Source organism: Nothobranchius furzeri, chromosome 19, assembly GCF_043380555.1.
Source record: "Nothobranchius furzeri strain GRZ-AD chromosome 19, NfurGRZ-RIMD1, whole genome shotgun sequence".
Lineage (NCBI taxonomy): Eukaryota > Metazoa > Chordata > Actinopteri > Cyprinodontiformes > Nothobranchiidae > Nothobranchius > Nothobranchius furzeri.
In genome coordinates, this window is record NC_091759.1 from 20,903,072 (window position 1) to 21,043,158 (window position 140,087).

The 140,087-nt window shown below is 44.7% G+C and overlaps 9 protein-coding genes across 16 annotated transcripts in view; 6 read left to right on the forward strand and 3 right to left on the reverse strand.

Moving 5' to 3' along the window:
• Window positions 1-23,510: 23,510 nt before the first annotated feature.
• Window positions 23,511-33,376, forward strand: arpp21 (cAMP-regulated phosphoprotein, 21). 2 transcript variants are annotated; one of them, XM_015973891.3, is made up of 20 exons: window positions 23,511-23,688; window positions 28,051-28,204; window positions 28,302-28,455; window positions 28,557-28,595; window positions 28,694-28,759; window positions 28,845-28,962; window positions 29,144-29,282; window positions 29,348-29,485; window positions 29,563-29,662; window positions 29,746-29,838; window positions 29,917-29,954; window positions 30,042-30,098; window positions 30,303-30,493; window positions 30,865-30,975; window positions 31,047-31,141; window positions 31,211-31,276; window positions 31,346-31,486; window positions 31,556-31,658; window positions 32,736-32,842; window positions 32,916-33,376. In XM_015973891.3, exons 3-20 carry the CDS (start codon window positions 28,306-28,308, stop codon window positions 33,063-33,065), a joined length of 1,902 nt encoding a protein of 633 aa, XP_015829377.3. In that variant the 5' UTR covers window positions 23,511-23,688; window positions 28,051-28,204; window positions 28,302-28,305; the 3' UTR covers window positions 33,066-33,376. The 2 variants fall into 2 exon arrangements, with proteins under 2 accessions (XP_015829377.3, XP_015829376.3); XM_015973890.3 differs by having other exon boundaries at window positions 29,746-29,954.
• Window positions 33,377-35,339: 1,963 nt separating this feature from the next.
• zftraf1 (zinc finger TRAF-type containing 1) lies at window positions 35,340-38,682 on the reverse strand. The gene is made up of 6 exons (XM_015973892.3): window positions 38,175-38,682; window positions 37,424-37,518; window positions 37,035-37,178; window positions 36,631-36,842; window positions 36,365-36,543; window positions 35,340-35,749 (listed from the first exon to the last, which is right to left on the reverse strand). The coding sequence occupies exons 1-6, from the start codon at window positions 38,451-38,453 to the stop codon at window positions 35,537-35,539; spliced, it is 1,122 nt and encodes a 373-aa protein (XP_015829378.1). The 5' UTR covers window positions 38,454-38,682; the 3' UTR covers window positions 35,340-35,536.
• On the forward strand, window positions 38,052-64,808 carry fabp3 (fatty acid binding protein 3, muscle and heart). Of its 3 annotated transcripts, none has more exons than XM_070547543.1 (5): window positions 38,052-38,070; window positions 61,076-61,205; window positions 62,440-62,612; window positions 64,244-64,345; window positions 64,421-64,808. In XM_070547543.1, exons 2-5 carry the CDS (start codon window positions 61,133-61,135, stop codon window positions 64,472-64,474), a joined length of 402 nt encoding a protein of 133 aa, XP_070403644.1. In that variant the 5' UTR covers window positions 38,052-38,070; window positions 61,076-61,132; the 3' UTR covers window positions 64,475-64,808. The 3 variants fall into 3 exon arrangements, with proteins under 3 accessions (XP_070403644.1, XP_054601269.1, XP_015829374.1); XM_054745294.2 differs by lacking the exon at window positions 38,052-38,070 and adding an exon at window positions 46,231-46,330; XM_015973888.3 differs by lacking the exon at window positions 38,052-38,070 and adding an exon at window positions 48,553-48,571.
• Window positions 41,539-45,849, reverse strand: dclk3 (doublecortin-like kinase 3). The gene is made up of 9 exons (XM_070547272.1): window positions 45,783-45,849; window positions 45,294-45,364; window positions 45,170-45,211; window positions 44,645-44,950; window positions 44,381-44,512; window positions 42,632-43,741; window positions 42,431-42,563; window positions 42,179-42,346; window positions 41,539-42,107 (listed from the first exon to the last, which is right to left on the reverse strand). The coding sequence occupies exons 1-9, from the start codon at window positions 45,847-45,849 to the stop codon at window positions 41,668-41,670; spliced, it is 2,469 nt and encodes an 822-aa protein (XP_070403373.1). The 3' UTR covers window positions 41,539-41,667.
• A 3,643-nt stretch (window positions 64,809-68,451) lies between the features above and the next one.
• On the reverse strand, window positions 68,452-71,330 carry zcchc17 (zinc finger, CCHC domain containing 17). Of its 3 annotated transcripts, none has more exons than XM_015973885.3 (8): window positions 71,279-71,330; window positions 71,042-71,103; window positions 70,323-70,470; window positions 69,598-69,698; window positions 69,406-69,497; window positions 69,205-69,305; window positions 68,975-69,117; window positions 68,452-68,769 (listed from the first exon to the last, which is right to left on the reverse strand). In XM_015973885.3, the coding sequence occupies exons 3-8, from the start codon at window positions 70,459-70,461 to the stop codon at window positions 68,593-68,595; spliced, it is 753 nt and encodes a 250-aa protein (XP_015829371.3). In that variant the 5' UTR covers window positions 70,462-70,470; window positions 71,042-71,103; window positions 71,279-71,330; the 3' UTR covers window positions 68,452-68,592. The 3 variants fall into 3 exon arrangements, with proteins under 3 accessions (XP_015829371.3, XP_015829372.3, XP_070403642.1); XM_015973886.3 differs by having other exon boundaries at window positions 71,042-71,085; window positions 71,279-71,324; XM_070547541.1 differs by lacking the exon at window positions 71,279-71,330 and having other exon boundaries at window positions 71,042-71,275.
• A 66-nt stretch (window positions 71,331-71,396) lies between these two features.
• snrnp40 (small nuclear ribonucleoprotein 40 (U5)) lies at window positions 71,397-74,305 on the forward strand. The gene is made up of 10 exons (XM_015973884.3): window positions 71,397-71,640; window positions 72,265-72,394; window positions 72,468-72,561; window positions 72,654-72,819; window positions 72,931-73,053; window positions 73,374-73,494; window positions 73,568-73,650; window positions 73,796-73,857; window positions 73,952-74,055; window positions 74,130-74,305. Exons 1-10 carry the CDS (start codon window positions 71,530-71,532, stop codon window positions 74,177-74,179), a joined length of 1,044 nt encoding a protein of 347 aa, XP_015829370.1. The 5' UTR covers window positions 71,397-71,529; the 3' UTR covers window positions 74,180-74,305.
• Window positions 74,306-78,597: 4,292 nt separating this feature from the next.
• Window positions 78,598-84,136, forward strand: nkain1 (sodium/potassium transporting ATPase interacting 1). Its single transcript, XM_015973883.3, has 7 exons — window positions 78,598-78,882; window positions 79,573-79,710; window positions 79,792-79,872; window positions 81,679-81,876; window positions 81,964-82,024; window positions 83,439-83,520; window positions 83,882-84,136. Exons 1-7 carry the CDS (start codon window positions 78,829-78,831, stop codon window positions 83,889-83,891), a joined length of 624 nt encoding a protein of 207 aa, XP_015829369.3. The 5' UTR covers window positions 78,598-78,828; the 3' UTR covers window positions 83,892-84,136.
• Window positions 84,137-88,097: 3,961 nt separating this feature from the next.
• On the forward strand, window positions 88,098-123,084 carry pum1 (pumilio RNA-binding family member 1). 3 transcript variants are annotated; one of them, XM_054745295.2, is made up of 23 exons: window positions 88,098-88,215; window positions 106,024-106,196; window positions 108,802-108,924; window positions 109,047-109,115; window positions 112,632-112,734; window positions 113,652-113,845; window positions 113,920-114,092; window positions 114,164-114,428; window positions 114,505-114,598; window positions 114,676-114,774; window positions 114,853-114,995; window positions 115,068-115,206; window positions 115,303-115,437; window positions 115,550-115,849; window positions 115,930-116,172; window positions 117,572-117,842; window positions 118,558-118,687; window positions 118,767-118,901; window positions 119,221-119,358; window positions 119,764-119,889; window positions 120,063-120,184; window positions 120,843-121,035; window positions 122,937-123,084. In XM_054745295.2, exons 2-23 carry the CDS (start codon window positions 106,035-106,037, stop codon window positions 123,066-123,068), a joined length of 3,489 nt encoding a protein of 1,162 aa, XP_054601270.1. In that variant the 5' UTR covers window positions 88,098-88,215; window positions 106,024-106,034; the 3' UTR covers window positions 123,069-123,084. The 3 variants fall into 3 exon arrangements, with proteins under 3 accessions (XP_054601270.1, XP_070403645.1, XP_054601271.1); XM_070547544.1 differs by lacking the exon at window positions 88,098-88,215 and adding an exon at window positions 88,975-89,058; XM_054745296.2 differs by lacking the exon at window positions 88,098-88,215 and adding an exon at window positions 103,423-103,542.
• A 3,298-nt stretch (window positions 123,085-126,382) lies between these two features.
• Window positions 126,383-140,087, forward strand: part of sdc3 (syndecan 3) — a 53,412-nt gene continuing 39,707 nt past the window's right edge. Inside the window, exon 1 of the mRNA XM_015973881.3 lies at window positions 126,383-126,860. Coding sequence (XP_015829367.3) covers window positions 126,810-126,860 — 51 coding nt within the window. The 5' untranslated portion in view covers window positions 126,383-126,809. The remainder of the gene's footprint in view (window positions 126,861-140,087) is intronic.

Consider the following 140,087-nt stretch of genomic DNA (forward strand, 5'->3'; position numbering starts at 1 on the left):
TAAGGAACCATCAGAGAACCTGAATAGGGTTATATACTCGGGAAAGGCCTGGTAGACTCACAGCGCGGAAATTTTGGTTAACTCACCGGCTTTGTAAAAATCATTTCTTTGTCCGGTTATTAAATGCCACATTTTTCTTCACACAGCTGCTCTCTTGGTCCTCTCACTCGATTTAATTAAGTCGTACTTTGACAGTTAATAACTTATTGTTATTGGTGTGCTTGGCGATGATCAGCGACGTCAATCACTAGCCTGATCTGCCAGACTCCTCTGTTTGATTCTGCACAGAGAAAGGGTCTGGGAACTCTCCTATTCAAACAACCCCGCCCCAGAATTCTAACCGAGCCAATCAGCGCTGAGCAGCGTACGTCACACACAACACCAAGCCTGGCGACCATGGCGACTGAAGCGGAGTTCGCTGCGGCTCTTTCCTTCGTTGTAAATGACTTGAACATCTTTAAAACCACAAGTAGAAGCGCTAAAAGCCTTTCTTCTAAAAAATTAAAGATGTTTGCGTCGTTGCCAGACGCCTTTTTTTTATTACAACTAAAAAACGTCAGCATTACGCGGTACAGTCGCAATTTCAGTCTTTTTTTCTGATTGGCTACTTTTGAGCTGGCTAGTCCCGCCCCTCATGTGACTCTCTGCCTGTGAGTTACCAGACTCTTTCTCTGCAGAATTAAACAGGACGAGTGTGGCAGGCCAGGCTAATCAATCACTGCTGAAGCAGTCACAATATGCTGGCATCGGAGCAAAGTTCTGAAAAGGCCGATTTTGTGTAGATCCATCGCATCTCTGGTAAAAATTCCCTTCTCTTGTGGACACACGGCTATAAGAATCGATTTGGTGTGCCACCCCAAAAATTTGCTCTGGCCCCCTGGGGAAATGTTCTGGGGGCGCCACTGCACAGAGCTAGGTTGGTTTTTAAAAGTTTATTTTCTTTAATCAGTAAAATCTCAGGCTATCGTTTCTGAAATCGGATTAAAACAGAGTCTGAATCCTTTCCCACAACAATCTACGGTGATAGACAGAGTGTTCAACTTCTCTGCCTCTCCAAACTTTTTCAGTGCATGGCTGACATCTGATTCTAGATGTTTGTATTTTCCAAATATTGAAGATGCAAACTTTTTTTTGCATTTGAGGAAACTTCCCAACTTGCGTTCCGACGTGGTTTTGTGACTGACAGCGACTTCCAGCTCCTTCGTGAGCGTGTTCTATGTTTCAGCATCATCCGTTTGTCGGGTGAAGGGACTGAGGTGCACTGATGCTGCTGTGAGTAGATTGGACACCTTCCTCTGGCCTCTTGATGAACTCCACGAACAGAACATGAAGGGCACAAGCAGATGTTTGGTGGTGGGCTCCAGCCATGGACGTAATTTTGGGGGGGACAGGGGGGACATGCCCCCCCCCCCACACACACACACACTTTTTCCAAAGTCAAGTTTTGACCCCTGCACTTTTTACCATCCAAAAACAATATTACTTTATATTAAATTGACACTGGTTGAGCTCTAGGACCAAGCGGAGAACAACCGTTTGTGTTGAAGCCTGTTTCCCATTAAAGCATACTGTAAAGACACCCCCCACCCCCGTTTCCCCCTCATTTCTAAGGCGAAAATTACGTCCATGGCTCCAGCAGATACCTGAACACGAGTCGTGGTCCGGTTGGTGGTTCTGGCACCCAAACTTCAGCCCCCGGCTGCAGCCTTTGACTCTCTGTCCTCTTTCTGAGGAACTAGCGTAAAACTCCTTAGCCAGTCTCCTTGGATCACCTGCTAACCTCACTTCTCTAATGGGATTCCTAAATCATTCCCAGGTCATCTTGGAGATCTAATCCCCCCAGTTATTTGGTGGCAGGGGCAGCTCTAGAAAATTTTGGTAGGGGTGGCCAGATGGGGCCAAAGAAATTTTTGGGGTGGCTCACCAAATTGGTCCTTGTGGTAACGATGGTAGAATTTAGCCAGTGGTGATGTGCTGCATTGCACCTTTATTCATTTTTATTAAAATAACTAAGTATCCAAAACATTGAACTTGAATTTTACAAACACAAACATTTTTAAAAAATACATTTCAGTTATTTAAAATTTTACCCCAAATTTAATTAAAAAAATAACTTTGTTTAAGTTTACTCACCTGTTGCTGTGTTTAAATAAAAACCATGGAGATAAAAACTTTTTAAAATGGTGAGCAGCAGAAACATGTGCATTTTTTAAATTCCTATTATTTCTTTACTCAATAATTGTAATATTTTTATTTTTGTTTTACAATTATGTATTGAATAAACAAGATTCATATATGGTTTGACTGAACATTAATATGATTTGTTAACTCTGGCTTTTCCGGGGGGGGGGGGGCAGCAATTTTCTAGCCACCCCTTGGGGGCGCTCTTGTTTGGTGGACCTGGAGACCTCCTGCCCATAACCTCAGCTGGCTCCTTTTGAAGCGGAGGAGCAGCGGCTCTGCCGTGAGTTTCTCCTGGATGTCCGAGCTCCTCATCTGAGGGGTGGAAACGTAGACGGACGTCGCGTCACATCGCTGCAAAGGTCACGTTTTTGTGTAAAGTTTACCTGCATGTTGCATATTTTCACCCTGAAATAACCAGAAAACGTTTGACCGAGCGGTGAAGAACAGGGTTTAATCAGATGAAACAACAATGAGGCGTTTGCTGTGACATGCAGAACAATTCCATCTTTGAGGAGAATAATTAGACGATTTTTGAGGAAAAAAAGGCGGATTTCATTCCTGACTGATAAAAGTTTCCGGATGCTTTGTTACCTCGGCTCTCTGGTCCTGAGCATCTCTTCCCCTCCACCCTCTTAGATGCAGGATGCCTGAAATAGCTCTGATTGACAGGTATAGAAACACAGTTACTATAACAACTACCTCCTGGCTCTCATGAGCACCCCCCCCCCTCCCTCCCTCCCTCCAGCATCACCACCTCTTCTCTTTTCAATTTCTTTTTACCAGCTCTCCTTTCCTTTTTTTTTAACCCCTCCTCACCACGAGCGTGTGGGCGTTCGGGGAAGAGATTATGAAAAAGAAGCCGACTGCAATATTCCTTCTCATGGATGTTTGTGTGGAGAAGATGGAGCAGCCTGGCACCGGCGGTGGAGTCTAACCCGTGTGGGTGAGGGCATGAGGCGAGAGAGTGGGACGATGAAACACGCTTACACAACAGCAAATGAGCTTTTTATACTCTGCCTGTTTCCTTTTTTATTTTTATTTTTTGGTGGATGGGGGGGGGGGGGGGTGTCCACTTGTGTAATCGCGTCGGTCCAGCGGGCCGCGTTCCTGCACGCGTGGGTGTGTTCTGCATGCGTGCACACGTTTATGTCAGCGAGGCCGCCTGGTCTGATGAGTGGATTTCAGGCTCGATGGGAGCTGATGACACCAGAGAGCAGTGTGTGTGTGTGTGTGTGTGTGTGTGTGTGTGTGTGTGTGTGTGTGTGTGTGTGTGTGTGTGTGTGTGTGTGTGTGTGTGTGTGTGTGTGTGTGTGTGTGTGTGTGTGTGTTTGAGACAAACATCACTAGTACCACCTGTTCTAGTGGGTCAAAGTTCAAACACACACACATTTGCATATGCAGACAGCCAAGCAGAGGTCAAAGCAATCTCTCAATAATAACATTTATCTAACCTACTTACACTCAACTTATCTGAGGCACCTCGTTCCGTCCTGTCAGAGTTCTCATCTCCTCCTCCTCCTCCTCCTCCTCCTCCTGCTGCTGCTGCTCCTCCTCCTCCTGCTGCTGCTGCTCCTCTTCCTCCTCGTGTGTGTCCCCGGCTGTCCTTTCATCTCCCTGTCTCTGAGTCATCACACGGGGTGATAGGTCTGGGAGAAAACAAGCTGCCAGGTTTGGACATGCCATAACAATGCAGCACCTGTCAGTGTGTGTGTGTGTGTGTGTGTGCCTGTGTAAGTGCATGTGCATGCAGCTGTCTGGGAGCATCAGGAGAAAGAGAGAGAGATGGGAACATTTCTGGTGTTATTAAAAAAAACATCCTGCATCGCAGTCTGCCTGTGTGTGTGTGTGTGTGTGTGTGTGTTGTCACAGCAGCTTTCTCCTGAAGTTGCTCTGTCGCCTTATTGATTGGCCGTCCTGCTTTGTGGCAAGAAATGAGACAACCCTGTGGACACCTCCGCCACCTGACTCTCTCTTAATGATCTGAGCTCGGCTGCTCGGGTCTTGTGCTGCAGCGCCACTTGGTTTAGACCTGATCAATGGCACAAGCATCAGTGCCTTCAGGAGGCAGATGTGTGTGTGTGCGTGTGTGTGTGTGTCCACGCTTCAGTTCAAATAAGAGAACCTGTAGAGGTCTCTCTCTCTCTCTCTCTCTCTCTCTCTCTCTCTCTCTCTCTCTCCTCTCTCTCAAGATTTGTGCATCAGTTTGGACGTCCAGTAGCACCTGTTTGAACCCTGAGATGTAAACCTGTGCGGATATGGCAGAGCTTCAAGGTGCTCTGTTCATACATGCAGAGAGGGAGAGAGAGAGAGAGAGAGAGAGAGAGAGAGAGAGAGAGAGAGAGAGAGAGAGAGAGAGAGAGAGAGAGAGAGAGAGAGAGAGAGAGAGAGAGAGAGAGAGAGAGAGAGAGAGAGAGAGAGAGAGAGAGAGAGAGAGAGAGAGGGGGGGTGTAATTCAGAATTAATTAGGCTGTGACACACTGGGGAAGACACAGCCCATAATAAGACATTTAAAACAGGATGAGATCTGGTATCCAAGTGCAGGGTATCCATAGAGACCGTTGCTATGGCGGGGAGAAATCTCACCTCATTAGGAACAAATATAAATAGCCCTGCGACTCGGCTCCTGGTCCTGATGCCCACGGCTGAGCGAACAGACTCGGAGGTTTGACGGGTCAGCAGAGCAAGCGGGGAGAAGATGGAGAGATCAATAAAGGAGAGGATGCTAAACATGAAACAAACAACTCTGAAAGAGGGGGGGAGATGTTTCCACTCCTGAATGATGTGGGAAGAAAGTTTCTCAGTGAAACATGTTGATTTAAATCCGTGTTAGCACGTTTTGTACGTCACAAAGACAAAAAATAAGTGAGATCACAGAACAGATGCGCCAAATAGCACGAGGAGAGGGTGTGAATGTTTTCACACACACACACACACACACACACACACACACACACACACACACACACACACACACACACACACACACACACACACACACACACACACACACACACACACACGCACGCACGCATCTCCAGGAACTGTGTTTTTCCTCTCTTTCCCAGCAGCATTCACAATGAGCGAGGAGAGCGGGAGCTGTGGGAGGAATGATGGGAGAGGAGACAGCGTCCACAGGTCTGAGTCCCTCCAGGTGTGCTGCAGTGCAGCATCGACTCATCCTGGCGTCGCTGTCCAGAGGCTTTGCTTGGACCTCAACCATCCATCTCCTTTAAGCTTCAGCTCTTCCTGTGTGGAAGCATCATTAGATTAAGCGTGTTTCTGTGGTATTTAGTCATCAAGGCTCGGTGACACACACAGACAGCATCTTTTTTATTATTATTATTCCTGTAACTATTGCACAGGAACTACCTCGTCTCCCTTACTCTCATTCCAATCCTTTAAAGTGAAATTAAAAGTATTTGCTGCTGCATCAGGAGCCCCCGTGCAGAATTTCCAAGGAAGTGACGAGTCCATGAAAGCAGAGAGAGACCCTCTTCTGGAGGCAAACAGACCTTTAGGAAAAGCTCGCCGTGGCTCTTCCTGCTCTTCAAAGCTAAATGGTTTTCTCTGCCTTTGTTGTGAACCGTGTGTTTTCAGCGCAGGAACAAAGGTGTCTGCGACGGCGAGACGAGAAACGGCGACAGCTGATGAAGCCGGAGCAGAGTTCAGACGCGCACGTTTGTGTGGGCCGTCTAATTGAAGAGATTGTTTGATTCCTCTCCCTCTGCACTTCTCTCTGAAGACCTGTCAAACTCATAATCAGCAGGGGGAGAAAGGAGAAAAAAAACAGCATGCAAGGATGGAGCAGGAGGGAGGAATAGTGGAAAGGCTGCGATTAGGAGAGGGGATGGAGGTGGGGAGGGTTTACGCCCACCGCCTGAAGACTCGAGAAGACAGGCAGAGGAGGGGAGAAGGTGTGGAGGAAGCAGTGTGAGAGTGCCAGAGCTCATCAGCCTGTCAAACATCCGTTGTAGACCACAAACCCACACAGCCGTCACACTCGCAGGTGCACGTCTCTCAGCCTCACACACACACACACACACACACACACATTCTCTTACATGTGTGCAGGTAGGTAGCCACAGGGCTCCTCTTACTTGATTTCCCTGTAGGGAGAAGGTGATCCATGGTGACTCACCCTCATTGATCAGAAAGTAAAAGCGGTCCTCTCTCAGCCCTCCCAACTATTTCAGCACAACCTGAGCGCGAACTTTTCAGCCCAGCCCACGTTTAAACCCATACAATTCCATACATTCTGACTGCTGACGCACTGCATCTAATCTCATCATCCACATGCCCCCAAAGGGCTGTTGCAGCAGGTTTTATGGCGGCTTCTTTTATTTCACTTGTGCCTTCGATACAGTTTAGGACCAGCGGATGTGGCATGAAGGTCCCGCAGTCCTTCAGTTTCAGGTGGGACAGACAACACAGGCAACACGAAGGATTCATTAACAATTCCAGCTTCTTCAGACGCGTATCTGCACTGGGATCTGATGCTCAACATCAGCGACATCTGCCTGCATCCTACCAATGAGAACAGTGGAATCCGTGTTGCTAATGTGAACCCTGTTGTGATGCAGAATATGGTTCTCCGAGCAGGCTGCTCACTATTTTAGGAGGTAACCTTTTCGGAGGATGTTTTTCATGAACTTCAGATGAGTTTTCATTAAAAGAAATATATTAGTTTATGAGAATGGAAGCACGACTCCAGGTGAGAGTTGGTCGTTGTCAAAGAAAAACGTAGCTAACTGCTGAAATGTCTCCTCAGCCTTTATTAGTGTCTGCAGGAGCCGTTCACCACCAAATAAAACAAATGATCTGTGTTCACGATCTTAATAATTATAATAATAATGCAATGAACTTATATAGCGCTTTTCTAGACACCCAAAGACGCTTTCACACACTCTCACATTCACACACTGCTAGTGATGGTAAGCTACTTGTAGCCACAGCCGCTGTGCGGTCAAAATCATGATCATACAGCATATTTAGATTGAAATAAAAACTAAAATAAAAATATAAAAAAGAATGGAAAAAAATATGTAAAAATAAAGAAAATAAATAAGACACACGGGGTAGGTGGTAGATGAAACAGCTGGAACTAATTAAGGTCAGTGCGCGCGTCGCTCCACGTCTCAGAACGTCACCGCGCATTTCCTGCCTGAAATGTTTTATGTAGGACATGTCAGGAGGGAAAACTGTTTTGTGAAAGTTCCTAGAGGAAGCACCAACGTGGTGATCCTCCGGAGCGGTAAATGACACTCATCTAAAGACTGGAAAGGCAGCCGGTAAGACGCAGAGTTGTAACGCGTGTGTGCGTGCCGATCAGCTGATGTGTGATTGTTGAGCGCAGCTCGGAGCTGACGCTGTGGACACCGGTGCGCATCATAAATGTTTGTGTCGGGTGTTTAGAAATCAGTTTGATGTTTGATTGCTCATTATTTAATGTTGTTATGTAAGAGTGAAACAAATAACTGAAGTGATGAATTTAAGTGAGTTTGGGTCCGAATGAATTAATGATATATATATTTTTTCGTGCTAACATTTATAAATGAATATCACGTTGAAATCATCACACATTTTATGAATGGCAGTTTATAATGAAATGTTACACAATTTACACTGTTTCTTAGCACACACACTGTTTTTTGTTTAAGGTTTTTCACCTGCTCGTAGGCATTGCCTTGCTTCGTGCTTCGTCATCCCTTATTTCCATCTTGGATAATATGAAATGGAAGTGAAATAAAGGAAAATGAAAAGTGAAGCCATGAAGTCCTGAGTGGAATCCTGCGTATATTTCTCCAGTAGATGATCCCTGTTAAGTGGGGATTGTGTCACCTAACAGAGGAACTTAACAGCCGCCCTGGGGAGGTCTGACAGAGAATTAAACATACAGCAAATGGGCTGGAAGCAGACTGCAGTGCCAGGCAGGTCAGTCCCATTTTCACTAAGTCCAACAGGAACTGGACCCACACTCTGAAGTTGCAAGTGTGATATTATGGCCACAGGGGGCGATAGAAGAAGAAGAAAATATCATTTCTATGGCGCCTCTCAAGATAAAAATCACGAGGCGCTTCACAAAAACAAAAAATGGAAAAATATAAAAAAGCATTTAGAAAATGTTTAAAAATATATTTAAATGAGCAAAAAATAGACAATTGTGATTTAAAAAAATGTTAAGAAAGAGAGAGAGTGAACAGGAAAGAGGGAAATCAGTGGTGGAATAGGTGGGGAGAGCAGAATAAAGAGAGAGAGGTGAAGAAGGTCATACAAAAGCCAGCTTGAACAAGTGAGTCTTCAGCTGCTTTTTAAAGGAGACCATTGAGTCCACTGATCTCAGGCTCAGGGGGAGAGAGTTCCAGAGTCTGGGGGCCACAGCAGCAAATGATCTGTCACCTTTGGTCTTTAGCCTGGTGCTGCACAACCAGTAGGCTTTGATCACTGGACCTCAGGGACCTGCTGGGGGTGTAGGGACTAAGAAGATCACCAATGTAAGATGGTGCTTGTCCATGTAAGGCCCTATAGACCAGAACCAGGATCTTGAAATGAACCCTGAAGCTGATTGGCAGCCAGTGAAGCTGGAGGAGAAGCGGGGTGATGTGGGTGTGTTTGGAGGACTTGGTCAGAAGCCGAGCACAGGCGTTCTGAACCACCTGTAGACGGTTCAGGGAGGTTCTGCTCAGACACGTGAAAAGAGAGTTACAGTAGTCTAAGCGTGAGGAGATGAAGGTGTGGAGAACTGTCTCAAGTTCAGAGCGGGACAGAATGGGACTCAGCTTAGCAACGTTCCTGAGATGGAGGAAGGAAGAGCGAACAAGAGATAGGGGACCCTTTACCCTTTAAGGGTCATTTTAGCACATTCTGACTGAAGAAAATGGTCTAAAATATTAAAAAGTTGCATAGCATGCCTTTAAAACCTCCAAATAGAGCATCAGGATTAGTACCTTCATCAGAAACCTGCAACATCCAGTCCCATAATTGTCTACTGCCCCCTGGTGGAGGACCAGTTTTTGCACAAACTGGAGCAGAAAATACCTTCGACACCAAACTTAAGCCTTATGGAGGATAGTGTGAGAAGATGGTTTGTGTGTGTTTACAGACCTGGCCGTAGAGGACTTTAAAGACCAAGTTCACTGAGGAATTGCTTTAAAATTATAATCGGTCACTCTGCGTCATGAAATGTGAAAATAGTCTTCTACCCTTATTTCCTGCATTAGCAGCTAACAGAAAATAGGAGAAACGCTCGAATTAGAAATGCCAGACAGTTTCATGTCACCTTGAAAATGAACATTCGTGGATCCACCCATGTTGGCTCGCAACGGGGAAGGCTGTTGTTGGTTTAGCGTCCAGGAAACCGCAGAGAACGTCTGGACTAGAAAAGCTAACCATTAGCAATAGCAACTCCACCACACAGCAGAACTCTTCAAGGCTTGTGTTATTTGTGGAGATAAAACATCAACGTTCCAGAGCAAACAGAGTCAGTGGTAGAGTCAAGTTTCTGTTAGCCAATCAGAGGCGAGATGTTTGAAAATTAGGAAATAAGACTCCAAATGCTGCCGTCTGCCGCTCACCTCTCCCCAGGCTCAATTCTAGTTCCTGAAACAGGAGCGTCAGAGCTTTTCCCCTCACAGAAATCTACTCACAAGGCACTCGTTTGTTCTAGAGACCACAGCAGACATTTTGTAAAAAAAAAAAAAAGCAAGTGAGCTTGGTCTTTAAGCTTTCCAGGGAAAATCCTGCCGACAGTTTGAGGCTGGAGCCGTGTGCTGCCTGCATCCCACAGCTGCTGGTTTCTAGCTGACCAGCGTTGTGTCGAGGTTGGCAGCAAGCTAGCTGGCATGCTGTGGGATGCAGGGGTGGCTCTAGAATTACTTTAGAGGGGCAGACGGCTATTCTGTTAGAGAGGCACCTTTTTAGGAGACTTTGCCTTTGAGAATTTTTCGTTTTAGTGTGTAATAGCGACAATAAAATTTGGTTACAGTTGTTTTAGATACGAAAAAAATCTATTTGTTTCAGAATATAACTGTTCCATTTAACTATCAGTAGAAACATGAAAGTATTTATGTCAGCGTCGCATTTCTACTTCGTATTCCAGTACTTATTAATGCAAAAGGTCTGCCCTCAGCAGGGGGGGGGGGGCACAGGGGGGTCCAAACATGCTGCCAGGGCGGCACTGGCCCATCCTGGAACCCTGCTAGAACAGCCCCTGGAGGTGATTTCATTTGTCTAAAATTAACTCCTCTAATGGGTATAAATGTCAGTAAACTCACGAACAATACTTCAGCGTCTCCTTTTCCTTCATGCTCACGCGCAGTTTGATGCATTTGTTTTTCGATCTCTTTGTAGGATTTCCCTGCAGGTTTTTGCACACAAGGCCACAGGTTCAAACGAGCTAGTCAGCACACCTGCCCCGTGTTTGTTATCACTCTCCCTGCTTTTCAGTTACTTCTACTCGGATCCTCGCAATTGCTTTACTTCTTCCTGTGTGGTTTCAGCAGTTCCTCATTCTGGTTTGGTTCATTTCTGTCTCAGATGGTCCAACCTCGGATTCCACGGCTTCCCTCGGGTGTCGTCCTTCCGCCATCCTCCTAAAAAACACGAAGATAAAATATTTATCATCCTTAGCTTTTGGAAAGTTAGATCTTTTAGTTAATTTCACCTTAAAGCGGCAGTGTGTCGCTGGTTTAAAAACACATAACGGTCATAAATGTCGTTAAAGTGGAGCAAAAAGCAAGGTCCTTCAGTTGATTCCATCAATGTAGTTTTCTAGCGCCGTAGTTCCCAGATCTGCTCCGGGTCCTGCACCTGCTGATGACGTCATCACATCACGGCAATACCGCTCAGTCAAAATATATCGCATTTCTTTTTTCATTCTGTTCTTTCACCTACGTTTTGGTAAGAGTTCAGCAGTTTTGTCGTTAAATTTTTGTTTCTTACTACAGAAATGTTTTTGAACGTGGCTGCGTCGTAAAGTCGTACGTCCATCCAATCATCTAGTGTGATGTCATCAACAGGCGCAGGACCCCAAGCCGGCAAGAAGGAACAAACTGAATTGAACTGAACTGAATTAAAAACTAGACATTTTCTCTTTAACTCAAACATTGCAAGAGAATGTCAAGAAAAGCCGGATCAATGCAAGCCCCCACAATGCGGGACAGAAATTGAGTCCAATGCGGAAGGGAAATAAATTGCAGTTCCACCCTCATCCACTGGGGGCTGGTGTCAGAAGCGAGCAAATCCTCATTGACTCCCATGTTAAAAATACCAATTTCACAGCAGAGAAAAACATGTTTACAGCCTGGTACCAGAACATGTTTTTGGTTTAAATGATCTAGTTTACACTCATGACAACTCTGAGGGGGGTGAATTTTTTCTCACTCTTCTGTTTAAGTGTATTAAAAGTCTAAAATTCTGTAAATATATATATATATATATATATATATATATATATATATATTATATATATATGTATATATATGTATATATATATATGTGTGTGTGTTCTCCTCTCCCCGCAGCTTGGTGCATTTGTCTGATCACGGCGCTTGTCTGCTGTGCGGCTGCCGGCTTGTGGAGCTCTCGGAGACCTCTGTGTTCCACCAGGTTTTACCCAGCGGTCAGCTCGGCGTATCTCTGACTCAGAAGCTCTGGTGTTGTGCACAGTTAACTCCGGTTGTAGCTAGGTTGCTACCTCCGTTAGCTTAGCTCCCACCTCCGCGTTAGCTTTGGGTTAGCTTCAGGTTAGCTTGTGGCTAGTTCGACCGGGTGTCGTCAGTTGATCCCAGCCTTACAGCCCCACCCTCAGCTCCACCTCTCTTGCCTTTTGTGGAATTGTCTGGGCTTGACAGAACCTGCGACACGGTCAAAATGGCGGTGGTGGCCACCTCCTGTTTCCCCTCAAAAACGTGTTATTGGGTGTATGGAAACCCATTGTCCATATATGTATATGTCGATGGATCAATGTCTTTCTCTCTCCTAAAGATATCTCACTTGTTCGAGCTTTCATGTTCCTAAAAAAAGCTCAATTTCTGCAAACTCCCACGCAAACAACAAGTTTGGGTCACGCATACAAACTGGTGTAGAAATGTGGGATTTGAATCAAAACTGCATTTGACTAAGATCCTTCATCGGTATGCAGCACAATTTTAAAATATGGACCAAATTCTAACCTTTAAAGCAGAAGATTCACAAGAAAAGATCAGATTTGTTGTGGGATAAAGACTCCGCTGGCATTTTCCATCTTTGTTCACACGAGTGCAAAATAATAAAAATAGTGTAATTTGAGTTAAAGGCCGATCCAAGGCTCTGGAGCAGGTCTATTTATCTGTTCAGCTCTGAGTGTCTAGTCATCCAGTCACATGCTCCATCATGGTTTAAATATTCATAGTCCGCCCTCTGAATATTCATGAGGCCTACGTTAATATTTATGAAACTCACTTTTTGAGGTGTCACTTGATCTCTCGTATGCACGCGCACTCAGAGACGTCTACACACGCCGGAGATCAAAGCAGGACGGATTTACGGGAAGTGGTGTAAGGTGATCTGCAGCTGTGACGCTGTGGTAAACAAACGCAGGGACTTCCTGTTTGCTGTTCAGCAACCTCCATAAAAGTCTGCAAGGTGAGGTGAGAAGTTTGGGAAGTGACTTCATACGTTGACCAGGGTTAGGTTTGGGTCCAGGTTAAGGGTTTTAAACCTCCATGAAGCCTGCAGAGCTTCAAGAAGGTCAAGGAAAGTCACCCCAAACATGTTAATGGAGGACTGTTGTTTTCAAGCTGTGCTTGTTTCGTCCGTTTTCATTGATTTAACAATTCATGTGGTATGTGTTGATTAGAAAACCACCAAGGTCCTGCTATGCAGATTGTGTGACCTTTGAGCGGAGCCAAAGTAGATGTTTCCTGCTGTTTTCAGACTTCACGCCAAGTGAAGCTCAACATCCATCTCACAGCGAGCCCGGCAGAACTTTATCTAATAAATACAGCACAGGAAAAGAAATCGTTCTAAAACATTTTGATGAAAGGTTCCTTATTGAGATGTTTGTTGGAGTTTTTAAGGGATAAAAAATTGATGCGGCGATGGGTCTACAGGGGGAGGAGATGGGTTTGAATCCAGTTCCAGTACAGATATTTCTGTACCTTGATGAGGAGCGGGAACTGATATAACCATGTTATATGTACACACACACACACACACACACACACACACACACACACACACACACACTCACACACTCAGCTGTCCTCTCTCTGATGAGTGTTATCTAACAAATCACAGCAGCGATATTTATGTGCATGTGGAAGCGAGCGCCTCTGAGTCTCGGCAACGTGCGCACACACATACCAGCCGTGCTGCATGAACCAGCAAACAACAGCTGTGTGTGTGTGTGTGTGTGTGCGCGTGTGTGTGAGACAGTATTCATGCCATGCCAGTTTTCAGAACAAATGCTAGATTTTATGCAAACCAGCTGCTTGTAGATTAACTGTTTAAGCAGACAAAAATGTTTTTCCCCCATGTGTGACACAAAATCAGAAAAGTGTTATTAAACATGGCAGACCCACGAAGGTGTGTGTGTGTGCACTGTGGGAGAAAGAGCACTAGTGACACACACACACACACACACACACACACACACACACACACACACACACACACACACACACACACACACACACACACACACACACACACACACGCCTACTAGACTTTCTGATGACGCACATCCTGAGGTCGCACTATCACCTCTGCAGCTTGTGGTTTTAACGTTCAGCCTCTTTTTCTCGTCACATTTCTATTGGCAGTATACAGTTTATCACTTACGATCTTCTCAGTCCCTACACCCCCAGCAGGTCCCTGAGGTCCAGTGATCAAAGCCTACTGGTTGTGCAGCACCAGGCTAAAGACCAAAGGTGACAGATCATTTGCTGCTGTGGCCCCCAGACTCTGGACCTCTCTCCCCCTGAGCCTGAGATCAGTGGACTCAGTGGTCTCCTTTAAAAAGCAGCTGAAGACTCATCTGTTCAAGCTGGTTTTGGTGTGACCTTCATCACCCTCTCCTTGTTCTGTTCTCTCCACCTATTCCACCTTCCTCAGGACCCACTGATTTCCCTCTTTCCTATTCACTCTCTCTCTTTCTTTACATTTTCAATCACTATTGTCTATTTTTTGCTCGTTTTAAATACATTTTTAATCATTTTCTAAACTCTTTTTTATATTTTTCCATTTTTTGTTTTTGTGAAGCGCCTCGTGATTTTTATCCTGAGAGGCGCTATAGAAATGATCTTTTCTTCTTCTACATCACTTACGCTAGAGTTTACTGTTACTGTCATGTGACAGGGTTTGAAGACTGAAGATTTATTCAAGATCAGTTTAAATATTTCAAAAACAGTTTGAGTCATTGGAAGTTAAATTACAAAACAAGATCTGTTGAGAAATCTAATGCAACCTCTTAGAGAATATTTCATGCAAGGCTCTCAGCTGTGACGTCAAACGTTCACTTCACACCTGTGAATCTGACTGAGTTGTAGCCATTTTTTGTGTTTGATAATGTGGGTTAGTCGTGGCGGCCATCTTGAATTGGGCAGACTCCAAAAGTGATTTGGCTGTAGACAATCGTCTAGTGAAGAAATTCTGAGATTTTTATTGAACTCAGCCCAGTGGTTCCTCAAAAATTTCACACAAAAAACACAGACAAAACATTCTTATTTAGCCTTTCCGCAGAGCAGGAAAAATTGAAGGCGTGGCTTGAGATTTGCACGCAGCACATGCATGCAGTTTGCAGGGGAAAGTCTCAACAAGTAAAAAGACTTTTTAGTTCTTCATGATGCAGAACAATAAATACACCTAAATGCATCCCCAGGAGCCGCAGGTGTGTCGGATTCAGTCACTCCTCCTCTCAATCACAAAAACTTTATCACAGGATCTGTTGTTGAGGGTAAGGTGAGACGGATCTAGTCGTGATTCACCTGCATGGTGGGCATCTACGCAGAGAAATGACTCCTCCTAGAAGGAGTGAGATGGAGACGTTTAGTGCCGACTCAAGAATTCCATGAGAGAAATGTGAAGAAAATGTCCTGCAAAATATAAGAAATAACAACAATAGCAAAAAAAACAGTCATGAATAAATAAGGATTATTATGTTTATGTATTTAGCAGACGCTTTTGTCCAAAGCGTCTTACAATCGGCATGTTGCCCTTGAGGCTAACAACAACAATAACAACAACAACTTGACATCAATCATGGAGAGGAGGGAACAAGGAGTGGACGGTAGAGAGGGGGGACGGGTGCAGACAAGGTGCTAGTTTAGAAGATGCTCTCTGAAGAGCAGGGTCTTCAGGAGTTTCTTGAAAATCGAAAATGCAGCCCCTGTTCTGGTAGTGCTTGGTAGGTCATTCCACATTTGTGGAACGATGCATGAGAAGAGTCTGGATTGTCCTGAGCGTGGTGTAGGCACTGCTAGCCGACGATCCTGTGATGACCGGAGTGGCCGGGCCGAGACGTAAGCCTTTGCAAGAGGATTCAGGTAGATGGGAGCCGTACCATCTCTGACTTTGTATGCTAGTGTTAGCAATGTGAATTTGATGCGTGGTGCTAGCGGTAGCCAGTGGAGCTCAATGAACAGAGGGGTGACATGTTGTCTTTTTGGCTGATTGAAGACCAGACGCGCCGCTGCGTTCTGGACCATTTGAAGAGGTCTCACAGTACAGCCTGGAAGACCAGTTAGAAGGGCATTGCAGTAATCGAGACGGGAGATGACAGTAGATTGCACCAGGAGCTGGGTGGCATGTTGTGTTAGGTATGGTCTGATGCTTTGTATGTTATACAGCACAAAGCAGCATGAACGAGCAACAGAGGCAACATGATCTTTAAAGGTCAGGTGTTCATCAATCACAACACCCAGATTTCGAACTACCTTTGAAGGAGCCAGAGATAGGAAGTCATGCTGGATTGAGATATTGTGCTGTACGGATGGTTTTGCTGGGATGACAAGTAGTTCAGTTTTAGAGAGGTTGAGTTGGAGATGGTGGGATTTCATCCATTTTGATATGTCAGAGAGACAGTTTGATATTCGTGCAGAGACAGTGTGGTCGTCCGGTGGAAATGACAGATAGAGCTGGGTGTCGTCTGCATAGCAGTGGTAGGAGAAGCCATGTGATCGAATGATCTCACCCAGTGCGGTGGTGTATATGGCAAAGAGAAGAGGTCCTAGTACAGAGCCCTGGGGGACTCCTGTGGCAAGATGGTGCACGGTAGAGGATTGTCCAAGCCAAGATACACTGAATGATCGTCCTGTGAGGTACGATTCAAAACCAGGCGTGTGCTTTCTCTGTGATGCCCATGCTAGAGAGTGTGGACAAAAGGAAGCCAAGTCAAATGCAGCCGATAAGTCGAGCAGGATAAGCGCTGAGGATTTGGCAGTCGCTCTGGCTTCTTTTAAGGATTCCGTCACTGCTAACAGAGCAGTTTCAGTGGAGTGGCCCTTTTTGAACCCAGATTGGTAACGGTCAAGCAGACAGTTTTGTGAGAGGTATTCTGTGATCTGCTTGAAAGCAGGGATATTAAAGGGATGGGAATCAGATCAGAAAGTTAATGAAATGTGGTAGAATTTTAAATTAACTACATGCAGGGTTCAAATTACAGGGGAGCTGAGGGGAGCCCTGAAAGGGTGATGGGTTCCCTTAAGCCCTCACACCCAGGGGGAGCCAGAAAAAAGATCTAGTTTGATCGTATTTCACATTAAGTAAATCATGGTAAGTGGCCTGTATTTGACATAGCGCCTTCTAGAGTCCTGGAACCCCCCAAGGCGCTTTACAACACAATCAGTCATTCACCCATTCACACACACATTCACACTCTGGTGGTGATGAGCTACGATGTAGCCACAGCTGCCCTGGGCCGCACTGACAGAGGCGAGGCTGCCAAGCACTGGCGCCATCGGTCCCTCTGACCACCACCAGCAGGCAACGTGGGTTAAGCGTCTTGCCCAAGGGCACAACGACAATGACAGACTAAGCAGGGCTCGAACCTGCAACCTTCCAATTACGGGGCGAGCACTTAACTCCTGTGCCACCGTCGCCCAACAGTATAAATCCCCAAATCATATAAATAATGGACTCTAGAGGACGGGGAGCGCTGATTGTTTCTGTGCTCCAGGCAGCTGCGTCCTGCGTACAGCCACAGTAGCATTCTCCAAGTAGCACCACCACAAGAATATCACACGATCACTCATGTCTGCTCACTTCCTATCTTTTATTCATGCCTGACTCCGCTGCAGTGGCGCGCAGAACCGGTGCTCTGGTGACCACCTCACTGGCCGTAACGCAGTGAAACACTCCCCTAGTTTTGCAGAGGCTCCCCAGAAACCTCTGTGTAATTTGTACCTAGGAGAATATCCTCTGCAGATGAAAACATGTATGTTAAACGTGTCAGTAATGATTGTTTACATGCACCTTTTCTAAAGTAAACATCAGATCACAGTGTCTGATGTAAGCTCTCCTTTTGGGTCTTTTGAGGAGAACGTTGTACTTAAAGGAACACAGCTGATGAATTTGTGGTAATTTTCCTAGATGGACTCTCATGTGTGCAAAACATTCATGTGAAATAAATGAAGGAAAAATGGATTCTGCCCTCTCATGTATTAGAATCAGTTCAAAGAATCTTCAAATCTATTAAAACGAGGTCCGGTTCAATGTAGACAATAACAAACTTCAGAGATGTGTTCAAAAGGTTCACGCCATAATTTTCTATTTCGGGACAAAGGGTGAAGCTGTGAAGTCGTTTCATCTTCTCCAAACTACATTTATCACAGAATCTCTGGTGGGGATTTTTTTTTCTTTTCCTCTGAATAATGGGGTCTGAGGACGACTTTGAACTGAGTGAGACTGGAATTAATGGGATGTGAACGAGTCTGCCCTGGTCTTCCTCACACAGATCGGCGTTCTTCAGCTCATCTCCTGTTTGGTCTTAATTGCTTTGCTCAGCCTGACTCGTGTCAGCAACAGAAGACGAACTAGCTGCAAGTTGCGGTCGTGTCTGCAGAAGGTCAATGCTGCTCCTGCCGATGAGCACATGCAGAGTTCAGGTGAGGCCAAACCAACAGAGAAACTGAGGAAGCCTCCAAAGAAAGACTGAATTATCCGTAATCGCCCCGTGGGACATAAAAGCTCGAGGAACGAGAGCTTTCCTACTTCAGTCCTGTGGCAATTTCTCTTTTTTATGAATTAATGAGTTAAATTAAATGATCAATCTTTAATTGAAGAACTAGGACACACTGCATGAGAAAGGAAACGAGGTGAAGGAAAGATATGTAGCTCAGAGCCCAGCAGGTGCTGTTATGACCCCCCTCCCCCAGTGTGAAGCTTGGGTGCAGTCAGTCCAGCGACCCACGCTGTAGACATCTGATCTCCGTTCTTCTAAAACAAACCTGGCTGCGCTACAGACATGAGGCCTGAAGTGGCTCAGGAACGCGCCACTGGTGCAACAGTAAACCTTATTATTTGTGTCTGATGTGGTGAAACAGGATAGACCGGACCATTCACAGTCAGGGGGGCAGTGTGTGAGTGGACTCTGTCCTCCGGCACGGAGAACATCGACGTCCTTTTCCTCGACACATTTATTACGGTCCGAACCACGATGACACCAGTGACACATTAGATGGTCTGATATGTTCATTTTTCATTTTACATGATTTAAACAACTTGTGTTTATTGTGCTACTGGGAAAGCACAGCCTGAATTTAAATCCCCAATGGGACAATGCAGGTGATGTTACTTTATTTTATTATATGATGTGTTACTGTATATGTTTATGTTGCATCTTACTGTGTAGTATTTTATCAAGTTGTGTCATAATATACTATGTTGTCTTGCATTATATTTTATTATATAGTATTTTGCTGTATGTATTTATTTACCTTGATTAATAGCAAATGAATGGCTGCATACTTGTCATGGTCTTTTTAGGGGCAGAACTGTAAACTGTTTTACATTATATTACATTGTAATGTTTTGTAAAGTATTGTATCGAATTAATCACGTTTCAATTACAACTTTTGGGTTTTGCATTTGTTACTTTTGCATTTTGAAGCTCATTTTACAAACTAATTAGAATATCTGCTTGCATTAAAAGTAAATTTTTTGCGATATTGGTCAGGAGTGGCATGTCTTACTCTGTATTTTATCATACCGTACCATACCGTGCCATAACGTAATGTAACGTAACGTAACGTAACATAACGTAAAGTAACGTAACGTACCATACCGTACCAAACCAAACTGTACCATACCGTAACTGTACCGTACCAAAACGTAACGTAATGTAATGTAACGTAACGTAACGTAACGTACCATACCATACCATACCGTACCAAACTGTACCATACCGTAACTGTACTGTACCGTACCATAACGTAACGTAACATAAAGTAACATACCATACCATACCATACCAAACTGTACCATACCGTAACTGTGCCATACCGTAACTGTACCGTACCATAACGTAACATAATGTAATGTAACGTAACGTAACGTACCATACCATACCGTACCAAACTGTACCATACCGTAACTGTGCCATACTGTAACTGTACCGTACCATAACGTAACATAATGTAATGTAACGTAACGTAACGTACCATACCATACCGTACCAAACTGTACCATACCGTAACTGTGCCATACTGTAACTGTACCGTACCATAACGTAACATAATGTAATGTAACGTAACGTAACGTACCATGCCATACCGTACCAAACTGTACCGTACCGTAACTGTACTGTACCGTACCATAACGTAACGTAACATAAAGTAACATACCATACCATACCATACCAAACTGTACCATACCGTAACTGTGCCATACCGTAACTGTACCGTACCATAACGTAACATAATGTAATGTAACGTAACGTAACGTACCATACCATACCGTACCAAACTGTACCATACCGTAACTGTGCCATACTGTAACTGTACCGTACCATAACGTAACATAATGTAATATAACGTAACGTGACGTACCATACCGTACCGTACCAAACTGTAACGTACCGTAACTGTACTGTACTGTACCATAACGTAACGTAACATAAAGTAACATACCATATCATACCATACATTTCAATCCCATACCATACCATACCAAACTGTACCGTAACTGTGCCGTATCATAACGTAACGTAACGTAACGTACCATACCATACCATACCTTTCAATCCCATACCATACCATACCGAACTTCCTGTAACAACTTGTGTTCCACTGTGTTGTGGACATGTTCACTCAGATAGATGTCACTAGTGGTTACAGAATAAACAGAAACTGTGGCTAAACTCTGGTCTGCTGCCCTTAAACAGACCATAACAAGTATGCAGTCATTTATTTGCCATTAATCAAGGTAAAACATCTAACTGGGGCATAATTGACTGTGTAATTATTCTTACACAATGGACTGTATTGATGCTGCTCTTGTCTCTGTAATTAAATGCTGTTTTTGATGGGACAGCATTGAGCTGTGGCAGATTTTTAATTAATCACACAATTTAAAGGCCATAACTGCAGAACATGTCATCTGTTATACAAATAAGATATGCTTCATCATAACATGAAGTACGGTTTACAGTGGCTTTGATGTTGTGTTTTCTTTTAGTTGACCAAAAACACCAGATTTGAATGTAACTTGATGCTTTCAAGCAGTTTTTAATTTGATCTTTAGTGAAAAATCATAAATGAAAGTGACGTGTGTGTGTGTGTGTGTGTGTGTGTGTGTGTGTGTGTGTGTGTGTGTGTGTGTGTGTGTGTGTGTGTGTGTGTGTGTGTGTGTGTGTGTGTGTGTGTGTGTGTGTGTGTGTGTGTGTGTGTGTGTGTGTGTGTGTGTGTGTGTGTGTGTGTGTGTGTGTGTGTGTGTGTGTGTGTGTGTGTAAATGAGTCCATCCTTTGAAATAATGTTGGTGTGTAGCAGATGACAGGCTGTCACATCTTATTCACTTCTTCAAATTTGTTCTTTGCTTGTGCTTCAGAGACCTGACAGTAGGATGTTTCTTTCCTGGTGCTGCTCACATCCTGCAGCTCATCTAGACAAACATTTGGATGAGGCTCCTTAAATGTCAAGAAAAAATGGATCATTTGTGTCTTTTAGGTCTACAGCAGTGGATATGCGTATAGATTTAACTATTTATTTGATAGCTGGGTTTTAGTATTTTGATAGGAAGATTGCTTTTACCTGTAGTTAGGTTTATATTTAATGTGTGATAATATTAAGTCAGAATTAGATCCAATAATATTTTATATAGAGGACTGATGGTGACAGACTAGTTAAAGCTGTAATGGCAAACCTGCAAAATAAGCTAGCTTTTAAACACAAACACATCACAGAACTCTCATATCTCCAGTTGGTTATCATCCCCAGCCACGCCCCCCCCCCCCCCCTAGAAATGCACATTGCCACAGTAAACAAGATAGCACTAAACACCAGTCACAGTTTTCTAGGTCCAAATGTCTTTTCTTATGACTTCAAAAGGTGTTTTTCTTTTTGGGACTCTGGTAGTTTGTCCTAAAGTTGAAGTGGTAGCAGCCGGCTGTTTCTCCTTCTCTGATAATATAGAGCGGAGAACCTCTCACACCAGTGGTGTTCTGCTAGTAAATGCGCGAGTGTGTAATGAGTGGAGGACCCAGGGAAGTGCGGCGATTTGGCCATACCAACAAACGGATGGTCCAATCGTACCCAGCAGTATTACTGGCCGAGATTTTTAGACAAATGCAAGAGAACCACTTCACTGATTTTTTGGGGGATTTTTTTTTATCTCCACAAAATATTTTATAACTATAGCAACTATATTAGAACATTGTTAAGAGGCATGAAAAATGTTTTCAGAGAGCTTATTTTGCAGATTTGCTATTGTAGCTTTAAGTGCCTGCCTGTTAATCGGGGGTTGCAGGTACGAGACCTGCTAAGTCTGTCATAGTCGTTGTGACCCTGGGCTGCCTTGCCTGCTGGTGGTGGCCAGAGGGACCGGTGGCGCCGGTGTGCAGCAGCCTTACTTATGTTTATGTTTATTTATTTGACAGATGCTTTTATCCAAAGTGACTTACAATTTATAACCTATAGGGCACGTTGTGATCCGTGGGGGAAACCGGAGTACCCGGAGGAAACCCACGCATGCATGGGGAGAACACGCAACTCCACGCAGAAAGGCCGCAGCCGAGTTTCGAACCTGCAACCTTCGTGCTGCGAGGCAACAACAGTGCTAACAACTGCGCCATCATGCAGCCCATCACCAGGCAGCTCATCACCACCAGTGAGTTGTGGTGGATGGCTGCTTATACTGAGCCAGGGTCCTCTGGAGGTTTCTTCCTGTTAAAGGGGAGTTTTCCTCTCCACAGTCGCTGCATGCTTGCTTAGTATGAGGATTGCTGTAAAGACACTGACACTAGTCAGTGACTTGATGCCACCTGCTGGGTTCCTTATATAGGAAACTTTTTACTGATTGGCTTAATGAACTGACCTGTTTTGGAACGTTTACGTTGTTAAGTGCCTTGAGACGACTCTTGTCGTGATTTGGCGCTATATAAATAAACTGAATTGAATTGAATTTAGTGTGTGTGTGTGTGTGTGTGTGTGTGTGTGTGTGTGTGTGTGTGTGTGTGTGTGTGTGTGTGTGTGTGTGTGTGTGTGTGTGTGTGTGTGTGTGTGTGTGTGTGTGTGTGTGTGTGTGTGTGTGTGTGTGTGTGTGTGTGTGTGTGTGTGTGTGTGTGTGTGTGTGTGTGTGTGTGTGTGTGTGTGTGTGTGTGTGTGTGTGTGTGTGTGTGTGTGAGAATGACTGCTCGTGTTGTAAAGTGCCTTGAGGGGTTGTAGAATCATATAAATGCAGATCATTTACCTTTTTTAAAATGTTTTAAAATTGTCTGGGTTTGTAAATTCTCCACTTTTTCTGTTTTCTGCTCATCTGAAGTGTTTAAGCGTGACCAAAATAAGAAAAAACAAGAAATATGTGAGGTGAGAAATGACTTTTTATAGCACTGCAGTGACGATTATGTTGCATTGGGTATTTTTAATCTTTATGGATCATGACAGGAAATAATTTCACCTGTATTTTTGCATCTTTTTGTGTCTCCATTAAACAGAGAATCTGCTTCCTCCATGGTTTTGATGGCGTTCGAGTTAATAAAGAGATGGAATGGGAGTCTTGGGGTTTGGCTGGATGCAGAGAGCGGGGGGGGGGGGGGGTGGCCCGGATGTTGGTGTAGTAACGGCGGAGGGGCTAACCTAACTGACGCGCGCGCGCGTGTGTGTGTGTGTGGGCGCGTGGCTCTCTCGGTTCTCGGTCGCCCTCCTCCTCCTCCTCCTCCTCCTGCCCCCCCTGTTCCTCCTGAAGAGCAAAATGCGAAGCAGGAGCAACGGAGCGTTCAGTCTACAGACACAGGGTGTAAGGCAGCAGCGGCAGTCCGGCGTTCGGTAGACTGCACCGGCGAGAAGCCCGCGGAGGGGGGACCGCTTCAAGTTACGGTAAGCTAACGGTCCCCACCACGGCTGGGCTGATCAACGGTGGCTTCCGCTCCATAAACAGAAAAATAGACAGTTTTCGCTGTGAGATTTTTATAGTTTGGTGTTTTAAATTTTTTAACATATTATTTTTTCTTTTAATGCTTTATTAACTCGAAGTTTTAATATTTACCGGAAACTGGTGCGCGACGTTTTAGCTAGCAGCTGGAAAGTTAGCGGCTCGGCTGAACGACAGTTACCTGTCGAGCTTCTCCCTTCTGAAATACGTGAATCTTTTTAAACTCTTCTCCCACTAAAACACATTTCATGTGTCTAAAACGCATCTGAACTAGTCAGAATTGACATTTAAAATAGCACCAGGAGAAATTTAGTTCAGTCTCTTTAATTCAAATGGGTTAAATTATGTTTAAAAACCCTTTAAGTGTCAGCAGTACTTTTGTTATTTAATTACCGTCCATCCCCCCAATTATGTCTAGTAAAAAAAGAACATCATTGCATGTAATCACCATTAGATGAATCTTCTTTGGACAAATGATGACATTTTCCGACTCTTGCGTCTCAGCTCCGGATGATGGGAGGTAGCTGGACCAGATTCTGATGTATGATCAATCGGCTTGCTCTGTTTATGCGTTTACTGTGACTTTGAGTTCGGTGGTTTTAAAGCAACGTTTGTCTCTGAGCAGCTGCTTCTGTCTTTCTACTCTCGTGTTTGTGTGAAAACGACTTTTAACACATTTCCTCCGCACTTCCGCCTCTTGCTTCACCCTGATGATGAGTTCATCACCAGTCCAGCTGAGCATCCTTCACCCTCCGTCCTCCGCTCGCTACCAACCGCTGACAGCGCGATGAAGTCCCGGAGCAGGAGGTCCACTCCCCTCGGCTCAGAGCAGAAATAGTCCGGTGTGGCATCTCAGCTCGGGTCACCGTAATGCGACACCCCCCCCACCCAATCCCGGCCCTCTGCACCGTCCAATTATGCGGCTCAACCGGAAACAGCGGGGTTGTGTGTGGACAAGTCCCCGAGAAGATCGTGTTCGGTATCAGGGGGCCTATGAGACCCAGGAGCCCCCTATCCTGTCCCTGAAATATCATAAAATGTCCCAAGACACATTAAACGGGACAATAAGCAGGTGCGGAATGAACACAAAATAAAAATAAAAACAAGGTAACATGAAGTAATAAAAACAGCAGGGGCAAAAAAAGCATCTAATATAATGTTTTTAAAGTGATTAATAAGCTAATGAGTGCAGTAAAACATAAGTAAGTTACTAAAATAAAATTAATTCCCTATCTTACACCTCAGAGTGCCTTGATGGCTGGATTGTGAGTATGTTTAACCATGGATGCTCTCTGGTCCTCCCTTAAAGAGCATCTCTTCACCCCGCTTTTATTTTGGTAAGTTATTTATATCAGAATTTTAGGAATGTGGCTAATAATTTAGAAATAACTTTCTTTTAAAGAGAAAAACAGAATTTCCAGTGAATTAACATCACAATTTCCACAGCTGTCACTAGGATGCACAGCTGGAGACCTTGAAGGCCACAAAGTCATTTCTGCTAAATTATTGCAACACTTCCAAGATGCCCTGTGATAATGTCTGAAATCCCCCATTAGCAGCAGCTCTCACCAATCGTGTGTGTGTGTGCGCGTGTGCATGCGTGTGCATAGACTCAGTGTTTTCTCCTGCCTGTTTGGGGTTTGAGTTCAGCTGCAGAGCGATGCAGCTGTGAAAACCACAAGTCACCTTGGTGATGCTGCCGCTGCGGCCGCCCAGATGCTGATGGCAGGACAGTCTAACCCAAATCTCACATGTGCAACCTACTTTTTCTTTTACCTTGGTGCCGTTTCTGCAGCCGAGATCATGGTTCGCTTTAGCATGATGGAGCAAGGAAACCAAATTAAACCTGTAATATACATAACCTCGCCAATCATATGAGAAGTGAAACCTTCTAAATATCTAGGATCAGGAATAAATATCTTGAATAAGGCAGGAGGGAACGTAGAAGCAGTGTGATTAGAAGCCTGGGGACAAATTCTGTGCATATGATGGATAAAAAAAAGGCTTAATGATCCGCACTCGCCTCGAATTCCTCGATTTGTGTTTTAAATCTGTGAAAGCTACTCTGTCATCTCTGGTCTCCTGCCGATGTGTTTCCTAATGAGCTCCAGAGCGTATGAAGTCTTGTGTTGATCCAGCAGCACCTTGGAGAGGAAACTCAAATGCCTGCTCTTGCTGTCCAGAAGCAGTGATCCTTTTTTTATTTTCTTCGTGTTCTCAGGATGGAGAAACGAATGCAGAAAGAGCGACTGCAGACAGGAATAGGTGTAGAGATAAATATGTACGAGTCCACAGGTCAGCCAAGTCCAAAGACCTGGTGTGAAACAGAAGATCCACTGCTGATTACACTCCTGGTTGTAGAAGATGGTTTTTATGAGTTTAATTACAAAGGATGTACCCGGCTTAAGGACTAATCCTCAGTTTAGCTGACAGTGGCCATCTGAAGTAGCTTTTGGACATTTTTCACGGCCCTGCCTGTGTGTTAGTGTAGATGAGCCAGGCAGCTTTTGGCTGGAGAAGAGACGTGTCCTGGTGAGAGAGAGAGAGCAGATGGATGATGATGTAGCTGGTTCTGGTGCTCCCTTCCTCCCGCCGCCATCCGTCACACACTAATGATCGTGTCACACCTTCTCCCCGGGCGGCCGGCCACTTCTGCAGCGCTCAGCTCAAAAATTGGTAGCTGCGCTTAAATCCCTTCTTCCACCGCCGTCGGCTGAACAACCTGGAAACGGGCGGCTCTGCAAGCCTCTCCATCACCTATTCCTCATGTCTCACTTCTTCCATCTTCTCTCTTCAACCCTCTTCACCTTTAAAACCCCCACAGACTCATTTTTCTCCATCTTCTGTTTCCCTCCCGCTTATTCATCCCGTCCTCCTTGGAGGAAAAACCGTCTCTTCCTTCTTCTTTTTTCCACTTATACTGACACTTTTGCTTTTATTTGTCTAAGATAACAAATAATATCCAACCCTGTTGTGTCTCACACACACACACACACACACACACACACAGAGGAAACAGCGGGGCAGTAAGTGGTTATTCTTTTCATTAAAAATTTAACTTTGATGTTATTTATTAATGCATCATCTTGTCTATAAAACATTAAAAAGTGTGAAAATACATCTTTTTTATTTTTTCAACCACCCCAAAACACACGTGCAGTATATTTACCACATAAACGTCTCCTTTAGGCGACTTCAGCATCAGAATCGTAGAAAGAACAGGTCTGTTTGTAGATGATGATGTCATCTGAGTAGAACATGTGTGGGAGCGGAACGGGTCGGTACCTGTGAAACATTTATAATAAGCACTAAACTGGAAGTCCAATTATCTGATTAGAAGCTTAATTAGCAGCCTTAATTATCTGAAGTAATTTGCTTTGTTTTTTTAATGCAAGGAAATATTTTTCTAGTTGTGTAAATGACATTCCAGCTGAACCACATCTATAATTTAGGTCTGCGGTTTCTTTTGGACGCCTAAGGAAAGTAAACGCAACACGGACTGACAGAAATCTGTTGCTTTAAACTGCTCTTACTTCCTGTTGGTGTTGAATAACCACGTTATGGGACTCAGCATCCTCGGAGCTCATCATTCAGTCCCAGGTGTTGCAGGATTAAGCGTCCCTCGAGCGCTGCGTTACAGCAGAATGCGTCCCCGCTGAGCGATTTTTGGCTGTTCTGGAGTAGATGGTTGGAATGCCACTTCCCCTTGTGTGTGTGTGTGTGTGTGTGTGTGTGTGTGTGTGTGTGTGTGTGTCTTATCTCCGTGGTCTCAGCAATCTTCTCACCACAGGGATCAGAGGCTCAGCTTGGCATTCTGGGGACATCATTGCTGCCAGATCAGATGATGCTCTCCTCCACAGCTGCTGTTTCTAAGAAAAGCTGGAGGACACGCTAGAATACCAGACACGCGTTCAGACGAGCTGCTACACACACACACACACACACACACACACACACACACACACACACACACACACACACACACACACACACACACACACATGCATGTCTGGCTTCCAAACACAGGCTTATATCTTAAAGTCACAGAGGCATACAGGCGTGCTTACAGTAATAACACTGAGTACGGTAGGGCAGCAATTAGCTGTCATGCCAGGAGAGCGTTCAGGAAGTGCCGACAGGAGTTCACGCACAAATGAGCGGGAACACAAGATTAGCGTCTGATGTCATTTCCAGCAGTGATGCGTCTATGCTCTGGCAACTGTTTGATATAAGTGTGTGTGTGTGTTTGTGTCATGAAACGGCTGCTAACACCGTTTTCTTCTCTCTCCTGTGTGTTTTATCTCCAGGCTATTTCCCATTAGATCCAGCGAGAGAGTAGAACAGTAGAGAACGTGAGCCGAAGCAAACGCAATAATCGTGTTTCTGGCTGCCCTGTGGGAACATGGGATATACAACCCCATCTTTCACCCGTGAGACTCTCCAGTAAACAAATACACACAGGTGGGCGCTAGCTACACAATGCTACACACTGATGTGGAGATGTCTGACACGAGCGGAGCCAACAGAATCTGTAGAAACCAGCGGTTGTGTTTTCCAGAAGGATGACAGAGGCAGAGGTAAAAATTACAGACGTCCTGGTTGAGACACCATGTGCTACCAAGAGCTGCACCTCTCCATCGCTACTCCTACCCCTCTGCGAACAGAGGGAGGCCGAGGATCGTCAGGCTGACATTAGTAAGCTCGAGCAGCAGGTACGTGACATTAAACATGCAGAAAACACATTTAAATAGATGCATCTTCGTCGCTAACGCGTATTTTATATTCAGATAATAAATTGTTCTCTCATTCATAGAAACAAGGTAACCCGGTGCAACAAAAGAAGAAAGTCAGGGTAAGCCAAAGTAGCCCTGCCTCTCATTATTCATTCTCTCCCAGATATCGATTCCTCTCGACTATGAATTCATAATAATGCTTGTGTTTGTGTTTCAGAGCAAAGGGAAGTTGGTGCGCAGCGTGGCAGTCAGCGAGGACTGCTACCCGTACGAAGAAACCAAGGTAACACACACACACACACTCATGCTGTCATCTTTTACCGCCTCCATATTCTCATCACCACTAAATTACCCGCTCTTTCCTTCAGTTTCAGGCATCTCCAGATGCAAACATCTCATCTAGCTGCCATGACAACAAGAGGGCTTCCTGTGAGGAGGAAGAACAAGAGACGAGCACAGATCCAAAGAAGCTTTCGCCGTCCAAAGGTGTGTGTGTGTGGGGGGGGGGGATGTTTCATAAGTCAGTGGGTAAAGCAAATAAAATGTAATAAAATGTGATTCTCTGTTGTTATTTAGATGTGCGTCTCCTGGGGGTGTTATTTATTGCTGTGTGCTTTTGTGTTTTTGCGCACGGTGAGACGTCTTCCTGCTTGATTGTGTCTCCTAGAGGCCGCCGTGGAGTACACGGACTCCACCGGCATCGATCTGCACCAGTTTCTGGTCGACACCCTCAACAGCAACTCCAGAGATCGCATGATGCTGCTGAATCTGGAGCAGGACATGATCGACTTTATCAACAGCAAAAGGTGTGTGTGTGTGTGTGTGTTTTCTGTGTCTTTGGCGATTCTAACATCACGCTGCTGTCTCTCAGTCTCTTTAAGAAGTTCCCTTCCATGTCCTCCTACCACCGTATGCTGGTCCATCGGGTGGCGGCCTACTTTGGCATGGAGCACAACGTGGATCAGACAGGCACGTCTGTCATCATCAACAGCACCAGCAGCACACGCATGTAAGCACCACCAGTGTGTCACATCGTCCCTTTCTGCTTCCGCGGGAGCTAAAGACAGTTCTGTGTGTCCCCGTCAGACCCGACTGGAGCTTTTTGGACAAGGTGTCTCCTGACAAGAGAAACGAGATCCACCAGATGAAGTTCAGTCTGAGGTGGAAGAAGAGTTCTGATGACCAGGTCTGCTCTCTCTGGAGCTTTCTCCGCAGATGACTCTGATCCTCTCCTTCACTCACTTCGTCCGCTCTTCCTTTTCCAAACAGAACCGCCGTCACGTGTTATGTGAGAAGCAAAGCAAGTCGATGGAAGAGAGAGAGAAGTACCAGAGGGCACGAGAACGAGTCTTCAACAGAGAGGTGAGAGAAAGAGAGCGAGACGGACGCGACAAAGAGACGGGAAGGATTCTGGCTAACGTCTGCTCTGTGCTTCTGCAGCCGCCGTGCACCCCGGAGAGCAGCCATGCAGAAACCATGTAACCTTGCCTGAAGTGCAGATTCTCCGTGTGACTTTCAGCTTTTTATATTTAGATGAGAACATTAATATATGTCTGTGTGTGCAGGGATGTGGAGGAGTACAGTCCTCATGCCAAGGCCCAGAGGAGGAGACAGCTCTTCAGGTAGAGCTGTGAACACACACACACACACACACACACAGTCATTTATCACTGATCACACACGGCCTTGTTTAGGAAGACTTTAAAGACGATTCTGGTGAGTTAATGTAGCGTAAAGCCCCCAGCCCCTCATGAAGCGGGTCTGGAGCCCGCTCTGCTCCTCTCATGCAGTCAGAGGCTGACGGTGACTCTGGATGTGCCTCACAGGGGGAGCCGCGACAGCTCCGGCTCCAGCTGGACAGGCAGCAGCAAGCAGAGCAGCTTTGAAACAGACTGTTGCTACAGCAACGGCCCCCGACCTTGGAGCAGCACCGACTCAGACTCCTCCTATCAGTGGACAAACCCTGCGCCAAAACCGTGCCCGTCTGCCAGCCACAACTGGGATCCTCGAGGCTCAGGTGTGACTTTCTACACGTTTCATAACTTTTTAACTTCTTATGTCACGTTGGTGGGCGTAAATCCGTCATGAGAGGTAAGACACTTGGCTCCTCGACACCTGTGTGGATGCACTTCGCTTCATCATTGTGGAAAAATTGACTGTTTATAAATTATCACTTTTTATTCAGCAGTATCTAATTAACAGAAATCAGTGGAAGTTCTGGTGTGAAAACTCGGCTCCGGCTACAAATCTTCACACCAGAGCTGCAAATGTTCACACAACACCTCCAGTCCTCGCATAGTCAGGGAGAAAGTCATTAATGCTGAAAGGTGGTTTTTCATCCATCGTTTTCTCTTTTTCACGTCTATTCTTGCTCTCCGTCTCCCTCAGGCTCCATCGCTCTTCACAGGCTGCCTTCCTCCAATCCTCACTGCTCTACTCCTCCCATCTTCCAGGAGCACGCTCCTAACTCCTCCTTCGTCACTGTGAACCCGCTCACTGGTACGTTGCACACTCACCAGACTGTCCAGAAGGATGTACACTTTCATCACGCTCAACCTTTGACCTCTCAGGACAGCCTCACCTCAACTCCGAGGGAACCCCAGCTGTGTACGTCCCTCTGGACAACGAGCAGCCAATCAGGAGCCAGACTCAGCCTCAGCAGCAGGTAACGGTGAGCTGTCAGAGACGTTCACGCACTTGTCCCTTCTCTTCATGTCTCCATGTTGTCTCTCAGGTGGTCCAGTGCTCGTCTGTCTGGTATCCGGCTCCACAGATGTTACCCGTCTCCTTTCCGCCGACCGTACGTATCCCTAAACGACCCGCCGTGCGTTTCCATAACGTGTTTCACCTCCTGTTTTTCTCCGGCCAGATTGAAGATCTCTCCTCACATCTGGCTCAAGTTTCAGTGAGCTGTCAGCCAGCAGCAGAAGCCCCGCCCCTTTACCCCCCCAGTCAGGGTTACATCTATGCAGCTCCTGTCTCCTCCAGCTACTGCCAGCCCTCGCCTCAGGTAAACACACACCTGGGTCAGAACGTTCTCCACGTTTGTCAGGATAACAGACGATTTAATGACGCTCAGGTGCCTGCGGGTTACTACGGCCAGTACCCTACCTCAGCTCAGCATGGATGCAGCCTGGTCCCACACACCCAGCACCTCCACGGCCAGGCAGCACAGCCGACAGGTACGGGCACGACTCCTCCACGCACCTGACTCTTCAATCAATCAATCAGATTTATTTATAAAGCGCTTTTCAAACAGAGTGCTTCTCAAAGAGCTTTACAAAATAACCATAACAGGTTAAAAACATTAACAGACATATGCAAGCACACACACACACAAGTAAAATTATATTTGGCTGAGTCCAGATGAGCCAAGTAAGGTAAGGCAAGGAAACGCCATCAGAGGAGCCGTCTGCCCGGCAGCATCAGGTCTTCCACACTAACTCAGGGCGTTCAGAGGAGGGGGAGCACAGACCCCCACCTATAGAGCGCCCAGGAAGCTGCAGTCGACCACCGCTCCCGGGGCAGAGGGCCCCTACAGAGGAAACACTGATTAAAATGAGTAAAAATATAATAATTGAGCAAATATAAGGAACAAAATTTAGAAAATAAGTAATAAATAAAATCATATAGACAGTAAAACAATTATATTAAATAATAAAACTGTGCTAAAATATAATCATATAAAACATGCAAAGCAAGCAATAAAATATAATCATGTAAAACGAGAAATAAAACTAGTAAATATTTAGATAAAAGCTAACTAAAAAGATGGGTCTTGAGCCTGGACTTAAAAACATGAGCGTTCTCTGCGGCCCTCTTCTTCTGTGTTTGTGCCATCGCGAGAGGCTGAGAGAGAAGCGAGCGCGCGGTGGCAGTAGAGGAGGGGGCCGTTACACTGTCAGAGATGTAGTCTGAGGGTCTCACAGTGAACCGGTCTCTTTTCCTGCTGTTTCCTCTCATCCCATCGTTCCCTCTGATGTAACTAAAGTCGTCATCGTTTACCAGAACTCCTCGACAGGACGGTGCGGCAGAAACCTCAAACCCAACAGAAATGGTTATTTTATTTCAATCCACTACATCAGGGTTTTATTATCTACGGTTGAAACTACAAATGTGGACAATTAATCCTGAAAATGTAATAAACTTTATTTTTTCAGAGCTCTTCTGATTGTTCCTTACACGTCGTTAAACTAGCGACTGGGTATTGATGTGTTTCCTGTCATGAATCAGCTGTTAATCACGTCCTGTGTGTGTAGGAGGTTACCCCCCCGCTGTGAGGGTGCAGCAGCCTTCCCACCCACACCCCCAAGCCGTACAGACCACCTACACACCTGTTGCCTCCCATCAGTGTAGCATGATTCAGGTAAACACACACACCTGAACTCCGTTCACAGGGCTTCACCTTCTTTTGAAATTAAATGTTTGTCTCCTTGCAGGGGGACGTCCCCATGTCCTTCCCCCAGTGTAAGGGTGGAACTGGGGATGCAGGGTACTGCTGTGTGGTCCCTCCGCCCTCCCACCACAGTAGCTGCCATCTTCCCAGCTGCTCCGCCCTTAGCGCTCCAGCCTGGAACGGGCAGTTCTGATGGAGTTCTGGTTCCTGCTTGAAGTCATGCTTGCACATGTTTTAAACTCAATGTTTTTGCACTTCGTCACTAACGCCGATCCCTCATCTGGGTCTGCTGTCACACACACACACACACACACACACACACACACACGCTTAAAGAGATAAATATTCCACTGTACCAAAGCTTAGTAAAATATATAAGATTTGCTGTTCTGAATGCATAATTTATATACACAAATGGAGTTTTATATTGTTATTAAATTATATATTGTGTTTTAAGGAAATGCACTGTGTGAAGAGAATAAAGTGCCATGGCTCGACTGATGAGGTCACGAGTCTGCGTCGTCCTTCCTCTGAACTTCACATCATTTATAGTAATCCCTTCTGTGATGAGAAACGTTCATCAGGAAGTCAGCAGCAGGGCGACCCACGGCCGACCACAGCAGAGATGAAAGAGAGTTAGAGGAAAACAGGTCTGAATTCAGGATCAGGATAATAAACACTCAGAGAAAGTTCTGTTTTAAGTGTTTGATAAGAAACTGATATTTTTAAGCTAAAAAAAAAACAGAAAATTTCCCATTTTCCTGTTGGACGTGAGCGCCCTCTGGTGCTCAGTAACACCCACTACACAGACCTGCTTTTTATTCATCCACGTTACCAATTAGTTTTTAATTCCTCAGTTTAATCTGAACAGAGTTTCATAATCTGAAGAGGTGACCGGGTATTTTTTATTGTACTTCCTCTCCTTTACAGAAAAACCAGACATTAGGATGAGCGACGCTACGGAAGCCAGCAGGCACAGAAACGACTCCTAAAAAACAAAAATCAGCCGTCGCTGATTTAATTTACACCTGTGCTTCTTCTGCTGAACATCCACTCAAAAAGATCAGAATCCTGCTAAGTCCTGACTAAATCCAGTTAGAGTTTACCTTAAAATCCACTTCGCTTAAGTCTCCAGGCAATCCACATCTTCCACTCCTGCAATATTCCCACTTTTGCTGTTGAGCAAGCAATAAACCACCCACGTGGTAACGTTTCAAACGCTGGATAACTCATTTTGTGCTCCGTGTGATTCATATCCTTCAAATCAAATTCAATGAAACGTATCCATCACCCACACGCCGCTCCGGAATTAAATTTAAAATTTCATAACCGCAGCAAAGAATGCATAATTTATACAGATGGATGTGCATTTCTGTCCAAACACTGGAGGCAGACGCAGCAGTGCAGGTTCCATGATCTTTAATAAAAGGCACATGTACAGCCATAGTGACATGAGTGAGACCACCGGCATGGAGACAGAAGCGTTGAGACGTGGACAAACAGGAAGTGGGTCAGGAGGAGAGAGATCTGTCCGCCTTTACAGTAGATGATGCTAAAGTAACATCCACTTGTTCAAGTAATTCTAGCACTATTATGTTTCTATGGTAACACCCTCATTTCCACAAAACACACTCACACACACACTGGATCACCCAATAAATGTCATCTCTTTAAAAGGAAAGTCCAGATCGCCCTGAGACAGTTTGGGGACTTGTGGACTCGTCACAACGAGCCTCTGGGGGACTTGAACCCATCAGCTGTGTGTCGGGACTCTCTGGTGATCCGATAAAAGCAAACGAGACGTCTAAAAACAAATAAGAGATCAAGATTGTGTTGATCAAAAGAAAGTTAAGTATAAAAACATGAGCTAAAACACTTTAATATCATGCTAGAACTATAAATATAACTAATTGTATTTATTTTTTACTTCTGTGATGAAAAGCGTCAACAAAGTGTTTAAAATGAGCAGAAACCAAAATAATAAACGTCTGAAGGCCCTGAAAGATCCAGTAGTGGTCCAAGTCCTGCTCAGGAGGACGTGCTTACGAGGACGCCACAGCCGTCATTTGTTAAAACACACACACACGTCTATTCTCACAGTAAAACTCAAAGTTCACAGGTTCTTAACTATTTGGGGTTAAGAGAAATAAAAATGTGATTAGTGTTGAAGGTTAATTAGAACCGCAGCTGGAGGGGAAGAAACTAAAATATTCATGCAGACAAGTCGTCTCTCCTTTAGATGACAGGGGGGGGGGGGGGGTCACTTGCTTTACTGTGAATTGTCCCTGGGGCTGGGGTCACGACCCCTGGCCCCTGCTGCTTCTGCTCTGTTTACTCTGAAACACAAAATGCAACAAAAACAAGCTGCAAACTCCACTTTGGTCAGTGTGTGTGTGTGTGTGTGTGTGTGTTTAACCTTTGGTTGCAGGTGTCCCGAGATCAGCCCCCACCCCCCACTCCTCCTTGCCACATCATCTCATCACCATAGCAACTCACAGCTTTCCCGAGCTAGGCAGCTCGCTATCTTGTAAAAAGGAAGTATGTGTAGTTGTGTGTGTGCGTGTGCGTGTGTGTGTGTGTGTGTGTGTTAAGAGGTAACAATGGTTCTCTTTAATCATCTTCATTCTCGTCCTTCATCCTCTCCTCCTCCTGATCTTCAGGTCTTCACTTCTGGACTTGGAAGATGAACAGGCGCAGGTTGATGTTTTTGGCAGCCAGCAGTTTGTTGCACTCCACCGAGTCGGAGATGGGCAGCGGGACGTAGTCGGTCTCGTTGGCGTCGTTGCTGAAGGAGTGGTGGTAGATGACCGGCTTGATCCGGACGTCGTCATACGGACCCTTCAGCAGCAGGAAGGAGCACTCCAGAGCAGAGTTCACCTGGAGACACGGCAACACATTCCCCAGTCATCTGAAAATCAGCTTTTAGCATTTCCTTAAAACTATAGGCTTTTAGTCTACAATAAACCTAAACAAACATCATTTCATCCACTCTTCTAGTGTATTTTTATGCTATCCGCAAAAACAAACTCCACGTAACGAGTGATTAATGACTGTTTTTGCTTTCTTTTACTTTCAGGACTCTTTTTGACACTTTGGGAGCGTGGTTATCGCCACCTCCCTCATGAGGGAAGCCATTTTAGGGCTGAAACGCTACTCAGGTGTCTCTAAATAGCAGCGAGAGCGAACCGGCCCATCTACAGCATCCCACTCTCTGGAGCTCGGGCGGGAAAGGCGGTCTCCGGTGGCCTACACCAGGAGGAGCGTGGAACAACGGAGCAGGGTCTCCAGGGAGATCCCACCCCTGCTCGCTCCAATTAGACACGTAAACCAACTCACCTCTGACGTCATTTGCTTTGTATTTTGCAACCCAACAACGAAGCGACTAGCAGCAAACTTCGGGAGGGGGAAGTTGTTGGTTTGAGGTGACATAGTTCCTGCTTCGCCCTCTGGCAAACTCAAAAATAGACGGACAGAGGGGAGAAGCGAGGGTACCTTGCTCTTGAGGATGAGCTGGAAGGAAAGCGTGCGCTTGCAGGAGAGATTGGGGTTGCGTTCGGAGTCGTTCACACGGGCCTTCAGCACCCACGTCTGGTTGAGAACGGTGAAACGTGGAGTCTCGTAGTACAGCCGGGTGATGAAGTCATCGGTGCGGTACGGCCGGAACTGGACCTCTGAACAGAAACGCAGAAAAAAAAACGAGGAGTTAGGATCCTCACTTCCTCTAAAGCGGAATCTAAAGAAGCGTCGCTTTTTTATACCTGTAAACCCGATCTTCTCGTAGCAGAGCAGGCTGAAGATGCTGTTGTACAGCTGCATGTCTCTACGGTGATTATGGTCCATTTCTCCCAGTATTCCCATCAGCTCTGTGCCCGTCTTTGTTGGATGGGAGCACTCGCTCTCGTGGGCCGGCAGCTCGTGAAACGGTCCTTGCCAGGGGCAGCCGATCCTCTTGTACTTACACTGCGTCACCCTGGAAACACATGGAAACAGTCAGAAGACACAGAAAAGGGCAGACCTGTGTACGCGTTTCCTTTTAAGAGGATCTAAACGATGCGGGATACACGATTTACATCCTTTACACCTAAAATAAAACCTTTTTCTGTCTGATGGTGGATCTTCTGATCCTACTGTTTCTCTGAGTGTGTGTGTGTGTGTGGTGAACCTGTCTTGGCACTCCTCCTTCTGGTGTCTCTCCAGGCTGGAGCGAGGGAACTGTTTTAGGCAGAAGGTACATTCTGTCGGAAGCTCGCTGACAGCCTTCTCCACCGCCAGATTCCTGCAGCACAAGTTCTTGCTGATTTCACACCTGCACGAACAAAAGGAAGAGACGATTCTTTTGTCAGCGCGGCGAAACGGCTAATAATCACGGTGTGTGCAGGACGTTCAGAAGAACTCCTAACAGGAAGTGCAAAAGTATGTAAAATCTTTAGGTTTTTACATAAAAACAACAAAATACACTCAGCTTTCATAAGGGTTACCATCTTGTGTGTGCGTCCTGTCGGAGGTTTTATTCCAACCACCCTGGATCCGAGTGCCTAAACAGAACTTTACCTGCAGTTGGGACACGTGGCTTGCTCTTCCTTTAGACGGGAGTCCGCCAACAGGTGAATAAAACAGCCGGCACACATCAGGTGTCCGTTGGTACACTGCAAGGGGAAGTCAGTTAGGAGAAAGCTTACGGGACCTGGAAAAATAACCACAGATGCTGCTAAATAAACTGAAATTCATCTTTTAAATGCATTTGTTTAACCGTTGCTAAGAGATTCTGTGGACTTCGCTAAGAAAATATAAATTAATTTAGGGAAACATGGTTTATAAATGACATTATTGGACATTCAGCTAAGGAGCAAACACTGTTAAATGTGTTATAGATTTGATGCAAGTGTACCCCAAAACGACTTTAGAAGGAAATGTGTAATTTTGCACTTTTTATGGCGTTATTGTTTATCATATATGAAGAATGCTCATGTTTTTTATTACTAATGGACATTTGGAAGGACTTATCAGTGTTTTGGGAGCAGTTTGAGGTCATTCCGGGGAAACCAAATGAAGGACAGAAGGTTCTGTTGTGTGTTGGGCGGTGGGGAGTATTTAACATGTTACACCTGGTCAGGTGTGTCTGGTCTTGTGGCTTCACTTTGCTGGTTGACATTTCCAGGCTGTATGAAAACATGGAAACGGCTCAGCAGAGCCAACAGGTAGACTTGGTTTGGGGCTCATGTGTGGGACATGTTTCGATGATGTGGTTCTGGAGGTGTCTGAGTTACGGGGCATGGGGGGAGGGGCTGGTTGACACTTTTACCTGGTACACAGACGCCTTGGGCAAGTCTAGGCACACGGTGCAGCACAGCACCGAGTACAGCCTCTCCTCCAGCTTTCCTGACTCTCCCTCGGGTATTTTCACCCTCTTCTTGGGGGGCTCGTCTGGGTCAGGTTCGGGCCCCTCTCGCCGTATCCCGACGTCGTCCTGCATGGCCGCGACCCCGGCCACAGCCTCCACCGCTGCCCCCACGGCTCCGACCCCCAGGCCGGCCGAGGAGGAGCCAGGGGCAGCCGCAACGCCCACGTCTCTTTCCTCCATTGAAGAAATTGCGATGGCCGCGTTCAAGTGTCTTGTTTTCAGCCGAAATTATGAACACGTTAGCTCGCGGTTAGCACGCGACCTGTCGAGCTAACGGTCAGCTGACGGCGAGCTAACGTGAGCTAAGCTAACGCTCCAGGAGCAGGCTGTCAGTAGGAAAAGGGAGGCGAACTAAATATGAACACGACCCAACATAAACCGGCGTGAATAATATCGTTAAAAATAACAAAACCATGTGCGAAAGTGTAACACCGACAATCAGAATGAAATAATTTGTCTAGTTTAGCCGACTTACAGTGAAGCTAGCGGACTAGCTACGGAGACACAAACTCAGCAGTCCTCTCCCTGTGCAGAACAAAAACAACTCGGTCTCACGCAGCTGCTCCTACACTCTCGACGCCGTTAGTCGCACCGACAGCCGGTGCGCGGTCCGGTTCGGCTGCTCCCCGCAGTCCCTGCTCCGGTACCGTCTGACTGTCCACAGAACCCTCGGAACGTGCCGATGACTAAACCTACAGAGAGTTCTGTTGCTTTCTGGCTACACAGCCATCTTTGTTTTGCTTTTTTCTTTTCCTGTCCGTTCCCCGACTTCTCCCTCCACAGCTTTCTGTTGCAGCTAAAAAAAAGACTCGCTATATTGTGGCCTAGTGTAGAAGTTGCGCTTTTTAAAGTAAATATGTCGCCAGCGTCTGCACGGGCCTCTTCGGGCTTTAACTGCTCAGCTTCGGCCGTAAATTGGCTGACAGCGGAATGTTTTGTTTTGCCAGATGACTTGGGGTTTTAAAGAGTCTGAAATGCGCATGCGCGGTGAGCACCCTGTGGCCAGTTCCAGGAAAAGTACCTAAAACCTGATGTGCGACAAATTTGGATTTTCTTCGTCTCCTATAAGACTCCATGTACTTATCCAGGCTAAATGATAAACATAACATTAACTTTCAAATGTTCATGAAAAGTTTGTACAAATATTAATCAAATCACTCATCTGAAAAGGTTAAAGAGCAAGTCACCCCCAAATCACTTTTTTTTTTGCTGATAAACTATATAAAGGAGTGACTAATCATGCTACAGACACGTGTAGTCAATAATTTGGCAGTTCAGTGCATCTTGGTTAAAATTCAAATATTCTGCCTAAAACTGTCAGTGTTGCGCCGTCGTCAGGGAAAAATTCTGCACTGTATTTGAATTTAAATCTGCCACCGCTATTGACTAAGAGGTATGCTATGATGTCATCTGGTATATTATGATGTCATAATGCCATTGTGAGCCTGTGTGTGTGTGTATTTGTTAGCAGCTCCGCCTTCTCGGTCTGCCAAGCAACAGCATTTGTTGCATTTTTCAAACATGAAGTGGGAGTGAAGTAAGTTTATTGTAGGGGGTAACTTGCTCTTTAATTATGTGTTTTTTCCTCACAAATCACAAATTGTTCTTCAAGATTGTCTTAATTAAGTCCTTTAACTTTATGCATTGTATTTAAATAAAATTTCAAGAAAATTATGTAACATAATTTTGTGTTTTGTGCTTAGGAATAAATCAGGGTGGCTCAGATTTCATTACTTTTAGCCTCTGCCATTGATATCTGCTTATAATAAGCAATTATATGATTGTTTTTAAACGAATCAGAAATGTGATTTAAAAAGCCACAAAGGCTGGGAAAGGGTGGAATCAGACGCAAGACTGGGTGGGATAGGAAGTCAAGTGTGTCAGCTGTTGAGAAGGACGGGATTAACCGCTTGGACTGGTCAGAAAGGTGTGCCTTTTATGGTCCGGGTGGAATACCACCCTTAGCCATGCAGACAGTTTACCCACACGCTGCCCTCAGCGCCGTGCCTTTTTCTCCAAAAGTAGCAGCAGATTTGGTTTAAATCAGACACAATAAACACAATCAACAGTTACATTGAAGCATTTACTATTCGTGGACATTTAAGCTTCTAGGGGTAGATTTCTAATGTTACAAAACAAGGATGGGTTACAGCAGTAATGACTAAGGGACCTAATAATCTAATCTACAAAAGATAATTTACACAGAAAATAAAACAGAAAAGGTGCTTTAAAACTTTCAATCCGTTTTTCCAGACAACATTTAACCCTGTCATGATTACACAAGTGCTGCGCAGTGGCGCAGAGGTTAGAGCTGTTGCCTTGCAGCGAGAAGGTCCTGGGTTGGATATAAATTGTCTAAATCAGGGGTGTCAAATATGCGGCCCGCGGGCCGGATCCGGCCCGCAAGCGGGTTAAATCCGGGCCCGCGAGATGGTTGTGTAAACTTTATTTTCATACTTTACAATGTAGAGTGAAAATAAACATATCTTTGTGAGCAAGTTTTCTCTGTAATGAGTATAAATAAAGCAAAGCTGCGCTGAAGGCTCACACAAGAACTTGAATCCCATCCTGAAGATGGCCGCCACTCAGGATGTGACTTCTGATGTTGATGTGCCGGTGAAAGCTAAAAGATGTAAAGTAAAATGAGTCAAATATACTTTAAGTGCTGCATGAAACTGATCTAGCCATGTGATCTCTAAGCTCTTTGAATCACTAAGGAATGTTTTTATTTATTGATTTTTTTATTTTTTTCAAATTTTCAAGTACACTTCAGGTGTTGTACTTGTACTATTTTGGATACACTGTCCTCAGGCTCCAGCCTTGTTTTATATTGATTGTATTAAAACAAAGAAAACAATCTGAAGTTGTTTTTAATTTACCGGTCCGGCCCACTTGGGACTAGATTTCCCTCAATGTGGCCCCTGAGCTAAAATGAGTTTGACACCCCTGGTCTAAATCGTCCTTAGGTGAGTGTGTGTGTGCATGATTGTCCTGTGTGTCTCTGTGTTGCCCTGCGATGGACTGGCTCTCTGTCCAGGGTGTACCCCGCCTACTTGCTCGTTGACTGCTGGAGATAGGCACCAGCCCCCCCCCCCCGCAACCCTACGTGGACAAAGCGGGTTCAGAAGATGGATGGATGGACGATTACACAATATCTAAGGATTCATTTTTGATTAGAAGACAAAATAATTATTAAATTATTAGGATGAATCGGACTCGTCACTCATCTAATGACCAGATTCAGTTCATGTCTGCTGACGGATCTAAGCATGAATGGCTGATTTAGTTCGCTGGATGGAGGACGGCTGCTGTGTTTGTGTTGCTGAGGAGAGACTGAGTCGCTGTGACGGGGTTTGCTGCTGCTGAAGGTGGAGAGCCTGGAGGTGGCTGCTCCTCATCGGTGTGTTCTGATTCGAGAAGAAGACTCGGTTTGGGTGGTGGTTGAGCCAAGCTGAGTTAGATCAGTGGGGTCTGGATCTCCTGTTTCATGTAGCTCTCCAGATTTTGGTTTCTCTGGACGACACGAGACATCTAAAGGTGCTTTCTCTTCGGTTGTGCTTGTTTCTTGTCGCTGCAGCAGTGCAGGTTTCGCCTCCTCTTGTCCTCTCGCTGTGAGCTCACCGCATCTCCTGAGAGTGATTTTGCTGCCTGCTGTTTGGTCTGTCAGCGATTCTGCTGCACTTGTCTGGACCCCCCTCTGACTTTTGCCGGTGGGCGCCCTCTGCTTGCTCGCTGAAGCCATCGCTTTCACCCACGTATGCTGGAGAGTCTGCTCTGCTGTCAGCCTCGCCGCGGGGTCCGACTGAAGCAGAGATCTAACGAGGCCTTTAGCTCCTGGACGCAAACACACATTTACATAAATATTTACAACATTTGTGCTCGTGTGTAATGTTTCTGTGTTCTACCTTCTGAGGCGGAGTCCCAGAAAGGGGATGGAAAGTGAAGCTGAGCTTGTTTGATTAGCTTGAAGAGCTCCTCCTGGTCCCGATCCCGACTGCGAAACGGAGCGAAGCCACACAGCAGGATGTAAAGAATGACACCCAGGGCCCAAACATCCACCGCCACACCGTAACCTGGTGGGTGAACGGGTGGCAGACCTCTTCAGGATGAGTGACATTCTGATTTGAATTGAAGTAGAGCCGCTGAAAGCATCTCACCTGTCTCACGGAGGATTTCTGGAGCTACGTAGGTCGGTGTGCCACATATGGTGAAGACCGGTTCGGTTACAACCATGGCGAGACCAAAGTCCCCCAACTTCAGTCGACAGACGCCAGCAGTAACTTTCTCTATCTACGAGAGAAGATGAAGAACTTAGAGCTTCATTAGACAGGAGACGACTGTCCCACCCTGACACCCACCAGCAGGTTTTCTGGTTTGAGGTCTCTGTGGACGATGCTCTTGCTGTGGATGTAACTCAGTGCGTCGCTCACGTCCAACACCATCAGCCCCGCCTCGGCCTCCGAGAACCTTCCCCTGTCGCTGATGGCCTCGAACAGATCCCCGCCACCCACCAGCTCCATCACCAGGTAGGAGTGCGTTTGGGTGTGATGGTGCGCCAACAGCTGCACTACACGAGGGTGACAAAGGCTTCCCAGAAGGCTCAGCTCGTTCTGCATCATGTGCTCCCGACCAGTCAGTTTGGAGCGCTCGACGATCTTCACGGCGAGAATCTGGTCGTCGTGGCGACGGCGGCACTCTCGCACCTCGGCAAAGTTCCCGTCTCCGATCACGCGTCCGATTTCGTAGCAGCGCTCAACGTCTGACGGGGTGAGATTGCTGCCGTTTGATGGCAGGGCGGAGGTGGCAGCTGGACTCCGAGGCTCTAACTGCATCAAACTCTTCTCCTCGTCTCGGCTGATTGGTCGAGGAAGCGAAGGGGTTTTGGCTTCCTGCTCTACACGTGACCTTTCTTTTTGTTTCTTCAACACGGGCGGCAGTGGAACCCGTCCTGATAGGGTACCAATCGCTTCTGGATGCCTCTCTCTTCTCGCTGAGCACTTTTCACACAGCACGGGAGACGGTACGTCTGCGTCCCCAAGGCCGCCATCGTGTTTAAACGGACCAACGACGGACAGTTTCCTCTCTCTGACTCCACCTCTCACACGCAGTTTCTGCAGGTTGTTGGGAAGTTGGGCGAGTTTTCGGCAAGAATTCCTTTTGTGAAACTTCTGCGAGTTTTCCTGCTGGCGTGTGTCCGTTTGCTCTGACACACGAGGGTCAGAAGGGCACGTGTCTTGTTTAGCGCCGCCGCCGTCCGTACCCTCGCTGTAACCGCTGTCTGCTTTGGCGGCTTTATTTGGTACCGGGCGGAGTTTCTTCTCCCAGGATCGGAGCGCGCTAGCACGGTAGTGTGAATGCTCTGGAAACAGTTCCTCCAAAGCTTCCTCCACACTGCTCAGCTCAGGACGAGTCTTACTGAGTGCCAGGAAGGCCACCTCGCCACAGAAGAAATCACACACACCTTTGACCTTTGGAAAAATAAAAAAGGCAAACGGATCAAAGAATACCAGCAGAATCCAGACCTCATTTCACTTATGCTTTAGTCTGTATCATGGACGTAATTTTTTTTTTTTGGGGGGGGGGCGGGGGGGCATGTCCCCCCCACTTTTTCCAAAGTCAAGTTTTGACCCCTGCAGTTTTTACCATCCAAAAACAATATTACGCTATATTAAATTGACACTGGTTGCGCTCTAGGACCAAGCAGAAAACAACCGTTTGTGTCATGGACGTAATTTTCACTTTAGAAGTGGGGGGGACACGGGGGAGGGAGGAGGGGGGAGGGGTATCTTTACGGTATGCTCTAATGGGAAACAGACTTCAACACAAACGGTTGTTTTCCGCTTGGTCCTAGAGCTCATCCAGTATTAATTTAATATAGCGTAATATTGTTTTGGATGGTAAAAAGTGCAGGGGTCAAACCTTGACTTTGGAAAATGTGGGGGGACATGTCCCCCCTGTCCCCCCCCCCAAAATTACGTCCATGGTTTGTGTTGAAGCCTGTTTCCTATTAGAGCATACTGTAAAGATCCCCCCCCCCGTGTCCCCCCCACTTCTAAAGTGAAAGTTACGTCCATGGTCTGTATGACTTTTCAGGAGTTTGGCCTCACCTCGCGCGCGTGTGCAGTGTACAGACGTGCGACTCTTCCTCTATGCCAGCGAGGAAACCCCAATGCCTCTGAGATGTCCAATAGCAGCTGCTCAAAGGAGACAACGCCCCTTCGGTTCAACAGCACGGTGACCTTAGGAAGCACGAAAATCACCTCAGTCTCAACAAATGTAACCATCGCGTACAGAATAGTCTCAAAGGTACTTTTGTCGGCGTCTGTTTGGATTCATTTGTGCTGAGCGCCTTAATATGATGCAGAATTCACCTTTCGTAGCTCACTTTGACCACAGGGTTGAACAATCGTGACCAGATGAGGACGGTCAGCGCTCTCTTCGGCGTGACGGGTGTGGAATAAAGGCAGGAGAGGAGGAGGAGCAGGAGGAGGAAGGTTAGACCTGGGGGTGCGCTCCACAGGGTGGGAGTGGATGGGCCACGGCTGAAGTACCCCGTTGGGTCGCTTCGACAGGGGAGCCGGAGGAGCTGAAGCAAAGGGAGGATCAGAAAGCAGAAGTGGAATTAGTGAAAGTGTACTAAACTGCGATGAGGTCACCACCTGAGTGGCGTGTTTCTTCTAGACTTGTGTACAACAAGAAGTAACTCAACACCAGTTCCTCATCCTGTGTGCGCATGAGTGTGAAAACAAATCCGGCCGATCAGATTTGAGCGTCTTCCATCACACAGGCAGGGTGCAAGGGGCCATTTGAGATTCTTCAATCACCATGCTGCACTGGTTGAATTATTTAGGCTTCCTTAAGTCATGAAATCCTCACATGTGCACACGCTCACCCACCACAACAAAAGCACGTCTGGCCTGGTTAGGGCTCCGCTGGATCTGCATGATTAATGAAGCGTGAGAGAAACACAGCATCTTTGACATTTCACTTTCTGGCACAATGGGAGAGAAAGAGAGATACGATCAGGCCACTCAGCACTTTTTTCTTCTTCTTGTTTTGTTTTTGCTTCCCAGACAGAAACTTAAAACCTCCTGCACTGCAAGAAAGAACCTCACGGTTTTTAACAGGACACCCCTTGTCTGATGTCTGCGAGTTAACAACAACACACACAAAGTAGTCCCAGGGGACAGAGAAAAGATCAATGTCAGCTTAAACATCCCTCAAAGAGCCAGCTGTTCCCAGCTTAACCAGTTTTCATCTTGTGTGTGTGTGTGTGTGTGTGTGTGTGTGTGTGTGTGTGTGTGTGTGTGTGTGTGTGTGTGTGTTGTGTGTGTGTGTGTGTGTGTGTGTAAAGATTCCCAACATTAGCATAGTTAGCCAAGTTTATTAGTAAGATAGGCCCAAGTGGATAATTGTCTATTTCCGCCTTTTAAATTGTAAAAAAAAATGTAAAAGTCAGAAAAGTTACACAACACAAATGTTCATTAATTTAAATCCGTCAAAACTCACCTGCCAGTTTCCATTTGGTGTTTCGTGATGCTTCGTATCCATGCCAGGCTTTCTGTGAGGGCGCCATACGTTTAAAAAAATAAAATAGAGATAAAGATAACTGGCAAAAAAAAAGCTTAAATTATCATTATCTTTATTATTTATATCTCATTTCGAAGACTTGCCGAGTTAGTCTCGGCTTTTAGTTCCCAGAGAAAGTAACGGGACGTGAGATGACCGTGGTGGCTACTGTGGTTACCATGGAGACACGTCAGGTTGAGCGTCAGGTGAAAAAAAAATCTGAATCACCGGAAGTTATTGTGTTGGTTTTCACAATAAGATTTTTTAAAAGCTGGAAATATTTCAATAAGGCCAAGATAGATTCTCTTTTTTTTATTACAAATCCGTTTTATTCAACTATATATTCTATAAATATAAAGATAAAAATGACTGTTATTTCTTAACATGGAAGGATTTTTTTTTACAAACATTGCAACCGGAACTAGCATACCGACTGCACGTGCTTATCTGGTCAGAGGAAAAGACGCTAAAAGACAAACGATACAGATGTAAGTACTTCTTTGTTCTTTATAATGGCATTTTATGTAGGCCTATGAATTTTATGTATAAAATACTTCAAATGAGGCAGCTATTTAAAATAAATTTTGGAAAAGCAGGTTGTAAGTCGTTGTAATTCGGGCTTATGAAGTGACAAAATCAAAACCCAAGAATGGTAACTGCCCGATGAAAATTAAGTCTTTACAAAGTTGACTTCGTTCTAAACGCACGCACACACACACACACACACACACACACACACACACACACACGCACACACACACACACACACACACACACACACTCTCTCTCTCTCTCTCTCTCTCTCCCTCTCTCTCTCTCTTTTATGCAGTTATTTTTTATCGATAAAGACAGACCGTAAGGGTATTTTAACCTTACTGCTCTACATTTCCTTTCTCCACGTTCCCCTATGTTATTACACAAATTACAATACACATGAAAATAGTCCAAATATGTATTTCTATATAATTTCCTGCAATGGAAGCAGCTTTTGCAGAGGAGCTGGATGCACTCACACAAAATCGTCTGACGGTGGGGAAAATGAGCTCGAGGCGGCTCTGGGTCAGTTACCATAGTTATGTTAATGGAATCCAATGCTGACACACACACACACACACACACACACACACACACACACACACACACACACACACACACACACACACTGAAACACAAGCAATGTGGTTTTGTCGTCTCCTGGTCTCCTGGTGTACTGCATCAGGAAGCATCAGCTTCTGTTCTGGCTCCTTAAGCCAGACTCATCTTTTCCCAGACAAACACAAATAATAACAATTTAAACAGTTTATGAATGAATATGTTCATTTGTTGTTTAATTTAACTTGGGGCATGGTATATTTCATATTTAAGAGATGAAAGCTAATAGTCAAAAATTGTATTTAAGCTCTTTAGGGAAATCTGTAGTGTCCTTTTAGTTTGATTACAACTAAAACATCTGGATGCAACTGTTCTAGAGTGTTATTTATCATTTTACAGCTGAAACTACTGTTTAGCGAAGCTCAGATTTTATTGATGGCAGTAGAATAATCAAGAGTAAATTACCAGCTGCTGCAGTACCAGCATCTGACCAGCAGAGGGTGTGAGTGTACTAAATAAAAGCTAAACATCCATCCAGAACAGGAATAAATGGTTATCCAAGTATTCGAAATGTCTAAAACCCTTTTGTGATGTTCAGAAATGTGAAGCAGGTTTTCTGCTGAGAACCATACAACAAAAATACCATAGAAGAAGAAGGAACAGACAAAGTGACCTTGTCTGTTTGTCATTTTAAACTTGTTTCCTGCTTGAAGATTTGCAGAACAAATTAAGGAACGCAATCTTGTCCCATCTGAGGAGGTAACCCAAAACATAAGCGCTAAAATCCTGCATTGTTCTTGTGTTCAGCGGCAACAGACACACAGATTATATTTCCTCTTTTAAAAAAAAGTTGAAGTCGAGGATTCAGAGATTTAAAAAAAGGCTCCTGATGAAGTCATGCAGACGTTAACAAACATCAGTTTACAAAATACACAATTTATGATGAAGAACATGACTTTCTACAAATTATCCTTAATGAGGCATAAAACATAAACACCAGAACTTTTGGTTATTATAAAATAAAACAGGGGCAACAGCAAACATTCAAATCTCTACAAGATAACTAGAGGACACATAATCCTGTTGGTGCAATTAATTTTCCATGTTCCTAAAAGACGTTGTGGATCCAGGAAGGGAGATTTGAAGCAGATGTGCAGCCAGAAAAGCTGCCAGATGAACAAATGAGTGTGTGTTAGAATAGGGAGCGTCGATGTCCAGATGTTTAAACACTTGTACTGTTGAGAGTCACACAAAGATGCAAAGGAAATGTTTAAATCTGGATGAATTATGAGCATTCCTGAGTTCATGATTTCCTTCAGCTCTCTGGGATTGCTCAGAACCCCAGAAAGCCTGGAATTTCAACCTTTGACCTCCTGGTCTTCTGCTGCTTTCATAAACGTGACTCTCACACCTGTTCACCTCAGATTCACACATGCCATAAATTTGTTAAAGTGCGCGCGCGCACGCACGCACACACACACACACACACACACACACACACACACACACACACACACACACACACACACACACACACACACACACACACACACACACACACCCATATGCACACACGATCACATGTGCATGCATATGCATATTCAGACCCACAGAAGAGAGGCCAGAGGATAGCAGAGGTGAGACACTGTAATGTTTTTCCCCTGCGTGTGTGTGTGTGTGTGTGTGTGTGTGTGTGTGTGTGTGTGTGTGTGTGGTATTCCAGGGTGCTCAATTTTAAGTGAATTATTTGTTTCATAACGTCCCAAAAATTGTCTCGTCATGCATTTGGAGAGTTTTAGCAGAAAGAGACATTTGGGCATTTGTGTCCCAGAATTAGTTTGCAGCTGCTGTTCTCATGTCATGTCTGTCCAAGTAGGGACTCCAACTTAATTGCTCAACAAGAGGACCAGTGGCACCCCCAAGGGGTTTGCCAGGGATGGCCATGGCCACCCCTAAAATATTGCTGGCCACCCCTAGCCTGACAAGCCAGACTAAATAAATGTATTATTTAATCTGGCCATGCTCCATTGACGGCTCTCGGTTGTGGGGCGGGTTCTACCGTTGTCTTTCAAATGATCTCGGCATTCCACTGGACAATGAATGTGACATCCTCTTGTTTCCCTCTGTTGCATCATCCCACCCACCAGGCATATAGAGTGCCCTGACTGGCCCACAAAGCGGATAAAGCTCTGTGATTTGTTCACTAAGCAGATAGAGCACTATGATTGGCCCACCATTATGGACCAATCACAGTTCTTTATGTGTTTGAAACCCCTCTAGAGAGCTGTGATTGGTCAGCCAGAGTCCTGGTAGGAGCTGCGGAGGTTCCATTGGAGCATGCCTAGACCAAACTTTGCAAAGCAAGAATTTGGTCTAGTTCACTAGGCTAGGCCACCCCCAGGGAAGACCAGTGTTCTTTAACTCATTCACTGCCACCCGTTTTCTGATCACAAGGCCCCTGACTGCCAGTGTTTTCGAGCGTTTTTACTGTTTTTTGAAGAGTCACAGGCCCATTGTCGAATTATGAGCTGCAGAAGTTTTTCTGGTGAGTGCCTCGCTTTTTTGGAGTGTCCCAAAACAATCTCCTAATTCATGGATTTTCTGCTTCCTGATCATGTGACGTGTGACACACACAGATGAAGATAAGCTTTAGAGATGTGATGTTTATTCCCACGGTTCGAGGGCTCATTCTCACGCCCGCCCCGTTAGCTGTAATTCTAGCGGTTAGCATTTTCAGTTTGCCCATTGTCAATAAAAGTCACAGAAAGAAAAAAAATTAGCTTTTTCTGTTGGCATCATGGCGGAACCTGGACGCAAAAGAGAGTATTGTCTTTGGAGGAGAAGCAAAAAGCTAAAACCAGAGTGAAGATCAGCACAGCCTACGCTAGTTTGAAGGAGCTAAAGGAGGCTACAAAATCGCGGACTGTTGGTGACCTGGCTTTGTTGCCATTGGATTTGTAAGTAATAATATTTTTTGTCCAACAGTGCGGATCTTTTTACTTTGTGGTTTATTTTAGTATTAGTTGGCTAATGTTAATGTTAGCTCATGGTTAGCACTAGGTTAGCAAGAGCAGGCTGCAGCAGGACTGAGAAATAAAGATTAGCTCTGATCAACTAGTTGAACTGGGTCAACTATTTTTTTAACATTTACATTGCTACAGATTTCAGATTATTTATGGCAAAAACATGTGTCCATACTTTTAACACATTGACCTGGAAGTGCTATAGATAGCTACAAATAATAAGCTCTGCTCCTAGTTTTCACCTGTCGCTAAAAATAAAATTCTGTGCAAATGTAAAAATAATAAAAGCGTTGTTTTAAAAAGTGACAATAACTACCACCATAACTCAGAGTTTAGGGTTTGTTTTTAAAACTGTGGTAATCCAGTTACTCATACTAGCTGTTAGCTTGTCAATCCTGTCAAAAATAGTTAAAATGACATTTTTAAAGAGTTTTCAGCTAGTAACATTTGAATTGTTTGTGACATTTATTTTAAATGGAGGGCTTTAAAGTAAAACTTAAACCCTTTTGTGATAGTTGTAATCCTGCGACGTAGACCCTCTCTTTTAACCACATTTCACACGTGGTCGACCATTCCATGTCCTGCAGCAATGAGTGCTTTCACACGAGAAACCAGCTGAAGTGACAGCCGCCCTGTCTGACTGAGTGGACACCACCCCCCACTTCACACACACATGCCTGACTATCTTTGTCACCAGCTCAGAGGTAAAACTGTGGTAAATCAACTTCAACGACTGCAGTTGAACCACAATATTCCCACACTAATAACTCAATGATTAAATGTTGTTTTTGTTTTCTTTTTATGAGTTGTGCACTAATTTTGCTTGTATATATATCCTCATTTTACACGTGATAGAAAAACAATTAGACCTCGAGGCACAGCTTCAAGCAGCTAGGCGACGAGCAGCTGCTGCAGTGGAATTGTACTTTTACCATGTTGATGCATCAGTTATTAATATTTTGAATGACATTCAGAAAGTTCCCTTGAGCAATGCGTTCCTTTCATGTGTTGCGCCCTCAGCCTGATTAGCCAGCTCTGCTGACATAAACTGGCTCTGCCCATTATTGTCTGTCAGTGCTTCTGAATTACACCACCGTACCAAATCAATCATGTTTTAATAATTACGTTTAGAGGTGTAGCTTGGCATGCAACTTCAGATTTGAACGGGTTTCTGCTTGTCCCCGTGTGTGGGTTAAGTAAACTGGTTCATGTTTTTTTTCTGCATTGTTTCCTTTCGTCGTCTCAAAGACTGCACAGGGGGGTGAAAAAATCAGATGTCTCGTGCAACATCTACTGAGTAATTCTAGTTTAAAGGTGTCCTAGAACATTTTTTTTCAACTGGAAACTGTCCATAAAAGTTATGAACAGAATTGGTGGATGATGATGGACAGTGATCTCTAGCTTTCGCTGGAGCGGTTCGTAGCCGAGTGTGAAGCGGCTGGGATGAGAATCAGCTCCTCTAAATCTGAGAGCATGGTCTTGAGTCAGAAAAGGGTAGAATGCCTTCTCCAGGGTCAGGGATGAGGTCCTGCCCCAAGTGGAGGAGTTTAAGTATCTCGGGGTCTTGTTCACGAGTGAGGGAAAACTGGAGCGGGAGATCGATAGGCGGATTGGTGCTGCATCTGCAGTGATGCGGGCGTTGCACCGGTCTGTCGTGGTGAAGAGATTTACCGGTGGATCTACGTTCCTACCCTCACCTATGATCACGAGCTTTGGGTAGTGACCGAAAGAATGAGATCGCGGATACAAGCGGCTGAAATGAGTTTTCTCTGCAAGGTGGCTGCCCTTAGAGATAGGGTGAGAAGCTTGTTCATCCGGGAGGGGCTCGGAGTAGACCCGCTGCTCCTCTACATCAAGAGGAGCCAGTTTAGGTGGCTCGGACATCTAGTCGGGACGCCTCCCTGGTGAGGTTTTCCAGGCACATCCAACTGGGAGGAGACTCAAGGGAAGACCCGGGACACGCTGGAAGGACTATGTCTCTCGGTTGGCTAGGGAACGCCTTGGGGTTCCCCCGGAAGAGCTGGCCCAAGCAGCGGGGTAGAGAGAAGTCTGGGCATCTCGGCGTAGGCTGCTGCCCCCGCGACCCGACTCTGGATAAGCGGCTGAAAATGGATGCTGTTCTTTGAGCCATATGAAACTTTGTTGGGGCTCACAATGGTGTGGACAAGCAGGGAGCTAAGTAGGTAACCAGCTGGTTGTGGAACTGGGGTTTGCAAATGAAAGAAGGACAAGGACTGCAAACTGTGGATCTATCTGGCATTCTTTCATAGTTTGGATATTCCCAGTACATCCTAGAACAAGAGCGATGCTCCCAACGTTCTTCATTCCTCAAACTAACATTAGCGGTTGTAATGATAGATGTTAATTACATTTAATTAAGGACCATAAGACATTAAAAAATCATATCTAGTATGAATTCATCTTATGGACACTGGGTTATTTAAATCAGAAGATTGGGTCTTTTTATTACAGGGATTTCCTAATAACACTTTGCATTAACTGAGAGACAAGAGAAGAGAGAGAGACTTTCAGACGTTTAAGGAAATTTATTACTAAATAATTTTAAACAATTTAACAAGACTAACTCTCTAATGATGGATGTTCTGCTGGAATGAAGTGTGAGGTGAATGGTGTGTGTGTGTGAACGATGTCAAATTCACAACCCTCGCATCCGGAGAAGCAAAGTCTGAGTGGGAGATGATGTTTTGCTCCTAACTGATCAGAGTTTGAGACTCGTAGTCATAAACACATGAGACGTCATTTGTGTCGCATCCACATACCCTCAGTGAGACCTCCGTACAGATCCGGATGCCAGGTCCACGGACCCTCCTTTCGGTACTGGAGCCGATGGTACAGCGTCACAGCACGACAAACCAGTCTTTGGATAGTCTCCAGGTAAAAAGCGACAGGTGTTTCACAGCGTCAAAAAGGGGACCCTCCTTGGGTCAGCGAGCTCAGCTTTTATTCTGAAGGAACCGTTGCTTGTTGGTAAAACCAACAGATTTTTCCCAGCTTGATGGTTCTCAGCTTAAAAGAGAAGTACAGATGGCCTGTCCGTACTTCACTTAACATGCGGTGAACTTCATGGGATCTTGAGAACTGAACTTAAGATGGCGTTGGAACAGTTTTATTAATCTGGATGTTTTTGATTCTGGACGAATCAAAGCTGACAGATTAAACACCACAGAGACTGCCACGCTTCAGACGTGAAGGTTCTTTTTGGATCAGTACAGCAATGTGTCATGTGATTATTTACCTTAGTGTATCAGTGTGTCTAGTGGACTAGATTAAGTCATATTACTTATTAAAACTTATTAATCATAATATTGTGATTTCACAGATCGGTCACATTGTATTATTGACTAACAGTTGTTTTGATTAGCTTTATTGAAAATAGAGTTCTTTGATTTAATGAAAGAAAAGAGTCTCTTCATCTTCTGTCTTCATTGCTGGAACGTAAACAGTTTAGAAGTGAATGCATGACCTTGAGGCTGTTTCATGCACTCTGGCGCCGTGTCAAAGGAACTGTGGAAAAGGTTGAAAAACCTTGGAGGAATAGCTCCTTCATCACGTTACATGGTAGACTACCATTTGCAGTAGTTCAGGCTAGCTTTAGCAGTACCTTAAACTAACATTAGCAATAGCTTGGAAATCCCAACTTCTGAGTAGGAAAATTCAAATGAAACGTCCCCCAAAGTAGAACCTCCCAGTCGCAAACTCAGAATAATTTCAGAACTCTGACCTCGACATCCAAAATGGCAGCTCTCTGTATCAACAACAGTAATTTTTGGGTGATATTTGTTTATTTTACAAAACACACTTATAATAGTGCATTTAGAACCAATGTTACATCCAGAATCTAAGATGAACGTAATAAAAGTTTTGTTTGGATGTTGAACGTACAGCTTAAGCCTATGTTGTTAAGAGGAATGTACAAAAAATCAATCAATCAATCAAATTTTATTTCTAAAGCGCTTTTCAAACAAAGTGTTATTCAAAGTGCTTTACAAAATGACCCCAGATTCCCATAACAGGTTAAAAACATTAACAAACATATGCAATCACACGCACACACACACACACAGACTCACACACACACACGAGTAAAAATTATATTAGGCTGAGTCCAGATGAGCCAAGTATGGTAAGGCAAGGAAACGCCATCAGAGGAGCCGTCTGTCCCGGCAGCATCAGGTCTTCCACACTAAGTCAGGGCGCTCAGAGGAGGGGGAGCACAGACCCCCACCTATAGAGCGCCCAGGAAGCTACAGTCGACCACCGCTCCCGGGGCAGAGGGCCCCCACAGAGGAAAAATGGCTACTTGGGAGGTTGTACATCGCCATATTGGAACTCTGACTTCTCCGACTACGATAACCAGAACGCGGTTAACTCGGGTGTGACTATTTCCAGTTCCGACTTCCGAGGCAAATCTAACACGCCATCAGGCTACCATTAGCAGTAGTTCAGGCTAGCTTTAGCAGTAGCTCAAACTCACATTAGCAGTAGTCCAGGCTAACAGTAGGAGCAGCTGAGGCTAGTCTTAGCAGTAGCCCAGGCTAGCCCTCTGTAGGTATCATCTCTATAGCTTTAACCATCTCAGGCTAAAAGTTTAGATAAAAGGACGAACAACTAAGTCCTTCAGGGGTACTTCATGAAATACGTATGTGGAGTAACCAGGTAGGTAGCTTTTAACGTTGCTAATCTGCAACGCCGCCTCCAGAGGGTTAATATATAGGGAGCATCATGGGTCCCCGGAAGAATGAAAAAATGAATGAAAGTCAATGGGGCTACAAACTTTTCTAATATGCTTTGCCTTACGCCCTGGATCACACTGGCGGGGCAAACCAGTCTTTCCATAAGGAGCCTAAGTCTCCTCCCTTTCCAGTCGGTTCATGGGTCCCCGGAAGAACGCTAAAACAAATGCAAGTCAACGAGACTAATAACGCTATTTTCTAATCCTCGTTGCCTTACGCCCTGGATCACACATATGTTGTACTGCAATTTAAATGAAAAGTAATGATGAGCGTTTCAACCACGCCAGCCACGTCCTTTGTGATTTATCGGCTTGTAAATGTTCATAATTAGCATGACTACACACCAGAAATCGACACGTCGCAAATGTGATGTCACCACAGACTCTCCTCTCCCCTAGCGTAGCTGCTACTTACCACATGACCAGATTTATAGCGGTTCTTTCCTCCTGTGGGAAGTTGCTGAACTTACAGCCCTTTTCTCTCAGTTTTCTCCGTGTCTGATTCGATGACGTCACTTTGGTGAAGCGCATTTGTAGTCCTGGGCTTATTTTCACTCAAAACCTAAAATATCGTTCCCCCCTTTCGGAAATAAGCGCGTTCTTGGTATCAAAATGTGTCTTTAAAATTCACTGACATCATATGTGAAATCCATGGCACAAAACAAGCGTAGTTAGAAAATAGCGTTGTTAGCCCCGTTGACTTGCATTCACTTTTTTGTTCTTCTGGGGACCCGTGGCGCAGAAGTGACTTAGGCTCCATATTGTCACCATTGAAGTGGGTTGAGACATGCTATCTAGGCTTATGATGTGTTTGACCAGTTTTCAGTTCTATTTATTTAATCTTAGGCCTAGTCCACACGTAGCCGGGGTTTTTTGAAAACGAATATCCGCCCCTCCAAAAACTTGCATCCACACCACCACGTATTAAAAACAAACTCTGTCCACACGTACCCGGATAAATACGTTGTTAAGGATATGCCAGACCTGTAGGCGGCAGTACTTCCCCCGTTCTTAACCTCGTTCTTCGTCTGTGGTCTTCCGCAAGGAGCAGTAATTCCGCTTGCAAAAACAAACAAGCAGAAAGCGCTTGGACAATTGATGGATCGGGTAGTGACAGTGCGCAGCTCTGAGGGCATCCATGATGTCGGCTAGTGTAAACACAGGTCGCACACGTGATGTCAGCATTTTTTGTCACGGAAAGTGACGTTGCGGACCTTAAAACTCCGGTTTTGTCTGTCCACACGCAGACACCCAAAACGGAGAAAACGCAGATCTTCACTTTGGCCGGAGTTTTTAAAAAGATCCGTTTTCGTGTGAAAAAACTCCGTTTTCGTGTGGATGACAGGCCAAGACGTAGAAAAATATCTACGTTTTGGCAGATCTCCGGCTACGTGTGGACAGGGCCTTAATTGTTATTTCACCCTGTATAAGTAAATATGCAGTATACTGTGGATAATAAATACTGAAGACTTTAAAAAAATCTTTCTCTCACTTAAATACGAACATCTATGTTGCTGATGATCAGGACTCAGTTTCATCACGTTCCAAGTTCTTTCTCAGAACTAACCATGTCTCTGTGGCCACTACAGCATCACTACTTTACATTGGAAAGCAGGTCAGAGACAGTATGGGCTTCTTGGTGTGCTACATTAGACACGCCTAGCTGCCTGTTTTCAATAACAACAAGATAAATGGTCTTAAACTTTGGAACACCTTGACGTCTTCAAAACATCGTTCAGGTTAAGTTCCAGAATTTTTGCTTTTTAACTGAGATTGTGACATTTTAGCTGCGTCCTGGTTCTGGATTTAAAAGGGTTTCATTCACAAATTCGGCTTTAACAAGAACTTTTCAGGCTCTCCAGATCTGTGTGGATCCGTGTGCTGGGATTAAGAACAGCTCGGCTACATAAACAAACGGCTTATTTTGATTCTAATGTTGCTTTAATCAGATTGTACAGGGTGTTTCGTGGTTGCTTTACATATGCAGTTTCTTGGAAAACTAAACAGAAATGCATTAGTGTGTTTCTCATCAGCCCTGCCTTTGTGGTGTAATGGTTTAATTTACATGTTATTTAATGAGCCATAAGACATAAGATTCCATAGTGAATATGAAATCAACCTTATGGATCTGTGGGTACTGTTTAACCAGAAGACTGGAACTTTTTATTGCAGGGATTATGTAACAACCTTGTATTCACTCAGAGACAACAGAAGAGAGAGAGTCAAGTTTAAAAGTTTAAACATTTATTACTAAACAAATTAAACTAGACTAATTTAAACACTAAATGTATGGTGTAACTAAGGTGAATGAGACAGAATGGTGTAGTGTGGAATGTGGCTCAGAACCAGCAAATCTGAAGAAACGATTAGTTCTGGTGGGAACTGAAGGTGATGTCATCGCGCTAAGCTTTGGTTAGGAGATTCATAAACATATTGGTGTATATTGGTGAGGCCATGGAGAAAGACTATCGATCGGCTCCAAAGAGGTTCTGGCAAACTGTCCGGCGCCTCAGGAGAGGAAGGCAGCAACTCGCTCACACTGTTTACAGTGGGGATGGAGAGCTGCTGACTTCAACTGAGGCTATAGTCGGACGGTGGAAGGAATACTTTGAGGAGCTCCTCAATCCCACCAATGCGCATTCCGAGGAGGAACCAGAGCTGGGAGGCCTGGGGATGGACTATCCGATCTCGGGGGCAGAAGTTGCTGAGGTAGTCAAACAACTACACAGCGGCGGAGCCCCGGGGGCGGATGAGGTTCGTCCTGGGTATCTCAAGGCTATGGATGTTGTAGGGCTGTCATGGTTGACACGTCTCTACAACATTGCGTGGTCATCGGGGGCAGTTCCTAGGGAGTGGCAGACCGGGGTGGTGGTCCCCATCTTTAAGAAGGGTGACCTGAGGGTGTGTTCCAACTATAGGGGGATCACACTCCTCAGCCTCCCTGGAAAGGTCTACTCCAAGGTACTGGAGAGGAGGGTCCGATCGATAGTTGAATCTCAGATAGAGGAGGAGCAATGTGGTTTTCGTCCTGGCCGTGGAACTGTGGACCAGCTCTATACCCTTGCAAGGGTGATGGAGGGGGCATGGGAGTTTGCCCAACCAATCCACATGTGTTTTATGGATTTGGAGAAGGCTTATGACCGTGTCCCCAGGGGCACCCTGTGGGGGACGCTCCAGGAGTATGGGGTGGGTGGCTTTCTGTTAAGGGCCATTCAGTCCCTTTACCAGAGGAGCGTGAGTTTGGTCCGCATAGCCGGTAGTAAGTCGGACCTGTTCCCAGTGAGGGTTGGACTCCGCCAGGGCTGCCCTTTGTCACCGTTTCTGTTCATCACTTTTATGGACAGAATTTCTAGACGCAGCCGTGGTGTGTAGTGTGTCGAGTTTGGTGGCAGGAGAATCTCGTCTCTGCTTTTTGCGGATGATGTGGTCCTCCTAGCTTCATCCAGCTCTGACCTTCAGCTCTTGCTGGGTAGGTTCGCGGCCGAGTGTGAAGCGGCTGGGATGAGGATCAGCACCTCCAAATCTGAGACCATGGTTCTCGACCGGGAAAGGGTGGCTTGCCAACTCCGGGTCGGGGGAGTGGTCCTACCTCAAGTGGAGGAGTTTAAGTATCTCGGGGTCTTGTTCACGAGTGAGGGTAGGAGGGATCGGGAGATCGACAGGCGGATTGGTTCGGCGTCTGCAGTGATGCAGACGCTGAGCCGATCTGTCGTGGGGAAGAGGGAGCTGAGCCAGAAAGCCAGGCTCTCGATTTACCGGTCGATCTACGTCCCAATCCTCACCTACGGTCATGAGCTTTGGGTAATGACCGAAAGAACGAGATCGCGGATACAAGCGGCCGAAATGAGTTTCCTCCGTAGGGTGGCCGGGCTCAGCCTTAGAGATAGGGTGAGGAGCTCGGACATTCGGGAGGGACTCGGAGTAGAACCGCTGCTCCTCCGGATCGAAAGGAGCCAGTTGAGGTGGTTTGGGCATCTGGTCAGGATGCCTCCTGGACGCCTCCCCGGGGAGGTGTTTCGGGCATGTCCTGCCGGCAGAAGGCCCCCGGGGCGACCCAGGACACGTTGGAGAGGTTATATCTCCAATCTGGTCCGGGAACGCCTTGGGGTCCTGCCGGAGGAGCTGGTGGACAAGGCCGGGGAGAGGACGGCCTGGAGCTCCCTAGTTGGGATGCTGCCCCCGCGACCCGGACCCGGATAAGCGGAGGAAGACGACGACGATAAACATATTCAACGCCATTTGTCGGTCTACGTACCCTTAGCGGAAGTCCCCTTCTAGATCAGGAGGTGTAGAGGTCCAGCTTGACCTTTGTGGAGACGAAGCCTGCAGAAACAGCCGACCACCAGTCTTGAGATACTTCCGGGTCACGACAGTTTATCGGCATCTAACAAGACCCAAAACAGGGTCGTGATGGTTCAGCTTTTATTCTGAAAGGAACCGTTGCAGCAGCTGGAACAGCAACAGATTTTATCCAGCTTGTGGTTGGTTCTTTCGGCTGAAGAGGAAAGTTACGGATCGGCCGCTCTGACAACTTCTCTAGATTGCTTTGAACTGGTGTTAAAGATGACGTGGGCATAGTTTTATACTTCGGATGTTTTGGTTTATGGTCGAATGAAAAGATGACAGATTTACCAAACACCACCAAAACCCCGCCTCCGTCAGATCTGGCAGATTCTGATTGGATCAGTAAAAGCAATGTGTCGTCTCTTATCGCAACGTGAGATCAGTCCTATTGGAAACATTTAAAGTCATATTACTTATTATTTTCTATAGGATTATAATAAAGTAATTAATATTTTGATTTCACAGATTGGTCACATCTTATTATTGACTAACACTTTGTTTGATTAGCTTTATTAAAATAGAGTTCTTTGATTTATTAAAAGGAGAGAGTCCATTCTTCATTCTTCTCTTGGGCTGGAAAGGAAGCAGTTTAGAAGCAAATGCATGAGACCTTGAGGCCATATCTCATGCAGACTAGTTCTGTGTCAGAGGAGAGGGGGAAATGACTTTTGGTGGAAAACAGTCATTTCATTCTGTTACGGTGAAGATGTTTCCCAGTTCTTGTTCTGTTAAAAAATGAAGCTAAAATATCCCGACTGCAGGCTGTTTAGTAGCCACAGCAGATTTACTGAAAAGACAACTGAGTGAGAGCTTAAATTTTCCCAAACAATTCCCAAAAAGTTTCTGTGCTACATTTTTCCAAAAATGTTATAAAAAAATACTAAACAACAACAAAAAACTTTTTGCATATTAGATGTCAGCCATCTTTCTCTGTGCAGGAGAGCTTCATACGAATGAGTTTGTGCCTGAATGCAAAACAAACACAAGTTGTGCTCCTTTGTAAATTCATCACAAGAGTAACACTTAAATCTTCCCAAAAACAACCCCTATCCTCATCCACGTGAGTGAGCGTGCCCTACCCCCATGAACTGGCGTGCGTGTTAGTACCTGTACACAAACATTACCAGATGGTGGTCAGTGCAAACCAAACAGAAGCAGGCGAAAACCACAGAGGAGAGGAGAGCATCAGGCATTTGTCACCCCTCTGCAGAAAAAATCAGTTGTTGCCTTCCTCCTCCTCCTCCTCCTCCTCCTCCATCCCCTCACACTCACTTCCTACTGTAAGGCGTTCAGATCCAGACACGAGAACATGCAGAGAAATTCATGTGCAGTGATCCCTCGTTTATCGCGGTAGATGCGTTCCAGACTTGGCCGCGACAGGTGAAGATCCGCGAAGTAGGGACGCCATATTTACAGTATTTATTTAACAGGTACGTATTCAGTATTCAGACTTTTAAAACCCTCCCTTTACATAGTACTGTTAACAAACCACCCTTTAATGTACAGAACACTTAATCTAAAACAGGCACTAGTATTAAAATGTTAGAATATTAAAGTAAATAAAAAGATAAAGATCGTTACTGTACTCACCATGAAAGAAGTTAAAATTTTTTTACTTGTTTTTTTTATAGTTTTATTACAAAAAGTGCATTTTATGATGAAATTGATGAAAAAACAGGAATTTCTTGATATTTCGCATAGAAAAATACCGCGAATCGGCGAATTTCCCTTGAATAAGGCTCCAAAGAAAAAATCCGCAAAGTCGTGAATCTGCGATAAACGAACCGCGCAGTAGCGAGGGATCACTGTATGCTTTATTTCTATGGAAGTCATCTTAAAATCACATGGTCTCTCCGCCTGCCTCCACCCGTCCTCCCTCCTCCTCAGCACTCTGATGACATCACGAACAGCCGGTGTGTTTTCAGCCAGTAGGAATGCAGAATGGGCCTGTGCTGCTGACTAAACTCTGTCTGCCTGCTCTCCCTCCTCTCTCAGTCTGACGCTCCTCTGCTTTGCTGCAGCACACACCCTCACACACAAGGCTCTTCTCGCCCTCGTTTCTCCCGCCGCTTGCAAACATGGTCGATGCTTTCGTGGGCACATGGAACCTCAAGGAGAGTGAGAAGTTTGATGACTACATGAAGGAGCTGGGTAAAGATTTATTCATGTTTTTGCACAGATAATGTGTGCGTGCATGTGTGTGTGTGTGTGTGTGTGTGTGTGTGTGTAACTGGAGAGGATGCAGTGCTGCATGTGAGCACATGTGACAGAAAAGCTGAGGCGAGATAAAAGTCTGTATGGACATTTTTAAGTAGCTGCTGATGGAGATGTTGGGTGGGATCTTAAAGTCTCAAGAAAGGAGGAACCAAAAGAGAGGATTTGGAAGAAACTGAAAGAGAGAGAGAGTTTGATTCAAGAGAAATCTGCAAGAGAAGATGGAAGACCAGAGGGGGAGGAAAAAAAGAGGAAGAATGGTAGACCGCATGGCCCGGGAGCTGGGAAGGAGGGAGGGGCTCTTCTTTAGCACAGAAAAGAAAACCCCAACTGTGAAAGACTGAATGGCCGATGACTGGTGCACGCACACACACACACACACACACACACCCCACACATTGTTGCAACCTCTGAAAGCTGCTCATTGTTTGAGGCTTCGGGAGGGGTTGAAGTCTAAAAAGACCAGACACCGTGGGGCAATCTTGATGACAGCGTGGCTTCCAGTCGCCCCACCATAAGGACAGGTGCAACAGCGTTTACAGCTATCTGCATGCGTGACACATTTATGGGCCCATCTCTGACCCGTCAGCGCCTTGTCGCCATGGAAACCGGAGGCCCCCCCCCAACCTCTTGACCCCAATACTCCCAAGGATCGCCGACTCGCTTCCACAAAGCAGTACCTGTTCCTGGGAAGAGAACGGAGTGGGTTCTCCTGTTTGGTGGGAAAGGTTGTGAGTCAATATTGCCTAACAAATGGAACAGCCTTGATCCCTTGAGCACACACACACACACACACCTACCTTTATCCTTAAAGCCAAGTCATCATGCTCAGGCAGGTCAACAGGACTCTGCAGTGTTTGAAGAACATGCTGCAGGCCTGATAGCAAGCAGATCAAACATGGTGCCAAGAGAAGGTGACCGCAGGCAAGCCCACAGTTCCCGCTTCAACCTCGTATAAACAGATCCCACGGTAATTTATCTAAGAGTTCAGCACCAGTGATAGGTTGAAAAGGTCTGTTTTGGATCTCTTTTAGAAGATTTTATTGGATTTGGTTTCTTTTTGGAACTCGGAGCAAACGTGTTCTCAAACCATCAGTACCCCCACGACATTTTAGATCTCGACACTTCCAAGCTTAAGTTGAATTTATAACCTTGTTGCATGTGTCTACAGGTGTGGGCTTTGCCACACGTAAGGTGGGCAACTTGACCAAACCCACGACCATTATCTCTGTGGACGGGGACACGGTGACAGTGAAGACACAGAGCGCCATTAAGAACACGGAGCTTTCCTTCAAACTGGGAGAGGAGTTTGATGAGACCACAGCCGATGACAGGAAGGTTAAGGTGAGGCCATTTGACAAAAGCACATCCAGAGGTTGGCCAATTAGAAGAACCAGGCTAAACAGTACATCATGCAGACCCAAGCTGTAGATTAAATCGTTTAATGAACACCAGATTCCCCTTTCAGGGAGTTTTGTTTGAAGAAAGCCGTTGTTGCATAATCAGCGCGCACAGAAAGTGCTACTACATGTATTACGGTAGTAAAGACTCACACCGATGATGTCATGAACTGTTGTCTTATCATAAGATTATGTTAAACCTTTATGTCAACAAGGAGAAAAACAATAAAAATGTTTTTTTATGTTAGATTTTATTAACTTTTTTATCCAAACAGTTAGCCCGAGCTACTGCTAATGCTAGCTTGAGCTACTGCTAACATCCCTGTTAGACAAGAGGAAAACAACAACGAAGAATGCTGAAGCACCCACATATTAGGATTTACTAATATGGACACGCACACACACACACACACACGCGTGCGCGCACACACACACACACACACACAGGAAGGGAGACAAAACATATTTTTTAGCTTTGGAAAGTGTCATAGACCCATCAAGGTAAACTGACCAATCAGCTAAAATCAATTATTAAAAATAAATTAATATTCATGTTCTGGTTCAAAGGGCGGAGCAAACCAGTCTTTCCATAAGGAGCCTAAGTCTCCTCGCTTTCCGGTCGGTTCATGGGTCCCCGGAAGAACGATAAAACCAATGCAAGTCAACGGGGCTAATTTTCTAATCCTCGTTGCCTTACGCCCTGGATCACACATATGTTGTACTGCAATTTAAATGAAAAGTAATGATGGGTGTTTCAACCACGCCAGCCACGTCCTTTGTGATTTATCGGCTTGTAAAAGTTTGTAATTAGCATGACTACACACCAGAAATCGGCACGTCACATATGTGACGTCACCACGTAATCTCCTCTCCCCTAGCGTAGCTGCTACTTACCACATGACCAGATTTATGGTGGTTCTTTCCTCCTGTGGGAAGTTGCTGAACGTACAGCCATTTTCTCTCAGTTTTCTCCGTGTCTGGTTCGATGACGTCACTTTGGCGAAGCGCATTTGTAGTCTGGACTTATTTTCACTCAAAACCTAAAATATTGCTTCCCCGTTCAAAAATAAGAGCGTTCTTAGTATCAAAATGTGTCTTTAAAATTCACAGACATCATGTGTGAAATCCATGGCACAAAACAAGCGGAATTAGAAAATAGCGTTGTTAGCCCTGTTTCCTTTTTTCATTCTTCGTGATGCGGAAGTAGGTGGGTGTGACTTAGGCTCCCTATTGTGGGGTGTTTGGGCATTAATCGGGGCTCCTGAACCATTTTGAGCCCCAGCAAAGTTTCTTCTGCTATACGGCGTCTCAAAAAGCAGATTCCAACTGTAAAAGTATTTTCCAGGAAACCTGTAACATCTCTAAAAGACACTGTTATTTTAGCATAGCCATGCTAAGCTAAAGGCTAATGCACCAGCTCATCTTGCTTTGGTTCCTACAGTTTTCCTGCTGCATTAAGGTTGAAATTATGCAGCATATTTGAAGCTTTAGCTCAACGCTCACGGTGTAACAGGTTTTACAGGTTCAGGCGAGGGTTTTCTGCAGCAGCACTGACTGTATGTCTCTGACTCAAAGTCCATAGTGAAAATCGAGGATGGCAAGATGGTGCACGTGCAGAAGTGGGACGGCAAGGAGACCAGTCTGGTTAGGGAAGTCGATGGAGACAAGCTCACACTGGTGAGTAGCGCTAGAACGCACACGTTTGACATCTTCACCAGAGAGCTTGTTTGTTTACATGTTGTGTTTCTGCAGACGCTAACAATCGGGGAGGTTGTGTCCAAGCGTCACTATGAGAAGGCAGTGTAAAAAACCCTCTGACCTGCATCAGCTGAAGCCCCAAAACTCCTTTAACACAACTCAGACGCAAGGCAAACTCCCCGTCTGGCTGCTGGCTACCTCCAGTGTCGCCCTCTGACTGTACTTTCAGTATTATTGTTACTGCTGACCTTGACACCAGGCCTTTTATCCCAAGAAACACTGAGGAAATTCCAATGATTTGTTGTTGTTTTTGTTTTTTTAAATAAAAACTCCTGATCTTTTGGGTGAAATGTATTTTGGTTGGTGTCTAACGTGACACTGGGCAGCTTTGGAAATCAAAACGTTTCTTTGTTGAGAAATAAAAATGTTGCCGCTGGCAAAAGGGTCGAATGTTTCTTTCTGCAGTTTGGACAGCGTTTCTGTCCGAGTCACGGTCAGTCGCACGGCTCTGGACGTCAAGTGTGACGTCAGGTGGAGTTAATAACTACCACTGTGTGTGTGTGTGTGTTTGATTTGGCTGCGCAGTAGGAACGTTCAGTAAAAGCTGGTACCAGGTGTGAGGGCGAGGCGTCCTCTACTCATGAAGTAGGTGAGATCTAATTTTATTTCATGTCACGAGTTGCAGCGAGCAGGGTGTGGGGTAAAAGAGGTGAAAGGTCGTGGGAGGAGAAAGTTCATGCTGTTAAGTTAGTGTCCATCTATTTTCTGTGACGCTTCGCGCACACACACACACACACACACACACACACACAAAAGCGCTGGTTATCTGCATGTTTCCTGACAGGACCTAGTACGAATCATTTGTTGGTCTCCGTCCCGGACCAGGACTCACTGCAGCCGTCCAGTCCACATTTATGTGAGATCTCCAGCTGGAATGTGGGAAAACACAGGCTATCGACTCCTGCTGGCAGCATTCTGCATTGATTCACAAGCTACAACAGCCAAACTCATTTACCGGACTATTTTCAACATGGATTTCACATGCAGATGCTGTCCAGTGTCCTCGTTAGGAAGCTCCAGGTCGCTTTCTACGGGTTTTCCTGGCACACCCCGCTGGTAGGAGACTCAGAACCTGCTGCATGGATTAAATGTCTTCTTTGGCCTGAGGAGGACAGATCTGAAGACGGATAGTCTGCCAGTTCTTCCTCGTTGTTCTGAACCAGTTAGTTTTGTGTCATTATTCCAGACTTTTCACATGGCACCTCGAAATTAACTTTTTGTGCTTTTCTTTCGATAAATGAGTGAATCAATGTCTAAATTCTGCAGGTCTTTAAAGATCTTTTAGTGCTGCCATGTCAGTCTCTACAGCTTCTGTTCCAAATGTTAAAAATACCCATCAGTCTGATTTCTGTCTGAATTTTATTTGCCTAAATCAAGCTATTACAAAAGTCCCCGTTTGTGACATCACAAACAGGGACTTTGCTTAATATGATTGAGGCAGGTGGAATGGCGACGTGAAGGAGCTGTACCATGTCCAATAAGCGAATGAGTAGGGATGGGTACCTTTGACATTTGAATCGATCCGGTACTAATTCCCGGTACCTACGACTCGATACCGGTACCGGTACCAATTTTCGATGCTTTTGAGTGTTTAGTATTTTTAATTCTCTTTTATAATTAAATATATTTTTTTCTCAATATATAACCATATTTGATAAATATCACGATAAATAACATTCAACTGTTTGTATTTTAACATCGTCCTTGTAGTTTTATAAGCTGATAATTAAACTGAAGCAAACATCTTTACTGTGAACTAAATTTACTGTGTATCTTCATTCCTTTTACCGTCCTTTTTCAATTGATTTTTCCTACTGGGAAGTTAGAATTTCCGAGGAGAAAGCGAACGCACCATTAGCTGATAACAACGGTGGCAATGGAAGCTAACATACCAAGCTAACGTTATCTTAAACAGTTTATTTAACTGCTGGAGCAGATTAAAACGATGATGCCGCACACTTAGATCGTTGTCACTGGTTTCATCTTCACCCAAACACCCGTCACATTTAGTAAAGTGAAGCCAAACTTTAGAGCGCGTTCATGTTCTTCTAGTCGGAATTTCGGAGTTCCGAGGAGAAAGCGAACGCACCATTAGTGAAATGGAAGCTAACAAATCATGCTAACGTTATCTTACATTTTATTTACCTACCGGAGCTGCTCTGTTTACAACTGGCTCGCAGCGATCGATGACATAACGCTCTTGCGCATGCGCAGCTGTCTAGGCAAGTTCTCGTTGTGAAGGACGGGTACCGAAACGAGGCACCGTTTCAAATGAAGTGAATCGGTGCTCAGTCGCTACTGTGGAATTCGGTCGGTACATTAAAAAGTACCGAATTCGGTACCCATCCCTACGAATGAAAGACACGCAAGTACTTTTAAAGCATTCCAACCCAAGGGGACGAAACACAATACAGCCATGTAACCCGGAACTTTAAAGGGTTAAATAATGTTTTATGTTTCTGTCGCAAACATGAACTAGCTTGGCTCAGGAGTTAGCTTGGGTAGAGGAATCATGAATGTGACACTTAATCATCCATTCTTACTGTAATAAATGCCTAGCCAATCAGGGCGAGGGTGGGCGTGGCCTACAGCGGCTTGTCCCCTTTAAAGTGACAGCGCCTTGAAACAGCTCATTCTGGAAGGTACTGAAAATGTCAAGAATAGTGTTTTTGTGCAAAAACCTACATTTACATGTTTAGTATCGACCAGAAAAACATAACTTTAAAATAGTCATAATGTATCTTCTTCAAATATCCCTCTGGGATTAATAAAGTATTTTTGAAATAAATTCAAATAGAATAAAAAAAAATACTCAACTTATTTCTGTAAATCTTGACACTTTTCTCTGATTTAAATCAAATATATTGCTAATAGGGTTTTTAAAGATGCATTCATACAAAAATAAAATTTAATTTTTTACAAGCATCAGTTAAATAAATTCTGGTACTGAAGGGATTCATAACAGTAGAGCAGATTTTAGACCAATATCTGTAGAACGAAGCAGTCTCGTGATTTCTGTTTGAAGGTTTTATTAAAAAAAAAATTCCAGTGGTTCATGAGATGATTACCAAAGCGCACACCAGCAGAAACAGCGTTTTGTTGAAGGAAACAGTTTAAATGTCTATAATTTAAGAGCTTTCTAATTTCTAGCAAATTTAAAACAAAATTAATTTTAGCTCAATGTCTGAGTCGTGGGGAAAAAAAACAAAAACATCACAAAATAAACCATACAATTATGTTTTTACCTTTAACATGATCCTGGTTCTTAGAGCTTATGACAAAACATGGACAATTTCCCTTTTTTTCCAACAAGAACTTAATTTTCCCTAAAATCTTTTAATTTACCAAGATCTATTAGGAAATTCTAACTGGAAGCTGATATCCGACATGTACTGATTTCAAATTCGACTGAAATAGCCCTTCTGCTGTTTGAATGATGCACAAACACACAAAATGTTGAAATTCTGGTTGAGCGGCCTCCTCGGCGTCCTGCAGCTGGATCCCAGTGGTGCAAACGGGAGAAGCCGGGGCGGAGAGGAAGATTCCTGGGAGTCAAGCTGGAACAGTTTCAGATTGCTGCATCTGGAACTAATCTGTCGATCTCTGGAGGCCCGAGCCTCCACAGCAAATCCTCCGACACGACCTCATCCTAATCTGCCGCAGAGGTTCAGAGTTTGTGAAAACCAACCCAACCCTGGGCTGTTGCTCTGGCCCTTTAAGTACATTAAAGCAACACCCTAGCTTTAAGGTGTTTGAAGAAAGGAGTCGGGAGGCGTTTTGTTACCTTTACTGAAGAAAACACACCGACCTACTGTCAACGGTGCACAACCCTCAGGCTGTCACGATCATCCCGTCGTGCCGCTTTACACTTCCTGTTTGTGGCTGCCTCCTTTGTCACGTTTTCTCCCGCGAAGCAGAAACCAGATCGCTGTAAACTACACCCTCTGTTTCAGGAGGGGGGGGGGGGGGTGTAGCTTACATGTATTTCATTACAGAAGATGTGTAGAGTCAGAGGTTACTACAGGTCACAGGTGTACAGCAGCTTCTATTAGAATGACCGACATTTAGACAGTTTAGAATAATGGAAATAAAACTGGAAGTCACTCAGTCCATTTCCCTGTGTGTGTGTGTGTGTGTGTGTGTGTGTGTGTGTGTGTGTGTGCGTCTCAGCTGTGTTTGTGTAATTTCTCCTTTTTGTGCTTCTTCTTCTTTTTGTCCTGTTTTTCCAGACTACTGCTGTGGCGTCTCCTCTTAGCTTTACCGTCCCCGCCGCTGCTGCTGCTGCCGTCGCTCTCCGACTCTTTCCTCTCTCTCTTTGTCTTCTTCTTCTTCATTTTCTTTTCCTGCAGCACAAAAAAACACACACACAAAAAACCCATCTTTGTGACTGCACAGGTATCAGAGAAACGGTTTCACTACCTTAAACTACGTCACCATTATTCTAATAAATCAGCAGAAAAATCAAAGTTTGGCTTTTCTAAACATCTTCTCCTGAAACCACGGACATGCGAGGACACATGAGAGCGTGCCAAGTTGGTTTGTAATCACCTTCTTCTTCTTTTTCTTTTTCTCTGAATCTTGCTGAGGTGCTGCTGCCGACGTCTGCTGCCTCAGCGGCTCTTCGTCGTCCTCTTCAGGAACGAGGGCGTACTGCAACCCCGGAGCCGAGAAACAGTCCTTAGTAAAGTGGCCTGAAAGACGTAAAGAGTTAATACGCAAACCTTAAGTAAATAAAATATGTTTTGAAGTGAAATCTGTTTTCATCTGTAGTTTAGTACCTTTGCAGCCACATTTTGAACATGTGGTGTTGAGTACGGCCTCCAGTGTGATCCTGTTGCTGCCCTGATCTCTAAACTGCCTTCGCCGCCTTGCATCCTGCCTGCAAACACACACACACACACACACACACACACACACACACACACGACTATAACAGGTCTGTTAAAAACACACACTCATACACAAATGTAGACACTCACTCCGCTTGAACATTGTTGGGGTCCAGGTCCCTCCCTGTCCCTTGATTGACAGCTTTCATTGAGAAGGACAACTTCACCTTCTCACCCTGAATCTGAGAGTCAGAGGGCAGAATTTTTATTTGCTGCAGATTCAAAGTAAGCATGTGTGTGTGTGTGTGTGCGCGTGTGTGTGTGTGTGTGTGTGCGCGTTACCTCCCGTCCGATGACTTTAATCCACACCTGTTCCCCAACATCCACAATCTCTGAGGCACTTTCAACCCTAGAGGCAGACATCTCGCTCACATGTACCAAACCTGTGTGTGTGTGTGTGTGTGTGTGTGTGTGTGTGTGTGTGTGAGAGAGAGAGAGAGAGAGAGAGCAAAGAAAGAGAGAGGATTTTTAGTGTGCCTCAATGGATTTCAGACAAAAACAGTTGAGCCAAAATGACCTGAAACACAAATAGATTCTTGTTTAGATGATCTGAGATCTAAACATTTCCTTAAATTTAATTTAACTTAATATTAAGACCTGAATAATACATAAAAAGCACCTATATTTTGATAATAAATACTCAAATTAGAACCCAAACCTTTTATCTTTTTTCCATCTAGTGGCAAAATATTTTAGGGCAACCACTAAAATTAGAATTTATCATCAGAGATAATGAAGTATAAAAAGTTTGGGACAAACTTCTTCCTATTTTAGCCGTTGATGCTTCCCAGTGCTGCATCTGCTACTAAAATTATAATATATGGTATTAAATGAAAACGTTTTTTTTAAATAAAAAATATAAAGTTAGCTGTAGTCATCTAATATCTCCTATTTTTCTTTTTACAGATCCATTACTGCTTTAAAGGACTCACTTCACTCAGCTGGTTAATATTACTAATACTGGTATTTCATTTTTAAAGATTACAAGCTCTCAGCCTTCTACCAACCTTCCTTCCTGTAACCAGGCAGTCGAACAAAAGCTCCATATGTTTGCACTGAAACCACCTCTCCCTTGGCGATGCTGTACATCGGAGGCAGACCATCCAGCCCGGCTGGTTCTCGACTCGAGCGGTCACGGTTGGACATCGTCTCAATCTGGGCAAACAGTTGGAGGATTAAATATATTTCAATTCAATAACACAACACAGATAAAAGACGAAAGACGAGGAAAAGTTAAAGAAACCCAAAATAAAAGCAATATTGTTCCTTTTACAAAGTAACAGAATAAATTTAAGTATTTATATTGTGAATAAAAATTATTAAATAAAAATCCATAAAACTACTTTCTACGACAACTATTATGTTTTCACAAGTCAGGAGTAGGCAATAAATCAAGTTCAGTTGAAGTTATCCTTCAATTAAAATGTTTTTTCTTCGTTTTCATTAAGAATTAAGCTCAAATAACCCAGTTTAATAATATTAAAACTAGACTAAAAAGACCAGCCATGGTCTAAATTTTATTTAAACGGTAACTGCATATTTTCTAACACTCCATACATGTGAAACAGACTGAGAACCAAACACAAAAAAATAAATAAAAACAAAGAACACAGACAAAAATTGCAGCTGTCAGATTTAAAGAAACTAGGCTAATCTCAAAAACGAACAAATAGAATTATTAATATTGTAAATCAGTTTTAATTTTCAAAACATGGATTTATCTTACCTCAAACTTCACTTTCCATTACATTAATTCGAGCGGAGTAAAAACTATAGGAGACAATATCTCTGGAAACATGAACAGGATAAACGCAACACGAGCATTGGTGTTTACATAAAACCCTCTAACCTATTCCTGTTAAACTGCTCTATGATACATTAGTAAACCAGACAATTGTGCTATAATTAATATATTTTGCGTAATGTGACTCTAACTCTTAAGAAATAAAAATAATTGCAATACCTTTTCCACCGACTAAACTGTGCTAGTTATACTTCCAGGTCAAATTGACGCCAGGAAGAAAATCAGCCAATCACTGCAGCCTGCGCAAATTTCCACCAATCACGAGCTTTGAACCCGGAAGTACTTCAGTGTCTGTCTTCTTTGGTGGTTTTGTTTCCTCAGACGTCTTTCGTCGAAGACGTCCGTTAATTTTACTAAGTTTTAGCTTTGCATTTACTCTATTTAGCCGCTTTTTGTTAACTTTCCCCGCAATGATTGAACCTCTAAAGAGACCCGGAGACATGGCGATGGTTCCCACTGCGCTGAAGCGGCCACGGATGGAGCTAGTAGCGGCGGCTCAGTCTCAGCAGCTCGTGGCCACGGTAACGTAGCCCTGGTGACATCCGACTGCGTTTACATTCAAGATTAAATCATACTTACCACCTTTATAGTAGTTATGTTTTTAAGTTTGAGAAAAGGGCAAGCTATGCTAGCCGGGGACTTATGTATTCATTAACCGGACCATGTAAGCAGATTTAGTCACGTTTTCATGATTAATGTAAACATCAGAATAGTTGACAATAGAATTCAATATGCAAAAAAACTATTTTCAAGAGCGTGTTGGTTATTGTAATTATGTATTTTATTGGTAACAATATTTATTATTAAAACAGCCTTCCTTTTTAATATTTGATTCAAATAACAAAGCATATATAATAAATAAATAAACTGTCAAGATGATCAGAGTTCACTTGTGCATCAAAGGTAAAATATATATACACAGATATCACCTTTTATCATAATGCAAGCTTAAGGAAACACCAGATTGTAATTGCCACTGGTGCAATTAGGATCTACTTCCAGCTCCTACATGATTAAAGGGAGCATTTACTTCACTCTCTTTGCTAGATCTCAGCAAGTCATCCAGCTCGTATGCATTTAAAGTAAAGTACCACTTGTTGTTTCTGCACCATAATGCTGCAAACCTAAATCACTGATCCCCATAGGGCCATCCACGCACCTCCAGCATGCAGGCTCCCATCATGTTGATGTCTGGCCATGAGGGGGAGGTCTACTGCTGCAAGTTTCACCCCAATGGAGCTGTGTTGGCCTCTTCAGGATTCGACAGACTCATATGTAAGTTTGTGTCAAACAGTAGCAGACATATGTTTGTTAAAACCGCTTTAAAATCTCTGTTACCATGCTGCAGTGTTGTGGAACGTGTATGGAGACTGTGAGAATTACGCCACCCTGAAGGGTCACAGCGGAGCGGTGATGGAGCTGCATTATAACACAGATGGCAGGTAGAGACGGTGGAATATGATCAACTAATATCTGGTGGATTATTGCGGAACTTGAGTCAGAAGTGTGATACAGAGGTGTCTGTGTGGTTCAGCTTGTTGTTTTCAGCCAGCACGGACAAGACTGTTGGCGTGTGGGACAGCGAGACAGGTGAGAGGGTCAAACGTCTGAAGGGACACACCTCCTTTGTTAACACCTGCTATCCAGCTCGCCGAGGTCCTCAGCTGGTCTGTACAGGAAGCGACGACGGGACGATCAAGGTCAGGCTGTTTTCTGGGTGTTTTGCTGTGAAAATGAGGTCCAACACACACCGTTCACACACACCTACATTGTTGCACGTTTTGTTTAGCCTGATGTTTTTTGTTTTCTAGCTGTGGGACATCCGCAAAAAAGGAGCCATCCACACCTTTCAGAACACCTACCAGGTTCTGGCCGTGACGTTTAACGACACCAGTGATCAGATCCTGTCTGGAGGCATCGACAACGACATCAAGGTTAAAAAAACAGTTTTTCTTAAAGGGACTCATTAAACTGTTTATCTTGAAGAAAGTCAGACTAAACATTTTAATCCCTTTAACAACAGCAGATGGTTGCAGTGATGCTCTGTTTCAGCCATTTTAAAGTTGATTGACTGAAGATGTTCAGTGAGATTTATTGTCAGCCCTTGGTTGTTTACATTTTTGTTTGCTTCAACTCCAAACGCAAGTTTATTTTTTGTTGATTGTTGCAAAAATGTGAAATGTCGAAGGCAACAAATCGGCTCCAGCCTAAAATTCTCTCCTGGTCGTTGATCTGAAAGCTTTGTGTTGCTCAGGTGTGGGATCTGCGACAGAACAAGCTGATCTACAACATGCATGGACACGGGGACTCTGTAACCGGGCTCAGCCTGAGCTCCGAGGGGTCATACCTTCTGTCGAACTCCATGGACAACACTGGTATGCTCGGCTTCTGATCCTGCTCATCTGTGCTTGAATCGCATCCCTCAAAGAGTCTCGCGTGTCTTTGCAGTGCGAATTTGGGACGTGCGGCCGTTTGCACCCAAGGAGAGGTGCGTGAAGATTTTCCAGGGTAATGTTCACAACTTTGAAAAGGTAATCTTCACTAGCAGACAAATGAACAATTCACTTCTAGGTCAATCTGAGAAGTCGTACATATCTGGACTAAAGAAAACCGCTTTTTAGCTGTGAAAGCTCCGGGTCTGTGTTCTTCTCATGTCCTCTTTTCCTGTTTATTCAGAACTTGCTGAGGTGCTCCTGGTCCACTGATGGCAGTAAAGTAGCCGCAGGATCAGCCGATCGGTGAGAAACGCTTTGGTGACTTTTTAAACCCAAACGGAGTAAAGATAAGGCACTGAGAGCCACTTTTGTTCCCCGCTCTGTGCGTCTGCTACAGATTTGTGTACATCTGGGACACCACGTCTCGCAGGATCCTCTACAAGCTGCCGGGCCACGCCGGTTCTGTTAACGAGGTGGTGTTTCACCCAGAGGAGCCCATAGGTGAGCGACAGAACAGGAACCGGAACCAAACACAAGAAAAAGTCACTCATTTATTCTTTTCTGTGTCTTTGCAGTGCTGTCTGGCTCCAGTGATAAACGTCTGTACATGGGTGAAATCCAATAAGGTGTGTGTGTGTGTGTGTGTGTGGGTGTGTGTGGGGCGGGGTCTGCCTGTCTCTCAAGCTTTAGTTAAGACTAAACTTGTGTTTTTTACATATTTCTTTTGAATAAATGTCATTATTCTATAAAAGAGTTTATTTTTTTTATCTGAAGCACCGATTCCTCAGTAGGGGAGCAGGGAGCTGGTGTCAGGTCCAGCAGTCAGGGGACACCCTGCACATGTCTCAAGTCCTTCACAGGAAATGAATCGGTTGCCAGCACCAGCAGGAGCTTTTCAAGCAATATGGCGGAAAATGCCCCACAAAAATGACTCCTTTGACTCCTAAAACCAGGGTATCCGCGGGTCCTTAAAAAGTCTTAAAAAGTCTTAAATTTGCTTTTCCAAATTTAAGGCCTTAAAAATCCTTAAAAATGACAAATAATCCTTAAATACAGTTTCCAAAGGTCTTAAATTACCAAAGACCCAATAAACAAGATTATTTTATTTCTATAAAATTTTGGTGAATTTCTAGTTAGCTCAGGATTTTTTGTGTATGATGTTGGCGTAAGCGGAACTGTACAGATACGGTTGGTTGTGAAAGGGGGCTGTTTTTAGAGGAGCATGTTAGTGGGAGCTTGCGCCATGGGGAGGTGCAACATTAATGGTAACTGGATGGTTAATCCCACGTTCATGACGTGGTTAGCACCGGTTCCAGGCAATAGCTGGAAATTATAACTGAAATTTAATTTTAAAAAATAGCATAAATTTGGTCAAAGTGGCCTTAAAAAAGGTCTTAAAAAGTCTTAAATTTGGCTCCCTTAAACCTGCAGATACCCTGTAAAACAGAAACATTTGGGTGAAAAGGTCTTTTTAGTTTAGTGGACTCCGATCCAGTTTTCCAGAGTCGGAGATCTGAACTATTTTCTGGTTAAATACCGATAATAAAACTAAATTGGTAAACTTTTCCTATAAAGTTTTTATCGCTCCTGAGGGGCGATGTGGTTAGTGGTTCTCAAAATGCCTTGTTGTTTAAGTTGGAGCTTTTTTTTTCCTTCTTGCAATGTGAAAGATTTTTTTTTAAATCTACGCTGAAAAGATCATAGTACGTATGTTTTTGTCGTATTTTTTCCAAAATATGTTCATAATTTTCCGTTCGGCTCTTTTTCCCACCGTTTCTGCCTCGGATCAGACGAGGACGGATAAAACGGGGCATGAATGGCTTTCTGTGGTTCATCTTTGGGAGAATGGAGCGGTTTATCTATGCACAGTTCTGTGGCTTATATGAAACGCTTTAAAGCTGGCCATAAAGTGTGCTGAGTTAATGGAAAAACTTTGGAATTTCAGATTCCTAGAAAGCCATGACCACTTTAACAGGTTCCAGGAATGGTGAGAAAACTGGAAATAAAGACTTTAAAAAGGTATTTTATTATAAATGTAGCTATCTAGAGTAATTTATTCATCTTTCTGTTTGATATTTGTGGGCTTTTAATTTACTTATTTGTTCTAAACTAAAATGGTAAAGTGCTCCAGACAAGCTGGTTCCCAAAGTCAGAGACTCTCTTGGTCAGCTTGCTTCTCACACCAAACCTTCCGTCAGGAATCTTGGTGTGACCTTTGACCCAGCTCTCACCCTGGATTCTCATGTCAGTTCTCTTGTTCGCTCTTCCTTCTTCCATCTCAGGAACGTTGCTAAACTGAGTCCCATTCTGTCCCGCTCTGAACTTGAGACAGTTCTCCACACCTTCATCTCCTCACGCTTAGACTACTGTAACTCTCTTTTCACGTGTCTGAGCAGAACCTCCCTGAACCGTCTACAGGTGGTTCAGAACGCCTGTGCTCGGCTTCTGACCAAGTCCTCCAAACACACCCACATCACCCCGCTTCTCCTCCAGCTTCACTGGCTGCCAGTCAACTTCAGGGTTCATTTCAAGATCCTGGTTCTGGTCTATAGGGCCTTACATGGACAAGCACCATCTTACATTGGTGATCTTCTTGGTCCCTACACCCCCAGCAGGTCCCTGAGGTCCAGTGATCAAAGCCTACTGGTTGTGCAGCACCAGGCTAAAGGTCAAAGGTGACAGATCATCTGCTGCTGTGGCCTCCCGCTATAGAAAAGATCTTTTCTTCTTCTAATATTAAAAACATTTACAGTTAAGAGTGCAACACAAACAGGAAGTGAGGGTCTGCTTTAATGCCGCGTGGTGGGGATGTGGCATTACAACTAAAAGCTTATTTACAGAATTAAAAGGAGAAAACTGCATTTTCCATTGAATTTACTGTGAGAATCCAGGGTGAGAGCTGGGTCAAAGGTCACGTCAAGATTCCTGACTGAAGGTTTGGTGTGAGAAGCAAGCTGACCAAGAGAGTCTCTGACTTTGGGAACCAGCTTGTCTGGGGCACAGATGAGGATCTCAGTCTTATCTTCATTCAGCTGAAGAAAGCTCCCACCATCCAAGTTTTGATAGTCTAAGCAGGTGTGTAACAGCTGCAGCTTAGACATCTCATGGGGCTTAAAGGAGATGTACAGCTGGATGTCACCTGCATAAAGATGGTAGGAGATTCCTTTGAAGGAGCTCAGGATGTGCTGAAGAGGAAGCAGATAGAGGAGGAAGAGCAGAGGCCCCAGCACAGAACCTTGTGGGACACCATGGGTAAGAGAGGTGGTGGAGGACCTAAACTTGGAGACGGCCACAGAAAAGGAGCGCTCAGAGAGATAAGAGGAGAACCACTCCAGAGCAGATCCTGATAGGCCTACCCAGTCTCTCAGCTTCAGGGAGACTGGGTAGGCCTATCAGGACCGAAACACAACGTGTTATCCACATATTCCACTGACTGATTTATATAATTTTATTTGTAAGTGTTTATTTTTAAGTCTTGTTCAGGCCAGTTGATGCCTGGCATTAGTGTTTCTAGGTAAATTTATGCTGTTCAAGGTGTCACTCAAAACGTTGAATGCTGGATGCTATTAAAAATTTCAAATTGATTCACATCAACTTTGGAAAAAAAGTTTTATTTTAAAACTCCTCTGCTTGGATATTTTTAATTCCTCTGTTTGTTTTAACATGTTGCTTTTAGATTGTTCAAAGTTTAGGATCAGACATGTTGTGACTTTTCAGATGTTGCTAGGCTTCACTAACCATAACCCTGACATACCATAATAATTAAGAGAACATATACTTCTTTTAAATAATTTTCAGCTTTATTATTATTTATATTTATTCTGAAAAAACGAATTTAGACTTCATCCCTCATCATTAATTTATTATGTATTCTATTATGTCCTTTTCCATTCTGATTTTATTCCTTCTGACTCAAACAGGCAGAATGACCAACCAGCTAAAAAACAGCAGCTTAAGTCCGGAAACATCGCGAGAGCTCAGAATGAAGATAATTTATGGCTTTTTTAAAAATGTTTACTCACATCATAAAATAAAAACAAAGACAGATTTGTAACTTGTTGTGTGCCGTTATCGGGCGTTTTTTGTAAGTAATTTTATATATAGCACTCACCAGAAAGAGCATCACAAAGTGCTTCACAGAACAACAAAACAAACAATGAAGACACAAAATCATTGATATAACAAAGTCATGAAAATATAAAATGATCATAAATATAAAACAAATGAAAGACGATTATAAATTCAAGTTAAAAGTGAATGAAAACCAAAGATTTGGGTAAAAGCAGCTGAAAACAAAAGGTGTTCAGTTGATTTGGGTGAAACAACTAACACTAGTGCTAGCTAACCTCTTTATTGAGGCTTTTAATTGTGTTTAAACGTAAAAACAAACTGAATTTGAGGTTAAAATCCGTTTTTTTCACGGTGTAAAGTTTCGCCGCTACTTCTTTTCTGACCGCGTCCCTCGGCGGCAGCTGCTTTGCCGCTAGCGGCAGACGCACGCGGACCACTCAGCGCCTCCTCGCGAGGGTCGCGGCGACTGTGAGCCCCCCCACACTCCCCCTCCCTTTCTGCCCCCCTCCCTCCGGCTCCTCCTGCGCTCGCCCGGGCACCGATTGTTGACAAAAGACGCTGGGAGAGACGGAGCGGAGGAGGCCAGACCCCGGTGCTGGTGCCCGGTAACTTGATTTGTATTACCCCCGCGTGAGGAGCGCGGGACCCGGAGGACGGTCGGGGGACTTTTCCGCTACTAGGAATCCCACCGTGAGTGAAAACGGACTGCTTTGTGGCCGCGGCGGGGTCGCATGTAGCCAACCGTTAGCCGGTGGTGCCGCTGCTCCCCGCTGCCCCTCCATGTGATCCAGAATCATATGACGCTGATTTATTTTGTAGCCCGGGGCAGAACCGTGACAGCTTTCCGTCTCTCTTTGTGCCTTTGTGTGTCTCCTCTCCGGAAGGTGTGGCCGAGGTGATTCGGAGTTCGCAGCAGGCCGGTGTGAAGCGGAGCCTCCCCCCACCTCACCGACCTCCTCCTCATCACCTCCTCTCCGTTTTCCCTGGAAACCCCTCCGCAGCTGGAATTTACCGACGGAGGCCAAGATGGGTCACCCGCTGTGAGAGGGAGAGCCGGAGCAGCGTCGCTGGCGGCGGCCTTTTGAGGGTCGGTTTATCCGGGAATGTTGTGAGCTGAGACGGGCAGACAGTCTGGATCTTACCGGGGACTCGTCGTTTCCCCGGAGCCTCCGCGGCACCAAGCCGCGACCCGAGCCCTCCAAAATGGGGAAGTGCGACGGCAGATGCACGCTGCTGGTGATATGTTCACTGCAGCTGGTAAGTGCACGTGTGTGTGTGTGTTTGCGCGCGCGCGCATGTGCACGGCTGGAGCTGCCCCTCTCCAAACTCACCGCTAAGATATAATTAGAGCAGCGTGCTCCAGACACGCACAGTGTAATCAGACATATTTCTGGGCCTTGGAGCTGCAGCTGCTGTAGGGGGGTGCCACATTACAGGCGAGGCAGAAGGAGCAGGGCGTGGGGCCGCTGGCCCAGGTTCTCAAAACCATGAGAATAAAAACAACAAGAGCAGCTTTCATGCTGAAGTTAGCCAGAGATTGTCCTCCAAACTGCTCCTTCAATGTAATGAATGTTTAATAGGTGATCTCCTGCTGCTGCGGGTGATGCTGCAGCTCAGCGGCTATTGTTTGCAGTGATGATGAGTTGTTGTGCAGCAGAGGGATTTGGCCCGTAGATTCTCATTAGTTTGGCAGAAGGGGTTTTTAGGGGGTGGGGGGTGCTCCTTTTTTTTTTTTTTTTACAGTCACTGGACTGGCTGGGCTCCAGGCAGTTGCCATGGAAACAACTGCGGCAGCCCTGTGTCTGTGTCCCTGTCCCTGTGTGTGTGTGTGTGTGTGTACCTTGACAAAGTGTGCGTTTGCGTCTCAGAGATTCTCCTTTCGGTTTATTCCTTTTCTTTGTTTTCCTTTTTCCGCTTGTGTCCGACCCTTCTCCCGTCTCGCTCCAGGTGGCGGCCCTCCAGAGGCAGGTGTTCGACTTCCTGGGCTACCAGTGGGCTCCCATTCTGGCCAACTTCCTGCACATCATGGCCGTCATCCTGGGCATGTTTGGCACTGTGCAGTTTCGCTTCAGATACCTCATTTTTGTGAGTGCGGCTGCGTATCCGTCATCCTCCTCTTGACACCGCCGTTCTCTACAAACTCTCCCCCCTCTGTCATTATTACAGTATGCAGTATGGCTGGTCCTCTGGGTGGGATGGAACTCCTTCATTATCTGTTTCTACCTGGAGGTTGGAAATCTGTCTCAGGTGAGTCATGAACTTTATTTATACAACTTTATTTTTTACGTTGTACCGATTAGTAACTTTAAAGAGTTCCTTCACTCACATTTTTAATACATTTGCAGTGGTCTCTGGTAGGAATGAATGCCTTCTGGGGGAGGGGGGGGAGGGGCGGCCAGATGAGAAAGTCGCTTCAGACGACAGGATCTGGAGTCGTATTTCCTGATATTTGGACATCTCTTCTCTGATTGGCCAACAGCAACGCGACCCCACTACTGACTCTGTTTGCTCTGCAACGTTGGTGTTTTATCTCCACAAATAACACAAGCCCGGAGGAGTTCTGCTGTGTGGTGCAGTTGCTAATGCTAACAGTTAGCTTCTACTAGCAGAGGCGTTCTCTGCTGTTTCCTGGACGCTAAACCAACAGCAGCCTTCCCCGTCGTGAGCCAAGATGGGTGAGTCCATGAATGCTACAGTTGTGGTCAGAAGTTTACATACACTTGTAAAAAATATAATATAATGGCTCTACTGAGTGTCCCGTTATTTCTAAAACTCTGATTTTTCTCTGATAGAGTGATTGGAACAGATACTTCTTTGTCACAAAAAACATTCATGAAGTTTGGTTCTTTAATGTCTTTATTATGGGTTAACAGAGAAAAGTGATCACATTTGCTGGGTCACAAATCAGAGTTTTAGAAATAACGGGACACTCAGTAGAGCCATTATATTATATTATATTATATTATATTATATTATATATATTATATTTTTTACAAGTGTATGTAAACTTCTGACCACAACTATAAGTGACAGTGTGACGTAGATCTGTCAGGATTTTCTAATCCTAGAGTTTCACCGTCTGTTTTCTATCAGAAGCTACTGCAGGAGATCGGTGTAGGAGACTATTTTCACGTTCGGCCTGCGTGAAACACTCAGAGTGACACATCATTTTCAAAAACGATGAAGTGATAAAATGGTTTGTCAGTGACGAATGTATCTTCCTTGAAGCGCGGTACACAGCATTTACCTGTTATAGCGGATGGGTGTGTTGCTTCTAGTCCGCTTTTTATGTGCTGCGCTTTTGGAACGCATCGGCAGTTTAGATCGGGCAGGACAGGAAGTCAAACACGAAAGCAGTGTAAAACATCTGCAAACTTTCAAAATAAAAGTCATATGCAGATTTCCAGCTGTTTAACTAGTAAAGAAATCACTGACCTTTTAGGACACGTGCCCCCAGCTTTCTCCTGACTTGTTATCGTGTGAACTGCCAAAATCACGCGTGATCTCGCAACTCTAAAGTTATTTCTTGACCTTGCGGGACCAGCGGTGTGGCACGCTTTTGCTGCTGTTTTGCCTCTGGGCCGCTCCCGGGAGCTCGCAGTTAAAAAGCGTCTATTACGTTACTCCTCCGGTGGAAAGGCGGGGTGAGAGCGGGCAGGAGCTACCTTCAACAGGATTATGTGATCCTCCATGTAACATAATAATATTAATAATATTAATAATAATGCATTGAACTTATATAGCGCTTTTCAAGACACCCAAAGACGCTTTCACACACTCTCACATTCACACACTGCTAGTGGTGGTAAGCTACTTGTAGCCACAGCCGCCCTGGGGAGGTCCGACAGAGGCGAGGCTGCCATTTGGCGCCGTCGGCCCCTCTGACCACCACTAACACAGGCAAGTTGGGTGAACTGTCTTGCCCAAGGACACAACAGCAGGAAACCCCTGGCAGGAGCTGGAATCGAACCCATGACCCTCCGATCATGAGGCAACCCGCTCTACCACCTGAGCTACTGCCGCCCCAAACATCACCACTCTGTGTGCTTTCAGGAAAGAGACTTTCTCATGACCTTCAACACGTCCCTCCATCGCTCGTGGTGGATGGAGCACGGTCCTGGTTGCTTGGTAACGCCGGTCCAAGACTCCCGGATCGCCCCCGACGACCACCATGTCATCACCGTGTCCGGGTGTCTCCTTGACTACCAGTACATTGAGGTGTTGAGCTCAGCCATTCAGATCCTTCTGGCTGTACGTGTCTCCTCGGTCTCCCGCAACATTCTGCTGTTTTTCCCGACTTTCTCACGTTTAATTCTCCGACTGCGTTTCTTCCTGCAGCTCTTCGGCTTTGTGTACGCCTGCTACGTCAGTAAAGTCTTCCAGGATGACGAGGACAGCTGTGAGTGCTTTTTGTTTTCTCTCTAAATAAAAGCTTGCTTATCGGGTTTATTAGATTTACTCGTCCCGCTGTCGACTGGATTTTTTTTTCGTGTGTGTGTGTGTGGTAAAGATCTGTGGCTTTGGGTGTGAGCGATGTTATCTCGTTGTTTTTTCCTGCATGAGTCACGCTTGGAGATATCAGTGTAGCGGTTTCCCTCTGGGTGATCTGAGCGCTCCATCTGTGCCGGGGTATTATCTGTGCTGGAATATTCCCAGCATCCCGTCTGTTAGCCGGACCATCTCGGATAGGGATGGGTGCATCATTCTCAGTCAGTGAAGCACAAGAGTCGTCTTTAGTGTGCAAACCTTGTGTGACGATGGAGTCAGGTGTCAAGAAAAAAAAACATACAGAATAAGGTCAGAATTAGGGCTGCACGATATTAGGAAAACCTACGATATTCGATAACAGTGCTTAATATTGCGATATCGATATTACTCACGATAAATGAACAAATACTAAAGTATGCAGGGTGGGACTGGGAGGAGAGTGCTGTAGCCTTTTAGCTGGAAGCTAACCGGAGCCTGGGGCTAACGGTGGGTTGGTTCACCGGCACGTGTCGGAGTCAGCCCGGTTATTATCAGCTGCTTAACGACACCGAGCGGACTCACGTTCACGTTTGAAAGCAGCGCGGATTCCAGAAACCTCGGCACAAAGTGCTTTCGTTAATCTGAGCCAGCATGACGAAGGGAAGCGAGCGGCAGCGGAAAGCGGGGGCGGAGCGGAGCTAGTGGAATTTTGGAGTATGGGTCTACGTAGGGGGCGGGCGTATTACGTGAACGGACCCATCTGATTGGCCGCATATCAGAAGGGCTACATTTTATTGGTCGTAAAAAACAGCTGGTTTACAGAAAGCTGATGTATGACACGGATGGAAATGTTTGAACCAAACATTTATCGCCGTTTTTGACGTGCTTTGCGATGGGCCTATCGCACGTCCTGTTATCGCGATGACGATAATTTTTCGATATATTGTGCAGCCCTAGTCAGAATATAATTTTTTACAGGTTTCTAAAACAGAAAAACTGACTTCTGGCTTTAAATCCTCCAGATGGAGCACCAGGATTAGTACCTTCACCACAAACCCGTCACATCTAGTACTATACATGTTACTGCCCCCTAGTGGAGGATCTGCAGATTGCAGGGGCTGATGTTATTAGAATGACACGATAAAACAAAGCTGATTATTACACATTTGTTACGTTTTCAATAGAAAACAAACATCTCAGTGATATTAGAAGAAAGTTGCAAAAAACAAATAAGTTTCCACATTAATAAATGATCTGTTGTTTATTTTGTATTAAACATAACAAACTAGAATCTGGTTGTAAAGATGGCATCAGAGTGAACGTGTGTCGTCTGCTCTCTGTTGAAGTTGATTTCATCGGTGGGTTCGACTCGTACGGCTACCAGCCGCCTCAGAAGTCCTCTCATCTGCAGCTACAGCCTCTCTACACGTGAGTCACAAGAATAGCCGTCCGCCGTCCCATCTCGTCTACTTTCATCTATTTTTAGAGCTACCTCACAGAGGAATGTAAAACTCACACTCACACAAAGTTGTTTTTATTTGTTAACATTTGTTTTTAGTACAAATAACTGTTATGTCTTTTTTGACGTTTTAATGTTAATTTCAGTCCAGATGATTTCAAACAAATCTGGTTTCAAACTCACATTTCAGTCAGACTGCGATGTTTTATTTTTATCAGCTTTGAAGTTTACAAGAATACTGTAAATGGAGTAAATCCACTGGTGCGGGTGTGTTGTTTATGTAATTATGTCACACATCTGACTGTAAACATCCTTCTGGTCTGATCCTAGGGCTGGTTAGGTGCAGGCAGCGCCCCCTTGAGGCCAAACCGGATGGTGTCACTGTGGAAGGAAGGAAGCAGAGGGTCGCCCGGATCACACTCACTCTCTGTGTCACAGTTTACCTGGAGAGTGGACATTTAACCCCACGCGTAGCGGGAGAGGTGTGTGTGCGTGTGTGTGTGTGTGTGCGTGTGTGCGTGTGTGTGTGTGTGTGTGTGTGTGTGTGTGTGTGTGTGTGTGTGTGTGTGTGTGTGTGTGTGTGTGTGTAAGATGAAAATACAGCCCTGAAAAGAATGTACAGAGCTCAGGGACGAACCAGCATGCCAGACGCGACGAGGACAGGAGCTGGGAGATGTCGGTCATATCGCAGAAGATACAGTCCACTGAACTGCCGGCTCTAAACACTCCATCCGTGTGTGTGTGTGCGTGTGTGTGTGTGTGTGTGTGTGTTCTGACTACAATTCCAAGCCGGTGCTTTGTGGTTGTACCCTGGACTCTAACCACTTTGTGCCCCTGTGATTTTTTTATTTTTATTTTTTAGGAGGTGGGGGTCGGTCGGTGTGTTTGTGCCTGTGTGTTCTGGGGTGGGGGGGGGGGTCACACATCAAACAGAGTATCTGTTGTCGTTTTAGAACGTGGTGATGTCAAACTAGAGCAGTCTAAAAAATTTCCTCCTCCCAAAGCCATCTTTTTTCACCTTTCTCCTCCTGGGCCATCAAAAACAATGCTGATGATTGTTTTTCCACCAGACCAACCTGTTGATCAGTGAAACACAACAGAAAGGGACATCAAAGTGTCGGTCTGGTGTGCAATTACTGTTATTTCCAGTTGACGTTTTTGCACCAAAACCAAAGATCTGATATTTTGTGAAACCTCTCGCAGCGGAAGGTCTCCACAAACCTCCGGTTTAGACTATTTTGATCGCGGTTTGTGGCGCTCTAATAGGTAATAAATGTCACGGGTTGGTGTGTGGGACTCTAAATAAATAAATATCTCAAGAACAGCTGTAGTTTAACGTGGAAACAAAGATCTTCTGGTGGGATTATTTCCAGGTTTAATATAAATCCGTTTGCTTAATCCAGTTTGGATTATTGTCACTAATCATCCAAGCATTTCTGACTTCAAAGCATCCAGATGGAGCTTCAGGATTAGTACCTTCATCACAAACCTGTCATTTCCAGTCCTACGCATGTCTACTGCCCCCTGGTGGAGGGTCTATGTGCAGCAGGGGGGCATTTTTACTTCTTTAGAGCAAAATTAGACCCGTTATAATGTAGTTGTTAGTTTTTGTTACTCTTGGTGACAAATATTAATTCTGATCACTTTTAATTAAACTTTCAACAATTGAATTAGTCCCAGAAGAAGAAAAATTTTACTTTAGTATTCAGACCCAGGCTGATTAAGGTGGCTTTGGGATGAGATCTTAGTGTGTCCGGGGGTGGGGCGGGGGTGGTGGGAACACTGTGCATGTAAATAACCAACCAGTTATTGTTCTGTTGGTTCCATTTACCAAAAGAACTGGGAGGGTGGGACAAGTCAGGTTTTTACTTTCTACCTGTTTCTCTTGTTCTCTTCTTCAATTCTCGCCCACTTTCATATCGTCTCACTAATCACATCAACTCAGAAATATTAGTCCCGACATTACGGTCCGAGAGGCTTTTGTTGGTAAGAAGTGAAACAGGAAGGAATAAGGGAGACAGGTATGGGGGTGGACCTTAAAGGGTGTAAAGTGAAGTTTGAAATAATAAAAATACACTTTCTACATTAAATGTGACTTTTGTCATCATCTACAGACATGTTTATTACACCGAGTGCGAAAATAATAATACAGTATACATATTAAAACATTAATGTAATATAGGGCTGCACGATATTAGGAAAACGTAATATATTTGATAACAATGATTAATATTGCGGTGACGATATTACTTGCGATAAATAAAAACTTGGCTCGGGAACAAAAACAATCAAAAACAAAGAAATTAAAAAAGCATAAAAATGAGAAAAGCAAAAGATGTGAGGAAAGGGAAAAGAAAATGAACAAGAAAAGGGGATCAGAGGATCCCGGGAAAAGCAGAATCAGCAGAAAGTGCAGAACTAAGCTAACTCAGGTGTTTGCTAACCATCAAAATGAAGTGCCGTCCACCCTGGGGGCGGGACTCTAACCTATGAGAACCCACCCAATTGGCCAAATGGGTGAAGAGCTCTATTTGATTTGTTAAAAAAGCATCGTGCTTCCGTTTAATTGACAGAATGCGTCATGTGTAGTAAACATTTGAGCTGACCATTCATTGCAATGTTTATCTGTTCTTTGCGATATGCATATTGTGCGTGCTGATATTGCGATAACGATATATTTACGATATATTGTGCAGCCCTAACATGAACATTTAAGAAATAAAGTGCATGTAATATTGTGTGATTACAAAATAACAACAATACCTAAATATTTGGATTTAAGTTAAAGAAAGTGAATTAATAATATTTTGTTTTTACCTTTGAACAGTAATCTTTCATGCAAAATAATAGAGAACTTGACATTAGACCAGTGTGGAGGACATCTGTGTATAACATCTGTATCTCACATAAATATGATAATAATAAAATGTGGAAAGTTGAGTAGAAGCAAACTTTTTGAGAAGTTTAAATAATAAATCACACATTAGATGACTTCCGTCATCTTCAGGCTATTTTGTCTCACTGCCAGTGTATGAAAAAAAAAATTAAATTATTTTGTCACAAAATTAAACAAAATCAGATAAAAGTAGAAAATATCTGATTTATTTTATTTACAATTAACATTATTTATGATCATGAACTGAGATAAGCTTGTTGTTAAACAAAATACAACAAATATTGATAAAAGTAGCATCAAGTCAGGTTTTTCAAAGTGAAAGTAAGATATTTAAATGGAAAATGTTTCTATAGATAAAAATATCTATAAACTATTTGATTATAAATTGTTTTATATAGATAAAAGTGTGTTCTAAATAAAATAAATTCAAACAGAGACCATAATTAAATTACTTTAACCATTTATTTGTTGAATGTGAGGCTTAAACTTAATTACCATAACGAGTTCCGTTCGCCCGGTCCGGCAACATCCCTCTCACACCGGCCGCTTGCATTCCGGAGATGAAACGGAGCGTCCGGGAGTCACGCTGAAGGAACGTGTGTGTGCGCGCGTGCGGAGCAGCACGTTTCCATGGCTACAAGAAACCCCTTTACCGTCGAGATCCCCGTTGCTTTGTGTAGTGTCCCTTGACGAAGTCATGTAACAACAACATGAAGAAAGATGGCCTACAACAACTGTCCTTTATCTGGTTTTATTCAGATCTCTGATTTAAGACGCAGCTTGCTCCGAAATTATAATAATTTTTTTGTCTGCATCTAACAACATGTAATCAAACTGTTCAAAGGATAATTAAAATTACGTAACAGTTTTGTGAATGACGTCACACCACAAATCACAACAAAAACGCCAAACAAAACAATTAACTCACACACCAACAGTTAACAAAGGGACCATTACGGTTAAGGCAAGCAGGTTTATCATATAATACAAAACCGAGAACTTCACGACCCACTTTTATTGTAACTCTTTTTAATCAAAATGAATGTTTCAACGACACAAATTCAGTTACGCAGGACAGAACTATTTTCTACAGAACACCGTAATTTTCTACTTAAATTATTAGTTTTTAGACGTCCAGCTGTACTTCCCAAAGAACCTAATATCCCAAATGTAGAAGTCATACGTTTAATTAGGATATCAAAACGAAAAAGAAGAGATATTTTTTATTAATTGTACTCTCATAAACAACATTTTCATAAATTACATATCCCAATTCAGGTATAGTAGAAACTTTTTCAGACATAATCGCAATAAAGGGTAGCAATAAGAACATTATTCACAGATAAAAATAATAAACCTTAGACAATTCAACATAAAATAAGATACTTTTATCACTAGAATGAAATTCTACGTATGAAATATTGTGAACACTAAGCAAAAGCCTTGTATAGTTATAAAACGTATAGTTTTACTACAAAAATGCACATTTTGATAAGTGTTGTTTACTTTTCGAAAATAAATTACGTTATTGGACTGTAGGGCTTGATACTGAGATAATTCACCAAGTAGACCAAAGATGAGCGCGGTCTTATTATGTGCTACAACGGCCTGCCATAAACGCAATGAACCCTCCGCTCCCTCGCAGCCCTTCCCGTCATGCTGCGCTGCTGTCCGCTCCTCCGTCGAGCCGCCATGTTGTCGGAGTGAAATCCTGGGGTGTCAGAGACAAACTGGGGCCGAAATCCGCAACCATCCACCCCCTCCGCCGGTACGTACCCCCTCTTCTCCTTGTTCGGTCGCACTAAACACGAGTTTTTAACGCATCGACGTGGATATTACAGGTTTGGCGGCGTAGAGAGCGGTTGAACGGGGATGTTTTGTGAGGCTGGAGCGGCAGCCTTTTCTTTCTGCTGCCTGCCTCCTTCCTCCCCTCCTGTCGGTCTTCCGCTCCAGACTGCTCTGGGGCTTTTGTTAGCCTTCGCGTCAGCGGGACCCGTGGGGGTGTTGGGTCGGCAGAGGAGTAGAGACCCCGGGGTGTTTGTTGGTGACAAAATGCTAATGTTGGTGGAGGTTTCTGCTAGGAACGTAGCCCGTGTTTGGCAGCCGGCTCGAGCCTGTGACGGGAGGCCGTGTTATTGTTGGTAGACACGGGCAGTGAACCTTCCATAACAAGACCCCTGACCGGGGTGAGTGGACGCGGGTGCATCGGAAGTAGTCCCCGGTAGTCGCCTCTTACCGCTCCCTGGAAACATCTATTATTCCATTTGGCTTATGCTAGTTATTCTTGTCAGAGTGGCCTCTGTAGAGACAGCCAACGTAACGAGCTGCTAGCTGCAGGTTGGTATTGTCACACCCCTGTCTGTCTGTGCCCGGAGTGCGGTGGACTGATCGCCGCGTAATGAATGATTAACCCCCGTTAAGACGGTGGGACTGTGCCCGTTTCCGGGTGCCGGAGCTCGCAAGCGCTCGTGTTTGGCGGAATGAACGTGCTGTGGTGTATTTCCGGGTGTTTCTCAGCTCTGGAATGATCGGCTAACATTTCCTCGTTGCCGATTGCAGTGTGGAAGAGAAAACAAAGACAGGACCGCATATGTGAGCGATCTGAGAGCAGGTTTGGGTTTTAGTTGATGCTTTTTTAAATATTATTATTAGAGCTGATCAGCTGGCTGAGGGTCGCTGGTGTGTTTTGCGGGTTTAGCAGACTCGGGGAAAGCTGGTGCGTTCATGTCAGACAGGCTCCCGCAAAGGCAATAACTGTTGGACTGCTTGTCATTTCCCCCTGGCCTGTAGGGACACTAATGTGAAACTGCTCATTTTAAGAGATTAGAGCTTGTTGGGTAAGGAGAGGCTGTAAAATAGAAATAATACTACACTTATTGTCTGATTGCTCTCGAGCATCACTGAGTTTTTATTTTTTTTGCATTGCATGGGGCAATCCACCCCTGACCCTTTCAAAATGACAGCCCCCAGTTTGACTCCATGCCTTGCAAAACAAAGCAATCTCCAAAGTGCACACATGTTGAGATAGGGTTGTTTTTTCAAATTACGCAACTCACCAGCAGCATGTTTGTTTGGGTACACTTTTAGTGCGAAAATGATAATAAATCCAAAGGTAGATGTTCATGCATTGCAGTGTTACTCCACTTCGTTGAAATAAAGGACTACTGGTGTATCCCTTTAAAAGGAACCCACGTTTCAAAACCTTGTGGTTCTTAAGATAAATGTTAGTTACAGTTATATTAAAGTGGTGTGAAAAACCTTCTTAATGTCTTCATTTTTATAAAATTTGTAAAAGTAGTTTAACTCGTAGGTCGCCATTGTTGTTGGCGTTGCAATGCACTCTGGGTAGTGACGTCCCGTGGTTGTACCTTGGTTGCACCGTCCGGCTTTGCGACCCTGTATTGACTGTTCAGCGACATGAACGTGTCATCTGTTCAGCCTTTTCAATTTGAACCAGAGTGAAACACTAATGAGGACGTCACTGACCATGTTTCACAAAACGGGCGTCAAAATGAAGAGCAAGAAGGGCGGGATGAAGCGAGTGCAGGACAACACCGGTGGTGCGTGTGCGGCAAATGCTTCTCCGCGGTAAACGCGAGGGAGAGAGTTTGTTGTCAAGAGCTCACATTTTTGTCATCAGAAGTTACCGGTAAACACTTGCTGCTTGTTTTACTGACGGGAGAGATGAATGTTCAGCTCCGTCCGCGACGAGTGGCGTGTCCGATGGTTCGCTGAACATGACCGAAGCGGCAGCTGCAGGAGCAGGTTGTCGGCTCAGGAGAGCGTCCAGCGTCTCTTGTCCCTCCGCGGGCATTTAGGCTCCTTGTGTGGGAAAATGGTCGGTAAAGCATTTAGTTTCCATCTTCTCTTATACCCAGGCGCTCTGGTGAGCTCTTTAAGGGGTTGTGGTCGACTGTAAGCTTCAAACGCATCAGGAGAAAAATGTTGGGAACACAGCCGCGGATCTTTGGGAAGTTGTGTCCGTCCACAGGCATCTTCCCACTGCTTTCTCCTCTTCTTGCCAGTGGGAAAGCTGTGTAAAGTGGGCAACGGTGGCACAGGAGTGAAGAGCTCACCCCGTAATCGGAAGGTTGCAGGTTTGAGCCCCGCTTAGTCTGTCGCTGTGTCCTTTGGCAAGACACTTAACCCACCTTGCCTGGTGGGGGAGGTCTGATGGACCGGTGGCACCAGTGCTCGCCAGCCTCGCCTCTGTCAGCTCGCCCCACGGCAGCTTTGGCTACATCGTAGCTCATCACCACCGGTGTGTAAATGTGTGTGTGAATGGGTGAATGACTGATTGTGTTATAAAGCGCCTTGGGGGGTTCCAGGACTCTAGAAGGTGCTATATCAAATACAGGCCATTTACCATTTTAAACTCACATCACTCCCCTTGTTGCCCTTTCACCGGAAATGACATCCAAAAGCAGCACAATGCGGCATTTTACTTAATTATTAATACGGTGAACGCGTTAAACAAACACTAGCGTCAGTAGCTATTCTTCCAAGAGCAACCAATATGCGTCATCGTCCCCAGAGTGCATCGCGTGCGGAAAACATGGCGTCCTACGTATGTCAAAAATGTACTAAATATTACAGATTTAAAATTAAATGGCTATATTTTGCATGTTTCTAACAACATAGTTTGGTACAACAGAAAATTTGTGTCTTATTAGGGCATACACGTCCTCATAGCTGGAGTTCCTTTCAAGTCTAAAGAGTATTTATTTACAAATGTTTCATTCTGAGTAAATAATTTATCCCTGTTATGGACAACAATAATCTGCAGATGTGTTCTCGAAGAACACCATGGACTAGAGACTTGTTGTTAATCAGTGACCTGTGATGTGTTTTGTGCATAAAAACTAATTATTTGTAGATTTTTGGTGTGAGCGCTGTTAAACCGACTGTCTTCTGTTAAAAACACATGGTGCAGCGATGTTTGCAGTTTGGCGCGCTAATTGGCAGTAAAATGAGCCGCTTCCTTGTTTGGCCTTTACATTTGTGTGGTTGGGTTTTTTTTTTTTGTTAAGTAACATTAATTAGGCCCGAGCAGCGAAAGCGCTGCGAAGGCCTCTTGTTTTTGCTCTGATTATTATTATTTTTTGTTATTCCGTGCCCCCTTTGAACAGCTTTTTGGGGACCTTAACATACCCCAAAACTCACAATATTTTGCACACTTGTCAGGCCTGGTGAAAAATTTGATATTTTAAAGGTCCCAAAAAAATCGCAAAGAAAATGGCTGAACAGCGCCCCCTACAAAGTGAAAAAAAACCCTCTCCATAAAGCTTAGTTTATCGTACAGTTATGAAATTTGGTACACTTGTAGTACTCAACAGTCCGCACAGAAAAGTCTCTTGCAACCATGGTCAATATCAAACAGGAAGTCGGCCATTTTGGGTTGAAATGGCAATTTTTTGCCGTTTTTGCCGTTTTTAGGGTCCGTCTCTGATTGGATTGCTCGATCATTTTTCGCACGATCGTCTCAAAAATTGTGTAAAATTGCTCAGAAGGGATGGGCGAACAAAATGAGATAAGGATTCTGAGTTTTCGTATATGTTGAAGGGGCGGAGCCAGGCCTCAAAGTTTGACTACTCGCCAAAAAAATTTAAATTGCTATAACTTCATAATTGAATGGAATAGAGTTACCAAACTTTCTGTGGTCATTTGTCATCGACCCACAAAGTAAATTGAATGGTCGGTTGATGACATCACACAAGCCCCGCCCCCTCAGGACCAAAAAGGTCAAGTTTTACTGTGAAAGATCCCAAATTGCCCCATTTCACTTAATCACCACAAATTTGGAGCTGGTAATTCAAGGCAAGTGGGGGTTGCTTGGCGTCACTTTATGGGAGTTTTCGGCAGAGGGCGGGGCTGTGGCGGCGCGGCGAAGTAAGGCGTACCGCCGTGGCCTTACGTTTGCCTCCCATTTCTTTATTTCTAAAGATGTCGTCACGAAACTTCTTGTGAGTGATCCTAGTCTGGCCCCCCAAAAAATCTGACGTGAACATCCGGTGGGCGTGGCCAATTTTCTGAAATAGCGCCCCCTAGGACCATTAAAACTGTCAGCCCCAAGCCATGCTTTGACTGAGGATTACGAAATTTGGTACACTAATGTGGTGTCTCAGGACCTACAAAAAAGTCTCTTGGAGCCAAGTGCAAAGTCGCACAGGAAGTCGGCCATTTTGGTCCAAGTGCGCGATTTAGTGGTTTTCACACACGTTGTTTGGAGAGTGATACTCCGTCGCCCTTTTCACCAATCACTTTCAAACTTCTGCTATATAGTCTTAAGACATAGAGGAAAAAATTCAACCGTCGGATTTTAAATAAGTATAAAGGTGTGGGCGTGGCTAAGCCTCAAACTTTGACCTTTCGCCACGCCACTCTTTTTTTCACAGCTCCTTATTGGACTCCTTTTACCCAATCACCAGGAATCTCTGGTAAATAGCAGCAGGCAAGTTGAGGTCACTTGGTCTCCAGTACTGGAAGGTTTTGAAAAAAGGCGGGGCTTTGGGAGCATGGCGAAATTCGCCATCACGCCATGGATATACGTTTGCCTCTCATTTCTTCATTTATCGTGATATCACCTCGACCATTGTTGTGAGTGATCCTAGTCTGACCCCCAATAGAAAAGGTCAGCTTAAGTTTGTGGGCGTGGCCTATTTTCTGTATTAGCGCCCCCTAGGACCATTAAAACTGTCAGCCCCAAGCCATGCTTTGACTGAGGATTACGAAATTTGGTACAATAATGTGGTGTCTCAGGACCTACAAAAAAGTCTCTTGGAGCCAAGTGCAAAGTCGCACAGGAAGTCGGCCATTTTGGTCCAAGTGCGCGATTTAGTGGTTTTCACACACGTTGTTTGGAGAGTGATGCTCCGTCGCCCTTTTCACCAATCGCCTTCGAGCTTCTGCTATATACTCTTAAGACATAGAGGAAAAAATTCAACCGTCGGATTTTAAATAAGTATAAAGGTGTGGGTGTGGCTAAGCCTCAAACTTTGACCTTTCGCCACGCCACTCTTTTTTTCACAGCTCCCTATTGGACTCCTTTTACCCAATCACCTGGAATCTCTGGTAAATAGCAGCTGACAAGTTGAGGTCACTTGGTCTACAGTACTGGCAGGTTTTGAAAAAAGGCGAGGCTTTGGGAGCATGGCGAAATTCGCCATCACGTCATGGCAATACGTTTGCCTCTCATTTCTTCAATTATCGTGACATCGCCACAAAATGTCTGGTGAGTGATCCTAGTCTAACCCCCAATAGAAATGGGCATCTGAGATTTGTGGGCGTGGCCTATATTCTGAAATAGCGCCCACTAGGACCATTAAAACTGTCAGCCCCAAGACAAGGTTTGACTGAGGATTACGAAAATTGGTACACTCATGTAGGGTCTCTGGCCCTACAAAAAAGTCTCTTGGAGCCAAGCGCAATTTCGCACAGGAGGTCGGCCATTTTGGTCCAAGTACTCGATTTAGTGGTTTTCGCACACGTTGTTTGGACATTGATGGCCCGTTGCCCTTTACACCGATCACCTTCAAACTTATGCTATGTACTTTTAAGTCAAAGGGGAAAAAATTCAACCGTCGGATTTTAAATAAGTATAAAGGTGTGGGCGTGGCTAAGCCTCAAACTTTGACCTTTCGCCATGACATTACTTGACTTAATAACTCCCATGTGCATGATCAGATCTAATTCAAACTTTGTCTGTGTGATCACTGACCACATCTCAAGATAACGACAATGTGGACAGCTGACATCACCTAAGCCCCGCCCCCTGACAACAGGAAGTCTATTGTTTTATGGTGAAATGCCTATATTTGTCCCCTCTAATTTAATGAAAATGACACTCAGGTCATACAGTGTCTTCATGATGTTTTAAAGACCATTCAGATCTGATAGCTTTCCAGAAAGGGAGGGGCTTTGATGCCATGGTGAATGCTGGCGTGACGCCATGACCTTACATTTGACTGTAACTTCCACAAACGGCCTCCGATTTGCCCGAAACTGAATATGGCAATGAACAATCATGCCCTTTAGCCAATGAGGCACAAACGGTTGGTGAATGTTATATAATGTCACCAAAGCTGACCTCAATGGGACTTTTCTGTAGTTGGTCACAGCGCCACCTAGATAACGTTATCCTTCGATAACTTTAAAAAACATGGTCAGAATAGCATTAAAGTTGGTCACTGTCATCACACCACCAGTGTGGTAAAGATAGAGGATTCCCTAGTGGTGAGACATAAAATATGATGGTGGGCTCAAAGGGGATGCTGAGTCAGGGTGAGTTGCGGACAAGGTGGCCGTTAGCAGTTTCTGGTGTTGGGGTGGTCGACGTTTGTGTTCTGCGGACGTGCCCTGGTGCCCCGGGCTGCCGGCCAGGCCGGAGCGGCGCGGAGCTGCGAGGGCCGAACGACGCTGCTTGCAGCTTTAATCTGAGGTTGCTTCTCTGATCGTCCGTGTTGTTTGTACTTTTACTGAGTAACATTCTTGCAGGTCCTTCTGTGCCTCCTCTTTATAAAAATCTATTTAAAATAAATATCTAAACTCTTTTTTTTATATGTAAAATCGGGAAGTTAGAAATAGGTGCACCCAGTAAATCATGTCACGTACATACGAGATGGCCAAGCCAGAATTTTGACTAAACGTTTAGAATTAAAAGCAAGAAAGCAGAAATGCATCAACCGCTAGGAAAGACCTCAACGTATGGAACTTTGTATTCAAGTTCCATCAAAATATTATAAATAATTTTTGTAGCTAGGGCTGGGCGATATGGCATATTGAGGATTTTAACTCTAACGATAAATGGGCGATAACTACAGGTATGCGCAGAAACAAAAGTTGTCCACTAGGCGGGGCTGTCACGTGTATTTCATTGAGTCACATTTTTACGTGACTCGAGGCGGTACAGCGTCTTAAAGGGACATGACTGTTGCCAACCTACACATATTTTAATTTTTTTATTATCAGATTTATTGACATGGGAAAAATAATTTCTATAAAAGTCAGAAATTTCGATAACGATACATTTTTGATTTATTGCCCAGCTCTAAGCACAACAAACTCTATGCTGGTTCTTTTGGCTTCTAAATGATCAAAGATTTGTATTTATTGGCGGAGAACCAGGTTGTTGTCAGTGTTGGGAACGTTACTTTAAAAAAGTAATTAGTTATAGTTACTGATTACTTTGTCAAAAAAGTAACTCAGTTACTAACTGAGTTACAAGATCATAAAAGTAACTAATTACCAACAAAAGTAACTACTTAGTTACTTTTTTAGTTTAGTTTAGTTTAGTTTATTTATTTATCTCAAACCATCGAAAACATGAAATTGCATATGCACTCCCCCATATTCCTGGTGCATACAAAAAATTTTTTTTTTTTTTAAATGAGGAATACGATAAACATATGCTATTGAATGAAACAATACAAAACATACAATAACATAAAACCATTTGAGAGGGAACTGGAAGAAGCAAAAGCTTATCTAGTCCAGCCCCAATTCAGTTAATAAATCACATTTGCTCACATTAACAAATTTGAAAGAAAAAAAAAATTTCTTTATGCAGGTCGTTCTATCTTCACCTTGCTAGTTACTACATAAAAAGACAGTTACAAAACAATTGTTCACAAGAATCTACAGAAAAAGAAAACAAAACCAATAAACAACAAAAACAAAATATTCCATTTGAAGCCAATTACCATTTTTATCACTTGCTATTTATGTATGAGTCAATTATAAGTTGTTTATACAACATTTTAAATGATCTAATGTTTTTACATAATTTTAAAGTCACATCAAGTTTGTTCCACAGTTTGATACCACATACAGATACACACATACTTTTCATAGTTGTTCGGTATAATGGAAAAATGAAGTTTTTAACGCCTCTCAATTCATAACCCTCTTCATGAGTTTTAAACAACCTTTGCAAATTACACGGCAGTACACCCATCATGGCCCTATACGGTACAAGGACAGTTTTAAATTGAATTAAGTCAAAAAATTTGAGTAATCTTAAATTGTAGAATAATGGAGTTGTATGATCTCTATATCCAGAATTTATAATTATCCTTACCACTCTTTTTTGGAGAACACAAATCTTTAATAAATTAGATTTATAAGTATTGCCCCATACTTCGACACAATATGATAAGTATGGTAGAATCATAGTACAATAAAGTGTGTGTAGTGCTTTCTGTGGTAGAGAATATCTTGTTTTATTTATTATTCCAATGCTTCTGGCTAATTTAGAACACACATATTGTATGTATGGCTTCCAACAGAGCTTATGATCAATCAATATCCCCAAAAACTTAATTTCATACACTCTTTCAATGGCTATTTCATTAACAGTCAAATAGATTTCTTTACTACTTCTTTTATTTCCAAATAACATAAACTTTGTTTTGCTGACATTTAACGACAGTTTGTTTCTATCAAACCAATTCTTAAGCTCACTCAATTCATTCTGGACCTTTAGTATAAGTTGCTGTATATCTTCTGCTGAACACAAAATATTTGTATCATCAGCAAACATAATAAATTTAAATAATTTTGAAGTTGTGTAAATATCATTTATATATAACAGAAATAACTTTGGGCCAAGTACCGACCCTTGCGGAACTCCACAGTGAACTTCGAGACAGCTAGACTTGTGATAGCCCAACTGCACATACTGAGCTCTGTTACTCAAATAACTTTTTAGCCAATTGAGAGCTGTCTCCCTTATACCATACTTCTCCATTTTTGATAAAAGTATTTTGTGATCGACTGTATCAAAGGCTTTCTTCAAATCAATAAAAATTCCCAGAACATATTTAAAGAATGCAAGAATTACTACAATAGTAAAATATAAATGACTAATGACTGAACATAATAAAATGTATGTCCAAATGTTTTATATAAACCTGAATAATTTAAACAAATATGCACTTAACAGGAGGAACTACTAACAGGAACATTACACTATTCTAGACTATTAAAAGGTCACTGTGTGATATTTAACAAAAACCCAATCAGCTAAAATTTAAAATTGCAAATAGAAACACCTGTAAAGGTTCCTGAGCCTTTAAACGGTCTCTCAGTCTAGTTAAATTACAGAAATAAATGTAATTTTGCACAGTATTCTAATTTTTCCAGCTTCACATAATTGTGTGTTTTTACTAGCATTTCTGTTGCTGCTAATCTAGTAACGGTTAAATAAGTAAATAAATAAATAAATAAATATCCTTTAAAATGACACTAGAAGAGGCACAAATCTGATGGAGGACTTACATTTACTAACTTGGGTCAGATCCAACCACAGAAGAGCTGAAGCTGGGTGGTAAACACACACAGGTAGTTCTGATAACACCTGAGCTCCATGCCGTCTGAGACAGATGTATCAGTGTTACAGCGGGACTAAAGACATGATCAGGAACAGGTTACAGCTGGATGATCTAGGAAGGCAGAAGATCAGGACGTCTGAGCGGTGAACAGGTGAGTGGACCTTCGGGACGTCCCGCTGTCACGCCAAGGGCACGGCTGCAGACCCGCAGATTCACTGCTGCAATAACAAATCTGCAGGGGGTCTGCAGCCGTAGATATTCATCACGTCTTCCTCGTTCTTCACGGGCCGTGATGCTCTTGGATGAAAACATCTGCCTCTTTAGCTCCTGATCAGCTGATGACAGCTTCAACACACCGCGCTGCTTAACGCACGCATTTCCTTATCAGTAACAGAAACAACGTTTTGATAAAAGAAGAAGGTAATTAATTAGTTTGCTCGTTACAGAAAGAAATATTTTTTATTAACGCGGTTATTTTAAACGGAGTTATTCCCGTTGTGTCTACAGAATGCAGCGACTGAGACCGTGAGGGTCTCCGCCCACCCGGCCAATCATCATCGTGTTTGTAAGCGCGTTACCGACACCTCTCTCTCCCTGGCTGCAGCTGAAGTGTGGCGGTCAGAAAGCCTCACACTGCTGCTCAACGTTCGACAAGCACATAGTAACGCACAACCTTCCGTCCCCAGTAACGGTAACGGCGTTGCAACGGCGGGAAAAGTAATTAATTAGATTATTCCGTTACCTATAAAAGAACGCCGTTAGAAACGGTGTTATACTTAAACGGCTTTACTCCCAACACTGGTTGTTGTACCATTTTATACACTTTAGACTTAAATACAAAGTCCCCCATTTCTAAAATTTTATTCTGAACTATAGCTAAATAAATTCATGATTAAAAAAAGCAGAAATAACATGTGTCACGTTTTTAATTTGAATAGTAGTTTCCATCCATAGAGCGTTGCGTTGGTACTGGGGTCTCGTGGAAGTGGGTGGCCGTAAGCGTGCTGCAGGCGGGAATGGACAGCTAACAATAGACCAGGGATCCGTAGATTGTTGGTAGGATTGAGAGTAGGGCTAACGTTAACGGAGTCCTCTGTTGGCACAGGAAGTTCACAACAGCCAATGCAAGTTCCACTGGTGCTGGCTATTGCGTTTGGAAGCAGATGGCTAAAATTATGCTACAAGTCCCAAGATCTGTGTGTTGGATGGAGAGTAGAAGTGAGATTAAAAGAAAAGAATGTATAAAACTCAAAAGGACTGAATTTCTGATATGATGAAAAGCATTTTCTTCTTGCATTAAAACAGTGCAAATTAGCGTATTTAATTGTAAAGTACCTAATTTTATTTCATTAAAGGTTGAACATGGAACTATTTAATAAAAATATGTATTTTTAAAAAATACCGCCACAGGGCATTAAGAGGTGGGCCGAATGAAGACACAGTATTTCATTTAAAGCTATATTTTAATGTAAAAAATCATATTTATTTTGACGGATATGCATATGTTACATCTACCAGCCAATAGAGGGCATCGTTGAGGGCTGCCAAACAGTCAGCTTGGTGCAGCAAGGCTGGCACTGTGGAAAATGGCGGACTCGGCAAGTCAAGCAGCTGCTTCTGAGCCCTGAAGTTGTTAACGTGCTCAGAAGAGGAGCAACCAGAAAAGATCTAAAACCAGAGTGAGTTTAGCTGAAGCACAACAGATGTACGCGAATAAAAAAAATTCACTTATCGGCAGCGACCTTTGCATCCCGACGGCTGGAAACCTTGTTCTATTTTTACAACCACAACATCCACACTCTAGATCAGGGGTGTCAAACTCACACGGGGCCAAAATGAAACTCTGGGACGGAGTCGAGGGCCAAACTTAATATTTTTTGAAAAAGTGACGGTAAATTTGCACATTTTCTTTATCAAAATATATGCAATTTTGAACCTTTAAATTAGGAAACAAACTTATTTCTGCATTAACACTGAATGTGGAATAACCAAATTACACACGAGCAAGTCAGTTTTAGATAAAAGGCATCAGTGGTATTCATTAATCAGCATTTTAAAGTCTATTCAGGATTTATGTTTTCTTGTTGTTTATTCATTTTTCTTATTTTTTATTCTCCTTTTTTTCTCCTGTAATACGTGTCATCGCTGCTGTGACGTCTAGCTTTCCCCACTGAGGAACAATAAAGGGATTTTCTATTCTATTCATCTATCTGCAGCCTTTTCACTTCCTGTTTACTGTAGGTTAAATCTTTTTTCACGGGCCAACAACAAAATAAAAATATTATTTCATCTTAAATGAAAATGCAACATCTCACCTGTTAACTTTCATGTTTTGGAGCAGAAAAAGAGCATAAAACCAACATATTTAAAGCTCAGTTTGCTCCACTGGTTTACTGTGATGCTCACCTGTTCCAGCCAGATACCTGCATCATGGGGTTGATCTGAGCTGAGGAGGAGACTCCTGTTGTTTTGTTCATCTTCATCACAATAATGACAACATTAGATGACAACAGGTGCTCACATAGGTTTGTGCTGATGAACATGTCTGAGCAGCTTGACCATGTTGTTGTGTGTCGGGGAGGAAACACAACCACGGAGCTGTGCTGGTTTGAGCGTGTTGCTGCTCGCTGGAGTTATATCGGCTCTGTCTGGACGTTAGTTGGAAAACTTTCTCTTTCAGTCGTGAACACATTACTGAGCGGCTAGAATCTCCGTTTCTGGGCTTCAGCGTCAGAAAACAGCTGAGTGAACTCGGCGCTGAGTGAGAGGAGTGATTAGTTTGTCCGAGACAGCGGAGCTGCAGACACCGGCAGCAGGCGCTGGAAAAAACACAAAGGAGGGGGCGCGTCGGCTCCGAGCTAACGCAGCAAAGCATCATGGGAGTTGAAGTCTTTGCGGTAAAATCGGCCAGCAGGCCAGTTTTAATATATTTTTGATATTTATCTCGCGGGCCACATAAAAATGCTCCGCGGGCCTTGAGTCTGACACATGTGCTCTAGATGCAGGTGGAGGCGAGGTTGGACAAAAATATTGGCGGGAACGGTATTAAAACTGTCTCGTGCAGGGCTCTTCTCTTTACCTCTAAAGCAGGGTTCCTGTCCGAACCGAGAACTCAAATTCTAAACTTCTGATTGGGGCTAGGACGGTTCTTCAACAATCTCACTGGGATAGCAATTTTCTGCAAATAACTTTGCAGGAAAATATGCTAATTTTCTCTTGTAATTGCACAGAAGTGGTACACACACCACTGCAAATACACGTTGTGTATGCTGCCAGGTCATGTAGGGAGTAAAACGCCGGTGCGGTATACCGGTTCATATTGAAAACTGGTGTTTATTTTTGTTATATTAATTTTTTACATACCACTAAACTGGTGAATAGTCTACATTTGCAGTAGGGTTGCAGGCATGAAAGATATGGCGGAGGATGCTTCTGAATTTCAGTAAAATATTCCCACACAGAGGACTTAAACCGCTATCGCAGTGCTGATAGTTGTTGTAACTGGGTCTGCTCCAACTGCACGTGTGCGTTCAATTTCACTTTTGTCATTGACCGTGCAAGTGTTGCACTATTGTGAGAATGCTAGGCCAAAAATGCATAAAATTACGTGAGAGTAACACATGAACAGTATGCACTGTTAACGCACAAACAATGCATAATTAACATTATGAATGGGCAGTATGGTCTAAAATCTGTATTGTGATATATTTTGAAGTATGTGTGGTAGGGCTGCAACAAACGATTATTTGGATAATCGATTAATCGGATGGGGTCTCGACACGATTAATCGATTAATCGGATTACATGGGGAAATTTTTAAAAACTGCTAGGGAAACGTTATTTCTCTCCTTCCTTCACTTTATTTAACACAACATTATTAGAAAACAGTTCAATAGCAGAAAAACAACATGCCATCACCTAAATTGTCTTATAAGGTGTATAGACAGAGACCCTAAGCTACATCTATCTGTGACCTAAAATGCTTGGTCCAAGTTAAACAGCTTAAGGGCAATTCTCATCTGTTTTGTTTGATCTCATCTGTTGACATTTATTTTAAATGTAATTAAACATAGGCTGTGAATTAATCAAAATTGATCACTATTTCCAAAAATGACTGAAAAAATACCAAATAAAGCAAAAGTAAATGAATGCCATCCTCCTTGCGATGATGCCCTGGGCAACTGCCATAAAGTCTCATCAAGAAATGCTGCTGATCATTCCAATGATCCCATATAGACTCACATTAGGCCACATGAAAGCAACTGAACCCAAAAATATATTAACCAGTATATAACTGCACTCTCACACAACACGCCTGCAGCAACAGTTAGGACTCCTCCCTCCCTTTTAAAAGCGTTTTGCTTCTGAGGACATTGTGGTTGTAAAACCACATGCTAGTAGTCTGGCCCCGGTGTGATCAACCAGTTTCTGCTGGAATGTGACAGCGGAACCAGGGCCAGATTAACACTTTGTTGTACCCTGGGCAACAATATTCAAGGGCTCCATCATCACGACCCAAGGATCACCATAATGTGGTCACATACAGAATATTTTACTGTAATATGCAGTAAATATACTCAATGCTTGAATGCCTGACAACACGTAACCCGCCCAGAGTAACCTTTGACCCACCTCGTGTGGACTGACCAATGAGGAGAGGGTCTTAACTTGAGGCCCTCTCTTCATTGGTCAGTCTGCATGAGACTGACTCTCAACTGACGTTCAGTCGTAGGCAGCGAAGCGTCTCTGTGCAGCGCAAAAGCCCGGGTGGACAGTTTGTTTAATACAGGGTGATCATATTTCCATTTCCAAACAAGAGGACAGGGGATCTGTGCCTATGACGTCACACTATGGCAACGCCACACAAACCATGTTGGGACCCATTTTTTGTAAGAACTAAATTAATATCAGATTCTGCCAATAAAAGGGCTCTAAAACAATTCATATGTAAATATTTTGCATATTTAATGCAAAATCTAATTTTTCTGCTTTAGTGCTGCAACAAGGTTTTATTAATAATAAATTATTATACCTTTTGTTTTACTACAGCATCGGTAAGCTTCCTGTGCACAGATTATTAAGGGTGCTTGTTTCAGCGGTGAGATTAGACGATAGAATCAATGAAAAAATAAGTTGTCACACACTCCATGGAAACTTTCAGAGAATCCACAAATAGTGGCTTTCAAACGGTTTTGTTACTTAAAAGTTTAGAAAAGAAGCAGATGAGACAGCATGTCTGATAATTTAGTTTTTCATCTGATAATATTAGAACATGTCAGTAATGTCTGAGGGGCTTTTATAAAAACTGTATAACTAATACTACTGGAGAGGGTATGAATTACACAGAGGCTTCTGGGGAGCCCAGTTATGGGGGGGGGGGGGCATTTTGCCTTGGCCCCCAAAATGTCTTGAAACGGCCCTGGGTGTGTGACTGAGTTTTGAAGGTGATCTGAATTGTATCAGATGTATAAATATGACATGTGTATAACTTATTGTTTTATACAGGTAAAAACGTGTCGTGGAGATAAATCTACCTACATTTGACTTTTCAACACTTTGTTTTGTTTTCTTGTTTTTATTTAACTATTTTCCTGTCCTGTCTGTCTCTCATCTTCCTGCATCTCCTCTTAATTCTCCAGAAAATCTGTTGCCTGGATTCTTACCTTTTCACCTCATCAGTTACTTTTGAGCAGATCAAAGGGATCTCCTGACCACACAGAGGAGAGCGCGTTTTCGATGCTGCGTGAGGTGACATCACCACAGCACAGGTGATGAGCTCCGCAGTAGCGCGCTTCAGGCACAAATAAGACAAAATAGAGAACATGTGCGGACATGAACGATCGTGTGCTAATTATAGTTTTTTGGTTTCGCCACTTTGAGAATGGACCGTGCGCTGGAAGCAGCTGCCTGGATCGTTGCACAACAATGCGGAACCGGTTCGCAGCAGCGCAAGTCTGCCGGCTCTCCCTCGCGCTGATCTGCCGGTACCGGCTCTCCCTCGTGCTGATCTGCCGGTACCGGCTCTCCCTCGCGCTGATCTGCCGGTACCGGCTCTCCCTCGCGCTGATCTGCCGGCTCTCCCTCGCGCTGATCTGCCGGCTCTCCCTCGTGCTGATCTGTGGCTCTCCCTCGCGCTGATCTGACTTGCTCTGGTTTGCGCGCAACGGCGGGCGGGAAGGGGGGGCGCTTTTGAAAGAGTTGTGCGACACAACGAATCGATGACGCAATTCGTTGCCAACGCTTTTAGTAATCGATTTTCATCGAATTTATCGATTCGTTGTTGCAGCCCTAATGTGTGGTAACGATATATATCATGATATATTCTTTTCTTCCGCTTATACATGTCAAAATGACAATTTTTTTATGCTCACATACCAGCTACATGGCAGCAGAAGAACAAATACTTGTAAATTTATAAAATGCCATTTAAACTAAGTCACAGATGTCCCAAAAGTCAGAAAGCCTGTGTGTGAATCGTGTAAATAAAACAAATGGCGTTTAAGGGAATTAGCATCAACAAGCTATTAAGACAGATACAACTTTACTGTTGTCCAGAATATTTTACTGAGGATGTTTTCTGCTCAGCATTTGACTCCTTTAACACAATCCAGGTCCGTACAATTAACGTTACCCCGTCTCCTCAATAAGCATGTTTTCTTTTACATGTTTTGCGCTGCTGCTGTGTTTTGTCTAGAGCTAAATGCAGCTTGACAACTTTTCTGCACTGTTGCGGTTAACTAGTAGTGTCAAAATGTCTACCGGTGGCTAAATTTATATCATATCAACCGTATACCGGCTATACGGAGCCCAAGTCCCAGGAAGATGGGTGGTTGCCTGGACCGATTCAAAGCACATAGTTTATTTTATTTAAAACTTTTGAAACCTTTGAAGTGTTTAATATGTCATGCTGACCATTACCAGTATTACTATTAGAGGTGCCTGAAATCAGAATCGCGATTTATTAAGAATCAGAATAAAACTCGAGAGTCGATCCTATCTGAAAGCCTTTCTGTCAGCTGCCATATTTCCGAGCGTCCCTGAACGCTTCTTTGCTGGAGCTAGTGCTAGCATTAGCTGCTCCTTATGCGCTCTCTCTGTGTGCTCCTGCGCTACAGTCTGTTGAAATACGACACTTTTCCTATTATTCAGTATGCTGTTTTAGTCACGAAGTAAGTTCCATTATGTTTAATGATGTTTAAATGGTTTTATACTGTTTGGTTTGTGTTTCACGTCGCCGTTATGCAAACTGTCGAATTTCCGAGCATCCCTGAACGTATCATTGCGCCGGCGTTAGCTGCCTGCGCTGCAATCTGCAGAAAAATAGCAGACTTACCTTTATTATTGTCCTGTGTGCGTTTTATGAGTACAAAAGTAAGTTCCATTGTGTTTTATAATGTTTAAATTGTTTTATCCTGTTTAGTTTGTGTTGGTGTTCAGCACCGTGACGCATAATTGACGCTTGTTAAGACTCATTAGTGAATTAGTCCTGACTAATTAGTTAGTCTTGTGTTCAGTGATAAGAGTTACTGGTTTATGTGAATACATGCTGCTGCATGTTATAAAGCCTGTTTATTATTGGTCACAAACTCCTCTCAAAGTTGTCTCACATTTCTGTTGAACTAGAAATGAATCAGCTCCAAATGCAAACAATGACAAACTTTTTAGAGCGGGAGTGTTTCCACAAAAGGTTTTTGAACATGTTAGAAAATTTAAGCAATAGAAGATCCGTGCCCTGTGACTCATGCAAGGAACATTTCAGCCTTTTCAAGCTCTCTTGCAAATATTTTGCCACTAGCCGTAGCTTCAGAATGACCTCGTGTCTCAATCATCCTTTTAATGTACTCACAGTCGGCTGATTTCCACCCCAAATCAGCCAGAAAGTGACATGTTGAGGAGAAAATGTAGCTAGTGTTTCACATGTTTTGGATTTTCCACCTGCTTTATGCTGGTGAAATGAAAGAAAACACCCTCTCCTTCTAAATGAGTCATTTGAGCTCAGTTTAAAAAAATAATTAAATTAACTGCCAATACTGTTGAGATCAATTAATAAACAGGTCTTTACTTCAGCTGCCTCCTCTGTTGGTCGTGATTTGAGGCCTGATTCCAGCTCCCGTGCAATGAAAAAAATAAATAAACTCAGAGCCTTTGTGTGAATTTCTCTAAAATTGACTGTAGTTTTGCTTTCATCAACCTGGTATGTTAAAACGTGTGTGTGTGTGTGTGTGTGTGTGTCCCTCTCTTTTTGACAGGCTGTGGTGGAATGAGCAGTGTGTGTGTGTTGAAGAGGAAAGAAGTGCTCTGGCAGGATTCATTCAGCCCCCACCATAGAAGTACGTCTCCCAGCATGCCTGTGGTGCTGAGTAGTGGAGGACATGCCCCCCCAACTGGACCACCACCCCAGGCCACGCCCCCCAGCCAGCAGGTAATGCTCCGACTCCTGTCTCCCTTTAATGAATGTATAAACAAAGGTTTTTGTGAATAATCAGACTGTAAATAATCCATGTTTAATGAAAAGAAACCAGTTACTGCGTTTTGTAGACCAAAGTGGAGTTTTAAAGTTTAAAAAATGTTCAAAAGTTTCATATTTGATAACTTCACTTAACAGTTTTTTTTTGGGGGGGGGGGGGGGGGGGGTTCTAGAGGGTTCTCTTATCTCGCTGTTAGCATTATTCTCTTATTTTTACTTCCAGGCTCTGCCATGATGCCAACAGAAAAACAAACTTCTTCTTTTTCTTCTTCATGTGCTAACTATTGTCGATGAGCAAACTGAAAAAGCTAGCTGCACTGAACATGGCTAACTGCCGTAATGCATGTATAAGAGCACCCCCAAGAACACCTGCCCCCTCCACATAACTGTTGATTGCAGTATCTGGTCTGAAGAGGGCTGCAGAGTGGTGTCAGATATGAAACTGGTCAAGTTTCTAACACAACAGTCACTGGGATCAATGCTAAAGCTCTAGCTTAAAGTAAAAAAAAAAAACCCATTAAGTGTTCTCTAACTGGTAACAGACACCTGGAACCGGTCTCAAACTCCTCCCCATTTAGTTTCTGTGAGCCAAAAATGTCAGGAAACAATCATTCTGTGCTACGCCACAAAGATCTTTGCTGAGTCTTCCTCCTGGCTCGTGTGTGACGGCAGCAGATGGAGCCTCCGCTCGTCACATGGAGCCACAGAGGAGGAGCTGATAAAAACATCACAACTGTCGTCTGTTTTGGCTTCGTTTGCATTTAACCACGACGATCTCTGTGTGTTTACGTCTGATATGATAAATGCAGCCAAATCAGGGAGAGTCCTTTGCTTCCTCTTCAGCCCGTTTGGAAGTAAAATAAAACGTTAAAGCAGCTTTTGGGACTTTTAGTTCAAATAAAAACAGCAGCAGCAGCAGGATCACCAATGAAAACATTCAGCAGAATGTTATTTTCTTATTCAAAAATAAGTTAGAAATCTTAGTAAAACTGATTATACGGTTTGTATCAGGTCGTGTTATTTATTTTTCTTTACGTTTCCAAATGACAACCGGCTGTCTCTTAATTCATGTTGACTAAATGTTCTTTGGTGGCGACGAGGAGGAGTTCAGTGTTTTCTCTCCGAACCCGGAAGGCAAGAAGTCGCCTCACTGGTTACTGGAATGCTCGAGTTTTAGAGAACAGCATGCAGCTCCAAAACCTTGATGCAAAGGGTGTAGGTAATGAGTTAAGACTCTTTTTATGTGTCTTACGTATTTTCTAGATCAAAAGGAGAAACTGGTAAAGTTTAGTACTTAAACTAGGGTTGCCACAGTTATTGTGACCAAAATTATCACGGTTTTCGGTATTATTGCGGTATTTTTTAAAAAGTGTTACATTTTCAGACAATTAAATAAACCCTGTATGTCAGGAAAATATTGTCCTTAGTTTGTGTCTAAATTTTGCCTAAAATGTGTTATTTTGTAATTATGTTGTTTATTTGTTTACATATTTCCCCTTTAGTCTTTAAAATACCAATATTTGCCCATAACTTCTTATTTTTTGTCTGTTTGATGTCATCATTTTAAAAATATTAGATCAGATGATACTCGGTACTCAAGTAGCCTTCTAATCAGATACTTTTTTACTCTTACTTGAGTAATAAACCCTATATCAGGAAAGTATTGTCCTCGGTTTGTGTCCTTCCAGTGAGCTTTGCAGATGTGGGAAAATGTCATCAGGCAGTAATCGTTGTTAAATTCATAATTATTCTCGGAGAGAGACCAACTCTTATCTGCCCCTGGGAGCCCCGTAATGCATAGCGTCATTTCAACATGGGGGTGTCCGCGACACGCTTTATATGCAGGTAGCGGCGCTGCGGCTGCTTTATATAGCGACTCGTTGCATTCTCCCTCAACCCAAATCCTCGGATCACGCATTTTAGCTAAAATGCTACTGTTAGCTTGCCCTCCGTTGACTGTAGAGTTGTGGGTGATGGTCACGCAGATGTGTCATGAGATTTGAAGCATTGCTGCCTTTCACAGACACTTTTTCTGCACGTGCTGCAAACAGGATAGCCGTCTTCTATCAGCTGTCCCTCGGCATTCTTCACATATCCAGAAAATGCCCGTACTTCCCACTTTGTCTTCTTTGAGGGATAATAAATGTCCTGAGCGCTGCCGTCTCCTCCTTTGGCCATTATTTCAGCTTTAGCCTCAATAAAGTTTTGTTGTAAACAACAAAGTGCGCATGTGCCGCCGGCAACTTCAGCAGATGATACGGTGGCTGGTAAGGGTCACCGCGCCTACACCGCAGCCACGGTAATCCACCGAAATAATATATTACTTAAAAAACAAGACGGTTATTATTATTGTCAACTTTTTTACCGGGGTTTACCGCTACAACGGTTACCGTGACAACCCTAACTTAACCACTCTCTCTCACACACACACACGCACGTGAACCTCTACAGATTCAATCCTAATTTCCTCTGAGGTTAATTATATCCTGTCCACGGTGAAGTTGCTGGTTTCGTTTCTCGCCGCCCGTAGTCCCAGAGTGATGCTAGTGTGTCTCCTCAGGGCGTGGCGGGCGCTGGACGTTCCCAGGATGATGCCATGGTGGATTATTTCTTCCAGCGGCAGCACGGAGAACAGCCTGGCAAACACCGCTGGCCCACCGGAGACAACATCCATGACAGTCAGGTGTGCCAGCGGCCTGGAGCAGCGATATAAAACCTGTTGTTCCTCATTATTGAAAGTGATTAAAGTTTGGTTTATGCATTAGATCAGAGCGAGAAGCACAAACTGTCTGTTTCTATGTTCAGGTGCGTTCCATGGACGAACTGAACCACGACTTCCAGGCCCTGGCGTTGGAGGGACGCACCATGGGAGAAGTGAGCTCAACGTTCCCTTTTTCCTTTTAAAAGTGTTTAAATTAAATCTCGGAGGTGTGACAAAAAGCGCACCCATCTTCATTCGTAACGGGGAACGCTGTTTTGTTAGCAGAGCACATATGGGCTAGTAGAAGCTAACTGTTAGCATTAGCAACTCCACAACAAAGCAGATCTCCTTCAAGATTGTGTTATTTGTGGACATGAAGCATTAATGTTGCAGAGTCGGTGGTAGCGTTTCATTGCTGTCAGCCCATCAGAGGAGAAATGTTCAAGTATCAGGAAACAAACGGCTACTTTCTACTCCGGCTGAATTCTACATCTGCAAACCAGCGCACCGGAGCTCTTTTTCCCCAGAGTATGACCTGCGAGGCATTCATTCCTACTAGAGACCGCTGCAAACGTATTAAAATATGAGTGACAGGACAGTCTGCTGGTTTCTTCTTTGTAGGACGATCTTTTGTGACGTCAGTGATTGTTTCTTGCATTGCGTCACGGTAGCGTGTGGCAAGAAAGAGCATGTTTAGCCTATAATTCTGTTGTTTTACACGTTTGGAGGAGGATTCAGCCAAGCGGATGGATCATTCTTGCTGTGTGGTTGTTTGTTTGGCCCGTGGGAGGCTTGATAAAAAGTTTTATTGGGATTTCCTCCGTAAACGACCGCGAAGTACGAAAGAGGTGATGGGAAGCGATAGGGCCGAACGATTTTAGGAAAAGATTGGATTGCAATTTTTCTAGCAGAAATTGCGATTTTGGTTCAATTCACGATTTTCTGCAAACAAAGGTCCAACCCGAGCCTGCCAAGCCGTCCGGTAGATGAAGTGAAAAGATGGTCTGGATTCTAACCTAGTAGAACAAATCATTCACATTAATATTTACTATTTAATCATACAATAAAAACAGTTGAAGCTGTTGATATTTTCTCCCATTATTTTATTTATTTTTTAATGTGTTTGTGAAGCAACTTGTGATTTTTATCCAGAGAGGAGCTTTATAAAAACATGTTCTACTCCACAAATGCATGGAGGAGATCTGTAGGTAGAAACAGCGTTTAAATGTATTAAATAAACAGTTTTCCTGCTTTACTGCGGCAGGCTGAAGCCGTCTGATAGTTTTTCCTCACTAAAGCGTCGGCTCCGTGAGAGACGCACGCATTCTGACACCTTAGCTTGTCTGAGCTACGTGTGCCGTCAGAAACATTCAAACCATTTTTAAAAGAGAAGCTGAGCTTTCAGGTCGACTAAAGTGCGTGAGTCCGCACTCGCGCTGATGAAGCATAAACCAGGCTTTAGAAATCAGCCTGAACCTGCTGATGTGGGAGGAGTCTCTCTCTCCCTTAAGCCGGCGTACACTGGGCGACTTTTTCACTTTTTTTTTGAGCCGATTGTCCACTCGTGCGAGAATCCACGAGATCGGGGCGAGTTTTGCGCCGAGCGGTCGTGTAGTGTACAGGGGGTTACGAGAGGCGATTAACACCACGTGACCAGCTACCGATCAGCAATCGTGAGCTCGCACGGACTTCTGGAGTGTTTGAAATTTTGCTCGTTCCTCGTGAGGGTATCGCACTGTTGAAGCGGCACAGCGAGCGGCTGCGACCCTAAAAGCATCAACGCCGCTCGCCCGCTATTTCCCTAATAACACACGTTATTGTTTTTATTTCTACACGTTTTTTTACTCACAAAGATTGTCAAGAAAGCGTGTTTGTCGTGTTCGTGTCAAATTAAACTGATCACAAAACACAGATTTACTTTCTTTATTTCGTTTTCCTCATCCAACCCCCATAAATCCCTGTGTGTCCTCCTGCAGCACTCCCGAAGGACAACAGGCAAAACAAGACAAAAAAGTCTGACGTGTTGAGTAAAAACTGCTATTTTTAGCATATTTTTAGGTCCGACGTGTTGCTACCAGACGTACAGTGTGAGCACACGACTCGTGAGATCTGCCCTGCGAGGAAGTCGTACAGTTTGAGCTGAAGCTGAACGCTGCGAGTGAAAAAGTCGCACAGTCTCCGCCCGGCTTTACTCAACTACGTTCTCTCTGTCTCTGTCCCGGGCTCACCTACGGTGCATTGTTATGGGCTCTAGCAGCGCTGTGTGTGGGAACATAAAACAGGGAAAATAACCTGAACACGCAGCTCTGTCAGCCGTGGAGTTGGGCTCAGCTGTGGACGCCACCATAACACGGGGGTGGGGGGGGGGAAGAACCCCAAATGTAAATAAAAGTTGCACAGCTGATCCTGGATCAGTCAAAACCGCTAAAACGGCAGCTTTGACGGTCACGTGATCGTGCGGTTTGAAATCTCAATTTCGGTCCAAAAACGAGACCGTTGAGCTCCAAGGAGCGACCCGGCCTCCCAGAAGAAAGCCTGCACTCCTGCAGCAACGGACGGTTTGTGAGGCTCACTTAGTTCACGGTAAGTCTTTGTGACGACGTAAACATTCATCTTTGTGTGTTTTTAAATCCACTGAGTCGTGTTTTCCCGTTCCGATTCAGGTGTCTAAACTCGCAATCATAACAATAAAAAATAAATGCGGACAGAAGACTTGCCCAGCTTTCAGTCGCGGTGAGGGTTGATCTGCTTTCTTTGGCCGTCGCCCACTGGTGACGTCACCAACGCTGTGACTGCTGCTGCTAGCCAGACCGCGGCTCTTTCGTTTCCAGACGAGATCGGCTCAACTTTCCTTAAAACAAAATAGTCGCAGGCCTCCAAACGTTTGAAAGCCTTTATTTTTGTTATGAGTCAAGAGCACAGGGCTCTCTGCTGAATCGGAGTAAACGTCTCCCCGGCAGTTTTAGGAAGAAAAATAAACACCGGCGTGTGGGACCAACGTTTTCCGTCGTCCCAGAGCTCATACAGGCTTTTAATACCTTTAATTTTGTTTTTAATACAGATTTTAGTCTTCTCTCTAAACCTCCTCCCGTCTTTAGACGGTAAAATGTTTGTTTATCGGAGATTTTGACCGTAAACTCTAGAAAGTTTACGCTGCGTATTGATGGCAGGTGTTTGTTTTGCCACCCAGACACTTGCACATGCACACAAAGACGAAAAAATACGTCAACAAAGATTCTCCTGTAGAATAAAAACATTGAAACAATGCAGCCGTGGACCTCTGCAACAACTTATTTACCAGTTTTGGTTTTTGGGGAATAAACAAATAAAAGTGTTGAGTTTTGTAACGATCTAAGAATTAAGGCTGCAACTAACGACTATTTTAATAGTCGACTATTGAAACGGTGAGTCGATTAATCGGGTAATAATTAAAATTTTCTTAAATTTAGCATGAGATTGCTTTAATTATGTGAAAAATGATGATAAACAAGAGAAAGTCTTTTCAGTGTTGAGGAGCGATGTGGAGATGAACCAGCTGCTAAGATCCCAGAATCCAAACTCGGGTTAAAACCTGCCAGAAGCGATGGGAAACATTTGTGCCTGACCCCCCCCCCCGGGCAGAAGTGATGCTCCGTGGTTCTACTGGAACGTTGTGAGATGGACGCGGTTTCCTCTCTTTGTTTTTGCAGCAGCTCCTAACTAAGAAGTTCTGGGACACGGACGACTCGGGCAAGGACGGACCAAAAGGGATCTTCTTGGACCAGTGGAGGGACAGCGCGTGGGGCGCCTCAGGTATCGAGCTCTTCTGGTTCTTGTTGCCGAGCCGCACGCGTAGTGATGGGTACCGAATTCGGTACTTTTTAAGGTACCGACCGAATTCCACAGTACCGACCGAGCACCGATTCACTTCATTTGAAACGGTGCCTCGTTTCGGTACCCGTCCTTCACAACGAGAACTTGCCTAGACAGCTGCGCATGCGCAAGAGCGTTATGTCGTCGGTCGCTGCGAGCCAGTTGTAAACAGAGCAGCTCCGGTAGGTAAATAAAATGTTTAAGATAACGTTAGCTTGATTTGTTAGCTTCCGCTTCGCTAATGGTGCGTTCGCTTTCTCCTCGGAACTCCGAATTTCCGACTAGAAGAACATGAACGCGCTCTAAAGTTTGGCTTCACTTTACTAAATGCGACAGGTGATTGGGTGAAGATGAAACCAGTGACAACGATCTAAGTGTGAGGCATCATCGTTTAAATCTGCTCCAGCAGCTAAATAAACTGTTTAAGATAACGTTAGCTTGATATGTTAGCTTCCATTGCCACCGTTGTTGTCAGCTAATGGTGCGTTCGCTTTCTCCTCGGAAATTCTAACTTCCCAGTAGGAAAAATCGAAAAGGACGGCAAAAGGAATGAAGATACACAGTGAATTTAGTTCACAGTAAAGATGTTTGCTTCAGTTTAATTATCAACTTATAAAACTACAAGGACGATGTTAAAATACAAACTTGTATGTTATTTATCGTGATATTTATCAAATATGATTATATATTGAGAAAAATATATACTTATTATAAAAGAGAATTAAAAATATTAAACACTCAAAAGTATCGAAAATTGGTACCGTTAAGTACCCGTATCGATTCAAATGTCAAAGGTACCCATCCCTACGCACGCGTGGATCCGCCTTAATTATCCCCCCTCGTGTTTTCTGTGACAGATCACTCGGTGTCTCAGCCAATCATGGTGTCGCGTCGGCCGGGGCAGGGTTTCCACGGCGGGGGTGAGGTTGGCGTGGGCTCGGTGATGTCACCGCGGTCGGAAAGCGGCGGACTGGGAGTCAGCATGGTGGAGTACGTTTTGTCGTCCTCGCCGGCCGACAAACTGGATTCCTGCCTGCGGAAAGGACCATACGTGAGTGTGTCCTCCGGTTTGTTCTGCTCGTGTGTCTGCCGCCCGCCGCTGACGGAGCTCCGCTCTCCGCGCAGGGACAGCGGGACGGGGAGGTGGAGGAGGAGAAGAGGGAGAAGCCCAAGACGTCGTTCGAAGGCGAGAAGCTGAAGGAGTTGACGGAAAGTCAATCCGATGTCATTGGTGATGTCATCAATCCTAACGGGCTGCCCGTACAGAACGGCCTCGACGTCGATGTGAAGGAGTTTGGGTAGGACGCTGTGATGTCATAGATGAACGTGTTACTCCGACGTTCTCTAACAGAGCCTCTGGTCCCTGCAGGCGCCCAGCGGGCAACATGCCCCCCACCGGGCCCGAAGGCGACCTGCTGGGGGGCCCCGGAGGCGTCGGGGCCGAAGGCTTGGCGCCCCTTGTAGGCAGCGGAGGGCCCAAACCTCCAGAGGACTTCTCCGGCGTGGAGCAAGGTGGCGTCACCATGGATCAGATGGAGTCTGTAATGGAGCCGCTCCAGTTTGACTACAACTCCCAGATGCCCATGGACTCCGCGCCCACCGTGGGCCTGTTTGATTACACCAACCAGCAGCAGGTAGCGGCCGCAGCACAGGCGCCGTGAATGCAGCCGACAGGAAACTGTGATTTAACCGCTGTCGTTCCGTCTGCAGCTGTTCCAGAGGAACAACGCCCTGGCGGTGCAGCAGCTAACAGCAGCCCAGCAGCAGCAGTACGCTCTGGCGGCGGCGCAGCAGCCCCACATCGGTGCGTCTGGTCATCGGTCTCCCACCGCCTCACGGTGGATTTCTGAGTATCGGATAATCATTCTGTTTGGTTTCCAGGTCTGTCTCCTGCGTTTGTGCCCAACCCCTACATCATCAGCGCTGCTCCGCCGGGGACGGACCCCTACGCAGCCGGGCTGGCTGCAGCGGCCACGCTCGGTCAGTCGATGTTTTAGTTTTTTTAAGAGGTTAAAGCGTTCGTCTCACCCCTCCTCTTCCATCTGTGTTTGCGCACAGGGCCGGCGGTGATGCCGCCGCAGTACTACGGCGTGACCCCCTGGGGGGTCTACCCAGCCAACCTTTTCCAGCAGCAGGCGGCTGCAGCCAACAGTTCAGCCAATCAGCAAGCAGCAGGCCAGGGCCAGCAGAACCAGCAGCAGGTTGGTGTTTAACGCGAACACGCCGCTCCGCTCTAGCTTCGGCATTAAATCAAACCGTGTCATTTTGTGAAGGTGATGCGAGCTGGGGGAAACCAGCGCCCTTTGACCCCCAGCCAAGGCCAGCAGGGTCAGCAGAATGACCAGCTGGTTGCAGCAGCAGCGGTAAACTCCGCCCTCGCCTTTGGGCAAGGCTTAGCAGCGGGGGTCCCTGGTGAGTTCCGTCATCCTGTGAAGTAAAAAGCGATCCCGGGTCAGGTGGAGCCGAACCGCCACCCTCAGTGTCCTTCTGTTCCCGTTTGCTCCCCAGGCTACCCGGTCCTGGCACCTGCAGCCTACTACGATCCGACGGGGGCGTTGGTTGTGAACACCGGGGCCCGGAGCGGCCCCGTCCGCCTTATGGCTCCTGCCTCCGTCATCTTATCTCCTTCTGCAGCACAAGCAGGTCAGAAGAATCGGGGGCTACTTTTAGGCTTTCATACAAAAAGGTTCTTCAAGGTTGGAATAGTTTCAAAAATGCTAAAAATAGTTTCCTGCCCGCCTCCTTGCTCCTCCAGTGGCAGCAGCAGCAGCCTCTGCAGGTGGTGCCAACGGGGGTCTGGGCGGAGGAGCCAACGGTCCGTTCCGTGCCATGACTTCCCAGCAGCCTCAGCAGCAGGGGGGCCCTGGCGGCGCTCTGGGAGGAAGTTCCTTCTACGGCTCCTCGTCCCTCAGCTCATCCTCCCAGAGCTCCTCTCTCTTCTCACAAGGTTCCGCTCAGCCTGGACCCGGTTCTGCCTCTCTGGGCTTCAGCCAGCCCACCTCATCCTCCCTCGGCGCCACGCTCGGGGCCACACTGGGGGGCTTTGGCACCGCAGGTAAGAACGCACCTCTGCTGTCAGTTTGCTGGCCTCGTTTGGGGGGTGTTTCCTAAAAGGAGGTCTCCGTCTCCCTCTAGTGGCCAACTCGAGTGGAGGCAGCGGCTCCAGGAGGGACTCCCTGACCGGCAACAGTGAGCTGTACAAGCGCACCCCCTCCAGCCTCACCCCCATAGGTCACGGAGGCTTTTATAACGGCACTCTGGGCTTCAGTCCATCCCCCGGTCCCGTGGGAATGCCCCTTCCCAACCAGGGGCCGTCCCACTCCCTCACACCCCCACCCTCCCTGTCCAACCACAGCTCTTCGTCCAACCTCAACCTTGGTAAGTCTTATTAACCGAACCGGCCTTCGTGGAAGGGGCTAGCTCACGGGTGATTCTGAACGTCGTTACATCCCATAATAATTATCATCATGCTGCACTTTTAGGGTTTGAACGTGTCGAGTCACGCAGCTTCTCTGGAGTTATTTACCGGCTGAGACTCGCTGAGGCGCCGATGTAATTCGGTGATTAAATGAGGGCTAAAAGCCTCGTTAGGCGCTAACGATGGGTTGGCTCTCTGGTGCTAAAGCGGCCGTAAACAGCTTTACTGTGCATCAACTCTAACGGGGACTTTTATTATATCCACGCGTTTTGGAGTTTTGACTCGTTTCCAAACTTCGGTCCGACCTCGTTAACGTGGAGCGGGAGAGTTAAATCTTTACTGTTATTGGAGAATAAATCAAACCTGGGAGGAAAAAAACATCTTTTTATTCAGTTTCAGCTAGGGATGCAAATTATCGAGTAATTCATTAATCAATAGTCGTTTCATCTTATCGATCGATGATCGATTAATTGATAAGCGGCAATTTTTCTGAAAAGTTGAACTTCCCTCTGAATCGGTTCCATCTACTGTATACGTAACATAAAATGCTATCTTCTGTATCATGTAAAGACAAAATGCAAACCATATTCCCTAATCAAAGATTAATTGTTATGGTTGTTCTAGAGGGGATATTGTACCCCAGCTCAATGTACTTTATCACTTCTTGAAATCCCTGTCCATCAACAACGTTTATCAGCAGCATGTCTGTAGTAACCATGTTACATATTAGCTGGGTAATGCCCTCTGCTTTCATGGAGTCACACACCCTTGTTCCCAACGCTGTGGTGAATGAAGGCTAAGAACCTCTCGCTGTTTGCAGCACGGCTGAATGTGGCATATTTAGGTGGTAATTCAACGAAGTTGTGGAATTGTTGTACTTCAAAATACTTCCACATAATGTGCATGTGGGGTCGTTGTCGTTGACCACTCCGTTTTGACGTCTTCATCCTCGGTGTACCGATCGTTTCTCCTTTGTCTGTTGTCGTCAGAGCCCAGCTTTGCTTGTGTTTCTGCGTGTGCGTCAACTATGTCTGGCGTCAAGCACACCCCGCGAGGACTGGCGGGGAATTACGGACTCAAAATTCAATTAATTGCAATTAAATCATTTTACTTGAGTAATTTCTTATCGACAATTATTTGATAATCGATTGATTGTTTCCACCCCTAGTTTCAGCTATAAAAAAATAAACTTAATGTTTGGAATATTTTGGATATGAATTTCTAAAACGAGGGTTTTCCTTTTACCTTTGAAGTTTAAGATTTGTTTTACTATTAAAAACCTTTTAACGTGTTCCAAAGGAGCGTGTAGTTGGCTGTTTATCTGCAGATGACGAACGTTTCTCTCGTCTGTTCCCACAGGAGGCCTGACCAACGGCAGCGGCCGCTTCATCTCTGCTGCTCCAGGGGCGGAGGCCAAGTACCGCAGCGCCGCCAGCTCGGGCTCCTCCCTCTTCTCTCCTAGCAGCCAGCTTTTCCCGTCGTCACGGTTACGCTACGGCATGTCGGACGTGATGCCCTCGGGTCGTAGCCGCCTTCTGGAGGACTTCAGGAACAACCGCTACCCCAACCTGCAGCTCAGAGACATCGCCGGTCACATCATGGAGTTCAGTCAGGACCAGCACGGCAGCAGGTAACCATAGCAACCGCTTCCGGATTCTGGGTGATGCCTTTTGGTGAAGATCGTCTTCTCTGTCCAGAAGTTTTATAATCCTTTCAAAATAAAACAACCCTGTGGGAGTTCCTTCTGGCCGGTGGTGTGCTGAAAAATGCGCCCCTACCTGAAAATGACGCTGCTTTATCACATATTCTTTGATTTTTCGTATTTTGATGACATCTGGGCCTCATTAGGAGGAGAAATGTCCTTATTTATGGTTTTGTTTTGCTGGTTTGAGTGAATCTGTGGAGCTGAAACGTTTGTTTACGTCCTCCGACCTCGCGTTACTCTAGTGTAAATATTTTAGGTTCACTTTTCGTCTGATGGTTACGCAAACGAGACGTTTCAGCACAGCGTGGCTGGTTTATTCTGCGTGTCTTCCATTAATAAAAACGCAGTTTATTAGTCGCTGCTCTGTGATGTGATCCTCCGTCGGGCTAATTTAGCAGCAGGCGACCTCGGAGTGGTGATTTCAGCCTCTGGTGTCGCGTTTTCCTCTGACATGAGTCATTTATGTCCATCCAGCCTTCACACAGCAGACTTTTCCTGTCCCGTCTTTTCACCTCCCAGGCTGCTTTGTTCTTCCTGCTGCGTCTCATTTAGTCCGGCTGTTCCCTCCGGGCCGTTTCGTCTGCAGAGAAGCCGTCTGGAGTCTCCTGTGGTAATTTCTCCTCCTGTTTGGCTTTTTAAGGTTCATCCAGTTGAAACTGGAGCGAGCGAGTTCGGCCGAGCGCCAGCTCGTCTTCAGTGAGATCCTGCAAGCGGCCTATCAGCTCATGGTGGACGTGTTTGGAAATTACGTCATCCAGAAGTTCTTCGAGGTATGAAAGTCTGTTGAGTCGACCCCGTTTTAGCTATATTCCACCAGGAAGTGACACCTTTTGTTTATTTATTTATTAGTTTGGCAGCCTGGACCAGAAGCTGGCTCTGGCCGAACGAATCCGAGGCCACGTGCTGTCTCTGGCCCTGCAGATGTACGGCTGCAGGGTCATTCAGAAAGCTCTGGAGTTCATCCCCTCAGACCAGCAGGTCATCGTGAGTGTGCTCCTCGCTCCCGTTTGCATGTAAACAACACAAACCTCTGACCTGCAGCGAGGGTCTGCAGTGAATTCTGTCGTTAGCGACACGGAAACCTAATAAAAGAGCAGTTTGGATGCAAATGTTGAGCTGCAGGTAGGATGACTAAACGCACGCCGGCTGGAAGCACAGCTGCATACATTTAGTGTTTTAGAGAACGGGTTCTGTGTGTGTAAAAGTAATGCTTATCCATCTTTCCTTAATGGGCGCCAGTAGATTTCCCAATAGGGCATCTGTTAAAAAGTCCTCTCGCTCACCCCTCCCCTCTCTCCTGCAGAGCGACATGGTGCGGGAGCTGGACGGCCATGTGCTGAAGTGCGTGAAGGACCAGAACGGGAACCACGTGGTGCAGAAGTGCATCGAGTGTGTCCAGCCGCACGCGCTGCACTTCATCATCGAGGCCTTTAAGGGACAGGTGGGTTCCACTAACTCAAAGTGTTTCCTCGCTCAGTCACCGAAGCCTGCCAGCACCTGGCTGACACGCACGCCGTCATCGCCTGGAGGCAGCCAGCTCGTTGTCACAAAGTGCACAGGCTCGGTCTTTCTGCAGGGACGGGCTGCGTTGCCTTAGCAACAGGAGCTTCATCCCGTCGACTGCCTGAAAAATAAATGTTAAATGAGCCGAAAGTGTTAACGTGAGACCTCGCTAACGGTTTTATTTCCCGGCGGGCGGCTCAGGTTTGTCTCCTTAGCTGGAAGCTGATGAGGAATTTACTCTCGCCTTCCCGGCGGGATGGGACCGGCTCGGCGGCGTGTTCGCTCACCTCACCTTGGTGAGCGTCGCTCTGAACGCCTAACGGTGAATAATGGTGTGTTTCAGGTCTTCGCCCTTTCCACTCACCCGTACGGCTGCAGGGTCATCCAGCGCATCCTCGAACACTGCCTTCCCGAACAGACGCTGCCTATTCTAGAGGAGCTGCATCAACACACAGAGCAGCTAGTGCAGGTAAAACACACACACGCGCGTTTGCCTCCATTTCAGGATGACAACTCGGTGTGGCTCAAATTAGCTCTTCCCCGAGCCTCCAGATTTTCAAACTTGGCCGAGTCTGACGTGACGTCAGAAGCACCAGCTGTCCCCCTCACGTCCTAGTTAACGTGTCTGGGTTTGTCGTTTAGGACCAGTATGGGAACTACGTGATCCAGCACGTTCTGGAGCACGGCCGAGCCGAGGACAAGAGCAAAATCGTTGCAGAGATCCGAGGCAACGTTCTGGGACTGAGCCAGCACAAGTTTGCCAGGTGAACTCCTCCACAGACTCCCCAACCGTATCTCTAGAGGACAGTTTTCAGTTCAGCCTCTTCAGACTCGCAGGGTATCGGCGGGTCCTTAAAAAGTCTTAAATTAGCTTTTTCCAAACTTAAGGCCTTAAAAATCCTTAAAAAATGACAAATAATCCTTAAAAACACAAAATTCTTTTTTTTCTATAAACATTTTGTGAAGTTCTAGTTAGTGTTCAGCATTTTTTGCGTATGATGTTGGCGTAAGCGGAACCGTACACATTCAGTTGGTTGTGAAAGGGGGCTACGTTTAGATGAGCACATTAGCTGGTTAAGCTAGTGGGAGCTGGCGCCGTGGGGAAGTTTAATGGTAACTGGGTGGTTAATCCCACGTTAACGACGTGGTTAGCACCGGTTCCAGGCAATAGCTGGAAATTATAGCTTAAATGTGGTCAAAATGGCCTTAAAAAAGGTCTTAAAGTCTTACATTTGGCTCCCTTAAACCTGCAGATACCCTGGACTCACCTGGAGGCGCAAGTCCCACCTGCGCATGTAGCGTGGAGTCCTTGATAGTGAACGTTTAAAACACAACAAACGTTCTTCTTACTGTTAAAGAAAACCGATTAAGGTTCCGTCTTTGAGGCTAAAACTGAGTGTCTGCATCGTTTTTCTCATCCAGTAATGTGGTGGAGAAGTGTGTGACGCACGCGTCCCGGGCAGAACGCGCCCTGCTCATAGACGAGGTGTGCAGCCTGACGGAGGGCCCCCACAGTGCCTTATACACCATGATGAAGGATCAGTACGCCAACTACGTGGTACAGAAGATGATCGACGTGGCCGAACCCACGCAGCGGAAAATCGTGATGCATAAGGTTAGTGGAGGGGTCGCCGGGAATGCTGGGTAATAAATGGAGGATCTCCAGGAGGTTTTTGATCCTCAGGCGGTTTGCAACCTTCAGTCCACCTCAGTGAAACTTTTCAGCGCTGCAGCTGTTACAGGACACTTAGAAAAGAGAGCATTTATAAGTTTTAAACATTTCTCCCAGACGTGCGCTGTATGGGTTCCTTACAGAACAAAAAAGGCCGCAAGTCATGTTCTCGTGCTGCACGTGTGCTAGCAACACGTCGCAGCTTCCAGTCCAAAAACCTGAAAGGGAGGAGACTGTTGAGCCGTTATTGATGCCTGTTGTCCTTCAGGCTTGCCGTAGTTAGTGATGGGTACCGAATTCAGTACTTTCTAAGGTACCGACCGAATTCCATAGTACCAGCCGAGCACCGATTCACGTCATTTGAAACGGTGCCTCGTTTCGGTACCTGTCCTTCATAACGAGAACTTGCCTAGACAGCTGCGCATGCGCAAGAGCGTTATGTTGTCGGTCGCTGCGAGCGAGTCGTAATCAGAGCAGCATGGTAGAAGAACGCACGCTAAAGCTTGGGTCCACTTCAATAAATGTGATGGGTAACTGGGCGATGATGAAACCAGCGACAACGATCTAAGTGAGACATCCTCATCTTAATCAGCTCCGGTAGGTAAATAAAATGTTTTAAGATAACGTTAGCTTGATATGTTAGCTTCTGTTTCGCTAACGGTGCGTTCGCTTTCTCCTCGGAACTCCGAATTCCCGACTAGAAGAACATGAACGCGCTCTAAAGTTTGGCTTCACTTTACTAAATGCGACGGGTGATTGGGTGAAGATGAAACCAGCGACAACGATCTAAGTGTGAGGCATCATCGTTTTAATCTGCTCCAGCAGCTAAATAAACTGTTTAAGATAACGTTAGCTTGGTATGTTAGCTTCCATTGCCACCATTGTTATCAGCTAATGGTGCGTTCGCTTTCTCCTCGGAAATTCTATCTTCCCAGTAGGAAAAATCAAATGAAAAAGGACGGCAAAAGGAATGAAGATACACAGTAAATTTAGTTCACAGTAAAGATGTTTGCTTCAGTTTAATTATCAACTTATAAAACTACAAGGACGATGTTAAAATACAAACAGTTGTATGTTATTTATCGTGATATTTATCAAATATTGTTATATATTGAGAAAAATATATATTTAATTATAAAAGAGAATTAAAATAATAAACACTCAAAAGCATCGAAAATTGGTACCGGTAAGTACCGGATCGATTCAAATGTCAGATGTCCCCATCCCTAGCCGTAGTTGTAGAAGAACACGGGTTCATGACAGCTGGAGGGTAGAGACAAGTAAACGGAGGTTTTGGGGATTATTTGACAACAAACACACTCTTCGCTGTGTGTGTGTGTGTGTGTGTGTGTGTGTGTGTGTGTGTGTGTGTGTGTGTGTGTGTGTGTGTGTGTGTGTGTGTGTGGTGAAAGTATAAAAATAAAAAGTGTGTGGCAACGGAAGTAGCTGGGCAGCTGTGTGGGGCGTGTGAGCGGTTCTGGTTCATTTGTGTCGTGAAGTCTTAAGTTTTAAAGTTAAACGGTTAAAAAAAGTAGCTAAAAGTGAGGATCACAGTGCAGGGAGACAGTTTCTCTCTGGGTTTGTTCAGATATCACCAGTGAACAGATTTTTCCCCCCACATGACTGAAAACAGGAGTTGCCCCCAGTCAGGATCTATAACAGCAGCTAAATCAACCCGTGGTGCTTCTGAACAGCGCTGATGAAGTTAGTTTTGTTGGGTTTCGGATGCGTGTGTGTAAACAAAAGTGTCACCTCTTTAGGTAATCCCGATAATTCAGTCGTCGGTTTCCACGGTGACGGTGCAAACGTAAAGACGTGATCCTTGTGTTGACGTGTTTTCACAGATCCGGCCCCACATTCAGACTCTGAGGAAGTACACGTACGGAAAACACATCCTTGCCAAGCTGGAGAAGTACTACATGAAGAACGGCGTGGATCTGGGTCCCCTCTGTGGCCCCCCTAACGGCATCATGTAACAACCCCCCCCCCCCCCCAACTCACCTTTCTCTATCCCGTGTCCTCCACCCTGCTGTCTATCAGACACTTCAAATATCCCCCCCCCCCCACTGAAGATGCAGAGTACCCCTCACACCGCTGTTTCCATGACAACCCCTCCGAAGGAGCTTGTTCCTACAGGCAGCCTTAGATTTTGGTCTTTTCGTCACCCCTCCCCCACCCGAGTTTAGGCCTGCTGAACTGGGGCAAGCAGGGCATGTGGGGGGTGGGGGGGGGAGAGGGAGGTGAAACCCAGTCTACTCATCGCTTCACTCGTCTTTTTTCTTCCCTTCCTTTATCCCCTCTTTTTGTTGTTTCTCATGAACTGAAAAAAAATTCACCTTTTGCTACTGCTGCACCCCCCCCCCCCCCCCCCCCCCGATATTTACCACTATGAGAGTATTTAATTTGTCTCACACACACACACACGCAGCTTAACCAGCAGACAGATCATTTAGCATGGGAGATTCGTTTTCTGGTCTTGCTTCTATAAATATAACGTGTATACTTGGTGTAGACCTTTGCATATATATATAAATATATATATAAAACTTTGTAGTTTTTCTGGTTTTTGATGTTGATTCTGTATCTATAATGTATCCTAGTAGTGACCACATACTTCTGACTGTATAATTGTACATTTGTAAACCCTTGTAATGTAAAAGTGCTTTACCACCCTTTTTTGGTATGAGAAGAAAACGAAACGGTAAAAAAAATTCACTCTAGAAAAAAAAACTGCATTTCATTGTATATTCTCGCCTCATTGGTTGTGACATATGAGTTGTTGTATATTGTAAATTGTAGTATAAATTTTTTGTTTTGAAAATCCCTTTCTATTCAGCGTAGTACCTGTACAAAGATTCGCCACGCTTGGTTTTATCTTTCTCGTCACTGATAACTTCAGAACCCGCGGATCTCCCACTGGCTCCTGATTGGACGGATTCTGTTAGACTTAGTGGTGTCTTCTGAGTTTTTGACTTTTTATTAAAAAAAATCTTTTATAGGAGTGCTTTACCCCCTGAGATGTTTGCGTACGGGTTTACCGACCGGGTGGGAGGAGTTAATTTTACTCATAAGCCCCTCCCCCTTTGCTTCCCGAAGCCCTTGACTTACCCATGATGCTTCAGGGGTAAATCCACGGATTGTACAGAGGAGGTTTCGGTTCATTTTCTCTCTCGTGCTGTAAGTGCTGTATCATACGTGTCCTTTTGGGTGAGAGCGGCGCCGTGTACATTTGAAGCAGCCTTGTGTATATTTACTACGAGCACACCTGTAACCATATGTGTATAGTTAACAGAACCTGTGTATGCTTATTGCCTGGGCAACTATTTTTTGTAACTCCTGTTGTAGATTGTCTCCTAAACAATTGTGTGATCTTTATTTTGAAACCAAACTGAACAAAACAAACAAAAAAAACTTTGAAAATTTAACTGTCTTGAGTGTGTTTTTGTGTGGTTGATGTTTTTTTGTTGTCTTACCTGGATCCTCACCTGAGGAGCAGGATGTTGAGTTTTCTTTGCACCTTTAACGCCAGATTCCAACATTTCCGAGCACTCCCGACTAAACGGTAGGATAATATTCTGTTTTCCGTTTACGACTCGTGATCTGACTCAAGATAACCTGACTGTCGTGTTTGGAGGGGACCTGTCGGAACACGTCAACCCCTGTTGCAGCCTTTTATTGACATAGTTGAGTCAGGCTCCGCCCACTATACCTGTTCCCACCTGTCTGGTGTTTGCATGCATGCGGGTGTGACGAGGACTGGTTTTCCTTAAGCGAACCGTTCAAATAAACAATGAGCTAATTATTCTTTACGCTTGATGACATTTTCCAAATCTTAATTTTGAGCGTTAACTGTAAACAAAGTTAGATTAAATATAAATTTTACAACAATGACTAAAGAAATAAATGATTAGGGAATAAAGTGTTCATTATCATTTTCATTTCCTGTATTTCGGTCGTCTGATGGAATTGCCGGCACATTTTAAAGTGACCTGTTTTATTTTTAATAGCCAACAATGATAATAAACAACGTTCTAAACTGTGTTTATGAATCAAAAAATATCAAAGCATCTCTGCTGTGTTCTGATTTGAGTGAAATTAATTTGACTTCTTATTCTCTCCAAGCAAATTCTTTGGTGTCCTAAATGGTAATTTTATAGTTTAGTTTGAAATCTGATTTAATGATGAAAAAATTTAATATTTTTAGAACCAAATCTAAATCTATACTCTTGAATCTAAATAAAAGTGTGACAGCATTAATATTTAGCTCATCTAATTTCAGATGGAGCTTAAACCAAAATATAAACGGCGCATCTTTGGTTCTATATTTGAGCAGAACTCCATAAAAATAAACATTTGATTCTGCATCTTTGTGAATTAAGATTTACCAGTTAACCTTAATTTACCTTTATTCATTTAGTTTTCATTCTAAACGTGATCAATCTTTATATTTAACTTCATAACGATTTTTATATAACTAGTTTTGATTTTTGTGATAAATTTTCTGTCTAAAATAGTGATTTTTTTAAATATATAAATGCATTACCTAAAAGAGTTGACTGTCATATTTAGATGTAATTTCAGGTCTTTAGAATCTCAACCTCTATAAATGGTGGCGACGGTGGCACATGAGTTAAGTGCAGGTTCGAGCCCCACTCAGTTTGTCGCTGTCGTTGTGTCCTTGGGCAAGACACTTAACCCAGCTTGCCTGCTGGTGGTGGTCGGAGGGACCGGTGGCGCCAGTGCTCTGCAGCCTCGCCTCTGTCAGTGCGCCCCAGGGCAGCTGTGGCTACATTGTAGCTCATCCCCACCAGTGTGTGAATGTGTGTGTGAATGACTGATTGTGTTGTAAAGCGCCTTGGGGGGTTCCAGGACACTAGAAGGCGCCATATCAAATACAGGCCATTTACCTTTTTTATCGTTTTAATTCTAAACATTTATTTCTGGGATTATTCCTTTAGAACATGTATCACATTTTTATACTAATTAATCATTTTCTTAAACTGGATTGTTTTAAAATTGGTATCGGCACCCCACACAACACATATCTAATGGTTTCTTTTAAAATTCCTGGGAATTTTTATATGGCACATTTGCTTGCCATACCACAAAGGGGAAGTCTAATAATTAATCAGGCAGGTGTGAAGTCCTGGGGACCAATCCCAGCAGGCGGTTCGGATCAAGGTGTGTTATAACTGGCACCGTGATGAGTTTGTGTGTGTGCGCGCGCGCGTGCATGTGTGGGTGTGCTTCAAACCAGCTGCAGGGGGCATCATCGCCCCTACACGAGGAGATTTTTAACACACACACACACATACACACACACACACACTACTCCCCCCTCCAAACTCAAAGGCCGGGCAGCAGCGCCATACGGAACATCCTGCGCTGAGCGGAGAGGGGGAGGAGAGAGGAGAGCGTGCGCTGAGAGACAGACGGAGGTCTGGAGTCTCCCGGATCCGAACTATCAACCTCCAGAACTCTGAGAACCAGAGAGAGAGAGGAGGGCTGGTGGGAACCTCGGTGTTGGATTAAAGAGCCCGACCAGGAGGAGGACTGATGTTCGCGCTCTGAAGTTGGACACGCTACTACCGAGAGCCCGGGAGCCAGCAAACGCACAGCAGGAGCAGCCCGGTTCACCTCCCCGAACCCCCGCTCCTCCCTGCTCTCCCCTGAAGGCGGCGGCGGCACCGGGAGGCTGCGCCCACGAGTCCCGAACCATGAAGCTGCCTTGGATGTTTGCGCTTACGGCGCTGCTGGCGCACGCGACGGTGAGTCCGAGCGGAGCTGCAGGTTCTTTGTTAACTGGTGCGCTCACAAGTCTGTGCGCGCGTGTGTGTGTGTGTGTGTGTGTGTGTGTGTGTGTGGCACTGGCACTAACATTAACGAGACGGCGGTGATCGGTAGGAAATCCTGCACTCGACCTACATATCCGCGACTCCCGTCAGGAGGAGGGGAGGGGGGGTCTCCCCAACCCCCACTTCTCTCTCACACACACACACACACACACACACACACACACACACACACACACACACACACACACACACACACACACACACACACACACACACACACACACACACACACACACACACACCAGCCTTTTGTGTCGGGGCTTATTGGGAGTTGTGTTCCCATCACTCAGGAGGTGTGTGTTGGTAATTAGCGGGTCGTCTCTAATTGGGGCTGATTACTGTGTATGCGCGTGCGTGTGTTGTCTCCAGCTCACATCCTGCCGTTAATTTGAGAGGGGGTGGAGGTCGGGGGGGCTCCAGTCATACTGCGGGTCTAACCACTTTATAGTCTGTAGGACGGCGCGTGAGTGTGTGAGTTTGATGTGTCCGTGTCCTGACGCCAGAACTCACCGAGCGCGCGTGTGTGCACGTGCATCTCCCTCCCCTTCTGCTTTGATTGGAGGTGTTGTCCGTGCATGTGCACGCGCGCCCCAGCGTTTATTTGTGGCTAAAAGTGGGTGGGGTAACTGAGGAGTTTGGGGGGGGGGGGGGGATGCGGTGCGCTGGAATGATGTCATCGAGAACCGCGAGCCCCTTTTCCACGCAGAGCCTCGCGCGCACCTCCTCCACCATGAGAGCAGGATGCCCACACCTTCCGTCACCAATAATCCAGATTTGTCCTATGAGCAGAAGGAGGTGGGGGAGGAGGAGGGAGCGCACGCGCTGAATCATTGAGAGAAAAGCAAACGGCAACTAAAAATAATCCTCTGAACCTAAAAAAAAAACACCTGAGAATATATTTTAAGCCTGTTGTGTTTTTAGCTCATATCCTATTTTTTATTATGATTTAAAACTTCATTCACGTCTTATTGAGGCCCCTGGGGGCCTCATGCACCCCACTCACAAGAACACCTTTTTAAATTACTACACGTTCACTCACACAAACAATAATTATAATAGTAATTATTATTATTATTATTATCACACCTTATTCTGATCATAAACACATGCAAACTGCACAGCAAAACCGGCTTTCAGGAGGGAATTGTTTGCTGTGAGTTTAAGAAGCGGCACAACTAAATTTACGAAAACTATAAAGAAATTTCCCAAATTAATCTACCGGAGGTAAACTCCGCCCCCTTTACAGCTCAGGTAGTGAAGTTCAGTTACCCCGGCTTTCCACTGGGTGCTAATGGGGCTAGGGTCACATCAGAACATCCCCACCGGGAGTTTTTTTTTAACATGCCGCGGCTGCACGCCGCTGGTCCCACGAGATCACGGGATAACCGGAAAATTTCAAGATCACGCGTGAGTTGGCTGGTTCGTGCGATCACCGGCGAGGAGAAAGACGAACGCATGTATCCAAAAGGCACGGAGCATACCTGTCAAGTGTTGGATTTGAAAAATCGGGAGAGCAAGAGAGCACGTTCCGGTCTCGGCAACAGTGCGTAGGGGCGTGCGTTCTAGTCTCCGTGATTTAACATATGGAAGGGGAAAATGTAACACAGGAAGACCGCAGGAAAAAAGGGTTCATTACAGGAATTCCCAGGCCTAACTGGGAGGCTTGATGGGTACACAGGTTCTTTACAGCACTCCTGTGTTTGACTTCTTGCCTGGTCCGATCTGAACTAATGAGGTCCATAAGTTCTGAAGCGTAGCATGTAGAAACTAGAGCCGAAGGCTAAGTTTAGCGGAGCAGCAGCTCAAAAACGACGCCTCTGTCCGAGATGCGGCGCTCTACGCCTGAGAAGCGCTGCTCTGCGTCCGGTAGACGCGAACCTGTTGCCTAGAATTTACGGCTGTTAGCTACGTATTCACACGCCGCTTCTGCATCTGGTGGAGAGCCGGGGTTAGACTTTGTCTTTCGCTCTTTTTACAGATTTTTCCTCTTAAATTAGCAAAACCTTTCATAAACAAACTCTTCGTTAACTCACAACATCCCTAGCATAAATATAAATCATGCATGGAAACGTAGAGAGTTGTCTTATCTACCGTGCAGAGCGAACACACCCAGGGTTCAGCGGTCCTCAAAATACTCCTTCATACCTAGAAGTGTTGTTCTTAAACACCCACGGTTACCATGGTGACCCTAATGAGCCTCTTAAAGCAGCTTTAACAGCTGCATTTCAGCCTGGTGTATGGAAGGTTTTAATAATCATCCCATAATAATCTATGAGGCCGTTTCTCCGGCACATCAACGCAGTTTCTGCAGCGAGGCTGCACGGGCTTGAGCCGGTACCTGATTACTGCCGGGTCAGTCCACTCTAATCTCCACCAAAGATCCTCGGCCTCCATCTGACCTAATCTGTCTTTAAGTGTCCAGATGGAGACAGGTGTGACACACATACGCTCTCCAGACAGGAGCGCCCAGAGGAGGTGAGTCACGAACAAACGGGACGACTCACCCCGAGTAACACAAGCCCCCCTTTAGTTAAACGGGTTTGCTGACGAGACCGTGTTGCCGCTGGCTTCAAACCAGCAACTTCTCCTCGGCAGCGGTCCCGACAGTCACGTCTGCGTGGGCATTTCCTGTTGTTAGAGTGGTGACATCACGTCCGAGAGGCTCTTTATTTGACACGGGAGACTGATATTCCCACAGACATCAGCGCCCTGTGTGTGTGTGTGTGTGTGTGTTTGTGTGTGTGTGTGTGTGTGTGTAAATCATTTTGCGTTCATGAGAGCTGACTGTCCATCTGTTTGTGTGTGTGTGCTCAAAAATAGTAAATGTCTTTTGCCAAGAACTTGTTCTTGCCAGCCCTCTTCCCTCCTCGAAAAGTGTGTGTGTGTGTGTGTGTGTGTGTGTGTGTGTGTGTGTGTGTGTGTGTGTGTGTGTGTGTGTGTGTGTGTGTGTGTGTGTGTGTGTGTGTGTGTGTGTGTGAGAAAGTGCTGTGTTCTCGCGGATCATGTTTAAGTCGTGGAATGAATCAGTGTTTTGTGCCTCTGATAGCAGACAAAGCCCCCCATAGAGAAGCGAAGAGAGAGAAGGATGAGGACAGAGGGGAAAAAATAGCCAGAGCGAGGCAGATTGAGGGAGAGCTTGGAATGTGAGAGGCAATCTGACACAGGAAGTGGCTCCTTCTCCATCTTCTGGTGCATGAAACACACACACGCACACACACATGCACAGACACCTGAAGGTGGAAATGCTGCTTGAGTTTTAGGTGGATCTCAGGTGAATGTGTGTGATGGGTTTGTTTTTCTGAGGCCCTGTCCACACGTAGCCGGGGATCTGCCAAAACGTAGATATTTTTCTACGTCTTGGCCTGTCATCCACACGAAAACGGATCTTTTTAAAAACTCCGGCCAAAGTGAAGATCTGCGTTTTCTCCGTTTTGGGTGTCTGCGTGTGGACAGACAAAACCGGAGTTTTAAGGTCCGCAACGTCACTTTCCGCGACAAAAAAATGCTGACATCACGCGTGCGACCTGTGTTTACACTAGCCGACAGCATGGATGCCCTCAGAGCTGCGCTCGCTTTATCAATCGTCCAAGCGCTTTTTGCTCGTTTGTTTTTGCAAGTGGAATTACTGCTCCTTGCAGAAGACCACAGACGAAGGACGAGGTTAAGAACGGGGGAAGTACTGCCGCCTACAGGTCTGGCATATCCTTAACAACGTATTTATCCGGGTACGTGCGGACAGAGTTTTTTTTAAAATAAGGTGGTGTGGATGCAAGTTTTTGGAGGGGCGGATGTTCGGTTTTAAAAAAAACCAGCTACGTGTGGACTAGGCCTGAGGATGCAGGAAATGAAAAAGGATCATAGTTCATATCCGGAGCTGGATTTAGTGATCTGGAGGTTAGCATGGTCACAGCGAGGGGGAAACATCCTCTCCCGCGGTTGTTTGTCTCATGTTTGACGTGAACAGGACAACCAGACCAGAAGTCATCCTCCAAAAGACCTGCTCCTCCGTCTCACAGACGACGGTCTAAAAGACCTCCACGCTCATGGAAGTCTGTTCTTCCGTGTTCTACTTTTTGAGCTGAGAGAGCGATGTTTCCGTAGCCCAGCAGGTGTTTCCACATGCAACAGCAGAATCTGCACGGGTCCAGTAATGATGGCTGCGGCCCACAGGGGAGCGGTCCTGCTGCTGGTTTACCAGGAAGCTGAAGGAAACTCCGCATTAAGCTCATTAAGTTCATGTATGCTTTAGTTGCTGCCACAAGTCAACATGTCTGCTACCGAGGGAAATTCCACGTCTGGAGTTTTACTTTTTAATGAAAGCGACTTTATACAAGACTTTAGAGAGTCTACAGAGCCCGCAGTGGTCTGATGTCTCATATTAAATTGGATTTTAACCGTTGAATCTGACACTTAATGTTTCTAGTCAGTAAAACAAAGTTTTATGCCTAAAAGAAGAAAATGATAGGAATGAAGGTAATTTTAAAGGACATTCACTAATCTCACGGTGAGAAATCCGTCAGGTTTTCTGATTGTTTTCTGACTGTAGTGATGTCCACAGCAGTTAAATAACGGCAGAACTGGTTGTGTGATTGGATCAACCCTAGCCAACCATCGTACGTACGCTGATGATCTTGTCGTCCTGAGTCCTGGTATTGCGGGATTACAGGATCCGCTGGATATTTGCTCAAAGTATGGGGTGGATTTCATGACCTGTAGAACAAAAGAAGATAAAGCAGGGTATCTGCAGGTTTAAGGGAACCAAATTTAAAACTTTTTAAAACCTTTTTTAAGGCCACTTTGACCAAATTTAAGCTTTTTTTTTTAAATTAAATTTAAGCTATAATTTCCAGCTATTGCCTGGAACCGGTGCTAACCACGTCGTGAACGTGCGATTAACCATCCAGTTACCATTAAACTTGCACTTCCCCATGGCGCAAGCTCCCACTAGCTTAACCAGCTAATGTGCTCATCTAAAAACAGCCCCCTTTCACAACCAACTGAATGTGTACGGTTCCGCTTACGGCAACATCGTACACAAAAAATGCTGAACACTAACTAGAAATTCCCGAAAATTTTATAGAAATAAAATAATCTTGTTTATAGGGTCTTTGGTAATTTAAGACCTTTGGAAACCATTTAAGGATTATTTGTCATTTTTAAGGATTTTTAAGGCCTTAAATTTGGAAAAGCAAATTTAAGACTTTCTAAGGACCCGTGGATACCCTGTAAAGGGTTACAGTTTCCCCAATTTGAATTATGTGGTAATGTTTTGCCTGTGACAGACAAATATCAATATTTGGGGCACTTTATCAATGATGAATTGGCTGATGATGATGATGATGATATTGATCGGCAATGTCGTAGAATGTATGCACAGGCTAATATGTTAGTGCGTAGGTTTAGTATGTGCACTAATGCAGTTAAAATACACTCTTTAAAGTATACTGTACTCCATTATATACAGTTGTGGTCTTCCTATAAGCAAACGAGTCTTGGGCGTCTCAATGTAGCATATAATGGTTGTCTGTGAATATTACTAAAGGGGCCTCGTTGGGAGCGTGCGAGTTGCTCGTCTGTCTCTTCTGGGATCGGTACATTCCACGCTATGTTGAAGAACTTGATGTTTAAGTTTATTTGTCGAGTTAATCAATGTGAAAATGTTATTAAGTGCTTGGTTAATGTTGACTGTAGTACCACACGCTATCAGTCTGAATTATGGCATGATTGGTATCGGTGTTTGTATTGACTTCCTTGTATCTTTGTATTTTCTTGTGTAGTTTTTATCTTATGTTGTTTTTATCGTCTCTGGACCTTGAGTGTGTTAATAAAAGTTGATGTATTGATTGATGTTTAACCATTTATGCAAAATATCTTTGCTTTTCTAGGCTCATTTAGTGCAGAAAGAGTTGTTGTAATAGATGTAAATTAGTAATAGAAAACCAATAACATTACTGTAATGATACTAGAATGTTTATTCAAACATAATTTTTAGAAAGTTTTTCAGTTCATTTTTGTTCTCCAGTTAAGTTCAGGCCATTTTTAGACTGATATAAAGGGTTTAAACAAAGATAGATGATAAATTGGGCCAATTGTTTCCCATTCTTACACACACACACACACACACACACACACACACACACACACACACACACACACACACACACACACACACACACACACACACACACACACTTTTTCCAACATCAGTTTTTGTCCCCTGCACATTTTACCCTCCAACATCAACATTACGCTGTATTAAATACACTGGTTGAGCGGTAGGACCAGGAGCCTCGTTTATCAAGCTTGCTTACGCACAAAACGGGGTCGGAAAACTGCGTAAGCAACTTTCCACGCAAACTTTGGGATTCATGAAAGAAAACTTAGCAGAAAAATGTGCGCAACTTTAAGTTGACTAAGGATTTGGCTTACGCACATGTTGGACACGGAGAGCACCTGCAGTGCTGCTGCTGAGAAGATAAAATTATGAAATCCTGCAGCATTATCACTTGTACCGCTTCGTTTTCACACAGAACAAGACCCCCCCCACACACACACACACGTGCGCACACACACAACCTAAAGCGCAGAATACGGAATGCCGAATATCAGCAGAGGGACAGATTGAGACAGAATCTCATGCGTCTGTGACAGTGTGTGTCCTGTCACTGTGACCTGATTGATCATGCACCCTGCCTACTTGGACAGGGGAGATCTCTGTTTGGCTGACCGGTTAGCGCATGTGGCTTTCACCTGGGAGTCTGGGGATCAAATCCTGTTTGGACCATTTTTTATTTGCGCCACAGTTCTCTCGGAAGAAGTCACAACATTGACGGCTTCAGCAACGCTGTGCCACTCCGTGGATTTTCTTATTTGTTTTGCAAAAGCACTTCCTTTCATTTCTCCACCTCACCCACAGGTACCTCAATTTCTGCTTCTGTGAAATTGCACTTCCTTGATCTTCCTTGATCTACGGTCGCCATGTCATTGGCGGAGCGCTGCAACAGCCAGCTTATGTATATGCATGATGTCCACAAGGCACTTTGCACTTTATGGCAGTAAGTGGGCGTGGTGAGGGTGGCATGTGACTAAAATGCAGCTGAGAACCTTTCTAGATAGTTTCTGATTTATGAAGCGGAGATTGCGTGCAGCTGTGCGTACTCCATGTTTGACAGATCACAAACCTACTTGGCCTAAGTACATTTTTTTGCTGAGCTTAAGTACGGTTTTAGTAAGGATTCTACGCAATGTTTGATAAATGAGACCCCTGATGCTTTTAGCTCTCTGTGCTTTTGACTTTTAGCAAAATGTCCGAAGAACCACCGGATGGATTTGAATCCCACTCTAAATAAATGTTTGCCTAAAACTGGCTTGACTTATGGAGTTGATCCTTCCTGTTGGGAGTACTCCTCTCCACTGTCGCTACATGCCAGCTCAGTGAGGGGATAGCTGTAAAGTCAGTCAGTACGTCTACCTGCACATCTACGTCCATCTAAAGTAAGAAACTGGGAGCCTTTATCTTTGTTTACATCAACGTTGGAAAGCCAAACTCAAATTAAGTCCATTCCACTCCGGCACAGTAGGGGGCGACATGCGCTCTTTCACATTGGCTTTCTTCCAGTTAGCTTATAGCAACACAAACACTGGCAGGAGTGAATCAGACTAAATTAAACAGGAAATGCTCAACGGCTGCACCACAGCTTATTTGGAACGTACCGTTGTTTGATGGTGTTACTTTGTGGAAAGCTTCTGCCGTCTCGTCACTTCGGGAAGTCACAGGTATCAGCTCGGCGGAGCCGTTTACATGCAGACGTATCGAATTATCTGGATGCTTCTCAAGGATTAGAACCTGTTCGATTTCAACACGACTAACGCGTTTACATGCATTAAAAAAGCGATGTTGCTCAGTTTAGAGCATTAGCTCAGCTTTCTGATGCATACATCAACACTCGGTGGCACAACAAGTCAGTGACTCGATGCATGCTGCTAGGCTTCCTTAGTTGGAAAACTTTAATTAGAATAATGAACTGAACTCAGTGCAGCGATAAGTAGGTTCAATTGGAGTGCTTTGGGACGACTCTTGTGATTTAGCGGTACACACTTAAATAAGCTCAACTGAATTGAAGTCGCGGGTCATAAAACTCCCAAGTTGAGGATCTCGAGATCCAAGCCTCCTTCAGCTGATGGTTTTTGAGGTTGCAGGCCTTTGAATTTGGGAGGTGCTTGAAAAGACAACTTTAATCGATACTGAGCTAAATGGGATGCAGCTGAGAGTCGACTCCAACTCCCATCAGGCCTCCACACCAGACCTTAGTTTAAAACCGCCATGAAATAAAGTTAATATTAGAATTTCATCCTTTTTTTTAATGTTTAGATTTTTTTTTTTTTTGCAAATCACTTCACATTTGGCTCACGCTCCGTGTTGTTGCAGCTCCTTTTGATTGTTGCATCACCTGTGCCGCTCATCCTGGCAACATGAGCATTTCCCTCCACGACCGGCACCGCCAAGCGCACGTCACACTCACAGTTTGCTCACATGCGTGCACTGAAGTCCTGATTATCTTACACACACACACACACACACACACACACACACACACACACGCACACACACACACACACACACACACATTTGTAGTGGATTTAAATAGCGGTGTGCAGCAGTTCTGTTGATTCAGTGAGTCAGAGGGAGACGGAGAACGCTTGGAGGTGTTTTTAGGTAGGTCAAAATTGGCTAGAAACACAGTTGGTGTAGATACTAAACACACACACACACACACACACACACACACACACACACACACACACACACACACACACACACACACACACACACACACACACACACACACACTCCCTCGCATTAATTGGACAGCTCTGTGCAGACATACTCACACACATATTCTCCAGAGTGGGGGGTTAGATGAACGCAGAGACAAGAGGAGGGAGAGGGAGAGGGATGGAAAAATGGGAGGTGCACAGAACACAAGATAATGAGGAATACTGAAGGAATGGAGGGTTGAAATGGAAAGAGGTGAAAAGGAAAAAGAGTTACGACGGGAAGAGGACTCTGGACGGCAGAGGGGTGAATAAGTGGGAGCAAAACAAAGCCCGGGAGGATCTAAAGGGCAGGGAAATGGGCTTGAATGGGGGGGGGGGGATCAGGGGTGGAAAGAGAGTGGGAGGTGAGCGAGCGAGTGAGTAATGGAGAGGGAGAGAAGATGGGCGATAGCGGGATGGCGGGGGGAAAAGACGGAAAGGGGAAATGAGGGCTGGATGATGGTGGATGACAGCGAGGGGATGGAGACGGAGGGATGGCGGCCGCAAGGATGGGGGAGGGAGGCGTGCACTGCTCATTTCCCAGGAGACCGTGCTCTACCTGCTCTCTGCGGCCGTCGCCATGACAACCACCATGGCTGCCGCTGTCACAGCTTTATTGCCCTCCTCTCCTTGTTTTTCTCATTCACAGCTTTTCACGTCCCGCTTCTCTCAATCACTTCTGTGACTTTTGTGTATTTCACTTCCTTTGTCTTCATTCCACTCCCTCTCTGCTTCTCTTTCCTCCTCCCTCCTGTCCGTCCCGTCTGTTCCTCTCTGCGAACAAAGAAACCCCAGACTCGGACGCAGAGGTGGTGGTTTTGTTTCACCTTTTCTGCAGCACAACGCGCGTTTGTGAACTATTAGTGGGCTTTAAATTAGAGAGCCTAAACGGAGCGCCTTCTTCCCAAACCACAAAGCATTCTGGGATCTCTGAGTGCTAGAGCCTCTGCTATAAATAAAGCCTCCAGAAACAGGGCGCCTCCCTCCCTCTAACAAACCTGTGCACGTGTGAAAAAGAGAAATTGAGTCATCGATGACTTCCGCAGCATATTGGCCTAGATTACCACTTTTTACTCCTATAATCCACGTTGGGATTGCATCCGTTCAGGACCTCTCCTCCCTCCTTGGCTTTCCGTAACTGCAGGGTAATTGAGTTAAAGATGGGTGGGGTTATGCAGAGCTGCCCGGTGGAGCTGCTGGTGTGTGTTTCCTGGCAGGCGGCTGATAAGAGCAGTCTGAGGCCGCGATAAGGTCGACCTTCACACTACTGACTAGATTCTGTGTAATATCCCTGAGAGGCTGGCCTCAGCCTGACCCCCCCGCTAACACACACTCGCATCACTTTTTAATCTGTCGGTCAGCCCGCTCGTCTGATGCTCATGTTGGCACTTTTATATTAAAAGGGCAAAAGACTCGGACGTTTGGGGGACGATGTAAACTGGAAGTAATATAAAACTACCTGAGGAAAATTCATCAGTGTGACGCAAAACGATCCTAGTTAGCTGAAGCTAGCTAGTTAAAGAGCAAGTCGCCCCCAAATAAACTTTTTTTTCTGATAAACTATATAAATGCGTGTCTAATCGTGCTGCAGACACGTGTAGTCCAGTGGCGTGTCCAGATCTTTTAAAACGGGGTGGCCCAGGTGAGGCACAACTTTGTGCATGGGTGGCACCGATGGTTATGCTTTTTTTTGTTTTACCCCCAAGCCTTTTGTGGACAATGAAAAGCCTATTGAAAGGTAAATTAGTGTGCTGGCACCTGGGGTGGCCAATCAGATTCCAAGGGTGGCATGTGCTACCCCAGGCCACTCCATGGACACGCCCCTGGTGTAGTCAATAGTTTTGCACTTAAGTGCATTTTAGTTATAATTTTTATTTTCTGCCTAAATCTGTCAGTGTTGCGCCGTCATTGGGTAAAATCTCTGCACTGCATTTGAATTTAAATCTGTCATCGCTATTGGCTAAGAGGTACCCTAGAACGTTAGCTGGTACCATATGATGTCACAATGTCGTTGTGAGCCTGTGTGTGTGTGTGTGTTTGTTAGCGGCTCCGCCCTCTTCGGTCTGCTAGGCAACAGCATTTGTTGCATTTTTCAAACAGGAAGTGGGAGTGGAGTAACACTCTAGTAGGGGTGACTTGCTCTTTAAGAATACAATTTAAAAAAGCTACGGGTCTTGACATTTGAGAATGCTTCATCTATCATCTTCTGTTCTGATCAGAATTTGGGATTTCTAGGCACAGAACTCGATGTGGAAGACGGGTACCATTTTAGAACTGTCACGATCGGGGTCATTGTGATTGTTGTAGAACAATCTATAAGCTTCGGAATGTAACCGTTCGGATTGTTTTCCCACTCATTCGCGATTGTTCAAGGCCCCCTAAACCTAGAAATGGAGGGATTCTTCTACAACAACTTATAAGCTCAAAGCTTGTTCTACAACCTGAACGCATAGAAATGGAACCATGGTGATCGTTCTACGATGACTTATAAGGCTAGAGATTAAACTGATGCCATGTTCTAGAAGGCTGAAAATGGTACGATCACTCTGACTAATAAGCCTAGAAATGGAACCATTATGAGTGTTCTAGAACGTCTAGCCTAGAAAGGAAACGTGATTTTTTATGGCAATCTGTACGATTAGACATAGAATTGTTGTGATTGTTCTGTGATGACTTATAAGTTTACTGACAACAATCAGCCCCAAACGATTTAGTTAAAAACAAAGCAAGTAAACAAATAGTTAAATGTTACCAGTGTGACTCTTGGAAATTTCATCTTCCGAGTAGACATCATGAACTGGAACAACCCCCAAAGTCGGAGAATGTTTATGAATTTAACTTCGAGTCTCCTTGTAATTACAATAGAAGCTGTGGTGGAAACGTTTATTTCACAAGATAAACTTTCAGGTTACAGGTTGGAGTGGTGCTCCCCAGGGCAGCTGTGGCTACATCGTAGCTCATCCCCACCAGTGTGTGAATGTGTGTGTGAATGGGTGAATGACTGATTGTGTTGTAAAGCGCCTTTGGGGGGGGGGGGTTCCGGGACTCTAGAAGGCGCTATATCAAATACAGGCCATTTAAAATCGATGTTGTGTTTGGTTGTATGTTTTCCGAGGTTCAAGGAACGCACCACAACGTCCGTCCTCCACACACAGAAGAGTAGACGCTGCATCGACCACTACTGCTGCATTCGCGGGTTCCATTTTTATAAACTCCATGGTTAACCGGCAGTGGCGTAGCCAGATCTTTTAAAATGGGGTGGCCCAACTAGTGCACTTCTTTGTGCATGGGTGGCACCATTCTTTTTTTTTACCCCAAGCTTTTTGTGGACAAGTCTATTTAAAGGAAATCCAGTGGGGTGGCCAATCAGATTCCAATGGTGGCATGTGCTACCCCATATGAGGGCACAGATGAGGATCTCAGTCTTATCTTCATTCAGCTGAAGAAAGCTCCCAGCCATCCAGGTTTTGATAGTCTAAGCAGGTGTGTAACAGCTGCAGCTTAGACATCTCATGGGGCTTAAAGGAGATGTACAGTCGGATGTCATCTGCATAAAGATGGTAGGAGATTCCTTTGAAGGAGCTCAGGATGTGCTGAAGAGGAAGCAGATAGAGGAGGAAGAGCAGAGGCCCCAGCACAGAACCTTGTGGGACACCATGGATAAGGGAGGTGGTGGAGGACCTTAACTTGGAGACGGCCACAGAAAAGGAACGCTCAGAGAGATAAGAGGAGAACCACTCCAGAGCAGTTCCTGATAGGCCTACCCAGTCTCTCAGCCTCTTCAGTAGCAGGTGATGGTCAACAGTGTTAAAGGCTGCAGTCAGGTCCAGCAGAACAGAACAGAACAGTCCCCTGCATCACTGTGAGTCAGAAGGTCATTAGACACCCTAAGAAGAGCTGTTTCAGTAGAATGAGCTCTACGAAAACCTGACTGGAAGCTATCATAGATGTTATGTTCATCAAGAGCAGCTGTGAGTTGTTTAGCCACAACCTTTTCCAAGATCTTGGAGATGAACGGAAGTTTAGAGATGGGCCTGAAGCTGCTATGGAGAGAGGGGTTGAGACTCGGTTTTTAAGAAGCGGGTGGATTACAGCGTTCTTAAAGTAAGCAGGGACCTGACCAGAAACTAGAGAAGCATTAATTATAGAGAGCACGCTGGGACCGATGGACTGAAAAGCACTTTTAAACAAAGATGAGGGTAAGATGTGGAGGGGGCATGCAGAGGTCTTCATTATAGTTAACTAGTTTGGTTAACTCAGGTAAAGAAACAGGAGCAAAGTTATCTAGGATGATGGGCCTGGTTGGAGTTGGGAGAGGCGGCG

Excerpts from the sequence above, each read along its gene's own strand:
- arpp21 (XM_015973890.3), top strand. The coding sequence starts at position 28,306 with ATGACAGAGGCAGAGGTAAAAATTACAGACGTCCTGGTTGAGACACCA. Across the intron at positions 30,976-31,046 it reads CACTGTGAACCCGCTCACTG|GACAGCCTCACCTCAACTCC; the intron begins GTACGTTGCACA and ends TTGACCTCTCAG. Across the intron at positions 31,487-31,555 it reads ACTGCCAGCCCTCGCCTCAG|GTGCCTGCGGGTTACTACGG; the intron begins GTAAACACACAC and ends AATGACGCTCAG.
- zftraf1 (XM_015973892.3), bottom strand. The coding sequence starts at position 38,453 with ATGGAGGAAAGAGACGTGGGCGTTGCGGCTGCCCCTGGCTCCTCCTCG. Across the intron at positions 36,544-36,630 it reads CGAGAAGATCGGGTTTACAG|AGGTCCAGTTCCGGCCGTAC; the intron begins GTATAAAAAAGC and ends GTTTCTGTTCAG. Across the intron at positions 35,750-36,364 it reads AGCTCATCCTCAAGAGCAAG|GTGAACTCTGCTCTGGAGTG; the intron begins GTACCCTCGCTT and ends CCGTGTCTCCAG.
- dclk3 (XM_070547272.1), bottom strand. The coding sequence starts at position 45,849 with ATGGCGCCCTCACAGAAAGCCTGGCATGGATACGAAGCATCACGAAAC. Across the intron at positions 45,212-45,293 it reads AAGTGCTGAGTGGCCTGATC|ATCCAGCGGAGCCCTAACCA; the intron begins GTATCTCTCTTT and ends TTAATCATGCAG. Across the intron at positions 44,513-44,644 it reads GTCAAAGTGAGCTACGAAAG|GTCACCGTGCTGTTGAACCG; the intron begins GTGAATTCTGCA and ends GTGCTTCCTAAG.
- fabp3 (XM_070547543.1), top strand. The coding sequence starts at position 61,133 with ATGGTCGATGCTTTCGTGGGCACATGGAACCTCAAGGAGAGTGAGAAG. Across the intron at positions 62,613-64,243 it reads CCGATGACAGGAAGGTTAAG|TCCATAGTGAAAATCGAGGA; the intron begins GTGAGGCCATTT and ends TCTGACTCAAAG. Across the intron at positions 64,346-64,420 it reads ATGGAGACAAGCTCACACTG|ACGCTAACAATCGGGGAGGT; the intron begins GTGAGTAGCGCT and ends GTGTTTCTGCAG.
- zcchc17 (XM_015973885.3), bottom strand. The coding sequence starts at position 70,461 with ATGTCCAACCGTGACCGCTCGAGTCGAGAACCAGCCGGGCTGGATGGT. Across the intron at positions 69,498-69,597 it reads TTAAAGTCATCGGACGGGAG|ATTCAGGGTGAGAAGGTGAA; the intron begins GTAACGCGCACA and ends TCTGACTCTCAG. Across the intron at positions 68,770-68,974 it reads AAAAGAAAAAGAAGAAGAAG|GAAAAGAAAATGAAGAAGAA; the intron begins GTGATTACAAAC and ends TTTGTGCTGCAG.
- snrnp40 (XM_015973884.3), top strand. The coding sequence starts at position 71,530 with ATGATTGAACCTCTAAAGAGACCCGGAGACATGGCGATGGTTCCCACT. Across the intron at positions 73,651-73,795 it reads ATGTTCACAACTTTGAAAAG|AACTTGCTGAGGTGCTCCTG; the intron begins GTAATCTTCACT and ends CTGTTTATTCAG. Across the intron at positions 74,056-74,129 it reads TCACCCAGAGGAGCCCATAG|TGCTGTCTGGCTCCAGTGAT; the intron begins GTGAGCGACAGA and ends GTGTCTTTGCAG.
- nkain1 (XM_015973883.3), top strand. The coding sequence starts at position 78,829 with ATGGGGAAGTGCGACGGCAGATGCACGCTGCTGGTGATATGTTCACTG. Across the intron at positions 81,877-81,963 it reads CCATTCAGATCCTTCTGGCT|CTCTTCGGCTTTGTGTACGC; the intron begins GTACGTGTCTCC and ends TTCTTCCTGCAG. Across the intron at positions 82,025-83,438 it reads CCAGGATGACGAGGACAGCT|TTGATTTCATCGGTGGGTTC; the intron begins GTGAGTGCTTTT and ends TCTCTGTTGAAG.
- pum1 (XM_054745295.2), top strand. The coding sequence starts at position 106,035 with ATGAGCAGTGTGTGTGTGTTGAAGAGGAAAGAAGTGCTCTGGCAGGAT. Across the intron at positions 118,902-119,220 it reads CCTCAGACCAGCAGGTCATC|AGCGACATGGTGCGGGAGCT; the intron begins GTGAGTGTGCTC and ends TCTCTCCTGCAG. Across the intron at positions 121,036-122,936 it reads GGAAAATCGTGATGCATAAG|ATCCGGCCCCACATTCAGAC; the intron begins GTTAGTGGAGGG and ends GTGTTTTCACAG.